This window comes from Eutrigla gurnardus (genome assembly GCF_963514095.1).
Source record: "Eutrigla gurnardus genome assembly, chromosome: 10".
In the NCBI taxonomy this organism is placed as follows: Eukaryota; Metazoa; Chordata; class Actinopteri; order Perciformes; family Triglidae; genus Eutrigla; species Eutrigla gurnardus.
In genome coordinates, this window is record NC_139924.1 from 25,557,400 (window position 1) to 25,701,578 (window position 144,179).

Sequence of the window (144,179 nt, forward strand, 5' to 3'; positions counted from 1 at the left end):
GGTGTCCACGACCCCTATGGGTCTGCATTAGCCGTGTCACTATCAGCCAAGGGGTTCTTGGTCTGAAAAACCTTGAAGAACTCTGAACTAGACTACTTGAACAACAATACTTGTGTTATTGTTTTCATGGACACATAAGTGATGCCATGGGCAGAAATATGCGTCGCAAGGCAAGGCAACTTTATTTGTATAACACATTTCATACACAAGGCAGAATCAAAGTGCTTCACATCGTAACATGCCATACAATAAATCCTAGTGGGAGCATGTAGATGTTGAATAAAGTCGGCCCAAGATTGAACCTTGGGGGACTCCACACGTTACATTGGTTGGTTCTAATACGTAGTCGCCAATGGAAACAAAATAGTTCCTATCTTGTAGATATGACTTGTGTGATGGGAATTTTTCATTTAGTAGTTCATTATAGTATAATTAGTAGTTTGAGTAGTTTTAACTCATACTATTCCATGTGTGTCATGATGTAACCTGTATTCTGCACTTATGTCATGTCATGTGTTACATGAGTTGTAAAATGCATCTTGTGACACCAGCACAGCTGGCAAGTCAATATGGATCTATGGACACTGATGAGTGGGTCTATTGATAAGCAGTCCAAAACATTCTTAAAAAAGTTGGTAGCATCACGGCAGCAGGTGGATGATTTTAGATTTGTCACCGTTTCCACTAGAGTTTGAGAGTCTATGGCATTAAAGCTTGCCATCATTGCTGTATTACTTTGGCGTAAACAGTCTCTAGAGACTCAACTTGAATAATTGCAAAAAAAATGTAGTAATATGTCATTTTAGTTTTTAGATGGATACGTTTATTTATTCGAACAAACAGAGAGTGAAAACAATGCAACAACAAAGTGACAGTATAGCTACTTGTGTGGTTGAGTGACCTGCAGGGCTGAGGTTAGATTCCCGGCCTGAATTATTCTCCATGTCTGGCCGTTACATATATATCATGGTTTTTTTATGTCTTTAATTTCTGGAAGAATCATTAAAATTAGCCCACTACCGGCAGGAATATTAAAGGGAAAGTCAATATAAATGTTAAACAGATAACCTTGTGACGGTCCAGAGGACCGCACAGGAAGACGCCCGACTCACACGCTCTATACATTGTATGGTCTCACATTTACACTGATGCTACGTGACACTCATGGACTTTGTGCCAGCGGAGGACGCACTTAAGCTACTGGCCAGAGCTATGCGGCTACCGCAACATCTGCACTTATCATATTCGTCATTCAGTTTGCACAAACGTCATGGACATTTTTAACTTTAATAAAGAACGACACAAAAGATGAAATGCTGAAATGCAATGTTGCGCCTTTTATTTTGTTATAGATACAACACGATGCTTAAGTTAACTCAGTTCCGTCACAAACCTGTAGATAAAACTGTCGTCATACTGTCAGTAACAACTGAGATCTTAACAAAATGCAACAGGATGTAAGTGTAAGTGTAAGTTCTGCAATTAGTAATTAAGTTTGTTTTTATGCTTTGAGATCATTTTAATATCACAAACTCACTTCAGTCAAATTGAACTGAAGTGGATTTATGATTGCATTTTTTTTTTTACTAAACTACTTTTGGAAAGACCGACATTTATTATGTTATGGCAAAAGTAATATATTGTAATTAAGTGAGCATTGAATCTATTTTAGCTTGTATTTAAATTTCTAGAAAAGAAAAGTATTTTCAGTACCTTAGAATTACTCAATTAGAGAGCTAATTGTTGATTGTGGACTTTTGACCAGATGTAATAAGTTAGTGCAAGTTGTCTCCACATCGACTTGAGCGAGATATTCTAGGTCCATTTGTTTGGCTGATAAAATGTTAAGTCTTTATTTATGAAGTGTATCTTCGAGCCAAACTTCTATCCGACTTCCACATGTTGTTGGAACTGTTGCAAAACAAATCAGTCCCTGTTTACTGCCTTGTGTCACCAAATCCTCGGAGGTTCATTACCAGAGCTGAGTGCGGAGGACGCATCACTCCGGAGGGCTGAGACCGACGCATCTTTCCGATCAACACTTCGTAAACAAAGAAGTCATTAGCCTAATGAGCAAAGTTTAAGAAAGCAACAGTAACCAAGCTCGGTAACCATGACACAATGTTAGGAACAAAGTTCAGCCAACCAATTAGATGCTGGAAAACATTATTCATAGTAAACAGCGTTTTAGCATTAGAATTATGAGGAACTGGCTTGCATCAGCCTCATATATTTTTACTTACAAGACTTTAAACAAAATTAAAAGGTAGAATTGATAAAATACAAGCAATTAAAGTAGTGGCAAAGTCTTCAAATCCATTTTTTAAATGAATCGTATCAGGTTTGACACATTAACTGCCTTGTTTGTTCTGTTTTATGATTCACCCAGATGTTGCACATGTAAAAGCTACAGTGTTCATAGTTTACAGCCTTGAAAGAGTATAATATAGAAATATAGAAACATATTTACCCCCCACATTTAACAGTACTGTTTATTATGAGCGCAGGTGTCACCTTCAGTAAAGTTCACATTAGCGGCGGTGAGCACGAGTGAACATTATCTCAACATCAATCAAAGAATTTTGTTTCATGATGTTTAATTATATACAATTCATTGTGACCCATTATTATTTTGATTTTGAACTACTTCTTGCTCTTGTCTTTCTTCCCTCATGACTATATTGACCAAACTGTGATTTTACCTTTTACAGCATGTTTGCGTCTAATTTTACATGACTGTGATAGATACTACTTCACTTTGTATACATTGAGCAGTATTTTACAGAAATATACAGTACAACAAATCATTTTAACCTGTTCATGTCAGGCACAAACATTCATTGATATATTGTCAGATTACATTATTTGAATCTTCTGCATATAAGTAAACATCTCAAGTGTGCCGAAAGAACGTTAAATGGAGGAAATGTAATTATAGGTTGGAAATTACCCTTGTAGATTATTTGGGATGCCTGTAAATGGTCATAAAATTAAGGTGTGCAAAAGAATAAACATGTTTGAAATCATTATGATGGAGTGGGCAGATGTGCTGCTCTTTGAGGCACAGAAAGACTCTTTCCATAACAATGAAATAACAATTAATTTCAGTTAACTTTAACTCACTGATGTGGCTCCAGCCTCCCTTGCAGCTGTGTTTGAATGTTTTTGCCTTTACTATAGTGCAGCTGAAGATAGACATAAAAACTGGGCAGAGGGAGGGGATGACAAGCAGCAAGGGGCCGGGCTCGGACCCCAACCAGGGCCAGTGTGGTGAGGAGGACTTAGTCTTAGTATTAGAACATAGGGCCCCCGTCTGGCACCATTATTTTCTGTTTCTATAGCCCATTTCTAAACTACATTGAACGTTGTTTAAGTAAAATCCAGCAAGACTCTAAAGTGAAAGCACAACTACACAGCTACTGAATAAATAAATAATACAACAATATATTTGCTTTTGATATTGTCATCTTTTGAGAAACAAAGCCATGGAGATTTAGGACAGTAGTCATTTTAGTTAACATTGCATGTTATTGCAAAGAGTGCCTTTAGTTGTAATGAATGTTAAATGTGCGATCACAGTGAAGACAGAATGGTCCGCATCAGAGGTGGGAGGAGCACAGCTTTCCTGTGCATGTTATTGCATTATTCCAACCCTAATCTCCAGAGCAGGAAACTCTGGGGACCGTTGGCAAGTTGTTCACCTCCAAAACTCTGGCAGCAGGATTTACTTTGTTTTTCTTTACAAGTTAACCCAGGTACTTTCTGGAACATGAACAAAAAATACAACAAAAACATATATTTCCCATTTTATTTTCAATCAACAGTCTCACATAAGCACTATACAATGGTATTATGTAGTATTATGCTGCGTTCCAGTGAACTTTCCACACTACATAAATGAAATCATGGCTGACCATGACAAACTGATGTTACTTTGACAAGTGGACACCCTAGATTGTAAATAAGAAGTGGACGTGTGTGGACTACGATTTTGAAGCGTTGACTTCGGCATTTTTAGCCGCCGAGTTAAGTTGAGGTAAACTTTATAACCAAGTGTTAAAGTAATCTTAGTAGCTAACTGCATTGGTAGCAATGGTAGAGTCGCCTTGGTTGTGACCTGTCAATCATAAGGAAGCCCTGCCCTTAAGCATCCCCATGCTTTATGGTCTGACTGATTTGACTCTAAATGGATCATAATTTCCAAAATGAACTTTAGAATTAGACTTGTTCACCTAGATAATAATAATTTACTGAGATAATAAATCAAGTGAGCAGAGAGTGGGGTCATTCTTTCATAGACAATCAGACTTCTTTTTACAACCAGAAGTCGCCCCCTGATGGCCATTAGAGAGAATTTAAGTTTTAGGCACTTCAGCTTTGGCTTCAGTTATCAGAACAAGAGATTGCTGCCTGTTGTACACAGTAGAACCCCTAAGCAGTACAGCCACAATTTGATGTCTTTTTAAACATATTAACCACATTATTTACAAGGAAAATAACTTGATTATTATAGATATGTTATTATTATTGTTATTATTATTAATAATAATTAAGCTCTGCCTTTGCCTCTTAGTTGATGATTTCCAATGTACAATGTGTACTTCCATGGTTGTGTGAAATGCAGTATTAAACTGCTGGTGGGAGGAATGTTAATATTTCACATATATTGTAGCATAGACTGGCGTCCTGCCCAGGGTGTACCCTGCCTTCGCCCAATGACAGCTGGGATCGGCTCCAGCCCCCCCGTGACCCTGAATACAGGATAAGCGGTAAACAATGGATGGATGGATGGATGGATATATTGTAGCATTTGCTGTTTTTCGGAACTCTCTGCTATCTGGTAAATGGTAGCGAACAAAAATATTTCTCCTCCTCATAAGGAGTATCAAGGGGTCAATGTGCCACAATGCAGCAAAGATTCAGGTTTACATGGTTTCACTTATATCTGGAGCTGCATATACGTTTGTGACTCCTAGCTTACAAAAACAATTTTTTAGTTTTGTGTTAGTTTCATTCAGCTTGTTTTTAATAATCTCTATGTGCTTTAAAGAAATGACTGCCTCTTGTTTTTTGTTGCTCAGGGCATCTTCTGTCACCTCAGACGACACAAGATGGCAGCAAATCACACCAAACGTAACAGAATATACCACCTTCTGTGAGTTTAGTGTGAATGATTTTAGTGTGTACTGATGGCGCCCTCTACTGTATTTGTTTTGTGGATACACACATACAGTTAACTTATTCCTGACAACAATATGCATTACAAAACTGAAAAAGATGTATTCATAAAAACATTTTAATTGGGTTTAACAGCGTGAGGAGAAAATGACAATGTGACAGTGAATTTGCAATAACTTTTCATTCATCATATAATACAAATAATGCAATAATGAGGTATAGGCCTACAATCAAAATGTGGCAGTACTTATTTAGCATTACCTGTACAGTTAGTCAATAGTTTCTGTTAAACACATTTGTTGAATTTTACATGAACATAAAGCCAAAATAACAGGGTGTCTCAGTGAAAAGAAAATGATTAAGTATCAAAGGATGTATTTATGAGGTAGCAAGGCAAATTCAATGGTGTCACACTTTCAGCTTGTTGCATGCTTGAAAAGGATTTTATACCTAAAAAAGTGAATGACTTTTTCTCTAATTTCTTTTGTTTTCAGTCCATAGATGATTGGATTCAATGTTGGGGGGAAAATTAAAGTCGACACCCCAATGAACTTCCTCAAATGTGGAGAAATGTTCTTTATCCTGTATGATATGATGGTGAAAAGACCCAGACACTCCAGCAGGAGAAAAACAATTAGATGTGTGGCACACGTCTGCAGAGCTTTGGCTTTTGTGTCTGATCGTTTGGATCTGAAGCACGCAACAAGAATCTGGAGATACGTGTACAAAATCATCCCATTAGATATCACTTGTGTAAAGGCCACTATGAAAAGCCCATAAATGTTATTGATGGTTGTGTTGGCACAGACCAGAGTCAGCAAAGATGGATTATCACAGTAAGGGTGTGTTAATTCAGATCGGCATCGGGGCAATCGCAAAAGCAGTAAAAAAAGCCCACTTATTATAACTAAATTAGTCACCCACACAACTGTGATTATTCTCATAATGTGAGCATAAGTCATAACACTGTTATATTTCAGAGGCCAACATATAGCAATGTATCTATCATATGCCATAGCGCTCAGAATGAACACTGTGCCTGCTGCATAGATGTGGATGAAGAAAGCTTGGGCAACACAGGCTGAGTATTGCATTGTCCTGCTGTTTGTCAGAATATCTTTAATGGCCTGTGGGAAGAGTGCCGTGGAGCCTATAAGGTCGTTGATGGGAAGGTTCAGCAGGATCAGATACACGGGCTGATGCAGAGATTTGTTCAGTACAATGGTGAGGATCAGAATAAGGTTGCAGAAAAGTATGATCATGTAGCTCAGAGTTGCAAAAAGAAATGCAGGAAAGACATTTTCAGAGGAGAGATTATAGCGATTCAGCACAAACACGTATGAGGTGTTGTAAAGGGGTTTGTCCATTGTTACGCTCTTCCTGCCTAGAATATAGAAAAACGAATGTCAATGATTTCACAATTATTTCATACATAGCATCAATCTAGCAAGAATGTTGAAGACTTAATAAGACAAGAACAACATACAGAGATAAAGTTGTTAGAAGTATGAAACTTCCAGTCATATCTGAGTTATAATGAACACATTCTCTCTGCTAACTTACCAAGTGAAATGCTGACTGTCCACTCCACCTCACTTTGAGTCTACATACATCACGTAGGCTTCTGTACATAAGTTATGTATCTCTTGGATTTAAAGCTTTGCACTGACACTCCAGGAACATAAGCAACATGTGGATCGTCAATGACTGACTAGTAAGCTGTTCAGAAGGATTCACAGCTTTATAGGCGTGATTCAACACCATATGGCTCCCCAGAGTCTTCTGTCAAACAACAAAGTTCATCTTTTTGTATGACTTTGGCACTGGCTCTGGCTCACAACTTAAAGGGGCTTTGGTAGAATGTTAAATCTGATAGTTATTCAACACCACCCACACATTCACATAAACAACAGGTCTCGGGATTAGTGGAGAACTTTTCCCCATTGTTGGTTCACATAGCTTGTTTAGTGCTTGATGTTGTATAACTTACTCATAAGCCCCCGTATGGCTTCTTGATTATAAGCATCAATGAATATCTGAATAATAACTAGTGGCTGACTTTGATTAGATCCTTTCACCCATAGAAAAAGAACAGGAGTAGAACGGACATAGAATTGATTGTTTTCAGTTGTCATTTGACCTGTACAAAAGTGAATGGCTATTGTTGTTAGTTGTTATGGCGACAACACACAGTCAGTGTGTGGCTGGAAAGCTATTCCTTTTCTAGACTCGTTTTCTCTAAACGGTCTAGCATTAAAGCATGGTGGAATTAGCAAGCTAGTGTTGCGACCTAGACACATTCGAGACATTTTAATGGATTTGTTATAGATCAATTACTCAAAGGGGAAATATTTTTAATTTCCATTAAAGGTTGAGTAGGTCATTTGGAAAAACCACAGAGACTTTGAACACATCGCCAAACTGAAAAAGCCCCACCTCCTTCGAAGCCACTCCCCCAGAACGCCAAACGAGTTCTCGAGAATTAGGACAAATAGAAAGGCCGTCCACTTATTTTCTCCAGCCCGACTTTTTGATTGGACGGGGTTTTACAGTCCTGCCACGGCCACAGATGACATTTTTTAATTTGTTTAATGTCAGAGCTTTTAATGTATTCATTGCTATCATCTAATCAACCTTTAAGCAAGCATTCTGTATAGTATTCAGCTTTATTTTGTTACTAATAAGATTCCAGTTCAGAGTAACATACTACGTCATCAGCATGCGTGGAAAAAAATCTAAAAAAGAGCAGGAACACAAAGACCTGTCTAAGATTGCAGCTGTTGCTAGCTAGCTAGCTTGCTAATTCCACTGTTTTTATACTTTCACTTATTACAGAAAATTATGCGAACAAAGTCGTCAATCATCTGGCGAAATCGATGCTTTCCTATGTTGTGACATGTTGTAACAGTTTGTGGATGAAGCATTGTTTTTCAATTTTCATAGTTAAAGTCCCTCTAAGCTTCATTTGTTTCTATTCCAGATTAAAGTTGTCTTAACATATTTTTTTTATTACTAAAGCAAATTATTTAGAAATTATTTCTGATCTTGAATGATGTTGCCTTGTTCAACATGCACTATCAGAGAGATGATAGTTCCCTGCAGTGTAAAAGCTCTCATTGAAATTAATGAGGAGTCTGTGGTTTTTGAAGCAGTGCTGTTTTTGTGTGTGTGTGTTAATAATTGTGTTAATAAAAGAAAATTGATCTTGGTTAGTGGTGTTGACACAATTTCACTACAGGGTTTCACACAAAAGCATCAATGTTTGGTGCCCCCCCAGTGGAAGCATTAGAGAAGACACAGTTGTGTACACTGTTGGATGCTGATGACCCCCACTCTGGGTTTTTTGCTGTTTGGGGTTTTTAATATAAAACCTGCATTAAAAACAATATATATGGAGTTTGAAAGAAGACATTTATATACAAATCAGGTGACAGGCATCCGATGAATCTACAGATCTTAGATTCAGCAGCACAAAGAGCCAGCGAACCTAAAGCTCTGTGTAAACAACAATTTAGGTACAATGCTTCTGTATTTCAATATATTGTTATTTTTTATGATTTTTTCCGATCTGTGCACTTTGCCACACAACGTACTTTTGATCTCCCCATTAGCTCCCAATGTTTTTTTCACTTTCCCAATATATAGTAATATGTTAACATTAATAGAGTATCTTAACAATATTATATGAGAAATGTGTTCCAGAGTGAAAGTCTTAACTTGTGATTTTTTCTTTCCTTGTCAAATAAAAACACATTAAATTAATCTGGGAAACACTTCTGATTTTCTGTTTTAAATTGATCAGTTCTATCATTGTAGACTATGAGGATATTCACTCCAGACAATAAAAACAAAAATAAAAAAATAGAGGATGGTTTCAATATAGAGTAATGGACTAAAACAGTGTTTGCCTTTACTTTACTCAGTTGTGATCTATGAAAAAATGTATACAATTTAGAATCATGTTAAACACAACACATATTTTTATTGCAATGTCAAAAAATAAATCACGATCGCATTCAAAATCTTTCAAAAATGTCCTCATCCGTAGTCCATCTCACAATCCACATAGTCCACATATGATTCGAGTCAGTGTTGACACATACAACACAATTTACACAATTCTGTGAAATCCAAACATACACATATAAATGCACATATGATAATCATATCGAGAAATGCAGTGTAATTATGAGACAAGTGACTGTGAAATGCAGAGGTGTGTAACTTCTCCACAGTGCAGTAATACAGAAAAAACACATAGGCACACCTTGAGCATGACTCTTCTACTTCTTCTCTTCACGTCTAATCACAACAGAAGAGTCGTTACAACTTGGTTGAGCAAAATTTTTTAGGAACATTATTATATTCTTCTTCAGTTCTGTAGTTTTAAGTCCATATATAATAGGGTCAAAAAGAGGGGGGAATATTAAAATTGACACTCCAAAAGTCCTTCTCATATACGGGGATGTGTTTCCAATGCGATGAGTAATGAGCGTGAAGGCAGTATTAATTTGTAAGATTAAGAAAACAGCTAAATGTGTGCTACATGTCTGAATGGCTTTTGCCCGGGCACCAGACTGATTAGTCAGGAAACATGTACGCAAAATCTGTGCATATGTGTATATTATTATTGACAGTTGTGTGCCTTGGACTAAAATTATAAAAATAATCCCATAATAGTTGTTGACTCTGGTGTCCTCACACACCAGTTTCAGTAATGATGGATTGTTACAGAACAGATCCACTATATTCGTCCTGCAAAGTTTAAACCGTGCAAGCATCAAAATCAACGTGACTATTATTGAGAAATTTATACACCATATGATAATAATAATTCTTTTTAAATGTTGTGTATTCATGATGTCATTATAGCTCAAAGGACAACAGATATCAATATATCTGTTGTATGCCATGGCAGTCAAGATGAGCAAGTTTGCTGTACCATAGGTATGAATCAGAAAAGCCTGAAAAATACATGCAGGATGGGAGATCAGTCTGTTCTGTGTTGCAATGCTGAAAAGAAGCTGTGGAAAAAACGCTGTAGCTCCAATCATGTCACTAATGGGCAAGTTGAACAGCAGGATAAACATAGGCTTGTGTAGCTGTTTACTCAAAGCAATAGACATTAATACCAACATGTTGCAAAACATAATAATAAAATAGGTGAGTGTGCCGAATACAAATGCTGGATAAACCTCTGTAGCAGACAGGTCCAATGGCGCCAGACTTAGTAGGCCTACTTCCCCAGAAGATGCGTTTGTATGCATAATTATACAATCTTTAATATGTTGCTTCCACCAATGAAAAAAAATAATAACGTTCCCCAAAAGCCAGCTGATGAAGTATCATCACCTGAAAGAAAGGTACAAGCCAGTTTGGATGAAGTGCTATGCATCAATTCAAATGTACTTGGTTTTACACCTGTTGCAGTAGCTCACCTGAACTGCGATGTACGCACCTGTGAAAGAGGCACTGTCTTTTATTGCCTTTACGGTAAACACAAGATGACTCATGGGGTTGGAGAGCTCAGTACATCAGCTTCAGCAAAGCCAAAGGGACATCATGAAACAAACATTTATCACACCACATGGTTTTAAATATATCCCTGTTAGCAGAAAGTAAAATTTATTTGACAGACCTACCTCAGTCACATCATTTGTTGTATCACTGTCCCCGTTATATATGTATAGCATACACATACAAATACATATTATTTCCTATATTTACAATATATTCTGGATCTATACTTGGGTTTATTTAAACTTGATTTAGGTTTACCCAATGTTAAAATTAATAAATGATTAGACATTTTTTGAAAAGAAGCAAGTAGCAAATCCGCAACTTTATAGAGTAGCAAATCCGTGACTTTATAAAGTAGTAAATCCGGAACTATATAAAGTAGCAAATCTGCGACTTTATAAAGTAACAATTCTGCAACTTTATTAAGTAGCAAATTTGCTACTTTTTTACGATGCTAACAACTGACCTTTACATTAGCTAACTTCCCATGAGTGTACACATTTATTTTTAATAATTAATATATCACAACATGTGACAACGCCTTGTTAAGGTTGTTAGGGTGATGGCTGTTGATGGTTATTATTGTTTTTATTTAAATGGGCCAGATTATCATTATATGGGTGTCATAAAGGAAGTAAACAGTTGACTGTGAATTGCCGTTGCTATGACAACAAGTGAAAGCTACCGCTAGCATTTTAGCCCAACCCCCGATCAATAAACACCCACAAGATGACAATTTAGCCTTATATTAAAAAACAACAATAACCATCAACAACCATCACCTTAAGGACCTTAATAAGGCGTTGTCACACGTTATGATGTATTAATTAGAAAAATAAATGCGACATTCATGGGAAGTTACTAAGCATAATGCCAGTTGTTAGCATCGTAATGGAGTAGCAAATCTGCGACTCATGAACTCGCAAATTTGTGACGTTTTTTCTTGGAATTTTGCCCACCTCTCTCGGCTGTACGCCGTCATATTTACCTTTATGTATGTCTTCATGTTATAAAAATTACAGGTCTTTGTGATAATTAGGATATCCACATCATTTCCATTGTAAAGAAAATCATAAAAATCTCGACATCAAGATATATTTATGATATATTTTATTATTTATTCATTTTAATTTATTACATAATGATTTATATAGTTACATATTTGAAAATGCAATGGCATTACATAACAAGGTTTCACAGAGAGCAGAGTGTATACATGTATTTGCCCTTTTTTTAATTCACATATGAATGCATGTGCAACGGTTCTAACTTTTATTTCAGCAATCTTTCAGTTCTGAGAGCTTTTGTCATCATTGTGATTTTTTTCCACAGTTTTTCTCTCACATCAGTTCATGTCGTCATATTCCTTATCATTTATTGAAATGTCTTACAGTAGAATTCTCCAGACAAGAAATTACTTTGGCTGTTTCATGTCCTAATGCTCATAAACATGCAGTACGGTAGTGCTCATGAACATAATTTGACATAAAACAAAGTCAATTAACACAATTATCAAATGGAGAAACATATTTTAAGGGAACACAATACATTTTTGTATAAAGGATATTTTTGTTCAGAGGAATAATATATACTGGATCTGAAAGTCAATATTTGTTTATGTTGACTGTTAAATTAATCTTCTTATTAAAAGCTTAAACTGCTTACAGCTTTGTTAAAGACACAATTCTTTTTAGGAACATTATTATGCTCTGCTTGAGTTCCTTTGTATTTAGGCCATATATAATTGGGTCCAGAAAAGGGGGGAAAATTAAAATTGACACTCCAAGAGCCCTTCTCACAAAAGGGGATGCACTCCCAATGCGATGAGAAATTTGTGTTGTGACAATATTGATTTGTAAGATGATATAAACTGCTAAATGTGTACCACATGTCCGAATGGCTTTTGCCCGGGCATCAGACTGATTAGTCAGGAAACATGTACGCAAAATTTGTGCATATGTGTATATTATTATTGACAGTGGGCCACCCTGGATTAAGATTATAGCGCAAAATGCATAGTAGTTGTTGACTCTGGTGTCTTCACACACCACTTTCAGTAATGATGGATTGTTACAGAACAGATCCACTATATTTGTTCTGCAAACTTTATACTGTGCATGCAGCAAAAACAACGTGGCTATTATTGAGAAATTTATACACCATATAACAATAATCATTATTGTTAAATTGCGTGTATCCATGATGTCATTATACCTCAAAGGACTACAGATAGCAATATATCTGTCGTATGCCATGGCACTCAAGATGAAAAAGTTTGCTGTACCATAGATATGAATCAGAAAAGCCTGAAAAATGCATGCAGGATGGGAGATCTGTCTGTTCTGTGTTGCAATGCTGAAAAGAAGCTGAGGAAAAAACGCTGTAGCTCCAATCATGTCACTAATGGGCAAGTTGAACAGCAAGATAAACATGGGCTTGTGTAGCTGTTTACTCACAGCAATAGTTGTCAATACCAACACATTGAAAAACATAATAAGCACATATGTTAAAGTCCCGAACAAAAATGATGGGTAAATAGTTGCCTCAGATAAGCCCAGTGTTTCCAGTGTTAGTAAACCTGCAGACGATGCATTTGTGTACATATTTATACAGTGCTGTACACTATAATGTTGCTGTTATTGTTGGGAAAAAACTCTCCACCTGATGGAAGGAATACAAAACATATATTATAATAGTATCCCTATCAACAAACAGTCTGTGTAATAAGTCAGCTGTGGTTGTGATATCTTACCTCTGGCAGTATGTTCCTCTTCTCACTGGCCTGCAGCTGAACTGTGTTGTCAGATGTAAGTTCCCAGCCTTTATTGACTATTAAGCCCAAGAATACAGTGCAGAACATATCTGACATGTGACCCTTCAACAGATTTGTTTACTCAAAAGGAAGTAACTTGAACTATCATAGGCTTCATCACTGTTGTCATAATCGTAGTCATTAAGAACTCATTGATGACATAATGTATACCTCCACAATACTTGTCTCCAAGATACCTAATATGTGTCTCCATAGATTTGTTACAGTGATTCAACAGAAAGGGTGATGAAATGCACTACATAGGTAAAGCATGTATGATGCAATACAGGTTAAAAGCAGTTGCCTTTTGTTTAGGAAGTGAAATGTGCAAACAGTTGTCTTACTGTACATCTTGTTGGTTTATTTTGTCACCTGCCCACTGTCCAAAACAACAATCATCTAGCACACAAGCCAGAGCAGCTTTAGTTGTTTATTTGGTCGGTTTGATACTGTGGTTTATCAGTATATAACTATTGTTGCCTTCTGTGTAGTAACAAAAAATCTGCCTTTATCACCTCAAAAATATTTTGAGAATTAAATAATTCATGTCCCAGCATGACCTTGAAAAACTGGCTCAGTATCTTTACAGGTCCCTCGAGGTTCTATGTGAGCACATAAAGCATAAAACGAACATTAATTCATATTAATTTCCCACTTTAGTAAAATCTCCACCTTATTGATGGCATTTAACTGTATCTATATCATAATATTAAAATGTTACCCATGTTTGTAATAATTTGGATATCAACATAATTTCAATTATAAAGAAAACAAATCAAAATCTTGACTTCAGGATGTTTATTGTATATTTGATTGTTTATTTATTACATATTTATTCATATAGTTACATATTTAAAGATGCAATGGCATTGCATTACAAGGTTTCACAGAGAGCAGAGTGTATTCATGTATTTGCCCTTAACAACTGTGGTAGCTTTCTTTTATATCGGCAATCTTTCAGTTCTGAGAGCGTTTGTCAGCATTATGATTAATTTCCACACTGTTTCTCTCACATCAGTTCATGTCGTCATATTCCTCATCATTTATTGAAATGTCGTACAGTAGAATTCTCCAGACGAGTTTCACGTGATCTCTCATATTTATTTAAAAGGTTGCTTAAGCTCATAAACAGTACGGTAATGCTCATGAACATATTTTAACATCAAAATGAACATTGACAAATTCACTTAACGTAATCATCAAAGGGTGAAATATTTTTTAAAGGTTGAGTAGGTGATTCTATTCAGAAACACTTTCTGTTATATTACTTGAAATCTTCACAACATACTGATAGCAATGAATAAATTAAATGCCCTCACATAAAAAAAAAAAAGCATCTGTGGCCATGGCAGAACTATAAAAACCCTGTCCAATCAAAACAGTCAGGCAGAGAAAATAATTGGACGGCCTGCCTGTCTGTCAACTTCCTGATTGCACAAAGTCTGACGATCTCAACACTCGTTTGGTGTTCTGGGGGAGCGGCTTTGAACAGAGGTCTGAACGAAGGGGGCGGGACTTTTCGGTTCGGTGATGTGTTCAAAGACAAAGTCTCTGTGGTTTTTCCAAATGAACTACTCTGCCTTTAAAGGAACACTTTTTCTCAAGTCTCAACTTGATCTGAAAGTCAACATTCGTTTATGTTGACTGTTAAATTAATCTTCTTATTAAAAGCCAAAACGGCTTACAACTTTGTTAAACCCACATTTCTTTTTAGGAACCTTATTATGCTCTGCTTGAGTTCCTTTGTATTTAGGCCATATATAATTGGGTCCAGAAAAGGGGGAAAAATTAACACCGACACTCCAAGAGCCCTTCTCACTAAAGGGGATGCACTCCCAATGCGATGAGAAATTTGTGCTGTGACGGTATTGATTTGTATGATGAGATAAACAGCTAAATGTGTACCACATGTCTGAATGGCTTTTGCCCGGGCATCAGACTGACTAGTCAGGAAACATGTACGCAAAATCTGTGCATATGTGTATATTATTATTGACAGCGGGCCGCCCTGGATTAAGATTATAGTGCAAATTGCATAGTAGTTGTTGACTCTGGTGTCTTCACACACCAGTTTCAGTAATGATGGATTGTTACAAAACAGATCTACTATATTAGTTCTGCAAACTTTATACTGCGCTAACAGCAAAATCAATGTGACTACTAATGAGAAATTTATACACCATATAATAATAATAATTCGTGTTAAATTGCGTGTATCCATGATGTCATTATACCTCAAAGGACTACAGATAGCAATATATCTGTCGTATGCCATGGCACTCAAGATGAGCAAGTTTCCTGTACCATAGGTATGAATCAGAAAAGCCTGAAAAATGCATGCAGGATGGGAGATCTGTCTGTTCTGTGTTGCAATGCTGAAAAGAAGCTGAGGAAAAAACGCTGTAGCTCCAATCATGTCACTAATGGGCAAGTTAAACAGCAGGATAAACATAGGCTTGTGTAGCTGTTTACTCACAGCAATAGTTGTCAATACCAACATATTAAAAAACATAATAAGCACATATGTTAAAGTCCCGAACAAAAATGATGGGTAAATAGTTGCCTCAGATAAGCCCAGTGTTTCCAGTGTTAGTAAACCTGCAGACGATGCATTTGTGTACATATTTGTACAGTGCTGTACACTATAATGTTGCTGTTATTGTTGGGAAAAAACTCTCCACCTGATGGAAGGAATACAAAACATATATTATAATAGTATCCCTATCAACAAACAGTCTGTGTAATAAGTCAGCTGTGGTTGTGATATCTTACCTCTGGCAGTATGTTCCTCTTCTCACTGGCCTGCAGCTGAACTGTGTTGCCAGATGTAAGTTCCCAGCCTTTATTGACTATTAAGCCCAAGAGTACAGTGGAGAACATATCTGACATGTGACCCTTCAACAGATTAGTTTACTCAAAAGGAAGTAACTTGAACTATCATAGGCTTCATCACTGTTGTCATAATCATAGTCATTATGAACTCATTGATGACATAATGTATACCTCCACAATACTTGTCTCCAAGATGCCTAATATGTGTCTCCATAGATTTGTTACAGTGATTCAACAGAAAGGGTGATGAAATGCACTACATAGGTAAAGCATGTATGATGCAATACAGGTTAAAAGCAGTTGCCTTTTGTTTAGGAAGTGAAATGTGCAAACCGTTGTCTTACTGTACATCTTGTTGGTTTATTTTGTCACCTGCCCACTGTCCAAAACAACAATCATCTAGCACACAAGCCAGAGCAGCTTTAGTTGTTTATTTGGTTGGTTTGATACTGTGGTTTATCGGTATATAACTATTGTTGCCTTCTGTGTACTAACAGAGGATCAACCTCTTCTGGATTATGACCTTAACTTCAACAAACACATCAAGAAAGTAAAAAAAATGAACAAAAAATCTGCCTTTATCACCTCAAAAATATTTTAAGAATTAAATAATTCATGTCTCAGCATGACCTTGAAAAACTGGCTCAGTATCTTTACAGGCCCCTCGAGGTTCTATGTGAGCACATAAAGCATAAAACGAACATTAATTCATGTTAATTTCCCACTTTAGTAAAATCTCCACCTTATTGATGGCATTTAACTGTATCTATATCATAATATTAAAATGTTACCCATGTTTGTAATAATTTGGATATCAACATAATTTCAATTTATAAAGAAAACCAATCAAAATCTTGACTTCAAGATGTTTATTGTATATTTGATTGTTTATTTATTACATATTTATTCATATAGTTACATATTTAAAGATGCAATGGCATTGCATTACAAAGTTTCACAGAGAGCAGAGTGTATTCATGTATTTGCCCTTAACAACTGTGGTAGCTTTCTTTTATATCGGCAATCTTTCAGTTCTGAGAGCGTTTGTCAGCATTATGATTGATTCATTTCCACAGTTTTTCTCTCACATCAGTTCATGTCGTCATATTCCTCATCATTTATTGAAATGTCGTACAGTAGAATTCTCCGGACGAGTTTCATGTGATCTCTCATATTTATTTAAAAGGTTGCTTAAGCTCATAAACAGTACGGTAATGCTCATGAACATATTTTAACATCAAAATGAACATTTACAAATTCACCTAACATAATCATCAAATGTCGAAAAATATTTTAAAGGTTGAGCAGGTGATTCTATTCAGAAACACTTTCTTTTATATTACTTGAAATCTCCACAACATACTGATAGCAATGAATAAATGAAATGCCCTCACATAAAAAAAAACATCTGTGGCCATGGCAGAAGTATAAAAACCCCGTCCAATCAAAACAGTCAGGCAGAGAAAATAATTGGACGGCCTGCCTGTCTGTCAACTTCCTGATTGCACAAAGTCTGACGATCTCAACACTGGTTTGGTGTTCTGGGGGAGCGGCTTTGAACAGAGGTCTGAACGAAGGAGGTGGGACTTTTCGGTTTGGTGATGTGTTCAAAGTCAAAGTCTCTGTGGTTTTTCCAAATGAACTACTCTGCCTTTAAAGGAACACATGCCATTTTTGTGTAGATACTATATTCTCTCAAGAGATTCAACTTTACTGGATATTAAAGTCAACATTCGTTTATGTTGACTGTTAAATGAATCTTCTTATTAGAAGCCAAAACGGCTTACAGCTTTCTTAAACCTACATTTCTTTTTAGGAACATTATTATGCTCTGCTTGAGTTCCTTTGTATTTAGGCCATATATAATTGGGTCCAGAAAAGGGGGGAAAATTAACACCGACACTCCAAGAGCCCTTCTCACAAAAGGGGATGCACTCCCAATGCGATGAGAAATTTGTGTTGTGACAGTATTAATTTCTAGGATGAGATAAACAGCTAAATGTGTACCACATGTCTGAATGGCTTTTGCCCGGGCATCAGACTGATTAGTCAGGAAACATGTACGCAAAATCTGTGCATATGTGTATATTATTATTGACAGCGGGCCGCCCTGGATTAAGATTATAGTGCAAATTGCATAGTAGTTGTTGACTCTGGTGTCTTCACACACCAGTTTCAGTAATGATGGATTGTTACAAAACAGATCTACTATATTAGTTCTGCAAACTTTATACTGCGCTAACAGCAAAATCAATGTGACTACTAATGAGAAATTTATACACCATATAATAATAATAATTCGTGTTAAATTGCGTGTATCCATGATGTCATTATACCTCAAAGGACTACAGATAGCAATATATCTGTCGTATGCCATGGCACTCAAGATGAGCAAGTTTGCTGTACCATAGGTATGAATCAGAAAAGCCTGAAAAATGCATGCAGGATGGGAGATCTGTCTGTTCTGTGTTGCAATGCTGAAAAGAAGCTGAGGAAAAAACGCTGTAGCTCCAATCATGTCACTAATGGGCAAGTTAAACAGCAGGATAAACATAGGCTTGTGTAGCTGTTTACTCACAGCAATAGTTGTCAATACCAACATATTAAAAAACATAATAAGCACATATGTTAAAGTCCCGAACAAAAATGATGGGTAAATAGTTGCCTCAGATAAGCCCAGTGTTTCCAGTGTTAGTAAACCTGCAGACGATGCATTTGTGTACATATTTGTACAGTGCTGTACACTATAATGTTGCTGTTATTGTTGGGAAAAAACTCTCCACCTGATGGAAGGAATACAAAACATATATTATAATAGTATCCCTATCAACAAACAGTCTGTGTAATAAGTCAGCTGTGGTTGTGATATCTTACCTCTGGCAGTATGTTCCTCTTCTCACTGGCCTGCAGCTGAACTGTGTTGTCAGATGTAAGTTCCCAGCCTTTATTGACTATTAAGCCCAAGAGTACAGTGGAGAACATATCTGACATGTGACCCTTCAACAGATTTGTTTACTCAAAAGGAAGTAACTTGAACTATCATAGGCTTCATCACTGTTGTCATAATCATAGTCATTATGAACTCATTGATGACATAATGTATACCTCCACAATACTTGTCTCCAAGATGCCTAATATGTGTCTCCATAGATTTGTTACAGTGATTCAACAGAAAGGGTGATGAAATGCACTACATAGGTAAAGCATGTATGATGCAATACAGGTTAAAAGCAGTTGCCTTTTGTTTAGGAAGTGAAATGTGCAAACAGTTGTCTTACTGTACATCTTGTTGGTTTATTTTGTCACCTGCCCACTGTCCAAAACAACAATCATCTAGCACACAAGCCAGAGCAGCTTTAGTTGTTTATTTGGTTGGTTTGATACTGTGGTTTATCAGTATATAACTATTGTTGCCTTCTGTGTAGTAACAGAGGATCAACCTCTTCTGGATTATGACCTTAACTTCAACAAACACATCAAGAAAGTAAAAAAAATGAAAAAAAATCTGCCTTTATCACCTCAAAAATATTTTAAGAATTAAATAATTCATGTCTCAGCATGACCTTGAAAAACTGGCTCAGTATCTTTACAGGTCCCTCGAGGTTCTATGTGAGCACATAAAGCATAAAACGAACATTAATTCATGTTAATTTCCCACTTTAGTAAAATCTCCACCTTATTGATGGCATTTAACTGTATCTATATCATAATATTAAAATGTTACCCATGTCTGTAATAATTTGGATATCAACCTAATTTCAATTATAAAGAAAACAAATCAAAATCTTGACTTCAGGATGTTTATTGTATATTTGATTGTTTATTTATTACATATTTATTCATATAGTTACATATTTAAAGATGCAATGGCATTGCATTACAAGGTTTCACAGAGAGCAGAGTGTATTCATGTATTTGCCCTTAACAACTTGTGGCGCCTCCGGGGTTACGAGAAGGCGCTACGTGACCAATTTCAGGGAAAAGAGGGCTGTCCACACCAAATTCACAATCAATGTTCTTTCTTAAAGACTGTGGCAGGGATGCTGTCGATGCCGCGGAGTGCGGGGCTGGCTTGAGGGGGCTGAGGCTGAGGCGGCGTCGTTGGGCGAGAGCGGGGTTCGGTACACGGGGACGGGCAGTCATACGGTCCGGGGCTCGGCGGGAGAGGCGGCGGTCAGGCAGGCGGGGGTCGAAGCAGAGGCGGGTAGTCAGACGGTGCGGGGGTCGATCAGGGCGCGGGGTTCTCCTACAGAAGCGGGTCATACACAGGGCTTTTAGTTTTCTCGTTTTCTCTCTCTCTCTCTTTCTCTCTTAATCATCTCCTTACTCTCCACACGAACGTGTTCTCCGTCGTCTCCTTTTATCCCCTCCTGTCATCTTGCGCTGATCTCCTCCCAGCCGTGTTCCTCCACGCCGGTGATTCTGATGGGCAATCGGAACTCCATATATGGTCCGCCGTCCGTTCACTGCGCGGTGCCTTGGAGGGATAGAGTGCGGTGGCAACAGCGCCGTGGCTGTCACATAGCGGTACACGTTGTTTATTATGCTCCCCGGTTCCCTCCTCCTTACCTCTGTCCCGCGGGCGCCACAAACTGTGGTAGCTTTCTTTTATATCGGCAATCTTTCAGTTCTGAGAGCGTTTGTCAGCATTATGATTGATTCATTTCCACAGTTTTTCTCTCACATCAGTTCATGTCGTCATATTCCTCATCATTTATTGAAATGTCGTACAGTAGAATTCTCCGGATGAGTTTCATGTGATCTCTCATATATATTTAAAAGGTTGCTTAAGCTCATAAACAGTACCGTAATGCTCATGAACATATTTTAACATCAAAATGAACATTTACAAATTCACCTAACATAATCATCAAATGTCGAAAAATATTTTAAAGGTTGAGCAGGTGATTCTATTCAGAAACACTTTCTTTTATATTACTTGAAAACTTCACAACATACTGATAGCAATGAAAAAATGAAATGCCCTCACATAAAAAAAAAAGCATCTGTGGCCATGGCAGAAGTATAAAAACCCCGTCCAATCAAAACAGTCAGGCAGAGAAAATAATTGGACGGCCTGCCTGTCTGTCAACTTCCTGATTGCACAAAGTCTGACGATCTCAACACTCGTTTGGTGTTCTGGGGGAGCGGCTTTGAACAGAGGTCTGAACGAAGGGGGCGGGACTTTTCGGTTTGGTGATGTGTTCAAAGTCAAAGTCTCTGTAGTTTTTCCAAATGAACTACTCTGCCTTTAAAGGAACACTTTTTCTCAAGTCTCAACTTGATCTGAAAGTCAACATTCGTTTATGTTGACTGTTAAATGAATCTTCTTATTAAAAGCCAAAACGGCTTACAACTTTGTTAAACCCACATTTCTTTTTAGGAACCTTATTATGCTCTGCTTGAGTTCCTTTGTATTTAGGCCATATATAATTGGGTCCAGAAAAGGGGGGAAAATTAACACCGACACTCCAAGAGCCCTTCTCACAAAAGGGGATGCACTCCCAATGCGATGAGAAATTTGTGTTGTGACAGTATTGATTTCTAGGATGAGATAAACAGCTAAATGTGTACCACATGTCTGAATGGCTTTTGCCCGGGCATCAGACTGATTAGTCAAGAAACATGTACGCAAAATCTGTGCATATGTGTATATTATTATTGACAGCGGACCGCCCTGGATTAAGATTATAGCGCAAAATGCATAGTAGTTGTTAACTCTGGTGTCTTCACAAACCAGTTTCAGTAATGATGGATTGTTACAGAACAGATCTACTATATTTGTTCTGCAAACTTTAAACTGTGCAAGCATCAAAATCAACGTGGCTATTATTGAGAAATTAATAAACCATATTATGATAATAATTATTGTTAAATTGCGTGTATCCATGATGTCATTATACCTCAAAGGACTACAGATAGCAATATATCTGTCGTATGCCATGGCACTCAAGATGAGCAAGTTTCCTGTACCATAGATATGAATCAGAAAAGCCTGAAAAACACATGCAGGATGGGAGATCAGTCTGTTCTGTGTTGCAATGCTGAAAAGAAGCTGAGGAAAAAACGCTGTAGCTCCAATCATGTCACTAATGGGCAAGTTGAACAGCAAGATAAACATGGGCTTGTGTAGCTGTTTACTCACAGCAATAGTTGTCAATACCAACACATTGAAAAACATAATAAGCACATATGTTAAAGTCCCGAACAAAAATGATGGGTAAATAGTTGCCTCAGATAAGCCCAGTGTTTCCAGTGTTAGTAAACCTGCAGACGATGCATTTGTGTACATATTTGTACAGTGCTGTACACTATAATGTTGCTGTTATTGTTGGGAAAAAACTCTCCACCTGATGGAAGGAATACAAAACATATATTATAATAGTATCCCTATCAACAAACAGTCTGTGTAATAAGTCAGCTGTGGTTGTGATATCTTACCTCTGGCAGTATGTTCCTCTTCTCACTGGCCTGCAGCTGAACTGTGTTGTCAGATGTACAGTTCCCGGCCTTTATTGACTATTAAGCCCAAGAATACAGTGCAGAACATATCTGACATGTGACCCTTCAACAGATTTGTTTACTCAAAAGGAAGTAACTTGAACTATCATAGGCTTCATCACTGTTGTCATAATCGTAGTCATTATGAACTCATTGATGACATAATGTATACCTCCACAATACTTGTCTCCAAGATGCCTAATATGTGTCTCCATAGATTTGTTACAGTGATTCAACAGAAAGGGTGATGAAATGCACTACATAGGTAAAGCATGTATGATGCAATACAGGTTAAAAGCAGTTGCCTTTTGTTTAGGAAGTGAAATGTGCAAACAGTTGTCTTACTGTACATCTTGTTGGTTTATTTTGTCACCTGCCCACTGTCCAAAACAACAATCATCTAGCACACAAGCCAGAGCAGCTTTAGTTGTTTATTTGGTTGGTTTGATACTGTGGTTTATCAGTATATAACTATTGTTGCCTTCTGTGTAGTAACAGAGGATCAACCTCTTCTGGATTATGACCTTAACTTCAACAAACACATCAAGAAAGTAAAAAAAATGAAAAAAAATCTGCCTTTATCACCTCAAAAATATTTTAAGAATTAAATAATTCATGTCTCAGCATGACCTTGAAAAACTGGCTCAGTATCTTTACAGGTCCCTCGAGGTTCTATGTGAGCACATAAAGCATAAAACGAACATTAATTCATGTTAATTTCCCACTTTAGTAAAATCTCCACCTTATTGATGGCATTTAACTGTATCTATATCATAATATTAAAATGTTACCCATGTCTGTAATAATTTGGATATCAACCTAATTTCAATTATAAAGAAAACAAATCAAAATCTTGACTTCAGGATGTTTATTGTATATTTGATTGTTTATTTATTACATATTTATTCATATAGTTACATATTTAAAGATGCAATGGCATTGCATTACAAGGTTTCACAGAGAGCAGAGTGTATTCATGTATTTGCCCTTAACAACTTGTGGCGCCTCCGGGGTTACGAGAAGGCGCTACGTGACCAATTTCAGGGAAAAGAGGGCTGTCCACACCAAATTCACAATCAATGTTCTTTCTTAAAGACTGTGGCAGGGATGCTGTCGATGCCGCGGAGTGCGGGGCTGGCTTGAGGGGGCTGAGGCTGAGGCGGCGTCGTTGGGCGAGAGCGGGGTTCGGTACACGGGGACGGGCAGTCATACGGTCCGGGGCTCGGCGGGAGAGGCGGCGGTCAGGCAGGCGGGGGTCGAAGCAGAGGCGGGTAGTCAGACGGTGCGGGGGTCGATCAGGGCGCGGGGTTCTCCTACAGAAGCGGGTCATACACAGGGCTTTTAGTTTTCTCGTTTTCTCTCTCTCTCTCTTTCTCTCTTAATCATCTCCTTACTCTCCACACGAACGTGTTCTCCGTCGTCTCCTTTTATCCCCTCCTGTCATCTTGCGCTGATCTCCTCCCAGCCGTGTTCCTCCACGCCGGTGATTCTGATGGGCAATCGGAACTCCATATATGGTCCGCCGTCCGTTCACTGCGCGGTGCCTTGGAGGGATAGAGTGCGGTGGCAACAGCGCCGTGGCTGTCACATAGCGGTACACGTTGTTTATTATGCTCCCCGGTTCCCTCCTCCTTACCTCTGTCCCGCGGGCGCCACAAACTGTGGTAGCTTTCTTTTATATCGGCAATCTTTCAGTTCTGAGAGCGTTTGTCAGCATTATGATTGATTCATTTCCACAGTTTTTCTCTCACATCAGTTCATGTCGTCATATTCCTCATCATTTATTGAAATGTCGTACAGTAGAATTCTCCGGATGAGTTTCATGTGATCTCTCATATATATTTAAAAGGTTGCTTAAGCTCATAAACAGTACCGTAATGCTCATGAACATATTTTAACATCAAAATGAACATTTACAAATTCACCTAACATAATCATCAAATGTCGAAAAATATTTTAAAGGTTGAGCAGGTGATTCTATTCAGAAACACTTTCTTTTATATTACTTGAAAACTTCACAACATACTGATAGCAATGAAAAAATGAAATGCCCTCACATAAAAAAAAAAGCATCTGTGGCCATGGCAGAAGTATAAAAACCCCGTCCAATCAAAACAGTCAGGCAGAGAAAATAATTGGACGGCCTGCCTGTCTGTCAACTTCCTGATTGCACAAAGTCTGACGATCTCAACACTCGTTTGGTGTTCTGGGGGAGCGGCTTTGAACAGAGGTCTGAACGAAGGGGGCGGGACTTTTCGGTTTGGTGATGTGTTCAAAGTCAAAGTCTCTGTAGTTTTTCCAAATGAACTACTCTGCCTTTAAAGGAACACTTTTTCTCAAGTCTCAACTTGATCTGAAAGTCAACATTCGTTTATGTTGACTGTTAAATGAATCTTCTTATTAAAAGCCAAAACGGCTTACAACTTTGTTAAACCCACATTTCTTTTTAGGAACCTTATTATGCTCTGCTTGAGTTCCTTTGTATTTAGGCCATATATAATTGGGTCCAGAAAAGGGGGGAAAATTAACACCGACACTCCAAGAGCCCTTCTCACAAAAGGGGATGCACTCCCAATGCGATGAGAAATTTGTGTTGTGACAGTATTGATTTCTAGGATGAGATAAACAGCTAAATGTGTACCACATGTCTGAATGGCTTTTGCCCGGGCATCAGACTGATTAGTCAAGAAACATGTACGCAAAATCTGTGCATATGTGTATATTATTATTGACAGCGGACCGCCCTGGATTAAGATTATAGCGCAAAATGCATAGTAGTTGTTAACTCTGGTGTCTTCACAAACCAGTTTCAGTAATGATGGATTGTTACAGAACAGATCTACTATATTTGTTCTGCAAACTTTAAACTGTGCAAGCATCAAAATCAACGTGGCTATTATTGAGAAATTAATAAACCATATTATGATAATAATTATTGTTAAATTGCGTGTATCCATGATGTCATTATACCTCAAAGGACTACAGATAGCAATATATCTGTCGTATGCCATGGCACTCAAGATGAGCAAGTTTCCTGTACCATAGATATGAATCAGAAAAGCCTGAAAAACACATGCAGGATGGGAGATCAGTCTGTTCTGTGTTGCAATGCTGAAAAGAAGCTGAGGAAAAAACGCTGTAGCTCCAATCATGTCACTAATGGGCAAGTTGAACAGCAAGATAAACATGGGCTTGTGTAGCTGTTTACTCACAGCAATAGTTGTCAATACCAACACATTGAAAAACATAATAAGCACATATGTTAAAGTCCCGAACAAAAATGATGGGTAAATAGTTGCCTCAGATAAGCCCAGTGTTTCCAGTGTTAGTAAACCTGCAGACGATGCATTTGTGTACATATTTGTACAGTGCTGTACACTATAATGTTGCTGTTATTGTTGGGAAAAAACTCTCCACCTGATGGAAGGAATACAAAACATATATTATAATAGTATCCCTATCAACAAACAGTCTGTGTAATAAGTCAGCTGTGGTTGTGATATCTTACCTCTGGCAGTATGTTCCTCTTCTCACTGGCCTGCAGCTGAACTGTGTTGTCAGATGTACAGTTCCTGGCCTTTATTGACTATTAAGCCCAAGAATACAGTGCAGAACATATCTGACATGTGACCCTTCAACAGATTTGTTTACTCAAAAGGAAGTAACTTGAACTATCATAGGCTTCATCACTGTTGTCATAATCGTAGTCATTATGAACTCATTGATGACATAATGTATACCTCCACAATACTTGTCTCCAAGATGCCTAATATGTGTCTCCATAGATTTGTTACAGTGATTCAACAGAAAGGGTGATGAAATGCACTACATAGGTAAAGCATGTATGATGCAATACAGGTTAAAAGCAGTTGCCTTTTGTTTAGGAAGTGAAATGTGCAAACAGTTGTCTTACTGTACATCTTGTTGGTTTATTTTTTCACCTGCCCACTGTACAAAATCCTCTAGCACACAAGCCAGAGCAGCTTTAGTTGTTTATTTGGTCGGTTTCCTACTGTGGTTTATCGGTATGAAACTTATGTTGCCTTCTGTGTAGTAACAGAGGATCGACCTCTTCTGGATTATGACCTTAACTTCAACAAACACATCAAGAAAGTAAAAAAAATGAACAAAAAATCTGCCTATATCACCTCAAAAATATTTTGAGAATTAAATAATTAATGTCCCAGCATGACCTTGAAAAACTGGCTCAGTATCTTTACAGGTCCCTCGAGGTTCTATGTGAGCACATAAAGCATAAAACGAACATTAATTCATGTTAATTTCCCACTTTAGTAAAATCTCCACCTTATTGATGGCATTTAACTGTATCTATATCATAATTAGGGCCACGGGGCAATCGCACCGAGCACTGGATTTTTTCCTAGTTATTATTTTCTTTCCTACGGAATTTGGAGTGCCTAAAACTTCTACAGCTATAAGAGTTGTAGGACAAATTATATATCAAAACGTGCGGTTCGATTGGGATCAGCGTGCCATTACTTTTCTTAGCCGGACACAAATTTTTCGCGACATAAGTCGCGAAAAACCACCGAAATTTTCCCATTGAAATGAATGGGACGAGTGGAAAAAAAAAAAGCAGAAATCGTAGCTTTTCAAACGCCTGCTGCTCAGGCATACTTTCACCTAGAAAGTCCATTTAAACTTTAAAACGTAGACACAAGTCTTGTGTCCTGGTGTGTCAATCCACGTTTCAATAGGTCATATAGTTTTTGATCAATCACTGTTCAATGACCATGATCGTTTTGGGAGAAATCATGAGATTATAATGGGTGTGTATTGCGCGGAACCTTCTGGGCTAGAGTGGATGACATCATCGCTTAGAGTGTGAGGGCTTCTCAGATTTTTTTCCTTTCCAAACTCCTCCTGGCCACAATCTTCACTCTACAGACGTGATATTTTCCAATTTTGTAGACAAACTTGTCCTGTCTCTCACAATGTGCTCAAAAACTCTGTGAGATTTACAGAATTTGAACTAGCAACCTCTAAGCGCGGCCAAGTCTGTTTTTCTCCTCATCCGCTCCAATGTTAATTGAGAAGCAGATTTTCAAAGAAACCTGAAATGAACAGCATTTCTAACTCGCCCTAGCGTCCACATTTCTGACACTAGGAAAAAATAAAAGTCATCAGTGTCTTCAGCCAGTCTTGTGGCGCTAACGGTGTGAAAATCTTGGCGATAGGAGTTTCGATGTGAGCGTGGCAAGCTTTTGTTCAGAGCCTCCGCAAAGGGGGAATGGAGCGATAGAGAGAAGCAGAGAGAGGCTCCAAAGCAGTCATACACATGCAGCAAGGGCCGTTGCTATGGTGACAGCACTGTGGGGCTCTGATCTTCATAACTGACAGCAGGTGTGCTCTGATTGGTGGACAGGAAGGAGCAGTACGTGGGAAATGTAGTCCATCGTCAACTCAGCCATACTTTCACCTAGAAACTACATTTAAACTTTAAAATGGAGACTATCTGTCTCTGTCTCACTCAGAAGTGATAGCAGGTGCGCTCTGATTGGCAGAGTTGTAGTTTTTCAAACAATACATAGTACCTAGTACTTGTCAGTACTTGAGTCTTGGTAGTATTCGGTAGTACTCGGTAGTACTTGGTAGTACTCTGTAGTACTTGAGTGACAGCTGAGCCCGGTGACATGTACTGGCAAACAGTTGAGTGCGAAGCACTCAACTGTTTGACAATACATAGTACCTAGTAGTTCTCAGTACTTGAGTCTCAGTAGTACTTGGTAGTACTCGGTAGTACTCGGTAGTACTTGGTAGTACTTGGTAGTACTTGAGTGACAGCTGACCTCGATGACATGTACTGGCAAACTGTTTGACAATACATAGTACTTAGTAGTTCTCAGTATTTGAGTCTCAGAAGTACTTGGTAGTACTCAGTAGTATTCGGTAGTACTTGAGTGACAGCTGAGCTCAGTGTCTGTTTTTCTCCCAATTGACTGCAATCGAAGCACTCAACTGTTTGACAATACATAGTACCTAGTAGTTCTCAGTACTTGAGTCTCAGTAGTACTCGGTAGTAGTCGGTAGTACTCGGTAGTACTTGAGTGACAGCTGAGCTCGGTGACATAGTACCTAATAGTATTCCAAAATGGAGCGATAGAGAGAGGCTTGAAGGCATTCATACACACGCGCTCAGGGCTGTTGCTACGGTGATGGCACTCTGTGGGTTTGATCTTGAGAAGTGACAGCAGGTGTTCTCTGATTGGTGGACAGGAATGTACTAAAAACTACATTTAGTAGTGGGAAATTTAGTTTTTTTAGTCAAACGTCTTCTGCTCGGGCATACTTTCACCTAGAATCTCAATTTAAACTTTAAAATGGAGACACGAGTGATGTGCTCTGATTGGTGGACAGAAATGTACTAAAAACTACATTTAGTAGTGGGAAATGTAGTTTTTTTAGTCAAACGTCTTCTGCTCGGCAATACTTTCACCTAGAAACTCCATTTAAACTTTAAAATGGAGACACGAGTGGTGTGCTCTGATTGGTGGACAGGAATGTTCTAAAAACTACATTTAGTCGTGGGAAATGTAGTTTTTTTAGTCAAACGTCTTCTGCTCGGGCATACTTTCACCTAGAAAGTCAGTTTAAACTTTAAACTTTTCCAGACACACCCCCGGGCGGCGTCCCACTGCCTCCCTCTCAAAATTTCCCGGCGGGTGAATTTTCTACTTATTAGGGCCACGGGGTAATCGCACCGAGCACTGGCCCATACAGCTATAAGCTGAAGGGACCAGTGCTCGGGGCAAAGCTGTTGAGTGCGAAAGCACTCAACTGTTTGACAATACATAGTACCTAGTAGTTCTCAGTACTTGAGTATCAATAGTACTTGGTAGTACTCGGTAGTACTCAGTAGTACTTGGTAGTACTTGAGTGACAGCTGAGCTCGGTGACATGTACTGGCAAACAGTTGAGTGAGAAGTATTTGTAGTTGTATTTGCCTCTTAAACAACTCCGTCTGGTTTGAAATCTCGAAGAATCTAATCGCAGTGTATATACACTCCGGAAGTAGCCCCCGTGGCCCTTTCAAAATTTCCAGCGGGGGAATTTTCTAGTATTAAAATGTTACCCATGTTTGTAATAATTTGGATATCAACATAATTTCAATTATAAAGAAAACAAATCAAAATCTCGACTTCAAGATGTTTATTGTATATTTGATTGTTTATTTATTACATATTTATTCATATAGTTACATATTTAAAAAATGCAATGGCATTGCATTACAAGGTTTCACAGAGAGCAGAGTGTATTCATGTATTTGCCCTTAACAACTGTGGTAGCTTTCTTTTATATCGGCAATCTTTCAGTTCTGAGAGCGTTTGTCAGCATTATGATTGATTCATTTCCACAGTTGTTCTCTCACATCAGTTCATGTCGTCATATTCCTCAACATTTATTGAAATGTCGTACAGTAGAATTCTCCGGACGAGTTTCATGTGATCTCTCATATCTATTTAAAAGGTTGCTTAAGCTCATAAACATACAGTGCGGTAGTGCTCATGAACATATTTTAACATCAAAATGAACTTTTACAAATTCACCTAACATAATCATCAAATGTAGAAAAATATTTTAAAGGTTGAGTAGGTGATTCTATTCAGAAACACTTTCTTTTATATTACTTGAAATCTTCACAACATACTGATAGCAATGTATAAATGAAATGCCCTCACATAAAAAAAAGCATCTGTCGCCATGGCAGAAGTATAAAAACCCCGTCCAATCAAAACAGTCAGGCAGAGAAAATAATTGGACGGCCTGCCTGACTGTCAACTTCCTGATTGCACAAAGTCTGACGATCTCAACACTCGTTTGGTGTTCTGGGGGAGCGGCTTTGAACAGAGGTCTGAACGAAGGGGGCGGGACTTTTCGGTTTGGTGATGTGTTCAAAGACAAAGTCTCTGTGGTTTTTCCAAATGAACTACTCTGCCTTTAAAGGAACACTTTTTCTCAAGTCTCAACTTGATCTGAAAGTCAACATTCGTTTATGTTGACTGTTAAATGAATCTTCTTATTAAAAGCCAAAACTGCTTACAACTTTGTTAAACCCACATTTCTTTTTAGGAACATTATTATGCTCTGCTTGAGTTCCTTTGTATTTAGGCCATATATAATTGGGTCCAGAAAAGGGGGGAAAATTAACACAGACACTCCAAGAGCCCTTCTCACTAAAGGGGATGCACTCCCAATACGATGAGAAATTTGTGTTGTGACAGTATTGATTTGTAGGATGAGATAAACAGCTAAATGTGTACCACATGTCTGAATGGCTTTTGCCCGGGCATCAGACTGACTAGTCAGGAAACATGTACGCAAAATCTGTGCATATGTGTATATTATTATTGACAGCGGGCCGCCCTGGATTAAGATTATAGCGCAAAATGCATAGTAGTTGTTGACTCTGGTGTCTTCACACACCACTTTCAGTAATGATGGATTGTTACGGAACAGATCCACTATATTCGTCCTGCAAACTTTAAACTGTGCATGCAGCAAAAACAACGTGGCTATTATTGGGAAATTAATACACCATATAATAATAATAATTTGTGTTAAATTGCGTGTATCCATGATGTCATTATACCTCAAAGGACTACAGATAGCAATATATCTGTCGTATGCCATGGCAGTCAAGATGAACAAGTTTGCTGTACCATAGGTATGAATCAGAAAAGCCTGAAAGACACATGCAGGATGGGAGATCTGTCTGTTCTGTGTTGCAATGCTGAAAAAAAGCTGAGGAAAAAACGCTGTAGCTCCAATCATGTCACTAATGGGCAAGTTGAACAGCAAGATAAACATGGGCTTGTGTAGCTGTTTACTCACAGCAATAGTTGTCAATACCAACATATTAAAAAACATAATAAGCACATATGTTAAAGTCCCGAACAAAAATGAGGGGTAAATAGTTGCCTCAGATAAGCCCAGTGTTTCCAGTGTTAGTAAACCTGCAGACGATGCATTTGTGTACATATTTGTACAGTGCTGTACACTATAATGTTGCTGTTATTGTTGGGAAAAAACTCTCCACCTGATGGAAGGAATACAAAACATATATTATAATAGTATCCCTATCAACAAAAAGTCTGTGTAATAAGTCACCTGTGGTTGTGATATCTTACCTCTGGCAGTATGTTCCTCTTCTCACTGGCCTGCAGCTGAACTGTGTTGTCAGATGTACAGTTCCCGGCCTTTATTGACTATTAAACCCAAGAATACAGTGCAGAACATATCTGACATGTGACCCTTCAACAGATTTGTTTACTCAAAAGGAAGTAACTTGAACTATCATAGGCTTCATCACTGTTGTCATAATCATAGTCATTATGAACTCATTGATGACGTAATGTAAAGTATATCTCCACAATACTTGTCTCCAAGATGCCTAATATGTGTCTCCATAGATTTGTTACAGTGATTCAACAGAAAGGGTGATGAAATGCACTACATAGGTAAAGCATGTATGATGCAATACAGGTTAAAAGCAGTTGCCTTTTGTTTAGGAAGTGAAATGTGCAAACCGTTGTCTTACTGTACATCTTGTTGGTTTATTTTGTCACCTGCCCACTGTCCAAAACAACAATCATCTAGCACACAAGCCAGAGCAGCTTTAGTTGTTTATTTGGTCGGTTTGATACTGTGGTTTATCGGTATGAAACTATTGTTGCCTTCTGTGTAGTAACAGAGGATCGACCTCTTCTGGATTATGACCTTAACTTCAACAAACACATCCAGAAAGTAAAAAAAATGAACAAAAAATCTGCCTTTATCACCTCAAAAATATTTTAAGAATTAAATAATTCATGTCCCAGCATGACCTTGAAAAACTGGTTCAGTATCTTTACAGGTCCCTCGAGGTTCTATGTGAGCACATAAAGCATAAAACGAACATTAATTCATGTTAATTTCCCACTTTAGTAAAATCTCCACCTTATTGATGGCATTTAACTGTATCTATATCATAATATTAAAATGTTACCCATGTTTGTAATAATTTGGATATCAACATAATTTCAATTTATAAAGAAAACCAATCAAAATCTCGACTTCAAGATGTTTATTGTATATTTGATTGTTTATTTATTACATATTTATTCATATAGTTACATATTTAAAGATGCAATGGCATTGCATTACAAAGTTTCACAGAGAGCAGAGTGTATTCATGTATTTGCCCTTAACAACTGTGGTAGCTTTCTTTTATATCGGCAATCTTTCAGTTCTGAGAGCGTTTGTCAGCATTATGATTGATTCATTTCCACAGTTTTTCTCTCACATCAGTTCATGTCGTCATATTCCTCATCATTTATTGAAATGTCGTACAGTAGAATTCTCCGGACGAGTTTCATGTGATCTCTCATATTTATTTAAAAGGTTGCTTAAGCTCATAAACAGTACGGTAATGCTCATGAACATATTTTAACATCAAAATGAACATTTACAAATTCACCTAACATAATCATCAAATGTCGAAAAATATTTTAAAGGTTGAGCAGGTGATTCTATTCAGAAACACTTTCTTTTATATTACTTGAAATCTCCACAACATACTGATAGCAATGAATAAATGAAATGCCCTCACATAAAAAAAAACATCTGTGGCCATGGCAGAACTATAAAAACCCCGTCCAATCAAAACAGTCAGGCAGAGAAAATAATTGGACGGCCTGCCTGTCTGTCAACTTCCTGATTGCACAAAGTCTGACGATCTCAACACTGGTTTGGTGTTCTGGGGGAGCGGCTTTGAACAGAGGTCTGAACGAAGGAGGTGGGACTTTTCGGTTTGGTGATGTGTTCAAAGTCAAAGTCTCTGTGGTTTTTCCAAATGAACTACTCTGCCTTTAAAGGAACACATGCCATTTTTGTGTAGATACTATATTCTCTCAAGAGATTCAACTTTACTGGATATTAAAGTCAACATTCGTTTATGTTGACTGTTAAATGAATCTTCTTATTAGAAGCCAAAACGGCTTACAGCTTTCTTAAACCTACATTTCTTTTTAGGAACATTATTATGCTCTGCTTGAGTTCCTTTGTATTTAGGCCATATATAATTGGGTCCAGAAAAGGGGGGAAAATTAACACCGACACTCCAAGAGCCCTTCTCACTAAAGGGGATGCACTCCCAATGCGATGAGAAATTTGTGTTGTGACAGTATTAATTTCTAGGATGAGATAAACAGCTAAATGTGTACCACATGTCTGAATGGCTTTTGCCCGGGCATCAGACTGACTAGTCAGGAAACATGTACGCAAAATCTGTGCATATGTGTATATTATTATTGACAGCGGGCCGCCCTGGATTAAGATTATAGTGCAAATTGCATAGTAGTTGTTGACTCTGGTGTCTTCACACACCAGTTTCAGTAATGATGGATTGTTACAGAACAGATCTACTATATTTGTTCTGCAAACTTTAAACTGTGCAAGCATCGAAATCGACGTGGCTATTATTGAGAAATTAATACACCATATAATAATAATAATTCGTGTTAAATTGCGTGTATCCATGATGTCATTATACCTCAAAGGACTACAGATAGCAATATATCTGTCGTATGCCATGGCACTCAAGATGAGCAAGTTTGCTGTACCATAGGTATGAATCAGAAAAGCCTGAAAAACACATGCAGGATGGGAGATCAGTCTGTTCTGTGTTGCAATGCTGAAAAGAAGCTGAGGAAAAAACGCTGTAGCTCCAATCATGTCACTAATGGGCAAGTTGAACAGCAGGATAAACATAGGCTTGTGTAGCTGTTTACTCACAGCAATAGTTGTCAATACCAACATATTAAAAAACATAATAAGCACATATGTTAAAGTCCCGAACAAAAATGAGGGGTAAATAGTTGCCTCAGATAAGCCCAGTGTTTCCAGTGTTAGTAAACCTGCAGACGATGCATTTGTGTACATATTTGTACAGTGCTGTACACTATAATGTTGCTGTTATTGTTAGGAAAAAACTCTCCACCTGATGGAAGGAATACAAAACATATATTATAATAGTATCCCTATCAACAAACAGTCTGTGTAATAAGTCAGCTGTGGTTGTGATATCTTACCTCTGGCAGTATGTTCCTCTTCTCACTGGCCTGCAGCTGAACTGTGTTGTCAGATGTAAGTTCCCGGCCTTTATTGACTATTAAGCCCAAAAGTACAGTGGAGAACATATCTGACATGTGACCCTTCAACAGATTTGTTTACTCAAAAGGAAGTAACTTGAACTATCATAGGCTTCATCACTGTTGTCATAATCATAGTCATTATGAACTCATTGATGACGTAATGTAAAGTATATCTCCACAATACTTGTCTCCAAGATGCCTAATATGTGTCTCCATAGATTTGTTACAGTGATTCAACAGAAAGGGTGATGAAATGCACTACATAGGTAAAGCATGTATGATGCAATACAGGTTAAAAGCAGTTGCCTTTTGTTTAGGAAGTGAAATGTGCAAACAGTTTTCTTACTGTACATCTTGTTGGTTTATTTTGTCACCTGCCCACTGTCCAAAACAACAATCATCTAGCCCACAAGCCAGAGCAGCTTTAGTTGTTTATTTGGTTGGTTTGATACTGTGGTTTATCAGTATATAACTATTGTTGCCTTCTGTGTAGTAACAGAGGATCAACCTCTTCTGGATATGACCTTAACTTCAACAAACACATCAAGAAAGTAAAAAAAATGAACAAAAAATCTGCCTTTATCACCTCAAAAATATTTTGAGAATTAAATAATTCATGTCCCAGCATGACCTTGAAAAACTGGCTCAGTATCTTTACAGGTCCCTCGAGGTTCTATGTGAGCACATAAAGCATAAAACGAACATTAATTCATGTTAATTTCCCACTTTAGTAAAATCTCCACCTTATTGATGGCATTTAACTGTATCTATATCATAATATTAAAATGTTACCCATGTTTGTAATAATTTGGATATCAACATAATTTCAATTAGAAAGAAAACAAATCAAAATCTTGACTTCAGGATGTTTATTGTATATTTGATTGTTTATTTATTACATATTTATTCATATAGTTACATATTTAAAGATGCAATGGCATTGCATTACAAGGTTTCACAGAGAGCAGAGTGTATTCATGTATTTGCCCTTAACAACTGTGGTAACTTTCTTTTATATCGGCAATCTTTCAGTTCTGAGAGCGTTTGTCAGCATTATGATTAATTTCCACACTGTTTCTCTCACATCAGTTCATGTCGTCATATTCCTCATCATTTATTGAAATGTCGTACAGTAGAATTCTCCAGACGAGTTTCACGTGATCTCTCATATTTATTTAAAAGGTTGCTTAAGCTCATAAACAGTACGGTAATGCTCATGAACATATTTTAACATCAAAATGAACATTGACACATTCACTTAACGTAATCATCAAAGGTTGAAATATTTTTTAAAGGTTGAGTAGGTGATTCTATTCAGAAACACTTTCTGTTATATTACTTGAAATCTTCACAACATACTGATAGCAATGAATAAATTAAATGCCCTCACATAAAAAAAAAAAAGCATCTGTGGCCATGGCAGAACTATAAAAACCCTGTCCAATCAAAACAGTCAGGCAGAGAAAATAATTGGACGGCCTGCCTGTCTGTCAACTTCCTGATTGCACAAAGTCTGACGATCTCAACACTCGTTTGGTGTTCTGGGGGAGCGGCTTTGAACAGAGGTCTGAACGAAGGGGGCGGGACTTTTCGGTTCGGTGATGTGTTCAAAGACAAAGTCTCTGTGGTTTTTCCAAATGAACTACTCTGCCTTTAAAGGAACACTTTTTCTCAAGTCTCAACTTGATCTGAAAGTCAACATTCGTTTATGTTGACTGTTAAATTAATCTTCTTATTAAAAGCCAAAACTGCTTACAACTTTGTTAAACCCACATTTCTTTTTAGGAACATTATTATGCTCTGCTTGAGTTCCTTTGTATTTAGGCCATATATAATTGGGTCCAGAAAAGGGGGAAAAATTAACACAGACACTCCAAGAGCCCTTCTCACTAAAGGGGATGCACTCCCAATGCGATGAGAAATTTGTGCTGTGACGGTATTGATTTGTAGGATGAGATAAACAGCTAAATGTGTACCACATGTCTGAATGGCTTTTGCCCGGGCATCAGACTGACTAGTCAGGAAACATGTACGCAAAATCTGTGCATATGTGTATATTATTATTGACAGCGGGCCGCCCTGGATTAAGATTATAGTGCAAATTGCATAGTAGTTGTTCACTCTGGTGTCTTCACACACCAGTTTCAGTAATGATGGATTGTTACAAAACAGATCTACTATATTAGTTCTGCAAACTTTATACTGCGCTAACAGCAAAATCAATGTGACTACTAATGAGAAATTTATACACCATATAATAATAATAATTCGTGTTAAATTGCGTGTATCCATGATGTCATTATACCTCAAAGGACTACAGATAGCAATATATCTGTCGTATGCCATGGCACTCAAGATGAGCAAGTTTCCTGTACCATAGGTATGAATCAGAAAAGCCTGAAAAATGCATGCAGGATGGGAGATCTGTCTGTTCTGTGTTGCAATGCTGAAAAGAAGCTGAGGAAAAAACACTGTAGCTCCAATCATGTCACTAATGGGCAAGTTAAACAGCAGGATAAACATAGGCTTGTGTAGCTGTTTACTCACAGCAATAGTTGTCAATACCAACATATTAAAAAACATAATAAGCACATATGTTAAAGTCCCGAACAAAAATGATGGGTAAATAGTTGCCTCAGATAAGCCCAGTGTTTCCAGTGTTAGTAAACCTGCAGACGATGCATTTGTGTACATATTTGTACAGTGCTGTACACTATAATGTTGCTGTTATTGTTAGGAAAAAACTCTCCACCTGATGGAAGGAATACAAAACATATATTATAATAGTATCCCTATCAACAAACAGTCTGTGTAATAAGTCAGCTGTGGTTGTGATATCTTACCTCTGGCAGTATGTTCCTCTTCTCACTGGCCTGCAGCTGAACTGTGTTGTCAGATGTAAGTTCCCAGCCTTTATTGACTATTAAGCCCAAGAATACAGTGCAGAACATATCTGACATGTGACCCTTCAACAGATTTGTTTACTCAAAAGGAAGTAACTTGAACTATCATAGGCTTCATCACTGTTGTCATAATCGTAGTCATTAAGAACTCATTGATGACATAATGTATACCTCCACAATACTTGTCTCCAAGATGCCTAATATGTGTCTCCATAGATTTGTTACAGTGATTCAACAGAAAGGGTGATGAAATGCACTACATAGGTAAAGCATGTATGATGCAATACAGGTTAAAAGCAGTTGCCTTTTGTTTAGGAAGTGAAATGTGCAAACAGTTGTCTTACTGTACATCTTGTTGGTTTATTTTGTCACCTGCCCACTGTCCAAAACAACAATCATCTAGCACACAAGCCAGAGCAGCTTTAGTTGTTTATTTGGTTGGTTTGATACTGTGGTTTATCAGTATATAACTATTGTTGCCTTCTGTGTAGTAACAGAGGATCAACCTCTTCTGGATTATGACCTTAACTTCAACAAACACATCAAGAAAGTAAAAAAAATGAACAAAAAATCTGCCTTTATCACCTCAAAAATATTTTAAGAATTAAATAATTCATGTCCCAGCATGACCTTGAAAAACTGGTTCAGTATGTTTACAGGTCCCTCGAGGTTCTATGTGAGCACATAAAGCATAAAACGAACATTAATTCATGTTAATTTCCCACTTTAGTAAAATCTCCACCTTATTGATGGAATTTAACTGTATCTATATCATAATATTAAAATGTAACCCATGTTTGTAATAATTTGGATATCAACATAATTTCAATTATAAAGAAAACAAATCAAAATCTTGACTTCAGGATGTTTATTGTATATTTGATTGTTTATTTATTACATATTTATTCATATAGTGACATATTTAAAGATGCAATGGCATTGCATTACAAGGTTTCACAGAGAGCAGAGTGTATTCATGTATTTGCCCTTAATAACTGTGGTAGCTCTTTTTTTATATCTGCAATCTTTCAGTTCTGAGAGCGTTTGTCAGCATTATGATTCATTTCCACAGTTTTTCTCTCACATCAGTTCATGTCGTCATATACCTCATCATTTATTGAAATGTCTTACAGTAGAATTATCCGGACAAGAAATGACTCTGCTGTTTCATGTGATCTCTCATATTTATTTAAAAGGTCTCTTAAGCTCATAAACAGTACCGTAATGCTCATGAGCATATTTTAACATCAAAATTAACATTTACAAATTCACTTAACATAATCATCAAAGGGCGAAATATATTTTAAAGGTTGAGCAGGTGATTCTATTCAGAAACACTTTCTGTTATATTACTTGAAATCTTCACAACATACTGATAGCAATGAATAAATTAAATGCCCTCACATAAAAAAAAAAAGCATCTGTGGCCATGGCAGAACTATAAAAACCCTGTCCAATCAAAACAGTCAGGCAGAGAAAATAATTGGACGGCCTGCCTGTCTGTCAACTTCCTGATTGCACAAAGTCTGACGATCTCAACACTCGTTTGGTGTTCTGGGGGAGCGGCTTTGAACAGAGGTCTGAACGAAGGGGGCGGGACTTTTCGGTTTGGTGATGTGTTCAAAGTCAAAGTCTCTGTGGTTTTTCCAAATGAACTACTCTGCCTTTAAAGGAACACTTTTTCTCAAGTCTCAACTTGATCTGAAAGTCAACATTCGTTTATGTTGACTGTTAAATTAATCTTCTTATTAAAAGCCAAAACTGCTTACAACTTTGTTAAACCCACATTTCTTTTTAGGAACCTTATTATGCTCTGCTTGAGTTCCTTTGTATTTAGGCCATATATAATTGGGTCCAGAAAAGGGGGGAAAATTAACACCGACACTCCAAGAGCCCTTCTCACTAAAGGGGATGCACTCCCAATACGATGAGAAATTAGTGTTGTGACAGTATTGATTTGTAGGATGAGATAAACAGCTAAATGTGTACCACATGTCTGAATGGCTTTTGCCCGGGCATCAGACTGACTAGTCAGGAAACATGTACGCAAAATCTGTGCATATGTGTATATTATAATTGACAGTGGTATGATCTGGAGTAGGATTATTGTGAAAATTCCATAGTAGTTGTTGACTCTGGTGTCTTCACACACCAGTTTCAGTAATGATGGATTGTTACAGAACAGATCTACTATATTTGTTCTGCAAACTTTAAACTGTGCAAGCATCGAAATCAACGTGGCTATTATTGAGAAATTAATACACCATATTATGATAATAATTATTGTTAAATTGCGTGTATTCATGATTTCATTATACCTCAAAGGACAACAAATAGCAATATATCTGTCGTATGCCATGGCAGTCAAGATGAGCAAGTTTCCTGTACCATAGGTATGAATCAGAAAAGCCTGAAAAACACATGCAGGATGGGAGATCTGTCTGTTCTGTGTTGCAATGCTGAAAAGAAGCTGAGGAAAAAACGCTGTAGCTCCAATCATGTCACTAATGGGCAAGTTGAACAGCAGGATAAACATGGGCTTGTGTAGCTGTTTACTCACAGCAATAGTTGTCAATACCAACATATTAAAAAACATAATAAGCACATATGTTAAAGTCCCGAACAAAAATGATGGGTAAATAGTTGCCTCAGATAAGCCCAGTGTTTCCAGTGTTAGTAAACCTGCAGACGATGCATTTGTGTACATATTTGTACAGTGCTGTACACTATAATGTTGCTGTTATTGTTGGGAAAAAACTCTCCACCTGATGGAAGGAATACAAAACATATATTATAATAGTATCCCTATCAACAAACAGTCTGTGTAATAAGTCAGCTGTGGTTGTGATATCTTACCTCTGGCAGTATGTTCCTCTTCTCACTGGCCTGCAGCTGAACTGTGTTGTCAGATGTAAGTTCCCAGCCTTTATTGACTATTAAGCCCAAGAGTACAGTGCAGAACATATCTGTTTTTTTTCTCTCTATCCTTCAGCAGCCCTAATATGTAGTATTTCTTTCAGATGTTACATTTAAAATTATCAAATCTATCTCATGTTATGCTAGAAAGACCTCAGGGTGTTAAGCAATAGTCTGAATTACATGTAAGTTTTGCCAGAAACACTAATGTGCACATGCAGTGGGCCACTCAATGCTCTACAACAGTGGTGGGGAACGTCCGGCTCAGGGCCGTATACAACCCGGGAGACCATTTCAAATGGCCCGCAATGCAATAAAATGTTTAGAAAAAAAAACAGACAGCAATGTCCGAGTCAACGTCAACGTCAGTGAATACAGCATGCGATGTACGTGTCATTGCATTGGACCGGAGTGATATACACTTGACAAGTGATGCATCATGGCGACTGTGACTGACTTTTTCTTTGTTGAAGTGAAAGGCAAGCCAGTGTGCCTAGTTTGAGGTGAGGCCCTGGCGGTGATGAAAAAGGCAAATGTCGAGCGCCATAACCGCTCGAAACATACTTAACTCGACAAGTTGATAGGACAAATGCGTTTGGATAAAATTAACGCTCTTCGTCGGAGTTTGGGTGCTCAACAAGCAGCTTTCACACGACCAGAGACTGACAGAGACACACTGCTCCATCGTCAGGCTTGTAAACCTTAGTTCATTACATTTATAAGATGTCAGCATCACTAATTCTTCAGACTATGTCACATGGGTTTGAATGTTAAAGTAATGGTTCAGAGTAAAATGCACCCTAGGTCATTTCCACCATGACGTCCAGCCAAATACCCCCTCAGAAGCATTTTTAGCGATGGTCAACATTGGTCAAGATAGGGCTATCAGGCGAATGGCTTAGTACTGGCATGATGGTACATCTTGTATATCTATTACCCCACTAATAATGCATGGAATGTTACCAAACTTCTGCAGTAGTACACATAGGGACCTTTTCATACTCTCGCGTGAAACTCGCGTGAAATGGAAACAGCTGGGTAAACACGGAAGTGGCGTCGACGCAGCACTAGAGTTAGCACCCGAGGATAGAAGCTATCAGGCAAGTGTTCTTTTAAATAAACTCCTGGTGTACTTACAAACTTTCAAATGCCTCGTTTTGTGAGTACAGACCCTATGTGTACTACTGCAGAAGTTTGGTAACATTCCATGCATTATTAGTGGGGTAATTTACGAGATATACCCACTGTACCATGGCGCTAATACTAAGCCATTCGGCTGATAGCCCTATCTTGACCAATGTTGACCATCGCTAAAAATGCTTCAGAGGGGGTGTTTGGCTGGATGTCATGGTAGAAATGACCTAGGGTGCATTTTACTCCGAACCAGCATTTTAATGGAAATGTGCTCTTGTGCTCTGAATTTAACAATGTGATTAAAAGGTTCTTTGAGAATCCTGCTGTTATTTGGGAACTAATAATGCATTTCTCAGTAAAAACTCTGTAGCTAATTGTTATTTTTGTGAGATTCTGCTTTTATTTACTTGATGGAGCACAAAAGGGTGGTGTAATGGTACGCTCATGAAATAAAGAGGGACTTCTTAGCAACTACTCAACATTTTGTGGCCCTCAGCAGCTGATTCAGAGTTACTCATGGAGAAAGTGGTCAGTGTGCCAAGTGATTCCTTGAGATATAGCTGTGATGAGGTGTAAGGAACACAAGCACAAATTTAACTATGAAAACAAATCATGGTAGAATTGTACCTAACCGCCTTATCTGCATACCTTTGTGTTGTTTCCTTTTCCTCAATTTCTTAATTTGTATATGAAATCATACTTTACTATATGTATTTGGTTTTCATCTAACTAGGAACTAGGATATGAAAATAACATTTATTGTATGTTGTTATTGAAAACAAATGAATAATGAAAAACAGCACAATAATAATTTAATTTGTTTTCAATAAATGATGGAACAACATGGAATATGTTTTAAGTATTTGGATTTTATTAAAAGACCACACTGCAAACATCTTGCATATATTGTACATAATTTTGTTTAGTTTGGACTCTTCAACAATCAAAGTGTGATAAATGGACGTAAGATTATTTGCAGACATGCAGTGCATGAACACTCTTTACAGCAAATAATATTCAAACATACAATCAAATGTAATGTGAGGATAAGAACAAGTAAAACACAAATTTGTTCCTGCTCTCACTGGCCTTATAAATACTTACTATAACTGTAGTATTTGTTTATATTATAGTGTATATTGGTTGTTGTAAAGATATCTTGAACCTTGAAAATAAATACTTTTAGAAAAAAGAATGAACATTTAAAATATGATTTAATAATTATTACGTGTGCAGTATGACGAATATTTGCATTTACAATTATACACCATTCTACTTTAACAACACAAAATGTTGTACACAACAAACTTGTACATCGCTGGGCGAAATTTTGTCTCCACCTATTACAAAACTGTTTTTGTTGGATTGAGGAAAAACTATATTAACAAATATATCCAGCGTAAAACTTCCTGTTGTACAGAAAACTGCATTTCTATATAATATTCAGTGTTTCCCCAAGACAATAAAATCTTATGCTGATATTAGGTTGTACTTCTGTACGACTGTTCCATGTATAGTTGATATTGTTGCAAATAATAATAAGTGCTGTTAACCCACTTGTTTAAAAATTAACATGGATGCTCTGTTTTCTAATGACTCTCAGGAGAGTGTTTCGTATTTCTCTGGTATACAAACCATATACAATTGGATTCAGAAGCGGCGGTACGAGAAATATCAACATGCCCATTATCTTTTGCAAGTCAGCTGAGACATTTTTGTACCTATGAGATAAAATGGTGAAAGTTCCAACAACCTCAAATATGAACAATATAAGCAACTGTGCAACGCATGTGTTGACAGCCTTCGTCTTCACCTCAGACCTTCTCGTGACCACACATGTGATCAGAATCTTCACGTAGGAAAATGCCTGAATAGACACACTTAAAGCTTGCATGACAGCCGTGTTAAATAATCCTATGATATTATTGAGTGCCGTACTTCCGCACGTGAGCTTTAACAAAGACGGGTTATCACAGAACACATTCATAATCACAGATTTGCACCGAGGAAGGCTCGTCTGTAAAGAGAACAATAAAACAATCAAGGCGAAGTCGAGACCCCAAACTAGAGAGATAATACAAGTGACAGCTTTGGGGGTCATGACGGAGGTGTAGCGCAACGGCATACAGATGGCAGCATACCGATCGAAAGACATGGCAGCGAGGATAAACAAAATCCCACCACCGTACATGTGGAGCAAGAAGGCTTGTAGGACACAGAGAGGGTAGTAGATCGAATTCGTCTCCGTAACGATGTCTGAAAGCACTTTGGGTAACATTGCAGTGATACCTATCAGGTCATTCAGGGGAAGACTAAACAGGATTAAATACATTGGCCTGTGGAGGTTCCTCTGCAGAATGATCAAAGTCAACAAGGTTAGGTTGCAAAAAATGGCAAAAAGATAAATTGCTATACCAAGAAAAAATATGGGATACTTTCCTCCGGGAGGAAGGACAAATGGGTGGAGGGTTAACTCAGTGCTGAACCCAAAAGATTTGTTCTCCATTTTTTTTCTCCACGAACTGTAGATTAGCAAGAAGAAAACAGAGGAAATGACATGACTGGAAAGCAGTGAAGTGAAATGTGGAGAAGTGCCGTCATCTGCCGCCGTTCCCGTCTATTCTGCTTTATTTATTTTTCACTGCTACCATAACTTGTTGACGTCACTGTTGCCCCGGGGGATCGCCACTGGCTACAATAAAACATTTCTAATATTTCTGGAGAAATAAAATAACTTTTTTTCGTCTTGCATTTATGAGTAGAAGTAACAGAACAAATCTCATAAAGACCTTTTGCAGGCCATAATAAATGACGTGCTTGGAGATATGCTTGACCTGTTTGTATTTGTTTATGAACTTTCTGATGATTTTCCTCACTCCTATGTGTGTTAGTATTTAAATGTGTCAGAAGACATGATTGACTTCAGGAAGTCACTGCTGACCCTTTGACCTTGGTTTGACCTCAGGACGTTGGTTCTCCTTCATCCAAAGCACTATTAATATGCTCAATAGCATTTTTTTTTTTGCACTTCCCTTGCAGACTTGCGCATTTGCACTATTTTATATGTGTAAAAATGTCCATTTCCCTGTTATAGACCTGTGTTTTATTGTGTTTGTTTTACTGTTTCTATGTGAATTCGATAACCTTAACATACAAACTAAACAATAATAATTGTCTTTTATTTGACATTACAACTAAACCTTAACATTTTTAATCATATAGGTATAAATATTGTTGTTCTTTATTATGGTAATTACCAAATGTATTTATTTTTATATTTTATTAATTCATTATTTGATTTTTTTCATTGTTGTCATTTTCACAACCACGTCACTCACTTTAAACTTTTAAATTCACATTGTGTTGCTGTCCAGACGTACAATTGTATTAATACAGGAATAGAGTTTTAATGGTGGACTGTCAAGTCTAACATCCAAACCACATTTTGGCCCACATTACTGCTGGATTTAGAAGTCTTGCTCCAAACGTATCTAAATTGTTTATTTTCTAAATTATTTTCTTCTTCAGTTACATTGAAAATCTTGATTTGATATCACACAATAATATGAATATTAAAGGTGATCTCTTCCAACTTCTCTTATGCATCTTTAGGGCTACTGGAGCAATATGATGTAACTGAACAGAGTTAGCTAATCAGCTGCATTGCCTCATTACTTCGTCAAAACACACTTATTAATGAGCCCCTTTGAGATATAGCTAAATGATGTATTATTAACTGTGTCACTTGTAATTAATCCCTGGACAATAAGCCATTCCTTGTTGTTTGCTAATGAAGGATGTTGTTTAATAACTCCCAGGCGAGGCTGTCACATGTGACATTACAGCTCGTAAACATTTGATTCCTTTACTTTTATCACGACTTTACGTGTTTTAATATGTAAAACACTTGAGCAGAGTAAACTCACAGTCGAGGTTAAAGTATCACAACATCTTTGTTTTCTCTCCCTTCAACTGTGTTGGAGAAAAATCTCCATACAATGTTTTGTAAACAAATCCAAAGTTTAAATAAATATGTTAAATGTCTCAATAAATTATAAATGTATCACATACTATATAACCTTTTCATATCAGGTTCAAGAAGAAAAATAAATACAAAATAATAATAATTGAAACAGAGCACTGAAGTGGTCACATCAGGCCTTTGGGAAAAAGGACCTTGTTCATCCACTCAAAAGAACCATTAGGACATTAGGACACTGGGAACGATTAATCATCTCACCCAAGAGGAATAAATGGACATGATGGACTCTGGAGGTCCTTCCATTATTGATTTGACCCTCTAATTACTTTCTGTGGTCTTCCTCCTGTACACCAATTAGTATGATAATAATCAGGCCTTAAATTTTAGTTTTCCTAAACCTAACTAAGACATTGTGTTGCCTAAACCTAACTATGGTTTTCTTGATGTCATCCCAACTGAAAAAACACCTCAACCTGACCTCATGTCAGTCTTTGATGAGTTGAAGAAAGGCCTAAAGACCAGGTGTGACTCCTGTAAAGTTAATTGTAAAGGTAGACTGTATTGTATGTAGATACAGGATTTGTAATTTAGAAAGTAAGGTAAGTGTACATTTCTGAATCCTCTAGAATCTATATTATAGTATAGTATAACATCATTTCCCTTGTTGGATTGAACTTTGCATGGAAAACAGACAATTGTGACTTTTCATCTCAAACCCAGTTTTGCTGACGTGTAATTGCATAGTATTTGATTAAATTTGATGAATCAATTAATCTGTTGGGTTTAACTGGTGAGCTGTATTAAAGAATACAGGAAGAGAAGATGTCTAGTCAAAGAAATGTGATCGGATGTGATGACCTCTGACCTCAGGGGCTGTTTGAACCTTTGCTTGCCTAAAACTATGGCCCAGTTCCAGTCTGTGAGTGAACCTCGTTTAAAATCACACTCACTGATTGATTCTTCAAGGTGTCGGGTATAAATATCATATCATAACTTTTCACAGCCACGGTTTCCTATGTGGATCTTTCATAAACAGCAACTTCAATAAAACTCCCAAAGCCTCCACACGTAACCTCGTGGAAGTAGAGGGCGAGGAGGAATTGGAATTGGGCCTCTGTGTATAACAAGCTGAATGAAATGCTGTAATGGTGAGGACAGTTGATTGATGTCATGTTACTCACGCCGAGTATAAAAGAGGTCAAGCTCGGGCTGCTGAGTCGGGATTCCCACCTCCATGTGCAATGTGCTATCATCTGAAGGATTGAATGCCTGGTTGTGTTGAGCATCATTGTAGTGTAACATTTTGTTGTTCATATTATAATCGTCCCATCCATCATAGAATACAATGTGCTCAGATGGTATTTCTTCAGGAAGAGACTGAAATTAATTAAAGTAAGTATTTTCTTTATTTCATATCTTTTTCACTGTCTTTTTGAGATAAATCATGTGTTCTAAAGAATGATGCCCAATACGCTACTTATAATGTTTTCCACCAGTTGTTGTTGCACTTGATATAAACTTGATCTGTATTTTTTCCCCATATTTTAGGTCTTTCATCCACTCAAACAGAATGGAAAGCAACATGACGCATGACATCCTAAAGCTCCAAGTTTTTGATATATCTCCAGAGTTCACATACCCTCTATTTTTCTTACTGCTGTTTGTTTACTCCACCCTGCTTTGTTCTAACATTGTGGTCCTGGGGCTTATCATCACCGAGAAGAGTTTGCACCAGCCCATGTACATCCTGTTCTGTAACCTGTCTGTCAACGATCTGATAGGAAACACGGTCCTGCTGCCTCAGCTGATGGCTCACATCATCTCAACCGAGCGCTTCATCTCCTACCAGCAGTGTGTGGTTCAAGCCTTTCACAGCCACACGTTCGGATCTGCCTCGCACATGATCCTCATCGTCATGGCGATCGACCGATACGTGGCGATATGTCACCCCCTGAGGTACAGCTCCATCATGACCACCAGAGCCGTGATCGGGCTGTCGGCGACCGCGTGGGGGGTTTCATTGGTGCTGGTCTCCGTTCTGATCGGCCTCTCTGTGAGGCTCTCCCGTTGTAGATCTGTGATATACAATTCTTACTGTGACAACGCATCGTTGTTCAAACTCTCCTGTGAGGATGTGTCCATCAACAATATCTACGGACTCTTTTTCACCGTGCTGCTGTTCTCCTGCTCCATGGGAGGCATAGCTGTCACCTATTTCAAAATAGCCATCGTCTGCTGGATCAAGAAAAGCAAAGAGTTGAAAAACAAAGCACTTCAAACCTGCACCAGCCACCTGGTTCTCTATCTCATTATGCTCTGGTCGGGCTTCCTGACAATCATATTGCACCGCTTCCCAAATTACCCAGATTTAAGGAAAATTGCATCCATTTTATTTCATGTGGTCCCGGCTAATTTAAATCCCATCATATATGGAATGCAGTCAAGATCATTACGTGAAAAGATTTTCCAGTTACTGCAAAGAAAAGTGACTCCAACCTGATACCTTTTTCTTTTCTATTCATGCTTAGTTGCACATAATGACACATATTATTGTTTCCACTAATGAGACAATAACTCCATGTTATTCAAGTTAGAGTTCTTTCTGCATACTCTAGTAAGTGAAATATAGAACATTATACTATACAATCTTTTTGAACAAGCTCTCTACCATCCTCTTGTGTCTTGATGCTGAAATGCCATGACAATCACTTAAATTATCATTTTTTATTGACTGTTCTTACAATGAATAGCTTGTCATGTGCATAAGTTTGGTGTTTATTCCTGAATTAATGACAGGGGTTATGTTAATGTCATGTAGCGTACACATTGTTACTAAGTAGTAAATGCTGAGTCACTAGGATGCACCAATTCAATAAAAAGTAAATTTTCTGTATATAATATTATGCATACAATTGTGTATGCTCGTAACAATACCAAACTCATATATATATGCAAAATATCTATTTTACCTGTCTTCATGGCCAAGTGATTAACTAACTTGCGAAACTTGATTTTAATCTGTTCATTGAATGACACAATCCTAAAGTGACATATGATGATAATGTGTTGCCTGTTATTAAAGAAAAACTGTATTTAACTGTGTGTATATTTCTTAACAAGTAAAAACATCATGAAAAATGCCAGAAATGCTGTCTTTGTCTTTCCTCCATCTTTGCTGTCATGAGGATGTATTTAGTACTCGATTGGTTGGATGAACTCTTGATGAAATGTCAACCAGACGACTCAGCATTTCTTGTGGTCTGATTAAGTTGTCGTGTTCATCTCATTTTAATTCCGACCGAAAAGCAATAATCCGCCTGCACATTTCTCAAATCCGGCGGCAGACTCAGGGTGTCACTTTAGAGGCCGACATTCTAAAATAAAGTTGCATGTTTTATTCACCACTTCTGCATCCAAGAAGGCATTTTTGCTGCAGTTTGTTCGAACACGGCAGCACCGAGGGTTCAGATTAAAGAGTCGTAGCCCGGTTTGCAACATAAAGACCCAGGATAATTCACATCAAGAGCAAAGTGGTGATCCTGCGGATTTAGCAGATAATCCATGTGAGCTGCACTGAGATGTTGTTCTCTTGCTCTCACATTATGTTCCTGGTTCTATCTCTGAACATGTAATTCATGTCATGAGAGTAAAAGTGCTCCTTTAAAGCCTATAACAACCTATTACACACAAATAAGTTTACCTTATACTACTGTGTGTACTGTGTATGTGTATTTGTGTTTTACACTACTTGTCAGATATCCACAACAGATTAAAAAAATAAATTATGTTTGTAATGTTTGAAGCAGCAATGGATATATTTATTTGTCACTCCCTTATGTAGCTTTTTAAATCCATTGATTAATTGTTTCAGACACAACTAAATAAATGTACAGAAATGAATCACTATTTTATTTAAAATAAAAGCACACATTTGTGGAAATTCCATCAGTAGAAAATATATACATTTGCTGACTTGCTATTTCTTGGACACAACATTGGGAAAAAAGTTAGGGAATGCAAGAAAATAAGTATTTATAATCAGGACTGCAGCCTTCAGAATCCACCATTTCTAAGACATTAGGGAGTATAATCTGAACATTAATTAAATTATCGTGTAACTTCTCAGGTCTGCAGTCAGATGGCTTTGCCCATTATGAGAAGGCTCATGAAGAACACCATTATGAAGAATATCCACATGAAGAAGCGGTCTAAAACTTTGGCGACCTTCTTCCACTCCCCGGTCCTTTTCTGCGTCGCCCTCTGATCTCGGTAACAGTTGGCGATGTACTCGATGTTGCGCAGCAGCTGCCTCTCGTTGCTGTGGTCGCTGCAGGAAACCTCTCCGTCTTTTCTCTCCCCGTCGCTCTCACCTCCCTTCCTGCACCTCCTCTGACCTGCCGACTCGTCGCAGTCCATGCTCATGAAGACGCCGTTCTTCCAGGCGCTGTAGTCGTTGGTGGGGTTCTTCCCGATGGATCCTATCGGGCTCATCATCTGCTCCAAGTCCTCCCTCTCCTCTGCGGTCAAGGAGCCCAACGTCTCGTGTCCTCTCTCCGTTTTGAAGACGCAGTCGTCTCTGCCCGGTCCTGCCTGACCATTCATGCAGTTGTTGTTCTTCACAGGTGGCTGCGGCTCTTGTTTCTCCGGTTGCTGCGGCGACAAGCAGTTCTCCCCCACTTCGTACACGAAGCACATCCTGGCCATGTACTGCAGGATGACCTTCTTGGCCCACTTGGGAACCGGCTTGGCGTCCGGGCCACAGTGGTGGATGTTCATGATGAAGATGGTCAGGGCAGTGGAGGCGGTGATCATGGTCATCGTCGCAATGTAATACTTTCCTGTGGAAGAAACGGGGAGAAATCAGCACAGACGGCGTAACACACCTTTTAGATTTAACCCCGTTTTATTGGCGTTACCGATGAGTGGCACGTTCTCAGACGGCGGCATGATCTCTGCAACCAACAGCTGGAAGACAGTGAGCGCCAGCATCACGGTGACACCCAACGACACCTTCTCTCCGGAGTCAGCGGGCAGATAGAAGCCCAGCGGAGCCAGGAAGGAGATCATCACACACGGTATGAGCAGGTTGTAGACATAAAAGGAGGCTCTCCTGTTCAGCTTCAGCGTGTAGGTCACGTCGGGGTACGGGTCCGCACAGCAGCCGTACTGAATGACGTTCTTCTTGGCCGGCATGCCCAGCACCTCCCACTCCACGTTTTCCACCAGGTCGGCCAGGTCGGCGCTGTCCATGGCGTTCAGGATGTCCAGCTGGTTACCGTTGTAGGTCCAGGATCCGTACGTGAACCTGCACTGCTGAGCATCGAAGGGGAAGAAGGACACGTCCACTTTGCAGGAGCTCTTGGTGATGGCGGGGGAATCCCATATCATATGGCCGTCATGGCGGATCACCACGTTGGTGTCCATGGAGCCGGTGAAATGATCATCAGCACTGAAATCACACAAAAACCTTAGAAACATGCTCATAGATGTTGGATACCTTTTTAGAAAATAATTGAGGAGCAGCTGGAGAAGACTTGAGAAAGAAACTTGATCAGGATACAAAGGCACAAGTTCACCAACTGAGGGAAGAGTCAACACAGTTATGAGTGTTGTACTCATACTTCAGTGTTTTGTCTGCGTTTTATATCCTTTCAGTAAGTGTTCCTGTTTGAATATGTTTAGTGTACACAGTGTGAGATCAGTCATGTTTCTGTATAAAAAGCAGACAGGCCTGGACACTCCTTGAAATAATGTCTTCAAGGACTGTTCAGCTTGTGCCTTCTATACTGACCAACACCCAATGATTAACCCCATACCAATCCGACCTACTTGTTATATAGGACTATATCAGGTCTCCATACATAACTACCAGGTATGCGGATGGTATCGAGTCCATCGTAATCATCTTTATTCCATTTGAGGTGTGGATCGACCCACACTTGCCGTATCCATAAATAGGCCGTCAAAATTTGGTTTCGCTCATCCTGTAAAACATTGAAAATGCATGAAAAGTCACAAAGGTTATACGTGTTATTGTGTGTATCTGAGGTGATACGCCGGTTACCATGTCGATGATTTGTGACAGTGTGACCTGCAGGGTCACGTTCAGTATGTTTTTGGTGTCCTCCACAGGCCTCAGCGCGCTCGTGTAGTCGGTGAACAAATCACTCAGGAGCTTTTGAGCGTATTTCCCCTGAGCACACCGACAGGCTACGACAGGGAGAGAAATGCTTTTTTTTGAGTCAATTATATATTTTCTTTCAATGACATTATGCTGTGATCACTTTTGATCAATCAATGTTTTGGCCCGAGACATTCAGAGTAAAAGCAGCGGCATGGAGAGGAAATGTGAATGCATGACAGATGGGGATGTCAGGCCGGGTCACCCTTTATTAAGCTCTGAGGAGATCACTTAACATGCATGTGGCGTTAAAACAGTAATATACACAAGTATAAGCCTTCTTTAGATTTAATATTTCATGTTTTATCAGGAAATGATTCATGCCACGTCTACATTAATAAGTTTCCAGAATATAGCTATGAATAAACACACTATTTGATATTCTAACAGCAGCTTGGTAACAATGGATTTGGGCTGCCAGATGTTAAAGCCTCTGAGCTGCATACAGAGACGGTCTGTGGGATTATGATGATAACAAATCCCTGAATAACAGCTCCAAGTTTGAGGACAACAGCATAAAAGGAATGGAATGAAATGATCCATAACATATGCCTTGCTTTGATAAAATCAAATACAACCTACAGCATTTTTATGCAAATGTTTTAACATATTTTATTTGTTTATTTATTTATTTGCACTCATATAAAATACATCAAAATCAAAAAGAATGAACCAAAAGGAAAGCATAAAAGGTGTGGCAGGAGAGGTCAAGAAGCCAACAGGCTTATACATGGGACCTCACCTCTTAATAGATAAAACAGCTATTCATCAATCAATTCAAGCAAATTGATTATTTGCTTTTCTCTGTAATGAACTTAAAACTGCATAACAAAAACATTTGAGGGAAAACTAAAAATGCAAACTTACTTGGCAAAATATTGACATACAGAAGCAAGCGACATAGAGTTTGGGTTCCCCATGGTTTCATCTTGCTGGAACAAATGATGTCGATCCGCAGACCATCTGAGCTGCTGTTTGTCCACTAAATCATCAAAAACGGGAAAGAAAACAGGAAATCAGATCAGAAGGGGGGGTTAGAATATGGGATACGAAAAAAAAATCAAATTTGTTTATTCTAGCGCAGCACCACGGACAGCTCCCGCCCGCGAATATTGCATTTGAAACAGCGTCTAATGGTTTGAGGAGACGCCTCTTCTACGTGATTTAAACCCGGCATCATCTGACGTGCAGCGCCGCCCTGCAGACGCAGCGACCTCCCGCTCTCCTCCGCTCTCCTCCTCGCTTTCTCTTCCGGGTGCTGCTGATGCTTTTCATGACTCCTGTCATCGTCGTATGGAAGCGTTCAAAAACACATAATTGTCCGTTTGCGGAACAGCCCGACATCATAACATGGATCTTATTGTAATAGCGTCGTTATTGACAAGCCAGTAGCCATTATCGGCAATTATCGGTAAGCTGCAAACCCAGGGGAGGTATGTTGATTTCGTTCATCAGATATGAAGATGCTCTGTAAATGCATGCATATTAAAATGTCTCAAATAACTGCATACATGTGTGCTAAGGCCTGGGCTGCATGAGATTTCTGCATAAAAGCCTATTAAGGCAGTTTTCTCTTGCCCTGCTCAATGTGTAAAGTGTCCTGAGATGACTTCTGTTGTGATATGACACTATAAATTAAATTGAATTGAATATTAATCTCCACAAATACCTGTATAAGTATTCATGCCACATGTATCGGGCTGCATTAATAGCCTCCTGTGAGATGCTATGAACTTGTTCCACTGTGACAGATCGAGATGCTACAAGGCTCGGGCATCTTGGGGCACGAGAGGCCCCTGGTCATCAGGGTGTCATTCAGCTCCTGTGTGGTGGCCACTGTGTGCCTGCCACTGCTGGGACTCGTCACCTGTGTCTTCATATCCTCCGTCTTCCATTATGAGGACTCTACTGGTACACACTGTCAGGTAATGTCCCATATTTTACTAATTGAACCACCCTTTGATGCTGATGAGACTAAGTCATCACTGTGTGTTTTCCAGGTTCCTAATTACCTGCCATCAATCAGTGCCTCCATCAGCCTGAGTCCCGAGTGCCACATATGGAGGTTCTGTATCGGACTGCACTCGGCACCGAGGCTCCTGGTGGCGTTCACCTACTTCAAGTTTTACAGGACGCGTTTCGCCTCCAGGTTCCCGGAGAGCTCACTCAGTTGTTTCAACCTGGCTTTTTCGATTTGTGAAAACCTCGGCCTCCTGCTCCTCACATACGTGTCATCCAGTGAAACATACTGTGAGTTACACTGATAAGCTAAAGGTCATTTGATTTTAAATGTATCTGACGGCTTTCAAATGTTGATGCTTTTAAATAAAGTAAGGAGATTATCTGGGATAAGTTTGAATAGTTTATGTAAATTGCAAATTAAGCCCAATTTGTTTCTAAACTCATCTATTCAGCAAACTGAATAACCTTGCTGGACATATATTAAAGTAACAGACCAAAGTAATATTATTATATTTATTTCATCATTATTATTATTGTTATGCAAAGTCTTGTATTTGGAAATCCATTACTTTTTCTGTGCTTTACTGACCAACCTCTCTTTGTATATTTCTGCTCTTCAGTTGTACATAAGGAAGGTTTTGTGCTCTTCATTGTCAGTTCCCTCATCTACATGCTGATAACCTGCCGTCTATGGAAGACTATTAAGAAGTACTCGTTAAGTCCCGAGGTAACATCAAATCTCAAATCTCTCATGTCATTTGCAGCATTAAAGTCCAATTCAGTATTTATGTGTTTTCTTTTTCTTTCTCTCCTCGCTTATAGGATGCCAAGTCTCACCACTGGAAAGTACGCTTTTTACTTCTCAACGTATCCTTCTGTGCTTTGGCCGGATTCTTTTATTGGAAACACAACATGTACTGCGAATCAGGAAGTAAGTCTCCTAATCAGTCGGTTTGATCGTTTCCATCTAATCTGTGAGGGGAGATGACAGCTTTATGGATGATTACAAAAATGCTGAGCAAATCACATGTCCGTCATATTCCCCTGTTTCTTCTTTTCACAGGTTACACATTATTTGCCCTATTCGAGTATCTGGTGGTCTTCTCCAACATGGCCTTCCATCTCACAGCGGTGTGGGACTTTAAGAGCCGGGAGGTCATGGTCATTTCATCTTCTGATGATAAAGACTTCTGACTAGAAACTCAAGGACTACGTGCTAACTGTACAAGCACACAGCCAGCTGATGCTAACAGACTTGATCCTGCACAAGAGGAAGAGTGGGACGAAGGCCTTTTTCATATATTTCCATGATGACAGCTCTCAAGTACTTTAGGGTGTATATGTCAGACAGGTTTGGACAAAAGATATGCACAAGTGCTGCTGTATGGTTAATTCAGTTCGCTGAAAGTTCCATTTTTGCCTTCGCCCACACACACTATTTTGTGTCACGTGAAGTTTCACCTTTTGAACGTTGCATAACAACACGTGTGGTCATGCTGTATTTGTGCCAAAGTAAAGTGAGTCTTTTAAAGTGTGCTTGACCTTTATTCTGAAACACCATAAGCAGCCATGTTACATAATAGACATGTTTTTGTGGTTGCAAATCTGGTAAAATGTCACCGGGGGATCAGCAGGTGTTGGTTCTTTTGCCTGTTAAAGCTCTTTGCAAGACAAGACTGTATTACCTTACCAGGCCATGCTGACGTAAATGAATGCAATAGTTCTCCCATGTGTACTACAAGTGACCTTAATGCCCTGATGTTAATCTGCTGCAGGTATTACAACCGCACGTCACTTACCCAACTGTGACCCAAAAGTGAATGCTGCTGGATAAAAACCCAGTCAGCCACGTTCAAAGGCAAATCCCTCTAATGTCTTTAATACTAACAGCACTTATAGGGCCTTAGTGAATGGCACATTATTATGCTTTATATTATCTCACGCACCACTGTTCAAATACGTCCATGCATATAAATATGCATATAAATATATAAGGTAAATCTTCTTTGCATAATGGTGTTATATAAATGTATGCTATACACCATAACAAAACTGCCATGTTCTGAATTCCACATCCTCCCCCACCAAATCCAACCCTGATGAGTATTTTTTTTTCTTGAATCATATTAATTCATAACAAAACTCACAAAACCGTACTTTTGCGATCACATTTAAAGCATAATTTTCAGATCAAAGTTCACAGTTGTAACATCAAACTATAAAATTCCCTCTGTGGAAATTTTGAAAGGGCCACGGGGCTCCTGCCGGAGTGTGTACATTATGATGAGATTCTTCAGATTTCAAACGAGACAGAGTTGTTTTAGAGGCAAATACAGAGAATGCTTGTAGTGTTGCTTTCATTAGCAAAGATGAAACCTTTATCATATGAGGAAAATGAGACGAGACGCAACAAAAATGCTGGTCATATTGACGATAACGATAATTAAATATATAATGCAATATCGTAGACGAATAAAAACGAGACTTAATGTGGTTTACAAAATAAAAGCTATGCTAAAATGTGTCTTCATTTTCGTTGACCAAAAATAAAAGTTCAGTCTGTTAACAAACATATATACAAACATTTAATACAGTATAACTGTCGAACGTTACTTATGTGCAATAGATTATATGATACTTCCTCAACAGCGGATACGTTGTTATATAAGCAGCTTCTGGGTGTGAACATTGCAGGCTCACAAGCTCAAAACAAGTATTTAACCTTTCAGTCCATATTACTTTTCAAGCTATGATCTGACTGTTGCTGTACCCACAATGCTGTTGGGCTGTGACCGGAGAAATGTCTTCAAACCAAGCAGGAGAAGACGAGGAACAACTACGAAACCATGGAGAAGCAGGAGTCAAAGGACGACTGCCTGAAGAAAGATTTGCTGATGCAGGAGGCGCAGATCCACCAGAGGGACAAAGAAATCCTACAACTCAGGAAAGACAAGGGAGGGTATCTCTCAGCAGCTCACAGAGATGAAAAACCTGGTTGTGAAACTCGTGGAGAGTCCAACCTCTTTCAGCGTTGCATCTTCAAAATGCAACAATCTGGATGCCAAGTTGAGGATGGAGCTGGACGAGAAAGAACAGGTCCAGCTGTGGCACGCCCAACAGATGGAGGACCAGAGCAGGGAACTGGAGGACAAGTTCCAAAAGTACCTGGTCATGTCCCAGAAGAGCTCGGAGACAAGCCTCCGCCTGCTGGAGACAATAGTCCAACAGATGGAGGAGGAGAAAAATGAACTGGAGGAGAAGTTCCAAAAGGACCTGGCTGTGTCCCAGTGGAGCTCGGAGACATGCATCCGCCTGCTGGAGACAAAAGTCCAACAGATAGAGGACGAGAAGAAGGAACTGAAGGACAAGTTCCAAAAGGACCTGGCTGTGTCCCAGAAGAGCTCGGAGACATGCATCCACCTGCTGGAGACAATAGTCCAACAGATGGAGGACGAGAAAAAGGAACTGGAGGACAAGCACACAAAGGCCCTGGCCGACGAAGCACAGAACTGTGAGACAAGAGTCCGAGAGGTCCTTGAGGACAACAGGGTCCTGGAGAAGCTCTGTCTGAACATGAAGAAGATGAGAGGAATCTTCTCCTCCAGGACAAAGATCCAGGATGAGCAGGCAGAGCTGCAAAAGATGAAGGAGAAGATGCATGAGAAGGAGAAGAAGAAGGAAGCAAAGCGGGAGAAGGAGGAGAAAGAACGTGAGGAGAAGCGAAAGAAAAAGGATTTCTTGAGTTTCTTCACGCACCGAACAGGCGTGACGGCGACAGGTGGAGGCTTCTGATTGATCAATGGAAAGGTGGAGGAGGCTTCTGATTGATCAGCTTTCTCCCACAATATATCCTTAAATGATATGTAGTATAAAAAACACCCTTCATCCATCTACCTCACCACTCCTTCCTTCCACTCCTGCTCCACACTCCCCCTCCTTATTCAGGGCAGCACAGTGCCTCAGTGATTAGTGCCGCAGCCACACAGAGACGCCTCCACCTGTCCCTCTGTATGGAGTTTGTATATTCTCACTGTGTCTGCATGTTTTTTTTTCCTGGTTGTCAGGTTTTCCCACTTAATAATAAAAAAATGCACATTAGGTAAAAGGGTGTTCTCCTGGGATCCCGGGTTCGATTCCCGGGTCGGCTCAGGCTCCTTCTGTGTGGAGTTTGCATGTTCTCCCCGTGTAAGCGTGGGTTCTCTTTGGGTTCTCCGGCTTCCTCCCACAGTCCAAAGACATGCAGGATGGGGATAGGTTCATTGGTGACTCTAAATTGCCCGTAGGTGTGAATGTGAGTGTGAATGGTTGTTTGTCTCTACATGTTGGCCCTGCGATAGACTGGCGACCTGTCCAGGGTGTAACCTGCCTTCGCCCAATGACAGCTGGGATCGGCTCCAGCCCCCCCTGCGACCCTGAATACAGGATAAGCGGTAGAAAATGGATGGATGGATGGATGGGTTTTCTCCTGGTGCTCAGATTTACATACAGTATCTCACAAAAGTGAGTACACCCCTCACATTTCTGCAAATATATTATATATTTTCATGCGACAACACTGAAATTACACTTTGCTACAATGTAAAGTCATGAGTGTACAGCTTGTATATCCAATCCAATTTGTTAGTTTTTTATTTTATATAATTGTTTATTATATATATATATATATATATATATATATATATATATATATATATATATATATATATATATATTAAGCAGACACTTTAATTTGTGATTGTGTTACTTTTTTTGAAGGAAGCTTCAAAATGTGTAATTGTAGGCATTTTAAATTCAGTGTGGTTGCTCCAATAAGCCGCTAGATGGCACAATTCAGTAATTTTGTTATTTTGACAAGACCTCCAGTACAGACTCCAGACACACGGGGGCGATATTTGCCAATGACAACCTGGGACTCTGCGGCGTAGAGGAAGACAAGCCCGCTGTCAACCACATTCTGCGGCTTTTTCGATCCAGTCTCGGTCGGGGAGGGGGAAGACCGAGAGACCTGTTTTTTACGGGAGGTGGAGTTCGCTGCGCTTCAACTCCGAGTGACCAGGCATATGCTGCAATGTTAACACAGAGCTGAAGCTGCAGATCTGCTGACTCTGATACATGACAGGTAACTTTATTTATCTGTTTGTTATTCAGCATCACAGGGTTCTAGTAGTAACATTATCGTGTAGCCTAGCTAGAAACTAACGTCACAGTTGCTCTTTGGTAACGTCTGGCATCTTGTCGTTAACTGTTAGCTAAACGCCAACGGTAGCTAACGTTCGTCTAGATAAAATCGCAGTGAGTCGACACCGATATAAACTGGAGGGGGAAAAAACACGGAAGTAATGTAACTCCCCTTTGTTAAATGTTTCATTTCCTAGTTAGCCGTGATGTTTCGCTAGCTAGTCTGGGCTTGTCAGATATCCACCCACCAGACGCATAGACTCGTAGACCTGGCTGCTGTTATTTTGATCTGATCGCGTTATTCTTCTACCTGTGGACTGACATGTGTTCGCAAATAATGAACAGCTAAACCGACAACAAAATGAGGGTTTTAAAAAAAAGGCTGTCTTAGCGGAAAGCCTGGTTTTAGCAAGCTAACGACTGTGTACGTCCATTCATTCAGGAAGAGGTAACGTTACACCCGAGAAGAGATAGCATGTGTCCGCATTTGCTGCAGGGGGATCTTTATGTAACTATCCCGTAGCCGATGAATGCAATGTCTCCTCCTTGCTAAGGTGCCAACAAAGTAGCTCCATTGTTTTTTAAATTCTGAGCTATGTTTAATTGATTAGCTTATACAGAAAAACACTGGCCAACTCGTTTTGCTTACATTTGTCAGAATTGTCATGGGAGTCTGCTATCCTATACAACTCATTTCATGTATGTGTTCACACTTACTTACTTGGCCAATAGAGCTGATTGTGATTCTGCTATCTTCTTTCCAGCACACACCAGTCATGGAGTTCAACAAATTAGTGACCTTGTGGATATTGTGCTTGTGTCTCGTGGGAGAAAGTTGGACTGAGAAGCCAAGTTCACCGACACCAGACAGTCAGATTGGAGAAAATGGGGTGTCGGGTGAGTAATCAATCATGTCTTTAATTATTTGTGGCATTTAATAGTCTATTTCTATCCACTATGAATTGGCTGTTGGGAGTATTACTGTTCGTGCCACATCTTTGTGATTGTGCAGACACCACGTAGCCATGCTGAGAATAGTTCGGCTGGCATTCCCTGTTAAGTCCTGTCCTCCAACTCACATCAAGCCACCTGGCCAAACAGGAGGTTAATTGATCTAATGGTTTAGTGGAGCACACAAGCTCAGGTGGTACTAATCAAGATGGTAAATTATTTCCAATAAATTAGAATCACTAAGTTTTAAATATGTCCCAGTGTTTCCACAACGTACATTCTTATTAGCTTAACTTGAATTGTTTAAATTAGTATAAAAACGTTGGTCGAGCACACATCTATGTTATCATTATGTATTGATAGTCCTACGGAGGACTCTCAAGGACACGTATATCTCGGATTTTCACGTTCTCATGTGTGCCACCAAAATTCTTAACGACAAAAACTAATGTCACGTTATCTGCATTGTAATATTCAGTGCAGCATAATTTCCCCCCTATTTGATGCAAGATTTTATTTCAAGCTCATGTACGTTTCGTGAATATAAGGACTTGCTCTTGTAAAAATGCTAATCTTGTTAGATGAGGTCGTCTACCACTGTGATTATATGTTTGCCTCAATCCACAAACTGATTTCACATGAATGATGTGGACAGTGGTCTATAGACTAGTAAACTATGTAAACTATGAAACCAGTATGAGTTGGTTATGACATACTATGACTCAGCGTTTTTTTAGCTATGGTTCATCAAGGACTAAATACTACAAACTTGCACGGTTGTGATTTTATTAGCACTGCTGAGCATTGTGGTTAACCTGGAACTGTTGAGGCATTGTCCCAAGTTCCTCTTTCACATTTTGTGTTTGAAGTACATTTTTACGGATGTGTATCTCATGTCCCGAGAGGCCACAGTGCTGGAAAAAATGTATTATTGACGGTAATTTTCAGACCGTGACAGTGATCGTGAATGGGGACAGGATGTTGTAACTGCTGCAGTCTTGAAGTAGCAAAGTTACGGAGTGTCTTCATCTACATGCAGTGACTTACGTAACATGAGCTTTTAAAAAAGGCAGGCTGACTGGTATGTAAATATCTTATCTCGTGTCTCCGGAGGTTTGCAAGCCAAATGAGAAAGAGGGCCAGGTTGGGAGAGTGCTGCAGGTGGTCGGTTCTCACTAGGCTTACTGTCATCCTTTGTTTAACATGGTGTGTGTGAATGAAAGGAATTGCCTTTTTGGTATGTGGCTTGCTTTACAGGTTCTCTGAAACTGAATGCTTGCAAAATGAACTTTTCACTTCACAGAAGTTCACATTGTGCATCGAACCTTCCCAGTTCATGTAGAGAACTATAAGGCACAGTTTGCCAACTACAAAACTATTCATATACACATTCATGGACACAGTGACCATTGCAGAGTTTAATCTGTGACATAGTTTACCGTCTGTTTTATCTCTCTCATCGAAACAACTGACAATCTGTCATAACATGGTTCTGGGAATGAGAACAACATGGATTGGTGTAATAAATTGATCTGTGGGAGGGGGCATTACGCTAAATGCCAGCTCAATGCAAACCGAATGCCTGCAGATGATGATATACTTTTGCCCGAGTGACAGTCATTCATTTTGACTCAGGGTCACTTTAGATTTATGGACCTGAGCTCAGCCATTCATGACAGAGGAAGTGAGTTTGATTTTGGTTACTGCTACACCATCTTGTTGATGATGTGGTGAAAAAACAATGTCTTTCATTTGATCCAAGTATAAAAATGCCACTTACCAGCAAACATGAATCAAGGATAATCTAACATGTTATTCAAAAAGTCATGTAATTAGAAAAGTTCTTGGCACATGTCATATTTTGCTTTCCAGGAAGAAAATAATATTGACTCTCCACATTTTTTCAGCATTTATTTAAATTTAAATAGGTACACAATATAATCAGGATGTGATCTAAAAGGTTTAAAGGGGCATTTTTCACTTCAGCTCAACTTTAGCCCTCATTGTGAAGTGAAAAACTCAATAAAGCATACTTGTGTTTGACATATGTATGCTTCTTATATTATAATAATAATAATTTAACCAGGAAAAGACATCTATGAGATTGGCAATCACAAAGTACGTGGAGTGTCCTGGCTTTGATAGCAGCTGCACTTTGAACATAGATGTTATATAAAACAGACTTAAATGGAATTGAATAAAATATCACACTTCTGAAGTTGGTATTCTTTTGAGTTCTTTTCATCTTCACCAATCATACTGCTTTAAATTCACATTTAAATGTACTGTTATTACAGGTAGACTAAACTGTCATGCACTTTCCCACAACTCCAGAGACTGCAGAACATGCCAAACAAGGTTTCATCTTCTCAGTGGGAGTGGCAGCATTATCTTTGATCTGTGGCAGAGGAGCTCAAATCCCTCAGGAAAGAGAGGAAACACAGAGGGCAGACGAGATATGAGATTTATCTGCAATTAATCGTGGAACTCCACACACGGAAGTCCTTGTTGAATACAGTTGAACATAAATTATATATAACAAACCCAAGTTTTCTTGACAATGAACAGAACAGTGAAATCCAAATTGACCATAGATTTAAAAGTACACTGAAATCCTGTTATTATTAAAAGCCGATTCGCCTTGAGGAATTGACTGTTTTTGGTCCACTCATTAGGTCCGACAGTCATGGTATCTGCTTTCTTGCTAACAGCCTCACATAGAGCTTTACATAAACAAAGCTTTGTCTTCAGCCAAGAAATGTTACTATCCGGTAACATTTGTGGGAGAGAGGTTGAATTAGGGCAATCCAACACGTGCATTATGATTTTTCTGCAAAAAGGTTAAAAGTCATGAAATGTTGTGGCTTAAGAGAGCTATTTTTTCAGGCGTTTTTGTTTCTGTATTGAAAAACATTATTAGCTATTGGTGACATTTCTAAAATTGCATGTTGAAATCTAAAAACAACTTCAGCGTACTATAGTTTTTTCCGTAGTATCTTGTAGCAGCAGGACGGATCATTACTAGAATTCCCTTCAAATAGTATTCATTCATGTTGAAGAAATATTGTAATAAAAGAAATAGTACCACTGTTTTCAAAGTTGGCTGTAACACCATCTTGACATGACTCCGTTTCTTTACCAGATTTATGTCGCATCGACGTGCCACTATGCAACGATGAGAATGGGATTCTCAGCTACGAGGCCATCCGAAGCATCCACAAGCAGATGGACGATGACGCAAACGGCAACGTCGACGTTGTAGAGACAGACGGCGTAAGTATCGGCCTTAAAAAGTCCTCATCAGCAGGAGCTGATGCTCTGTTGATATTCCTGGTGTTCTGCTTTTATACAGTCAGACAGGTGACGTTCATCCTGTGTGAAGAGGCTTCCAGGTATCATTATCACAACCCTCTGCTATCTGACTTGTCATAGGATTCCATGGTCAGTTAATCATACCCCTGTAATGTCCTTCACTTACTCTGAGTAATTGGAGAATTTGTCCTGTTTGCGCTCCAGTGCCCTGTTTACTGAAGTTTTTGTCAATAATTAACCCAATTCACATGAGTGTGGGTGTAAGTGTAAGTGCACATGTAACAAAGAATGTTAGTGTACCTTTCAGTCAGGCCAGTTTGTATTTTTGAAATGAATGACAAAAAGTATTACTTTACTTTTCAATACAGTGAAGTCTACTGAAAGCATACTAGTTAATACTGTATAATTCTCATTGGAAATGGAGTCTGTTGCTTCTCAGACATGACTGGTGCCTTAAAGTTACAGCACGTCACCTGTTTTAAAGGCGTACATCCTGAGCTCTAGTCTAAACTACATGTCGGGGCCTTGAGGAGGAAGCTCATTTCACTGTGGTTCAGTCTGTCATGTGTGTGGTTGAGGCCAGACCAAAGCTGTCGCTGCTTGTCGTAGAGGAACGTGGCATATTAAAAACCCCAAAGGTGAAGAATCGGGTGCAGTAGAGTGATCACTGTAGTGGCTCTGAGCCGAGAAATAGAAAGCTCAAAACGCTTAAGAGCACTTCAAGGAAGTAGTCAGGCCTCTTCCTGTGATGATTAAATAAAGAGCATAGCTGATTTCTTTATGACCAAGATCAAAGACTGCATCTGGCTTTTAAGAAAAAGCCTATTATACAGGTCCTGCTCATTTTCCAAAGGATATTTTTTCAGGAGCTCGAAAGTTCACCTACAGGACCGACTATCTCTCTACCCTGTAGTGAAATCCTCCCACACAAATCTATCAAGAAAGAAAGGCATCATGACTTATCACCGTCTTCCACCCATGTTGCATGAGTTGGCTTTTGTGGGTCTGCAAGATGTTCCGTATGAAAGTGAGTAAGCCTACAATATAGTGGGCGACTAGTGTGGTTCATTGGCCAATAGTTGACTACCACTGCTTTAATGGGGGTGTAAATGGAAATCAGAGTGGCATAAATGTGTTTTTCAGTGACATTTACTATGTGCCATGGTGTCTTGTGTACAACATGCAGAACGATAATCCAGAGACTTTTTTTTACTACCCTTAATGTATTATGTTCAACTTGTAGCTAGGAATATGTTTGAGATGTACTTGAAGAACAAGTTAAACTCTTTGTTGAAAGGCTACTGTCAGCATGGCTCAGATAAAAATGAGGACTAGAACCAGGAAACAGCGAGCCTGGCTCTTCCGGCTCGACCAGTTAGACAAACGAGATATAACGTGTTAATTGGTGCATTTAAAAATGTGGTTTTCCTGGGGTGTCATGTGTCAGACTCTTACTTGCTGGGAGCACTAACTTCCTGAGGTTTACGCTGGTTGCCTTCACAGTGAACATAAGACTTCAGGAAAAGAACGACTGCATGTTTTTACCCAACAAGTTGTGGCAAGAAAGGAAATGAGTGTATTACATCATAACCAGCTATAGTTCCTCAAACCTGCCATCAGGTCTAGCTATTTAAGCCTTTGCAACTGAGTCACCAGAGCAAATTGAAAAGCCTGATCATGAATTCAGTCAGAACATTTGTGTTACGCAAACATAATTTACTCACTAAACTGGTCTAAAAACCAGAGACGGTGAACATTTCTGTGCTGAATGGGTCCCTCAAGCAAACACACAAATATGCCACAGTAATTTAACTTTCACAAAGACCGCAGTAGCCTTCCAAATACCACAACAGCAAATTACCAAACACCTTTTAACACTGTGGTATTTGTCCTTTGGCTATTCATACATTTTATTCATACCAACTCCCATATCAGCCAATCCAGATATTCCTTTTTTATTAGATATGCTGGTATAAAAGTCTCCATACAAATGTTTTTCACCACCATCCCCTCCAAAAAAAAAAATATTTTGTAAATATTATCCTTTTACTTTGTTATAGTCATCTATAGTGTTTATTTGCATTTAACACACAATTAAATCTGTATGAATCACTGGTCAACTACGGTCTGTTAAAACTAGTTATAACTACTTTTTCTTCAGTTAAAACTTGAGTTGGATTCTTTGTAACCACTACAAACATCCTTGTCATTCTGCAGTTCCTGAGAGAAGATCTCAATTACCACGACCCCAAAGCCAAGCACAACACCTTCCACGGGGACGACCAGTTCATCAGTGTGGAGGACTTGTGGAATGCATGGAAGGGCTCTGAAGGTACTGTTTGACCGATTTGCCTCCCAAGGACCATCAGTTATTGTTCTCCCTTGATACGTTGTGCCAAAGTGACTTTTGGCACTTTGGCACAACGGCCAGTAAAATGTGTACTTATTAGGGGTGTAACGGTACATGTATTTGTATTGAACCGTTTCGGTACATGTATTTGTATTGAACCGTTTCGGTACGGGGTGCTCGGTTCGGAACGGAGGCGTACCGAACGAGTTTCCATACGGACATATTAAGTAGAGGACCGCATTTGTGGAGCGTGCTGCAGCCGCACATGCGCAGTTGCGCACACCGCGACACAATAAACAGCAGTAGTAGCGGACGTCATGGCTAATGCCGCTAGCGTTGGCAACAAGCCAGAGTTGGAGGACCCTCCCGCGACATTAAGGTCTCCTGTTTGGGAACACTTCGGCAAAGCGGTTTGCCGACATTGTTCATGTGAGGTCGGGTATGTTTCTGGCAACACGTCAAACCCGTTGACGCATTTGAAACGGCACCACCCCCACGTGAACATCGCTACAACGGGGAGAAAGACGAGCGTAGCGTTAAGGGGGGTCCACACCGCACCGGCTGCCCGACTCGCGTCGGTAAATGAAGTCGGGCTACTTAATATGGCCGACTCGAATGGCGGATTACACATTTGAATCGGCTGAAATGAACGCCGACGTGGGCCGATTCGAGCGACCACACCAAGGAGACTCATGTCACGGACGCCGACTCTCTCAAAGACGCCGATTTTCGGTCCGGTGTGGACCCGCCTTTAGTGCAAACACAGCTCCCCACCGCATTTAAACAGCCTCTCCCTGCCCTGTTCAATTTTGCACATCAGATGGAGAAAAGATTTGTTTTTAAAAAAACAGTCTGAGCCTTATTCATGTTATTTAATCTGAGCAACAACTTGAAATTATTTAGTGTTGCAACTGTTCAATTTTGCACATCAGATGGAGAATTTTTTTTAAAGAAACAGTCTGTTATTTTTATTTATTTTTATTTTTTAAATAAATATTTTAAATACTTGTATTTATATTTTTGAGCAGCATTCTAGCTCCAGTGCATGTTCCTACTGTTAAAAGCACAAAAGTAATAAACAACTAGCACATTTATATTTTGCATTTTGTTTTCTTACTGTACCGAAAATGAACCGAACCGTGACCTCAAAACCGAGGTACGTACCGAACCGAGATTTTTGTGTACCGTTACACCCCTAGTACTTATTATTTACTTAAGTGTGGGTCCCTGCTTGACCTGCTCCCTCGCCCAACAAAGGAGCCAGGCAGTTGATCAGGTGGCATGTCAAGCAAAGTGCAGTCCACTTATCAGCTTCAGCCAGTGGCGAGACCTCATTGACTCTGTCAGCACAAAATTCACATCCACACTCTCACCTCCTTCTGCCTATCTCTTTGGCTAGGCTAGGCTATGGTGTACTCTTTAAGTCCACTTTTCATGTGCTGTATCTGGCACCCCATATCATTTCACACCATTCCTAGCTGCCTTTCCGCCCCTTTTTTTTGCCAATAGTACTGACATATCCTGCATTGCAGTGTCTTGACAAGCCTCTGGAGCTTTGGAACCAGAAAAAAGTGTGTTTTTGTTCAAGAGAACAGCACATTAACACAGCCAGCCCACACTGTTGATGCTTTGCCAGGAGCTGGGGAGTGTGTATTTTCTTTCCCCACTTATTTCTGTGGGCACGCCAATGTTTGCTACGCTAGATAAGTCATAGATCATTCAGGATACAGCTGTATATGGTCATGTAATATGTCTCATGTGTCAAGCTGCATATACATTGCAGATAGGAAGTGTCCAGATAGTGACACGTTGTTGTTTTGGCTCTCTACATTGGATTTAACATAAGACAATAGCTATGAGATTAGTGCTGACTGTCACAAGCTTTTCTGCAGATTTGACTGTGACAGATTGCTTGAAGTTTACGATCCATAGACGTCAGCAGACGCTTAGTGTCTTCCCTGGTGAAGCTCAGTGGCCAGTACTAGCCATCTAAAAGTCTTGCTCTTTGTTTTTTTTTTTTGCTTTCAAACATTTAGAGTTAGGCTGAAGTCAGCTGACTTACCTACATCTTGGTCCCCAAGAAAAATCTCTTAATTGCTTTTTCTGATTGTTTAGGATCGCTGTTGTGAAAAAGTGACAGGTCTACAAGTACATTGTTCATTAAACAACATCATTAAAGATAAAAGTCAGCATTTTAATCTGATATATTGTCGCCGTATCGGTACTGAATTCTGCAGGTATTGGCTGAATGGAAATTGATGAGCACTTTTCATTTATGTTTCCTTTCAGTGTATAACTGGACAGTGGATGAGATGGTGGAATGGCTCATCACCTATGTGGAACTGCCCCAATATGTGGATGCCTTTCGCAAGATGTATTTTAATGGAAGTGTCATGCCGAGGTAAGGGATATCATATCAATGGTACAACTTCTTTAGTGCCATTTCCATTCATCTTTATACATCATTATATTCCCTATTCTGATCAGTCAGTGTTAGTTTTATTGTTTTTGTTCCCCAGTGGGTCTAATGATCATGAATGTTTTAAATCTAATTGGTGGGATTGAGAAGATTTGTTAAGGGATCACATTACTCAAAAAGGATTACACCCTTTGCTCTTCCTTCGTGGTTTCCGCAAAGTGACGGTGTGTCTGTTCTCTCTCAGGCTCGCTGTAAAGAACACCACCCTGACACTCTCCATCCTGAAAATTTTGGATCGCAGCCATGTGCAAAAGTTGCAGCTCAAATCCTTGGACACTGTACTCTTTGGAGCACCTCTGAGTAAGTGACGTTCTTTTTTTAATTCTTATTGCAGGTCGGATTCATCCTCTCATTCAAACAACATCAGGGGATTGTTATTGTTGTAGATACTCAACTGTCAAACTAATTTGAAGGATTCTGCATCATTGACAGAGTTATGTGTGCCCAAATGAAAGCCACTGCTTGCTGTGTAAATATGTTAAAACTGGCTCTTTTACATAAACCTATTCATCACAGAAGCATAAACGACGTCCAAGTGACTAAGTCAACACTTTATGTAATTCCCTCAAAGGAAAAAACAAATTGATTCTCTTGAATTGGAAGAATATAACAGCGAAACATCTGTAGGAAGAGAGTTTGTATTAACAGCCTAGCAACACTGCTCTGACGTAACATTAGCACCGTCCCTGTGATAGGTTTAGTTTCTTTTGTGTCTTCATTTCTCACCTCCTCATCTGCTTGCTGATATAGTCATTTTCTCACTTGAGTTGGCCCACCTTTGATATGTAGGGGAAATCCCGTTCCCACCTGTGTTTGTTTCATGTATGAAGGAAGAGAGGTTAGACCACACTGCTCTGTATTAGTAAATATACACCCCACTCATCCTGTAGACCTTCTGCTTTTTTTCATTTGTTTAACATCACAATGGATAGGGTGGTGCTCAGCTGCCATACAGTACTTGATTTTTTTTACGTAACCTTCGTTGACATTAGGATAACATGTTCCCAGAGTGATTGCCAAAATAGTATTTTTTTTTTCCAAGAAAAACAACACGTTTGTTTCTGATAGCTTAGTTAACGTGTGACAGCTGACTACTACGATTGTGCATGCAACTTGGAAGTAAGTAAAAATGTTTAATGGTGCACAGAGACAGTTTTTCTCCAGTAAAAAAGGATCGGACCTCAAGGCTAAGATGATTAAAAAAGGCAACGAGGGCAGAAATATTGTTATCATCAGATAAAATGTAATGAGCCTTCATAGTCAGCAGTCCATTTCCATTAGAAATAAATTGCACAGGGCACAGCGTGTAGTGGTCTGTGTCTGGCATGTCTCATTGTGGACGTGTTCGTGTCGCACCCAAAGGAAGACATTAGCGAGTGCTGTCTGGCTTTGACAGCTTGTCAAAGCCAGGGGTCCGACTAATACTCTCATTCTGACTCACTGTTCGGAGCAGCAGCATTTGAAGACTCATCTCACAATGGGGTGGTCCTAATCTAGTCCCCAGTTTTTGTAATGATAATCAGCCCAAGGACATTTCCAGTTTTGTGGTTAATTAAATGTCACTTTATGCTCTCTTGGTGGTATTTCTGAAAGGCAGTGAATGTAGCGTTCCCTGTATGTAACTTGGGCGATAACAGCAGGCGAACTGTGTTTCCTGTTTAGGACCGATAGTGTTGTAAGCGCATTAAACGGAACAAAGTTATAGGAAGATAATGCCCTGCATTTCCTTTTAAGCACCCTTGATCAGTCGCAATGCAGACCCAAGACAAAGTAGTCAGACATGCATCTGAATTAAATATTGTAACTACATTTGTGATTAAGCAATAATGAAGAAACAGGCACGGTGGTTTAAAGCCATCCTGTAGTTTTTCTGATTCTCACTGGTTTGTTACTTTGAGCTGGCACAGCTGATCCACGCTCCTTCACTCCGATGAACCTGTGTTTGTTCTGGACTTTATAAGCAAGCCTACAGGAATATACACAGCTCTCCTGGAAGATCATTAAGCATCTTGAGTCTTAGCGATGTACCTGTTTAACACACAGAGGCTTGAAGTGAGATGTGAGCTGTTGAAATCATGGTGCGACTTGACAAACAATACAGGAACATGTGTGTAAAGAACTATATTTGTATGTGCAGTGTATGTTCTGATCACATCTAAAGAGTAACCACCCTGTACTGACCTTTTCTCCTAATTCGACCTTCTTTTTATCTCACTCTAGGATGTAGAAGTCGTGTTTTTGACATCTCTTTCCCGCACACCCCTTTGCAGGTTTTGCAAGAGACACTTGTGTGGCTTGCAAGGCTGAAATCCAGGCTTGCTGCATGACATCATCAAATGGCAACTGGGCCTAATAGACTTAATATACCCAAACTTTATTATGGGTTTAATCTTGTGATTGTAAGCATTGTCTCCAACTGAAAGTTTAATCTAATCTAAGGCTTCTTCCAACCGGGATAGCTGCTTTCTAGCTGCTGTGACTTTTAATAGCTACGAATCCCTTACAATGACAACATGACGGCATACTCACGCTTGGTGATTACTTGGCTTGGATACGTAGCTCCTCATGTTTATCAAAATATTATAGTTGCCATTGTTTGGTTTTCTGTGCATGTTTATTAGCATTGGTTACCAGACTGAAATAGGCTGTGTTAAGCTGGCTTTATCGTGGTCTTTTGCACAAGGCCCCTCTCGCTGCCACCTCAGCTCGTTCTACTGACTCCTCTATTTGTGTCACTACAACACTTGCAGTATGACGAGCCTATGTTCACCACATCCTTGTGAAGCTTGCTCATTCTAAGCAGCTTTATCTTATGATCTTGATTAGAATTGCTTGGTTGACAAAATGGTCCGGCTTTATACATGCGTCTTATGAATTTGATTATGTTAAATGTAACTGTTTTCCTCTTTTCCATCAGTGAACAGACACAACCACTTGAAGGACTTCATGCTGGTAGTGTCAATAGTCATCGGCATGGGTGGCTGCTGGTTTGCCTACATCCAGAACCGCTACTCCAAGGACCACATGAAGAAGATGATGAAAGACCTGGAGGGCCTGCAGAGAGCTGAACAGAGTCTGCATGACCTACAACAGAAGTAAGGGTTTTTCCCACCACCCACACAACTTACTGTTATACCCTACAAGTAGTGTATTGTGCACACATACCATCATTAACTCCACATTAAGCAATGTATTAACTTTAAATTAGAACTTTTGAACATGCGACAAATAGATTTATATCTTCTTGTCTACAGGACGGGTCTCAAACCACTACCTTAAAACGACTTCAGACTTATTTGAACTCAAGAATATTTGGATAAATAAAGTATCAGTCTAAAGACTTACATCAGCCAGTGTTGGACTAGCAGCACTCACTTTTTCCCCTCTGATACTGCGACATTTGTTCTGAACTTGAATCATTATCAATTCTGACAGACTCAGCAGCTTGTTCTCTAAACAACAGCCTCATTCATGCATTGTAAAGCCTTTGGTGTGTGAAATGGCACCCTTGCACTTTTACCCTGAAATTTAGTTTTTTTTTTCCCCCCACAAAACTGTATTTCTTTTGATGTTAGCCTCAGCAGGAATTAATTGAAAGGAGGCAACTTGCAGGAAATCAGTCTTGTTGATTTTACAATGCAAAGGAATGTGCATGTAGGTATGGAGGTAGGTAGAGCCAAAGTCAGTGTCACAATAAATAATTGAAGATATTAAGCCAAATCAAACTATTTTGGTCCTTTTCATCCTTTAAGGAATGCAGCCTTTGCAGCCTGTGTACAGTGTGATTTGTCATTTGTGTTGTTGAAATGTTATGTGCACCTCCTCGTTCATTATGAAATGGCACGGAATGCTCCCCACCTTGATGTTGTGGCAACATTTTTTTAATTTTCTACAAAGAATTTGGCCTGAGGTCCCCCTCTGGGGAGCAGCGCCAGGCGTTGTTCATTCCTGTCTTGAAGCTTGGGGACAGATCAGAGATACGAGCTGTTGAACTGCAGGCATCAAAACCCTCAGTCTACTACCCGCATTACTCACATGAGTTGCTCTTTGTATCAGCTGGCTGTTTAGGAGACGCAGGTTGTTGAAACATGATATCCTCTGAATAAAGCAAATGGGCTCAGGCGTGGCTCCTGTACATGCATATTTTATATAATGTAGACTTTATGAGATGCATTTCTTTATTGGAGTAGAACAATAAGGGAGTGGGAAGTATTTGTGTGGGATTTGCCTACTGGATACAAATCAAAAGAGCCATTGGCTGCTCCAGTGGGGCCAAACTATAGTAGTCAAACTCTGCCCTCCTCAGGGACTGCCAGCCCTGTCTTTGTGTTACCTCTGTGGCTTTTTACTGTGAAAACATTCCTGCCACTGCCAACTTTGACGTTGGCTTGGATTGATTTATGCTAAGCTAATTATTCATGCTTAATTATCTTCTGTAGAGAGGTTTTAATAAATCTGAAAGGCCCTCAAGTGAAGACATTATTCAGCATGTTCTGTAGGTATTCAAACGAGCATAACTGGTTGTAATATCTTGTTGTTTTGGGACACTGCTGCAGTGTTTCACATGCAGTACCTTGACCAGTGCAGACATTGCTTTAAATCTCATATCCATAAATTACCCATTGAGCGGTACAGTATAATTTATCTGCTGTAATTCAGCTGTGTTTGGCAACCGTGTTAACATTGAATGGATGAGAGCTCAGAGAAAGTGCAAGCAAACTAATTATCTAGTTTCTATTGTAAGTAGAATATGTCCCATAATGCATAATCATTTTTGTGTATTACTTTTCAGAAGATAATGTTGACTTATGCATATACTACTAAAAGCATTTAAGCATGGACAGCCAAGCACTCTAACTGTGGGAAGGGATATTAAATGATATTGTATGTCAGTGGGACGAGCAAGACAGTATCAGTTCAGTTTCGAGCTGAGAGAGAGAGAGGTATGTCCTCTGTCTGTAGCTCTGCCTGTCTTCCTGATCCCTGCTGCCAGCTGCCGTCTTTCCATACCTTCAAGCAGATCGTGTGGTGGTATCAAGTAGCCTGGCCCAGCGATGGCTGCCCTGTTGGGAGACGGTGGGAGGAGTCTTGGACTGAAGTTGGATTTCCTGGGTGCTCTGCCTCACTGGTGGAGGATGGTGTTAAGCATGACTGCTTAACATGTCAGCTCTAGTGCTAATTCACCCGCGTTTGGATGGAGGTGTGATGTAGACGGGCGTCTTGGACAAGGACAACCACATTGTGTGTGTGACGGGCTTTAATAAGTTACTTTCTTTTCACGCAACATGTTTATCAGCTTCAGGGAAGTGTTGGAGAAGTAAGTCATATCGGCGTATTAAAAGTTACGGCTTATTATTTGCCTTCCTGTCTGCAGAGACACTCTGTCTGCGTCCCGTGAGACCTGCAATTCGGGTCAGGTGAAACAACGTTTGTCATCTTCTCCCCGGGCATTGTAGCTCTGCCAGTGCTCTCGAATCTTAGCTAGAGAACGACAGAGGTCAGGGTCGAAAGTATTAGCAGGACTGCCCACCACCCCCTTTTTCCACAGCTAGCTCTCTGGATCACCTTTCATTTCGCTGCACTTCTATGCTCGCTCTGCTGTTTGTGTCAAGCCTGACATTAGGAGTGTTTTCCCTAGTGACTGAAATATATGACCGCTTCCTGCCCTTTTAATATCTGGGGACTAAAGGGAATGTTTATGCCTCTGTGCCAGCAACACCCGTGGACGGAGGCGTCAGGTTTTCCTTTGTCATTCTCACGAGCATGATATCTCCGTAACGGGGGTCCTCACATCCTTCCCATTCTCGTGATGTCTCGGGAAGACCTTTTGTTTCTTCAAATTTAGCACAAATGTCCACTTGGACTTGAGGATGAACTGACTAGAATTCGGTGGTGACAGTCATGGATTTAAACGGCAACGTGACTGGTTAGCAGACGGGTACGACTCCATTTCGGTAGCCTAATTCTAGTTTTGTGTCGCAGTGTTACACTATTTTTTTAAAGAGGCTAAAAATATCCCACAACAAACCAATACTACAGGAGCATAGGGTACCATACTGTACTGTTCTAAATTTACAGTGACAGCTGTGCCATTCTCCGCTCTGCTCCTTCTGATGTCAGTTCACTGTGAGCTGCCTAGCAGCTGGCCATGGCTCTTTACGTTCTACATGTTAGCCATTGTTTCCGGTGATTCATAGCCGATGCGAGTCCTTCATTCCCCACATACATGGCTCTCACATGCTAACGCGTCAGGCCTGCCCACAGACACTGGCACCTACTACATCATGTGAAATAAGCAGCCACTGATGTCCTGTTTCTCGGATGAACTGATATTTGAACGTTTCTTTCTTTGTGTTCAGGTTGCAGATCGCACAGGAGGAGCACCGTACAGTGGAAGTGGAGAAGGTGAACCTGGAGCAGAAGCTGAGAGACGAGATCAACGCGGCCAAGCAGGAGGCCCAACGTCTGAGGGAGCTGCGTGAGGGCACAGTAAATGAGCTGAGTCGCCAGAAATATGCTGAAGAAGAGCTAGATCAGGTAGTTGCAAAGTGATACGTGTCATTTGAACGTCGAAGAAGCACTTGAAACTTGAGTGAATAGTATTTAACTTCCACGGTGGCAGCTGCTCAGTATGTTTTAGTTTTATCAGATTCCCATTGGCTATAGTATTCATACGCCCACTCAAGTCTTTGTCCATTAGGAATTTGGCAGGAACAGCACAGCACATCCCACACAAGTAAGTAAAACACATGAGTATTTTCTTGAAGGACTATCACAGTGATCTAATTCACACACTTGTATCAGGTGGGGGTTTTTTTTTCCGTTCAGAAACACCGTGGTGAATTGGACACATTCAAGTTTCAGATTTTATAGTTTCAATATGCTTTGACCTTCAGTGGTCCTACATTCAAGATCCATCAATAAAACATAGTTTTTATTACATTTGAGGTTTGAACTACGTAGGATTGAGACATGCAAGTCTTTTGCATGTGTGTTAAACTGTAATTTTAGACGGCAATTTAGAAAATAATTTTCTGCAAATTGTGTGAGGATTATTTTAAAGTAGCACATCCATTTTCAACACACTTATCTTACATTTCAGTTGCAAAACCCAAACTTTTAGAATTTTCCTAATTTGAAAAAAAGCAAAGCCCTACAAATAAAATAGCCGTTGACGAACACGTGTTGCTGGATAATCCAAAGGTCATGGGTGTGTTTTTTTCTTCATTTGTTGCAGGTGCGTATGGCGTTGAAGAAGGCAGAGAAGGAGTTGGAGTCGCGGAGCAGCTGGGAGCCGCCTGAGTCTCTCCAGAAGTGGCTGCAGCTCACCCATGAGGTGGAAGTGCAGTACTACAACATCAAGAAGCAAAATGCTGAACGGCAGCTCCTGGTGGCCAAAGAAGGGGTAAGCATGTAAAAAAAAAGCCTTATTAAAGGGAATGTTGTGCGGTTAAAGAGTCGATGTTATTTTTATTCCAACGCTCTTATTTCACAGAGACCTAAGACTGAGACGAGCCTCATTCAGGGTGTTTTCAGTTGCTGATGCTATTTAAAAAACAACACTTTGCAGTAAATTAACTAAAGCGGCATCATAACGTAATCACCATTATGGTTATTAATTGTGTTTTTTGAATACTCATCAGACTGTTGTGCCTTGGAACACGAATTCCCCTCTAACACATTATATGGACACTGTCTATACAGCGGAGTTGAATGTTATGTCATTCGTTTTCACAGGCAGAGAAGATAAAGAAAAAGAGGAACACCCTCTTTGGTACTTTCCATGTGGCTCACAGCTCCTCTCTGGATGATGTGGACCACAAAATACTGGCAGCAAAGTAAGTCGGAGAATTCCTTTAATAGAATATTAGACATTTGTAAAAAAATAAATAAACTTGAGCCCTATTTGGACAAGATTTAACATTACAGGACTTTCAGCTCCTTTCCTCTGTCGGTTTATAAAGTTTTCTCCTCATTCATTTATAGACAAGCCCTGGGTGAGGTGACGGCCGCTCTGCGGGAGAGGCTTCACCGTTGGCAGCAGATAGAGATCCTCACCGGTTTCACCATCGTCAACAACCCAGGCCTCCCTTCTCTGGCCTCGTCTCTCAACCTTGATCCCACCTTCATGGGCGGCAGAGCCACGCCTCAGCACTTCATCATGTCTGACGACATGGACGACTTGGATGAGGATATCGTGCCTGGAACTCTGCAATGTAAGAGTTCATCAGAATCTCTTGGCCAGTCTGTGGGGATTAGCAAACGAACCCCTAAACACGCCAAGGCCCTGCTGGGAAAATCCAAAAATCATCCCACATGAGAATTTGGACCTTTTTTCCTCTTTTTTTTTTTTTTTTTTTTTTTTGTTGTTGCTACAATTACATGAATTTGTCCTTGTGGCCTCCCTGGTGATGGAGGTAGTGAGGGCCACACATGTCTATGAATGAATGAATGAGTGTTGTTTTACATTTGTGTAATGTTTAAAGGTATATTCACATGAATGTCTTTTGTCTGCTTGTTTTACACACATTCCTCAAGTCATGCCTTTTGTTGATTGTTCTCATTTCGGTGTTAACTTGACTCTCAGTCGATTAATGAGGACCGAACTGATTCCTGTGACTTTCCTCTGGAATTTGAAATGTCAAGAAAAATACACGTCTTCATGAGAACAAGCTTTTGTGCCGACCTATTTGTAGTGGTTTTGTCCTAATATGTGCTGGAGACCTTTTTGAATCGTATTTTTGGTCCGGCAGCTGGAACCAAAGGAAGCATATTTAATGCAGTGAGTGCCCAATTTAAATTCTAGGTTGAATATGAGACAAAATATATATACAAAAGCTCCCAAAATCCTTTTATGTACAGAAACTATTATTAATTTTATCAGAGGGGTAAACACATCTCACACATAGTTATCTCATAAAACCAACTGATGACCACGAAGCTGCCTAACCATCTTGTCATGTGCTCTTTATTTGACTTATTATAATGCACGTTAGGTTTGGGTTTGACAAACTGCAGTAGACCTGTTCTGCAGAATCTTAATCGGACTGCGCTAGTGAGTGAATCTTTTATTCAACATTAATTGCACTCCCTATCTCACTCCCCTCTCTCCCTCCACCACCTTTCTGGCACTCGGCCTCCACTGCTGTCTCATTGGGCTGACCGCAGATGGCCCCCGACTGTTGGAACGGCGAGCCAGCGACCTGTGGAAATATCCTGGTTGGCCATTTATTCATGCCCCAGTTCAGTCCTCAGTTTGACCTCCCTGTCTTCCCTTGACGTTAAGCCGTAGTTGCTTGTTTCTAAATATCGTCGCCACCCAGTGCACCCCTGCTACTCTCCCATGTGTCGCTGACTTGTAATGTAAATGGGCATTTTCACCATAAATGTGCTAATTGTTGAATTTTCTTTTATTCATTTAGACAAGATATCTAAGTCTGTTTTGTCCTTGTTTGATATTTTTCCTTGTGAGAAGGAGAGATAAAAAGTGGTGCTGGGATTATATCTTAATATAATGATGATAAATGAGCAAATTAATGAATCGTATTCTAGTTTAAGTTGTGAAGACTGTATCCCAGTACCTGGTTATCTTTCCACTAATCTCCCAGTCAGTCTCACCTTGTGGTTACTGATGCTGTTTGTTGTTTTGTGTCCACAGCTCCCAGTATGATGTCCCTGCGCCAACGCCACATTGACCCCCAGCTGGCCATGGGCTCCCAGAGGTTGGTAGAGAGTTGCCTGTTGGGGGGGCAGCAGGGGGAGGGGACCCTATACCCACCCAGGTCTAGGCCTACCTTCAGACAGTCTCGCAGCCAGTCGTTTGGGCAGATCGAGTGTCTTCCTGTTCTTTCCATGGCCGTGTCTCACCCCTCCACCATGTGTACCTCCAACCTAAACCCTCAGTGCCACTCCTCCTCGGCCTCCTCTTCCTCCTGCTTACCCAGCTCTTTGGGTGGCATCATAGCCCCTCATTCCTCCCATATCTATCATGCTTCTTTCCAGCCCATGGATCCCATTGCCGATTTCACCTCCCCAGATGTCTCCAAAGCACACCCCTCATACAGCGACGGCTTCGGGTACCCTTCTCTTTCCAATTCTCCACACATCGCATGTGGATGTGTCTAGTTTTTATACTCCATGCTGTCATTTCATTTTTTTAACATAAGTATCATAGAGTAGGTATTTCATCCGTCCATCTTTGTGCTTTCTTTTTTTTTTTTTTTTTTCCACTTCATTGCATCTTTACAGAATCTAAACATCTTTTTCAACCTCTCAGTGTTCCTGTTCTTTGCCTGCACAATTAACAAGTGTGGAGTCCCGGTGTCCAGGCTGCAGCCAGCGAATGTCCATTGCTTTGCAGGCATAGTGCAGACAAACCCCCAGCATGCACGGCTTCAACTTTAAACTGTTTGGGTTTGTTTCTTCCATCCTTTCCTCTAACTTGTGTTCTTTCCTCCGCCTTACAGGGACCTTAATCGCTCTGACTCCGAATCCTCCCTGTCCCTCTCCCAAGTCGGCGATCGGCTATCTGCCTACAGCTCCAAAGGCCACCTAATCAAGCCCACCTCTCTCATGCACGACGCTATCTCCCTGCACGCTCACACCCCCAACGGAGGGAACCGCATTCACGAAGCCAGTCCTGCCGAGCCCGTCCCCGACAGCCCCATACTCATGAAGCAGGTGTACGGCACGGAGCAGTCCCCCAGCGTGGCAGAGGTCAACAGCATGTCCGAGTCCTCCCGCTCCTTCAGCCCCAACTCCACCGAACCCGACACGCCGTCGCCTACGGGAGGGCAACCGGGCGCGAAGGGAAACAGCCGCATCCCGCAGCTGTCCTCCAAGAAGAGCCCGCTGGAGGAGGACAGCGGCTCTACAGGAGAAGACACAGATTCCACTGCCAGCCGCAAGAAACACACCTTCAAGATCTTCAAGAAGCAGAGGAAATAAGGGCTACATGAACTCCAGGCTGCCGAAGCTGTTTGACTGTATTCCTCTGGTCTGTTTTTGAAGTGTCAAAAGTTATGTTGGATCTTTTATGGGCAAAAATGTTGGCACGATTTGTTGCCGTTGCATCTTTTTGTTGGTAGGACGCCTACTCTAAGAACCTGGAGGAGCAAACAGCTGTTTTGTCTGCGTTGGTCCATGTCTGATATGTGGGGAAGGGGTAGGTTTGTATATTGGAATGTAAAGTATTATTTATTCTGCAGGATATTGTGCCAGTCTCAAAGGGAAACGTGTCTCCCAGTTGGTTTTTCTTTCTTGTTCTACAATCTATAACATTTTGCATGTCTTCACTTTCGTTTGACTGATATTCGAATGCTCTTAGTGTTTGCTTGGTTCTCGTCGTTGACCTGCTTAGAAAACACTCAATGTTTCTTTTATGACTACCTAACCACCTAGCCTACAAATCCTAAATGAATGTGCGCTCCTTTTACTTCGATGATTACTGCGTTTTTATTGATGGTTACGTGTATTTCTGTCTTTTGGGGTCTTCTTCTTGGCAGAGCAAATGACACATTCACAAGTTCTTCAAACAGAGTAGTCGTAGGAAGCTGGGATGGGGTATAATAGTGACTTTATACATTATTCACAGACAAAAGTGACATTTAAGTGCCGTTTGAGAACAACAGCAGCAACTTTGTTGTGATTTTCACTCCCTAGAAGTCAAAATCAGTTGAAAAGATGTAATTCTTCCTCTAATAAGTTACAAAAAGACTCTCAAATTGCGACATTATAAATTTGCTTTATATTGAGTATTTTGTTGTTGAGTGCATGAGAGAAGGGCTTTGCTTGAACGCCCAGCTTTTAAATAATGCCAACAAACGTAACCACTGAAGATATTTGGATTAACACGTCTTTGTGTTTAACAGCTTGGATTATTAGGCGGCAGTGTTACCAAAAACAACCGAACCAATGAGACGATGAACTTTGCGTTTCATTTGTAAATCGGGATACTTCTTTGGAGAACGTGTACAGTATTTCCCATGAAAAAGAACCTATTTATCAAAGATGTTGAAGCTCATTCTGTACTCGTGTTATACTCTCTCCTATTGTTTTTATGAGTATTAACACAGACAATTAAAAAACTCCTCAGCGGTTTGTCAGTAATGGGTCGGTAAGGGCTAGTTCCAAGGCAACATCATTTGCTCTGTGTAAGATAGAAATGTTAACCACTTTTTAAGTCCACATTTTATGGAAGATTTGGCTCAACAAGTTAGCAGAAGACCGATCACGACCAAGTGCCAAATCACCATCTCTGTCAGAGGCCTTTGTATTTGTGTGTCTGTGTATATATGTATATATACACACACACACAGAGTGTAATGTTTAAACGCTGAATGTCTAAGGGTATTGTTCTGTAACAGTATCATCAGTCCAGTATGTTTACATGTGTTACAGACGATTACAGTCCTCGGATCAGTTTGAACCGCGTCCTATGAGCACAGAACTATGCATCAGTAGTTGTAGGTGATTCCTAAGTAGTACGGACGCCAGTACAGTCGAGGTGTTCCTGACCAATGAACAACCAAAAAGCGCTGTAGAAGACACAGTCGGCCTCCCCCAGCCTCATAATGTTACAGGTGGTTTGGGTGCATAAAACATATTTGAAGATTTTCTTTTAGAAACCAGCATAAAAAAAATGTCAATTTCCTACTGGTACTTTTTTAAAGTGTCGTTTGTACCTCTTTTGCACGACGGCTGTAAATGGATAATGCCATCTGAATGCGTGTGTGTGTGTGAGAGAGAGGGTGTGTGTGTTTCCGTCTGCTCACAGTATAACGCACTGTAATGTTGATGCATGTCAACTGCTGTAACACCTATATTGGGTTAAACGGGAGGATCAGTTTCAACTCTTTGCTCCCAGCCCAACTCTTTGTTTCTCTTTGTTTCAAGCTTCTATTTATGGACACACACAGTATATTTGTACAGAGAAAATGATAATTTTGCATCTTCTGTGATGGTCTACACTTTTATGGCACTCCTGCATGATAGCAATAAACTATTTTGAATGAAAGATGAGCTGATTTGTCGGGACGTTACACCACATTCTGCACAACACGGAACAAAGAATTATAATTATTCGTCCTTGTGTTAGTAACTGCTGTGTGTGCAGATATCAGGGTGGGGCTACAAGTGGTTAAATATTGACTTATGCTTCATGGAAGTGAGGTGGAGCAGGATGAGTTCCGGCTCTTGAGACTTCTTGTTTCTTTGCAGCTTGAGGATGTTTAATGGAGAGATTAAAGAACACCTTTTATGAACCATGGATTTCCATACGCTGCACACATACATCTGTGTGTTTGGGCTCAGTTTGCAGGTAGGAGCCACTTTTCCTTCATGATTCATTTAACAGCTTTTTAATGTGCATCTTCTGCCTCACACACAGATCGTCTGGGCTTTAGACGAGGTGACGCTCCTGAATCCTCCGGAGGAGCCTCTGTCTCACCATGTATTGGAAGTACTCTACTCGTGTGATGGACCTGCTACAGTACAGCTGGACTGTATTGTGTCTTTTGAAACCGGCACCACTTCCTCAGTGCTGCTGCGACGGTGGAGCTGCGTCCCCGGCGACCCCACAGTCGAGACTCTGGAGCTGAACTTGCCGGATTGGTTGGTGTATCAGGCTGATGGGATTATTCCAGACACCCAGTGGGTGCTGGGTTGCATCCTTCTGGCGTCGGTTAGATACCGTGGGTTTGATGACAGTGAGTGGTCCGTCGCAGCTCAGGATGTGGCAACTTTGCAACCTAAACCTGTTTTCAGCCGACCCGTAAAACAGCATCAACTGTGTTTTTCCTGGAGTTCACAAATGCTGCAAATAACTCGACAGTCTTCAAAGAAACAATGCCCTTTGGAGCAAGGTACGGTGAGAGAAGTGAGCTTGAAAGGCCAATCAAATACCAAATATTTAAAGGGTGCCTTGATAAATGATTTGGATAATGAGTATGGATTCAAAATCTCGTCTTCATGTCATTCAGAAACGGTGCATCTCCTGTCTTCAATGTATGCTTCAACTGGAGAAAGCTTCGGTGTCACAAAAACACTGGACCCTTATAGCAACGAGGTTCTGGAATATCTGCGCGTTAAAGCCATCTCCGTTCCATGGTGAGACACCACATATAACCTAACTTTCTATGCTTGTAAAGCAGACATAATTAGGCATGTTTTCTACCAGGTGTATGTTCTCCATCTGGATATTTGTGACTGGACACTGCCAGGAAAACATGTGTGGCTTATTTTACCATATAGACTCCCATGATAACTACGTCACACCAACGCTGTTTCTCAAACAATCAGGTAAGATTCTTTTATGGAACGACACAATGACATTATCTGGACTTATGAGTCACTGCCTGACAAACTGCATGTGCAGGCCAGCTGCACATCCAGATGGATGGAGAGTCTGAGGGATCCTCGGCGTATGTTCCTCCGTTCAAGGTGCCTTTGAGTGAGTGGTGCCAAATCAGTGTGATGCTGCTCGGTAGAAAGGTGAGTTGTCTCTTGTTTGACAGAAGATGCCTTATTACCCCGTGTAATAATGGTAATAATAACATGGTCATTGTCTTGTTTGTGCATCTCAGGTGACTGCCTCCATGGTGTGTTTGGACAAGGAGCAGAGAACGGTTCATTCAGTCGACTACATGTAAGTCTACTTCTGTCTGCATTAACATCAGAAATACTAAATGCTCTGGTCGACATGTCCATATTGTGTGTCCCAGGTTGGAGCATGCTGCCGTGCTGGACGACACAGATGGATATTTTGTGGTTGGTGGAGGGAAATACATCAGTGGTGTGGAAGGTTATTTTGGGCCGTTGGTTTACTACCGAAACAGAATCCCTCCTCACAGAATGGTAACGTGCTGCACCTGCTCACAGCCGCTGTCTAACTGTTCTCTACATATCCTGGCTGATCATGTTCTCCTTTTTCTGCAGTCTGACGTTGTGCTTCCAGATGTCGTCAGGTCCGTGAACCTGACCGGATGGCTGCAGACGTGTCAAGAGCTTCATCTGGAGATGACTGTTAAAATGACCGGCTATTCTTTTCAGGCTCAGCAGGAGACAGAGTCTGGTAGTAGGCTTATATATCCACTAGATGGTGCTAAAAATGCTGTCTCTATGCTAAACTGTTCTTGTTGGGTTTATTCTCAGAGCTCTGCTTTGACGCCTTCCATGAGTGGATGGATAAAGACAGACTCCCATCAAAGTCCCAGTGTGAGCTGTGGGAGGGGACCGTCCCTCGCAGAAGACAAGCTGCAAAACTAGTCAAGCTATTGGCTTTCAAACATAGTAAGAGATACACTGCATATGTATTACATACATCACTCTCTTTATTTTCCCCTTAAGTAGCTTTATGGTGGGAAAAAAAAGTTGACACTGAAATTAAATAGTCAAACCCATCCATGAAATGGAAATATCCAAGATGTGTCGTGCATCATTTTATACACATTTGGGATCTCCTCTAACATGTAAAATACGACCTGTGAGAAAACCTTATGTTCTACTCGTTATTCAGTCATGATGTCATGCAACATAAATCCGTTCTTGACCTGCAGGAGGAAGCAGAAGAGTCGGCCTGCCAGCTGTGGGCCGAGCGCTGTACTCCCTATCACTAGGTGAGCTGAGCAGAGCCAGCAGCACCGGAGAGGTCAGCAGAATATTACCACGGCTGCTCCAGGCCGGCTGCTTAGCCGATAGCCGAGCTCTGCACTTGTCCTCGGTGCTCTACAGTTCTGGTCTGGGAGTCCAGAAGCGGCCCAACAAGGTGTGTGTGCTGCTGGGTCAGCTGTTAGTCGTGGACATGTTTTCTATTCCCTCACGGCCGTGTGTTTGGTGCAGGCTTGGCTCCTGGCCCTGCTGGCTGCACACCAGGATGACCGGTTAGCACTTCTGCAGCTGGGGCACCTGCACCACCAGGGTCGCCTCGGCCTCCCCACAGACCCGGACCTGGCCTATGCATACTATGCAAACATTGCTAAACAGACAACTGTAGACCGCCACACCCACTCACCACAGCAGGTAATCAACTGTGTGTCCTTTTAATCCAATTTCTTTATCCTTATCAATGGAGTCCTTTTTTTACATCCATCAATAGTGTTTGTACAATATGGTGTGAGACATAGAGTGATTGTAATGCTGAGGCTGGGAGGACTCTGTTATTACAACATATGAGCTGATATGTGATATGGTCATATATTTTCTAGATTTCCATCTTCAATAAGTTGGTCTTCGTCACTGATTTTCATACTCAGAGAGATACCAGTACGATAAATGATCACATTTTCCTTTGAGCTGCACTAATGAACTGTTAAAGTGAGGACAGACACACAGAAGAAAAATACAACTTTTCCATGTGTTTTTCCATGTTCTATTTTTTTAGAAATTTGTCGAGGCTGTTTTCTTAAACAATGACGAGGCGTTAAATCTCCAGACCAGTGAAGACCATCATATCTTCCAGTGGCTGAAACTGCAGGCAAGCAACGGAGCAGCTGAGGCCGAGGTATTCAGTCGAATCTGATATAACAGAACAACAACGAGGATTAAAAAATGAATAAATGAGGCCTAAAATTGTACAGTTCTGTCTTAAAGTACACGTATCAGGGTAAAACAAAACGGCCACATCTGTTTTGCAGCAAGTGGTTGCCCGCATGCTGTTCTGGGGTCAGCAGGGCGTGTCTCCAGACGTGCAGAAGGCTGCCAAACACTACGAAAGGGGAGCTGTCCTGCTGGAGGACCCCGTGTCAATGTACGACTACGGCGTAGTCCTGCTGCAGGTGAGGAACATGACAGTGTATCTACTGAACGAGGATCATTTAGTTCTTGTAAATACTCATGTGTCTCTCTGCAGGGCCATGGGGTTGAAAAGGACATTCCCAAAGCTCTCACATTCCTGAAGAAAGCAATGGACCAGGTTTTGATAACATCACTCATTTCTTATCTGTACTGTCAGCTTCCTGTTGCACCACCTTTCAGAGTTTACAGTATTCTGTCCCACAGGATTTCGTCCCTGCATTCAACGCCCTGGCCTGGTACTACGAGCACTTTGAGCAGGACTACAAGAAGGCGGTGGGGCTGTGGGAGCAGGCGGATCTCCTCAAGTGTCCGGACGCTGCTTTGAATCTCGGGGTCATACACTCACAGGGTCTGTATCCCGGAAGAGCTGCCGACCAGGTATGAATGCTCCCTGTCACCATCTACTTGCATGCTTCCGGATGAGAACGCTGATTCTGAGGTCTTTCCCCGACAGTTTGTGGCCTATCAGTACTACCTGAAGTCTGCAGAGAGAGGACACATCAGGGCAGCCGTTCTCCTCGCCGGCATCTGGACCACCGGGATCCCTGGACGTGTCAACAGACGTCCATCACAAGCTCTTTTGTGAGCAGCTTACCCTTTTATTTATTTATTTATGTCACTTCATACCTTGTCGTGACTGACGTGTGTTTTTGACTGCAGGTGGGTGAAGTGGGCAGCCGAGCACAACGGGTATCTGGGCAGCGTCTTGAGGAAGGCCTTGGATTCATATCTCAGGAGTGACATGTAATCTCCTCCTCTGCTCTCACACGATGCTGATCAGGACGCCTGGTGATTCCAGTCGCAGCAAAAAATGAACATTCTGGCTTTTCAACAGGTTCAGCTCCCTGTTATATTACACCATGGCTGCTGAGTCCGGGTACTCGCCCGCCCAATTCAACGCGGCGTATCTTTGTGATCAGAATATGGTGAGTTATCTCTACTCAGCAACATCGTGGTTGTATTCATTGTTTTTAAATAACGTTTTTACTCCCTTTTTACGTCCCTAGTTAGGTTTTCTTGATGCTGATTTTGCATCAAACTGTACGTGGAGATATTACAACCTTACAATCCGGAGTCAAAATCCTGACCCTTATGGTAAATAACTATCCTTAGGGAAATAATAATAATAATAATGAATCATTTCCTTTAAGCGTGTTTGACCTGTAATTCTACTTCCTGTCCAGCCCTGATTAGGATGGGAGACCTGCTGTATGACAGGCACAGAGACTTGTATTCTGCAGCAGTGATGTACACACAGGCAGCGGCACGGAACGAGCCACAGGTCTGCTTCATTTAAATGTGTTGCTCATCATTCAGCGTGTGCGTTACTTGTTTGGGTAAGCCATCCTGTCCTCCCACACAGGGATGGTTCAGCCTCGGCCTCCTTGCTGAGGAGGGCTACAGACTGCCGCTGTCACTGTTGAGTGACCTTGACCTTTCAGAACTCTACCTGACAGACAACACTTCACTCCTTAGCACTTTGTACAAAAGGTGAGTTTGAATTGCAGCGCAGTTTATATACTTTTTTCAATGTGGAATCAGTCAGAAAAAGAATCCTATATTTTCTTCCAAAAGATGCAGAGACTCTGAAAATACGGATTCATACATGCCCTGCAGCCTCGCCCTCTTCAATGTGTATCTTCAGTCATTCCAAAAGCACTATGGTGCCGCTATTAAAGTAAGTGTGATATCCTCAATACACAAGCATATATGTTACCCAACAGAAGTATTATCAGCAATACATAAAATATCAAAAATGCAAACTGGGCCTTTTCCAAAAAAATGAATTGAATTTCTGTTGTGATTATCATAAAATCAAGAATACTTGATTTCATTTTAAAGCTACTTTATATTACGGAGAAATATCAAGTAGCATGAAGTGGAAATACCTCAAAATGATACTCGAGTACTGTACTTTGGTAAATGTTTCCACCAGAGGCAAATTACATTTGGTCATGTTATTTCCCACAGTTCTCCACTGCTGTTGCCGTGGTTGCAGCTCCAACCGTCTACTTTATCGTCCTCGGTGTCCTCAGGAGACATATCCTGTCTCCCAACTAGTTTTAATAGGATTGATTAGGATTGTTTACTGTAAAGAACAAATGTGAATTTGATAAAAAAAATAAATAAAAAAAGAATAAAATGTTGTTTTTGTTGTTAAGTGAATGTATTATGAAAAGAAGTGTGTTCTGTGAGTGGATGACAGAATTCCAGATAATGAATGCCCAGATGTCGCCATCAACAAGTTTCATATTTCAGAAATACTACCAGGAATCCAGCCTCCTCTCACGTGATATATATATATATATATATATATATATATATATATATATATATATATATATATATCTTCAGTTTTCAACCTGCGCTTTTGTTGATGCTGTTTTTTCTGTTTTCACTTTTGTCCAGACAGATCTCCCACTGTTTTAATTGAATCGTATCAGGAAATGAAGAGTGTTGTGGATAATAGCATCACAATTACAAACCTGCAGGTTAGAGCCTCTTTCAAAAACATTGTCATCCCGGGCCGCAAACATTGATTTTGCTCCAATTGATAATTTGTTGCTGTTGTTGTTTATGAGTTTGAAAAGCCCCAAAAATCCGTTTTTTTAATTCTGTATAATTTGCACATTACACGCTGCTGCTCATCAAGTATGGAAAAGGAATGTGCCAGAGCATTTCCAGCCATCGTCCACGAGCCAAAATCAAGCAAGCAATTACAGACACTTCTCATGAGACGGAATCCATTCAACGCTGCAACATCTCATTAACACCGGCAGACACGTTTAATTGCTTTGCTTCTGTTTGTTGGAATGATTCACAGTTTGTTGGGGCTTATGATGGTTAAGGTGGGATGGAAATAGAATACCTTTAATCAGCTTTAAGGAAAGATGATGATGATAATGATGATGATGATGATGATGATGAACTGAATATTTAAAAAAGGAAATTATCCAATTAAAAATGAAGAATGCACATGCCACATAGGTGCACATTTGGAAAAACAAATGGACCACAAGTCCTCAAAACAGGCCATTTCATTAACTCACATTGTTTTGTAATATAATTCCTATTGCAGATAATAATTAATATAATTATTACATCATGAACTGTCGGGATAAAATGCACATAGAATATTTATTGTTAGAATATTGTTTTGTATTTGTTTCCTCATGTTTATTTCATTAAATAACAATTCAAACGGACTACAATTCATCTGGCGAAGAAGGGCCCGAGCGCATGACGTGTCCAATTAAAGGAGCGCGTGGCAGGAAGTGACGTTCACTTTTAGTCGCTCCGACAATTAGCATCAACGCTAATTTAGCGTTAACTCGAAAAACAAAGTCTGTCAAGGGCAAATGACGTTTCTACCACCAGCAGGAGGAATGAAGGTAGGTGGACACAGCACGTGGCTTTCCGGCGTGAACGTGGAAGGTGTGCACGCGGACAAACACAGGTGTAGCTCATATGGTGACGTGGCTGGAAGCAGGTGTGTTTGCTGGCGTCGCGTTGCTGCTGCAGGACTCTGCTGCCTTGAAGCTGCTTCTAGTGGAGGCGGAGAGTCTGGTTTAAACCTGTGGGAATGGTGTGACGTTCATAATGGACCTTTATTGGATGGTGCAAATGATGTCAGAACGAGACAGAAATACGTCACATATGCAGTCAGGTACAGTGGTTTGTCAAGGTTTCTTAAGGATATTAAAGATGGTTCCTGTTTCATTCATACTATCATGTATTACATGAGTTTAAACAGCAACAATAAGTGAGCATTACAGGAGTGTTCTGTACAGTAAATGTGTTTATTTTACCCTCAACCTACTTTATATTTTATCAAGATTAAATGAATTACATAACTAATAATAAGTTAATATTTATATATGTAGTACTGTAGTTTATTTTGGCTTGTATGTGAGCAGTACTAAGTGTGATGACTCAGCATTACTATGTAGATTCTGTTGAATCCAGGGTGAATATGCGGTGACTATAATTAGAAGTGGAGTTGAGATGGTGTTTTCTATTCGAAGGAGGGATCAGTGAGTTGGGAGGTGTGACGTGGCGTGTGACTAATGGACCTTTGGGACAGCAGGGTGTCGAGTCAGCAGGGAGCGTGTCCTTCAGCGGTAGTCCCGGGTTCAAGTCCCTGCGTCAGCATATGTTTGCGTGGAAGCTGCTGAATTCTTACAACCTCCAGGTTATCTGGATGACTTCGTCTTTTCTCTCGTTCAAGGGCAGTGACGTGGTCACAGAGCTGGAATGATAACAGGCGAGCCAGGCCTCCGTGCAATCCATCACCGCCGTTCCACACAATGTACGGCGGTTTGATTGGTGTCCGACGTCATGCACACGTGGCCAACGATGATCTGGTTTTTGGGGGCGTTTGGAGGCTTTAATCTGTTAACATATGTTGGTTAATGATAATAATAATAATAATAATAATAATAATAATAATAATAATAATAATAATAATAATAAAAGTTACTTTAGCTTTACAAGGAAATCATGAAATGAAAAAAGGATATCATTTATTGACTGATACTGACAAGAATTGCAAACTATTTGAAACCTCAAACTACAGGTATCCCACAGATTGGATTTAGCAAGATAGAAATATTTCTGTTACTTCCTGTGAATTCTATGATACTTCATCCCCAACGACACCGCAGGGATAACGACTTAAACCATTTAATTTGATGACAAACACTGCTAAAGTCAACGTATGCCGCCTGCAAGTTAGTATCAGCAGTCAAACAATTAGCACGTTGTTAGCTTTTAGAAATCAATGAGACGAATGACTCAAACAGGGCCAGGTTGGTTTACAAAGCATATGAGGACCTGAGTATAATAATAATAATAAACTTTATTTCTATAGCACTTTTCTTAACAAAGTAACAAAGTGCTTTCCAGAACAACAGAACATAAACCAAACCCAAAACAACAAATAAGACAGTAAAATAAGACAGTGGGATGAAGAAAGCATCAAACAAACACTGGAGGATAAAATAAATAAGGAGAAAATATTAAAAGGCCAAGGAGCAATGAAAAAACCTAGCATCAAATTAAATATTCATAAACGTTTTCCTATAAGAAAAGGTTTGAAGAAGGTCCAGCTGGCTGTCTTTGTGTTTTTCCTTTAATTTAAGGAAGTGGTGTGGGACATCCATCCAGCTCTCATCCATGATGTTTTTTTTTTTTTTTTTACTTTTGTTTCCCTGCATCTTATTGTGGATTTCCAGCGTTTTGTTGACTCTGCACTGAAAGGCTGTTCGCTACGCTGTCTAGTGCTTCAATGAGATCCTACATTGTGATTTAAAGTGCAGCCCCGGCTTGTGATGTGGAGCTCTAAAAGCTGAAATGCGAACAAACGAATGGAAAAAGGAGACGGCGAGCACTGAGGGAATGTGAAATCAAATTAGTTTGATTTTTTTACTCCGTGCACATTGGCTTAGCAAGAATGCAGCTCCTGACAATCTGCATTATCAAAGCAATCTCTCTCTTTCCTTTTTCTTCACATTCACATCCATTGGTTTTCCTCTCCTTTTCTCTTTTTTTCTCGCCGTTTCCCCTCATTTTCCCTCCCTCTGTCTTTGCAGATGGACTATTTGGCCACTGAAGGGGAAGCGAGCCGAGCCAGTTGTGAGCGTACAGCGGAGGCAAAGACAGGAAACTCTGGACGTGTTGGTGGGATAAACAGCAGAAAGGCAACACGGAGGAGCAGATACACTACAGGTACTGTGTGTGTGTATTTGAGGGAGTAAAGTAGTTATATATGATATACTTGAAACACTATATTAGCCTAAGACTTGCAGTACGTTAGACTTTTCCAAGACTGAAACTCAGAAGTTAGTTAAGTTTTTATCTTCATTGTTTAAATGTCTGCTTAAAGATGTTTTTGACTCAGAATATTCCTTTTGATGTCTGCTTGAATGGTTTTCAGCTGTGTTTAATAATCTGCTGTCAGTGTGTTCAACTCAGAAATAATCCAATAAGCGTTTTTATTTTATATGACATTATATGAAGCAGATGGTGAGTCGATGTGTATCCTCTCTATTCGGTGGTTTCGGCAGCTGTACACGAGTTGATGAAATGTGAACGTGTGTCCGAGGTAACACTATAATAACACTACAATAACACTGTAATAACAATATAATCAACGCCAACTGAAAAGGTAACATCTCGTCTACCCAGGAGGTGTAGTGTGAGCAGCACGTTAGCCACACGATGCGTTCAGGCACAGTACTGAGGGTAGGACACCCACATATTCTCAGTCCAACACACGAGTAGGGTTGTCGTGACCACAAATAGCGTGTGTGAAATGTGTTTGAAGACAGCTGGATTCATGTAAAAGGTTCTGTCAGACGTGGAGACAAAAACGCCACGACGTAACTCGATAGTGGGATGGAGATTTATCTTGAAATAGAAATGGAGAACACTGATGGTCTGCCTTTCAAATAAGTCACAGACCATATTGCTCAAACTCCTTGTTCGGAGGCCAGTTATTATATTTACTTCATATTACAAAGCTTTTTTGCAGCTCTAAGATTGGGGATATGGATAGTAGTAAATCACAGTATCGAACCTGCTGACATCTTTTTACAGCAACTAGGGGTGAGTATTGGCAAGAACCTCACGATACGATACGTATCACGATACTTTGGTCACGATATTGCGATATAAATAAAGATGAAAACACAAGTACCTGTATATGTACATCAGATGATGGACAAATTGACTCAAAACTATTTCATTCAAAACAGCCTCTCCATTTGATTAATTCCCATGAAATTCAATGGAATAAATATTGAAAATAAAATGATAAACATGATTTATTTTTTTTTAAATCGATCTTTGGAGTTGAACAATTGATATTGTATTGGGCGACAAAGTATCGCAATATATTGCCGTATTGATATGTTTACCCACCCCTACAACCAACAAAGTCATGTTTAACATAATAAGTTGAAGTTATTTCTGTCTACTTACAACACTTTGAGGAGATCTCTGCTGCTGTTTGATTGGCTCTGCCAGGAAGGTGGTCCATTCTTCTCCTGCCTATAAAGCCCTGATTCACTCTGTGGTTTATAACTGAAACAATCACCAATGATTCTGTGTAAAATCCTGTTTAAAACAGTGAAAAATCTCAGATAAGCAAGCAAAGAGTAAAAACACATCACTCCTAATACAATCAGACATTGGTTTGGATGTTTAACTGCAGAGTCTGATAACTGTAGTACATCAGTTTGAGTTTTTAATTCCATTGAATGTTATTTATTCATCATTGTTGAGTGTGGACTCAGAATTCATGGATGGAAATGTAATAGCTGGTGATCAAACATAATTCCTGTTGTTTGCATGGTGTTTTTATTTTTATTTGTCCATTTTAAGGCAAAAAGCATTCTTTTTATTTGCATTACCAATGATGCAACTGTGCCAAATAATGAGTCTCTTTCTCGGGTGTCGAGATGTGAATATGAACGAGTGCATAAAAAGTGTAGGCCTATTAATTTTGTCCTTCCTTTGGAAGCCTGCTGTGAAATGTCAGGGTGAATGATAGCACTTAGTTTTACAACTTTACAGTGCATCAGTTCATAGAGCTAGGTGACCTTATTATATCCATCTGTATAAATGTTACTGATTAATCAACGGTTTTCATATTTAATTGCTCTATATCATTTCTAGTCGCGTTCCTGTTTTTGAATGTTTTAAGAAATAATACTCTATTAAATTAATGTCAATACATTTTCTTCTTGAATGCATGTTTACACTGCGTTATTAGAATCTGATAAATTGTTAGTGAAAGCGTTTTGTATTTATAGCTCTGCTATTTTGGCCACGGACTAATATTTAGTGCTGAACATCTGGTGGATTTAATATCTGCAGATGATTTATCTTCCCCGACGGGCCTCGTGGGCCCAGTTGTCTCATATTTTGTTGTCGTGTGTTTAATGATCCCTTTCCCCAACTATATCAGGAAATGTGCAAGTAAAGTGGAAATGTTCTACTCGTGTAAGCACGTTGTTGATGTTCGTTCCCCCAACAGTATCCAATGGTGGCGTGGACGCAGGGAGCCAGAGGACTCCCAGTGGGTGTGCCTTCATTCACCCTCCAGCTCCTTCTCATCGTCTGTGGAGGCTCGCTGGATGCCCAGGGTCAAGGTAAGAGCGGAATGGTGTTTCTTCTGGGCCTGATTGCGAGACAGAGAGCATGCAATGGGATAATAATACCAATATCTAAATACTATAGCATAATCTTCTTTATTGCTCCCACAGTAATATTCAAGCAAATCCTGCAAATGGGATGAAATGTTAATTACAGACAACACAGAACAACAGATTATTTAACAACCAGGACTAAATATAATCATTGCAACGACGTGTAATGTGCAAAGGTGTATTTATGACGTAGTACCTGTTTGTAGAGCAGATTGAATCCTCACATCCGACAGCGACAAGGCCACGCTGCCCTCTGCTGTCAAAGCACTCCACTGGCTTCCATCCCTCCCTGTGACTGCTTTTATTTATAGCATGGCAGGGATTGCTACACTAACAAGTGACAAGTAGCTCAAAATATCCACACACATGCAGCACACCGGTGCCAACGTTCAGGGGTGGTAAGGGCCAGCAACAAGGTTAATGCACGAGAATCGGGAGCAGTGTATTGAGCTCTTCTGAAATGAGCTCTGATTAATGGGCCTCAGCTGTGGATGTACCAGGGTGAAACGTGTGGGAGGACGGGAGAGGACAAATGCCAGGAGACCAGGAGACGATAAGAGCCTCCTCAGAAGCAAATATCAAACCTTTAAGCTGGCATTTAGAATCATGACTGAGTTACATTTTCTGCTCTGAAAAATAATCTCTCAGCTGTGTTGTTGTTAGATAACGACTCCCACTTGTGCTTGTAAAGAAAGCCAATTATGGAGTTTCATACTTGAAGTTTGATAATTGTTTTTTTTTTAATTGTCTTATAACTGCACTCACTAGCTTAAAGGATCATATAACGGTGAGGTTGCAGATTGCAATCCGCTGTATATCCCTCCGCTCACCCCTCCCTTTCCAAGCGTGTTGGAGAACTACGGTGGCCTTCAAGTAAAAACTTACACTTTGAGTTACAGGATCCTCTTTCACTCAAAGCAATCTCAACGTGCTCCGATTGATTTTTAGGTTGTTACTCTACGGCTTGTGTTGGACTCACCAGCGTTGTCTAATCTTAAATCTTAAAATCTTAAAACTATCATGTGGCTTGTGTGTAAGTTTGACTGGCTTGTATGAGACCGATCAGCTGGTCACGGTCGATCAGCTGACAACCAGCCAGTTTTTGATTGGTACGTCATGTCATCATTTCCACATACATTAGGATGTCACGCAATTAACTGTTATGTAGCGTCCCTCATATGCACTTTGGCTGTTTCTTGAATTTTCAGTTGATTCCTTTGTAATTCCTAGTGATTTTTTTTATTTTTTTTTAATAATGCACCCATCGGTTTGCACAGTATTACAGTAGTATATGCTTCGATGGTTTGGCTTCTTATTTCTGAGTATCTTTGTGGTTCTTAGCTTTTCTCCTTCCCATGCTTCTAAATCTTGTGCTGAGGATATGGTGTTCTTGTCAAGGTGAACATTCTGCTGCAGAGACGCCGCAACACCTCCTCCTCTTCCAATGCGACAAATAACGCAGCTTGGTCAGAGCTCCAAAGCTTCAAACGTATGTGTATGAGGCTCTAATTCCCCTCTAGCATCACTTTGGTCTTTACAGAGTAAACCACTTTATTCACAGGAAGTTGGACTATATCGCTCTTTATACTAGGACTGTTGCTCTACCCATAATGCAGCAGGTGCATGCGTCACGCTACCCACACGCAATGAGTGTCAATGTCAGACGAGCTGCATTATTCTCCTTGGCGGTGAGACCCGGTTGGACACAGACAGGAGAGTTCTCCCCGTATCCCCTGAACTGTTTTCAGAATATGATGCGAGGCCTTTATTTCCATATAAACACTGTAATGTTTGTTACTTTATTGTAAATCCAATCATTCAAACATGTTCCTGTTGTTCGGTTCGTTAGATCGGTGTGTAGGAGAACAACATGTTTGCCAAAGCAGTAACTCATCTCATGAATTTTAAAGAATTAATCATGGAAATTGCACCGGTGTGGCCATTAGAAGCCCTCCTCGCCTGTCTCCCTGAAATGAATTGGTGGCAAGTTAAAATTACATAGTTGAACTGCTGAGTAAACACCAGTAAAAAAAAAAAAAGGCCGACATCCAACAGACATTAAGACTCATGAATCAATCTTTTGAGAGATTAAAGTTGGACTTTTTTCAAAGTGTTTTCTCCCACAGGGTCGTAGATTACATTACCAGGAATGAAGATGAGACTGGACTATAATTATGATGATGATGATGATGATGATGGTGAAACATGATGCTGCTTCAACAACACAGAGAACTTAACAGATTTGAATGTGCCTTTTTTTTGGCAACTGCAGGAAATGTGTAAAAATCCTCATTTATCAAAGTGTTTACTGTTAATTATTCTTCGTCAAATACTGATGACATCACAAAACGAGAGATGCACAATCATCGTGAATCTTTGGCGGTTTGTTTCCGACTTTTCTCATCTGGTCACTTTTAATTAATTTGAACTGTTTCACTCTTCTTAGCCTGTGGCTTGTTTTAATCCTACACTAAACTGTCATACATCTGTTTATGGTAATTCTGTCAAGTCGGGATCTCTGATTAAACAATCAATGTGAATGATACGCAAATCATTTATACGCGGGACCACCAGCTGCAGCACTCGACACACTTGAGCTGCTTGTAATGTGCCAAAAGACAACTCTGCCTTATCAGCAGCCGTGGACGCCTGCCAACCACCTTTCAGATTGATTTTTTTATTGTCCAGAATAAATGAATACTGAAGCCGTGAGTAACGGAGTGACCCGGCGATGAAGACACTAATGTATTTAAGTCTGGTGTGGGGGAAAGTTGAGTTTGACAGCTAAGCTGATTCTATTAGGTGTAGTGTTTTACATTTACACAATGAAATGTGCCCAAAACCTGCGAGTAGGAGCGCTGAGAGACTCATTACACTGGAAGTGGGCATATATTTTCTACTTCAACTTCACTAAGTATGGTTGTATTTGTGTTTAAATATGATAAAACGGTAAACTGTGTCACTTTATATCAGCTTGCATCCAAAATGCTCAGCAAAGTCCAGACTCTTCTCTGTTCTGGCGCCTCGAAAACAAGGAAAAAGCACTTCTATGTTCTTACCTATAGCACTTTGATCATAGCACTGTTGTTCTTAAGGTTCAGACGAAGACCTAACACTTACACACACTATTTTTTCGCTCTTACTTTATCGGCAATTATATGTTGTAGTTTCTTTCTTTTGACAAATGTACTTATTGTAAGTCGCTTTGGACAAAAGCGTCTGCTAAATGCCCTAAATGTAAATGTAAATGTAAATGTAAAATGCAGGTCTATGCTCATGATGTTCAGTCCCAGTGCCCATTCTGCAGTGTTAGACACATCACGTTGCTTCATGTAAGGTTGGAGAGTGAGCTGATGGTTTTCCTGACAGCTCCCGGTCCGCTTCAAGTAAAGTAAAGATGTGCTGATACCCAGCAAACGTACCGGAAGCATCAGACAGACGTCTGACACGCCGACTGTCTCTGCTTGATCCTGACACATGAGGCAACGCTGAAAACCTTGACAGACATTCAAAGCAGGAGTGTGGAGGCACAGAGGGAACTGAGCCGCTGCCTTGCTGAAAGGAAAAATCTGGAATTAGTGAGTGGGAGTCCACGACCCAGCGGCAGCACATTCTGGGGTGGATCATACGAACGCTGGATCATAAAATGACAAAATATAAAAAAGCATGAACACGTCAAACGAAGACAAAGAGCCTTGCATACCTGACTCCCCGTCTCTATCAATGATCTTACACTCAATCATATTTACCAAGATATGCTGATGTTTTAGGTACTTTGTCATTCATTATGGATGCTCCAGTCAAACACATCTCTCCTGATCCGGATCCCAGTACCAAAACTCCTAATATGTAGCAGTTCTGTGACTTGAGTGGCATATAGCATATATTTTATATAGCTTTTGTATAGTTTCTAATGTATGTTTAATGTATAATGTATGTTCTATGTATGTTATTGCTACTGGATGCTTGAATTTCCTTCGGGATCAATAAAGTATTTATCTATCTATCTATCTCTATCCATCTATAATGATAAAAAAAAGGTAATATTAGGTACGATTTAAATGAATTAAACTTATAGCAGAAACATTTCTTTTTATGATGACATGGATGAAAACAGTTCAATTAATCTGGCTGATGCACAATCCCTTAAATCTGGTCACTATATACATAGTAAGAATCACATTCACAAGCTTTTTCTATAATAAAACTATAAATTATGAGTATTAGATTGATATACCAGCATACACATTTTGTTACTATGCTTTTATTTTGAAGTGGACTAAGTTGTTTAGGCGGTCAGTTGATGCTGTGAAGTCATAATAAATGACACAGCCACCATTCCTCTCTTCTCAAAACATATATATCTTATTTTTTTATGAGATGCCATCTTTTGGGAGTGTGCCGAGCCAATGAGGGGATGTCCAAATCTCTCATCACACTAGATGGCAGTATTGCTTTGTTTGAAAAGCAGTAACTCATCTTATGTTTATAGGTGGGAGCAGCTCCGTGTCAGTAGGACAAAGGCTTTAGTTAATAAACACATACCATGAAGCGACTACCATGTGCTTTTATTGATTAAACATGTTCCTGTCATACCTTACCTCAGTCGTATCTGTACTGCGACGCAGCTTTGTAGATTTAAAAGGCTTTTTATGACTGGGATCGGGATGGTTTTCTAACAAAACAACATTTTTATTTAGTTCTCCAGTGAAGCTGTCTACTTTTTATAATTAGATTGTGGAGTCAAAATGATCAAAGGTTCATTAGGCCAAACATGGTTGACAAAAGAAACAGCAGGGTGCAGCTCCATTACAACACAAACGACTTCCATCTTTTGAGAACCGCCATTTAGGAAGTTAATTTAGGATGCCCGGTTGCACTCGCTTATTTAGATGACCTTCATGTCACTGAGCCAAAAGACATGAAAGTGGAAGAGTTTATGTCACCGTGTTGATGTTAGGATGCTGTGCTTTTCCTCTGCTTCGCTCTGATTTTTACCAACGTATAGGGTCATGAAATATTACAGGGGGCCATAAAAGCCATGGCACATCTACCACCCAGTACAGAATCACGGGAGTGGATTCCCAGTGGACTACCTCACAGTCACAGCCTCTGACTCCCTACACACAGCAAGGCCCATTAAGTCTAACTATCTGGCTTTATGCTTCCCAGTAGCAGCACCTCTTTCCCAGCTTAAAATCACTGTGACAATAATGTTTATTCAATGTTACAATGAGAAAAATGACATAAATGTGACATGCAGTTTATATGTGCCCTTTTAAAATTTGCTCCCAACTGGAGAGCAACAAAGAAATTGCATTTGAATATCTTTATTTGGCTGGTACTCTGACGCAGAGCAACAGACAAAACGCTTCACTTCCTAGACTATTGGCTTCACAGGCGAACGGCAGTCAGCGGTTCAAGGGAGGTGTTTTGGTGTGGACTATTTATGCAGCCCAGTAAGTCTGAATTATCATAGCTCCTGCTGCCAAAATGATAAGTTAGTTGACAAAACAATCTCACACCACAAGGTCCGCTTTGGAAGCTGTTGTGAAGCTTTCGATTGAATCATTTTTTTTTAGTACTACTCACCCCGTGAAAAGAGTTGGATCATTTCTTCTGAGGCTCTGGAGGGAGTTTTCTAAAGTCTGAGGAAAAATAACACTGATAATGTCATCGGGGTTATCTCCTTTCAGGGCTTGGAGACGGCACATTTTTATCAGAAAACCTGTGTTACAAACTGTGGCATGGCGCTTTGAAAGGCATTCACCAGGGAAAGTATGCGATGGTGTTGCATTATAGGCAATGTAGGATTTACTGTGGAATAAAAATCATGGTAACTCAGCCGCTGGGGCTTCGGTTGTACTATTCTTTTATTTTCTTAATGAATTTTTCGGTTGCCTCCCAGACTGTGAAGGAGTCCAATAAATTGCTGGAGTATTCCTGTATGGACTTCTTGCTTATGTTGGCTTGAGTTTCTGTTTGGATTGAAGTGACGTTCAGTCTTTAGTCGCTGTTTCTCACTTCATCTTCAGCAGATGCTTTATTGACCAAATGATTTTATGTTGTATATGCTTTAAGGTATTTTTTAATCATTTTTTATCATAGCGTTCCAGCTAGAGGCCAGCCACATACCCCTGCTAAGGGAAACTAGATGAATGGTTGCAGCCGAGCTTACATTAGATTAACTGAAATAAACACTTTCAGCTGTAATGGAACATGTAACTGCGCGTTGACCTGCCTTGAGGGAAGAGTTAAAGCTGCGGAGGAAGAAGGTCCAGTGCACCTTGTCATCCTACACAATGACCCCTGCATTGTGTGTGCTTGTGTAATGCCCTCTCTCCCCCCGACTGGAGCCCAGATCACATTCTCTCCTCATCCTGCTGCAATAATAGCTGAGGACTCGGGGATTTAGGCTCACCACACTGCATGCCCTTGGAGAGACGGCCATTAAGGAGATCTGTTTGATATTTGAAATGAGATCCAGTGCCAATGCGTGCACCAGGTGATGCTGCAGAAAATGCATGGTATTTGTTTTTGTGTGTGTGTGCCCGAGTAGGAAGCATCCAGATGTCCTCCAGAGCGTTTGTCCTCCGAGTGCGATGGTGTTGTGGTAAAGGGGCGTGGCTGCGTGACCGGGCTCCAGCTTTTGGCAGTAGCGTTGACACCGTTCTTCAAAGTGACATCTGAGGGAGGGACCTCTCACCAAACACATCACAGTCTCATCAAGTGTTGCAGTCTGCCCAGATTAATGGGGCTGAGAGCTGATTATGCAGGGCTGTACATCATGTCTGTCTAACTGCCTGCTGCTCTCCCTGCCTGTCAATGATCCACCCTCCTATATCCTTTCCTTCCACGGGGAAGGGGAAAAAAACAGGAAAAAGCATTGTCGCCTTCAGCAAGGCGGGCTCCCGTGGTTTACTCCGAGACTTAAATAATTTGATGCGGTTGAGCAGTTTGTCATTTCTCTCTGGATAAAGTGCAGGTTTAGTGAAACATCTGTACTGTACACATGTGTAAATCCATCATGTCTCAAACACGATAGTGACACATCTGTGGAATGTCCTTCAACAAACAATATCTTCTTTTTTTAAATGCAAAATGTCATAATGTATGTACTTTAGGTAGTTTTACATTTATGATGGTGTGAGCCTGTAATTAAATGGATTGGAACTGCTTATATACAGGTATTTTACAACTCCGAAGGCATTAACTGCTGAGTTGGGCTACCTGTATGTGTAAATTTGGTCTGCCGCCGCACCCTGTGAGCCCAGCCCCGCGTGGGGGGATGGATTAATCTTCCCAGCACATTATTGAATGTGTTCCCTTGCTTGGGAGCAGCCAATAAATTGTGCTTGTCACAATGGCCCTGCACCTGCTCTCCATAGCCTTGGAATTTCTAACAAAGCATCACATTTCTGAACCCAGCACTCGGCGGATGTAAAAAAAAAAAAAAAATAGTCCGAAAATGCTTAAAGGTGCACGTGTAAGATCTGGCTTCACGCTCCAAACAAATTAGGGGGTCAGCATGTCACCTCAGCTACCGGGCCCATAAAATCTAAATACACAGTCATCAGTTATAAAAACCTGCTGGACTGGTCTCCTGACAGACTGGTCTCCTGGCGGACTGGTCTCCTTGTGGACTGGTCTGCTGGTGGACTGGTCTCCTGACAGACTGGTCTCCTGGCGGACTGGTCTCCTTGTGGACTGGTCTGCTGGTGGACTGGTCTTCTGACGGACTGGTCTCCTTGTGGACTGGTCTGCTGGCGGACTGGTCTCCTTGTGGACTGGTCTCCTTGTGGACTGGTCTCCTGGCGGACTGGTCTCCTTGTGGACTGGTCTCCTGGCGGACTGGTCTCCTGGCAGGTCTCCTGGCGGACTGGTCTCCTGGCGGACTGGTCTCCTGGTGGACTGGTCTCCTGGCGGACTGGTCTCCTGGTGGACTGGTCTCCTTGTGGACTGGTCTCCTGGCGGACTGGTCTCCTGGTGGACTGGTCTCCTGGTGGAGGGGAGAACAGAAACAATGAGTCGTTTTGTCCTTTCTGGCCCTTTTGGATTTTATCCAATAAATAAACGATCAAAACGAACGATAACATGTACCTTCAACGTCCTCTCATGACGGATTGAGCACAAACTAGATGCTACAGTGACTCACTATCGCCCCCCTGAGGTGTAAGTGGTATTGCACGCTAGCTGCTTAAGGTGCTCATTTCACTCGATGTCTCCAGCACGACAACACATTAAGATGAACTAGTTTAACTATGACCTCACTAATACATATGGAATCTACACTTTTCCAACAATGTCAACAAAAACAGAAAATATCACAAAGTCCATATTCTCAGTTTGGACCACAGTGTTTCACAGTAATTACGAGGACTTTATTTTAATGTCGCCTCAAGACACTTCAGTGTGACTTGTGCATTATAGTATTACAGTTGGTATACAGACTCCTACACACACGAAGCAACTGTAATGGCTTCCCATGATTCATGTGGAAGTGAAATCTTTGGCTATTAACAGCTATGAACAGTCCACTGAGCAGAATTAGCTCATTGTGATATGCTTGGATATACATCCACTGGGAATATTTCACATTTGGAAACAAACAAAAGAATCAATGGGCTCCCTTTTACATCCTTTGTATTGCTCAAATGATCCCACAACTTTTCTTTTTTTCAACTAGTCTCCCTGCACTTTTTCCATGCAATTATTGTGATCCAGGTCGATATTCTGTACACTCCATTGAACTCACTAAAGACTATTGAGTTCATGAAAATCTTATGAATGTCTTTCTTTTTCTCTTTGTTTAGGAGCTGCTTCATTCAGACACATTCTTCATATACAAACCGTACTGTAGAGTTTTGCTGTATTGATGTTTGAGCCTTAAAAGCCACTGAATGTCCACATATGACATGTAGGCAAAATGAAAATGAAAAAAATGCTTTTTTCAGTTTCACCAATAGGGGGAGCTTGCACGCTTGCCATCACCTGTGTTCTTCAGAAGCTCCTTTTTAGTCTCTTGTCATACATCTTTATTCATTCCCCGCCATATAGCACTTTTTACAGCCTTTGTTTTACTCCACACCTTAAAAGGTCATATGCTGTATATTTTCATTGCCTTTGTTATGTCACATTTGCTTGTAAATGGTTCACAGGGCTCACTCGGCGGTGATTAGTTTGCTTCATTGTGGAGTCACTGAAAATATTGTTTTTCCTGAACAAGGCCATTGACACCAGTTAAATGAATCTCACTACATCTCCTACTCCATCTTCACCCTCGTCATTCCTGTCTCTTTGTTTTCACTCACTCACTCTGTCTTTGCTTCCTCCGCCAACCACCAACACCACCCACCCCCCGCTCCCCCACCCTGGCTGCGCTCATGCAGTTTCATCCCCAGAGGTGAAGAGCAGACTCCTATAATTACCCAAGTGTCTGTGAAATGAATCATTGGGCGGCTGATTGAGCTGCATGATGGGAAACATCCATCCTGAGTAGTACGACTGAGTGTTCTCAGCCCTCCACCTCATCTCTCTGCTGATGCCCAGGGCTGGCACGTGTGCATGCTCACCGCCGCTGCTGAGAGAGGGAGGCAGGGTGTGGTCTGCTGCCGCTGCATGCTTTTAGCACAAACCGTGAGAGCTGACAGGGAGCCCACATGTGGTAAACATGAACGCCGTTACATAAACAACACCTGGATTACGCCTCTCGTACAGCGGTAGCACTTGAAAGTCTCCCACCCTACCGTGAGAAAGGCGCACCTTTTGGTGGCAGCGCGTTTGTTGGAGTTGCTCGGCTTATATGCACCAGGAAATACAAAGCATAAACTGTATAAGCTGTGCAAAAAGTGGCAGTTGGGGCTGACTTTTTGCATAAAATGTACATTTCTTTGCAATTTAGCATTGAATTAAAGTGTATGAGCTGTAGGTTAAGTAAGCTTTGCATCCAAACAGGTGTAAGAGTGCAGTTTGCCAAAGAACTGCTTTTGGAAAAACATGAAGAAATCAAGTGCACTACACATTCCTTCAAAAGAGAATTTAGACGAGGAGTTCAACAGCTAATTGAAATGTCCTTCATAAGGCAAGTGAATATTTGAAGTAAAAGCACAAGAACGGTGTAGAGAAAAGAATATCACCAAACACAAAAAAATAAATCCTATCCATGAAGTTGCTTCTTGAATCTGCTTTATTACAAAACAGCGTGTTGTGTGACCAAATGTTTTTATGCACACAAATTCATTTTTGATAAAATGCGAGGCCAGACTTCTGTTTGTGTCTGACGTTGAATAGAGGAACTCGAGGGGTTTCCATGGTTACCATGCAGAGTCACAAATGAGCTCTAGTTTTTCGTAGAAGAAGCCTAAATGTGAATGGTTTATTAAGAGTGTGCCTGGTGACACACACACACACAAACACACACGGTTTTTGAATTGATCTTTATTGAGAGGACCGTGATTGGCTCTCAGTGCCTGTGTGATGAGCCGGAAGACCTTCATTGTGATAAACAAATGACATGCCAGCCATGTTTGCCTGGTTGAAAGCTGGAGGACCATTTGTTCAATAATGAAAACAATAGTAATGCATTTTTATGTATCATGTTTGTCTCTCCGCTGGACCTCAGTGCTGAAGATGCTAGCTTGTTGTTAGAATAAAAGTCAATACCAGATAGGACCTAGGGTCTCTCAGTCCAGAAAACCTTAGAAGGGAGGCTGTGGTTATACCTGAAGTCCTGATGGTTTGTAGCAACAACCCCAGTACCCCACATGCTTGCAGTACCCCTCATAGGACCCCCCAGTGGACACAGTCGTAAGCCCTCTCCAAGTCCAAGAAACCCATGTAGTCTGGATGGGCAAACTCCCATAACCCCTTTAACGGCTCCCTTTCTGAAGCTCGTCCTGAAAATGCTAAAGAAATGATGCAACAAGCAGCGTGACTGTTTACATGATTGACTGGTTAAGGTCCTTGGGGACCATGAGCCTAGAAAACCCACAGATGTGATAGCACCTCCAGCATGAAAACACATCCTGACAGATGGTCAATGTACAAGTATTGAACCTTTCCAAATGTCTAACATTTTAATGTAGTTCACTTTCATTCCACCATCTCCCACTTCCTAATTTCCATATTTAAATTCAGACTTACTGCGTAATCTCCATTTGAACACATATTGTGTCTCGCCCCACTCATGTTGGACCTTTTTTTTTTCCAATCGGCCTTCAGATGTGCACAATGAACAGCTGCTGAGCCTGTCGCTGGGAAATGCTGTATGGACTTCTTTGCTTTGAGTGTACCCACCCCCGCCTTAAAACTTTTGGAACTTTGTCACTTCTTGATTTTAAATGTCACATTTTAATTAGTTTATTTAATACCACGTTTGTTTGTAATATCAAATTAATTCACCATGAATTAAACTATTTCACAGAAGCCAAGAGATGGTTCCATAAAGGGGGACACATTAAGAGTATATTCTATAACTTTCTACTGTGGTAACATTGCTGTATACCATTGGTGACATTGTTATTGAATAGTTAAGGAATAGTTTACTTTTATAAGGTCGTGTGTGTCCTTACACCCCGGTATGAGGAAGTGCTGTGTCAAATGGTTCATTTCTTGCATCCACTACATCAAGAGGAAGTCATTTAAAGACAGTTTTGGAGATGCAAGTCTGCAATACAACTTCAGTTATGTTTGTGCTCAGCCAGTTTAGCTTAAACTCAACACTCAAAGCTTTGGTTTGCTCTCTCAAAGCTCAGTACGCCCACTGCTTTGATGCCGACTCTGTGCTCACAGGGGGACAAACAGTGTGTGACAACAGCCCTTCTCCCCGGCTGGCATTAGACATGGGACTTTATACTGGGGAGAGGATGAGTGCTGTGACAAAGTCAATAGGACAGAGTGTTAATGGGACTGCATGGGCTTGATTGTTTAATTAGACTTTACTTCATGGCATGCCAAGCCAAATGAAATGAAAAAGGGGGAAAAAGGATTGAGGAGAGAGGAAAAAATGCCTGGCATTCTTGGCCAGACCTCATTGTGACAGATTGTGATGGGCTCATGAGATTCTGGTGAGTTGCTGATAGCGTGGTCATTGTAGAGTTTGCACTTCGGTTCAAAGCTGAGACAAACAATGATGTTTTTCAACGCTACTTTATGATTTACTTATTTTAAGCCTGTGATGCAGTTATGCCGTGTGGTATTGAGCATTGCATCGGCCATGCGTCCGCATGACTCCTGGTGTCGACTCTATCAAAGACGATGTTCGATCTGAAAGTGTGTTCACACCAAACACGAAGCAAAATATCTCCTTGCGTTACTCGATGCTCCATAAACACTAAAAATAAGGTCATCTAGACATAAAAACGGGTAACGACCTTGTGGTTTGCTCCATAGACAGTCTGGTTTATACATACAGTGTCTCTGCGATGTGATGTGTTCACTTCTCATTCAGTGATGACGGGAGAAGAAACTCAACGCTGATAGGCTTTCATGTCACAGCTACACACAAATTATTTTCTCAAGTTGAAATAAAAAAAAATTGCTCACGACATGAGCGGAATTCTAGTCGTTTGCGATGCCTGGCGACACATTTGCATCTATTTGCGCCTTTGCATTGAATTTGACATTGATTATTTCCTCTCAAGCCAATAAGGCTTCAGGCTTTTATTTATTGAAGCTCTGTCATGACTGGACACTTGTGCCTTGATGTCCTCCAGGCAAGAACCGTAGGACAGTTTTTCTCTGTTCTCACAATCTCTAGATCACTTTTTCCCCCTCGCTGTCCGATTTGAAAGAGTGAAGGGACGACCACACCATCAACAACACGAGGGACTCTTATGTGATATGAATGAGCTAATCTGTATTTCAGCATTGTGTCAGGTTGCTGTTTGGTAACATGACTCTCCCTCCACTGAACATTACAGTATGAAGAGACAGTACATTCTCTCTACAGACTATAATTCACCAGCACACCTGATTTACAGTACCCACCGATGAAGAGCGATTCCCGCCTGTCTTTTGACAGTGCGGTGTTCTATGACATCTGTTTCCTGCTGCCGGATATGCTGGGTAATCCAGTGTGTTTGTACATCCTGACAACTGCAGTGGCTCGTCAGCAGCCTGAGAGAGATTATGACTGTGCAGTTGATACACCTGCCTATTGACGGAGCCGGCACCTCCACCCACGCACATTTCAACGCAATGTCAGCCAGCCGTCACAGGCTGAAGAAGAGTGATTCTCAAAATATTCAAATCCTTCTGGTGTCCTTCTTTTTCCCAGGCTTTATCATCTAACTACAGCCTTTTTTATCATCTCACACAGCCTTCAATGAACATGCATACTTCTTTTCCAACATGAGAAAGAATCTTATATCAGCTTTCGGTTTAATTAATTTGTGCTTTTGTTGACTGGTATACACAATATGACCATATATTACATTTTTCATATGTATTCTGCTCTGAAACAAACAAAAGATATTACTTCTTGCTTTTTCCCTCCATGTTTAATGCATTACTTCTTGTATATAAGTGCTTATGAGGCCTGATAACGTCTGTGATATGTGACACAGTGTAATATCACGGCTGTAGCCGTCGTTCGACTAGCCAATGCCTGAGATTGGGACAAAATGCCTGCAAGGATAAGCTGCACAAGGCAGTTTGAGTGTGACGGCGTGAGAGAATTGGATTGATTGAATTTTCAAGAGGAAAAGGAAGAAAAAAAACCTCTCAAACTAATAAAACACCACTGGGTATTTTCCTATAGGCCGGTATTTATGACTTTTCTGCCTTTGTGGAAATGTGCCCTCAATAAGAACCGAGTGTCACAGGTTTGTGCATTTGTCTGCAGGCTATCTTGTAATTATGAACCCCAATCGCCCTGCTAAGAACGGGGCCGAGAGAGGGGCCAGTCACGCTGCAGCCAAAATGAGTCTGGAGCTCCCTTTATTCTCCTGTCATGCTGACACGGTTATATTCAGTCTTTCTTTTCATTTGCTCCCCTTTATTGCAGTGTCATTTACATATGCTTTACTTTGAGAAAGAACATTCTGAAGTTTCTTCGTACGCAGACACTATGCATGCTGTATTAAATGGATGGTTTAAAGATAATGCACATATCTACCCCCTATTATCTCTATGTTTGGGACTTTCTAACATGTTTAAGGTTGTTTGGTACTTCTGCCCAGGAGAATAGCCTACATACCTAGCTTTTAGTTCTCGTTTTAGTTCTTTAGTTCTTATATATACATATTCTGATTACTTGATTGCTAGATTGCTTCATTCACTTCATCAACACATGGATCTAATGCTACTATGGCAAATTGCTCCACAATCTGCTTTGAAGTGGACCGATATATCCTCTTGTATTAGACTTATGTTAGTCTAGACCAGAGTTAGACTGGTTTAATTTGTTCAGGAGGGTGTGTACTCACTTAGTTGTGAAAGCATTCTCAGGCAGATGCTTTGGGTATCCTTTAAACCTAACATGTAGTTGAGCATCTGTATCAGAATGTCTCAAAATATATAAAAAAAATGAAATGTTTCCTCTTGATTGCTCTTCAATTGAGTCGATATCACACATCCGTTATCACACGTCCGTTATCTGGACCTTCTACAGAGAAAGATTCAATTAAATAATAAAGCTCCTCCCTCTTCCATATATATCTTTTTTTTTTTAAACAATGACAACTCTAATCATCACAAATTGATATTTTAAATGCCAAGTCTTGAGCTTCATTAAAGTGGTGTCAGGGGCAATAATAAATATCTTTAAAGTAGGAACAAATGTGTTAAATAACGACCTTAATCTAATTCATGTCATCTTGTTCTCTTGTGGAAGCTATTAAATTATTGTGATTGGCATATACCTCTTTGTCTGGAGGCTAAAATGAGAAACGAGCTATATTTTTGTTAAGCATGATATGAAGGCATTAATTTTCACCCGCAAACCTGACAGGACAGGGCTCCTAGGGGCGAGTTAATACAAAATGATCACATTTTCACTCATAATCAATATTGGTCAGTGACAGTGGGCCGCTATTTTTCATCCAGCCAGTTGTCTGGAGAGAATGATATGTGGCTCTTTCCTGGTAAAGGGCCCTCTCAGCGAGTTGGAGATGGAAATGGCATTTTTAACAAGTGGCCTGGGAAGCTATTGATTATAGTGCCATTTCTGGGGCTGCAGTTTCTCGGCCCCGAGAGCCTCTCCAACCACCTACGCCTGTTGGTTCTTAACGGAGTGAAAGCAGGATTATTGAGATTGTGTCCGCTGTCGTATGTTGTTTTGTCCGGGACATTTCCTGCTCATTTGTCATGATGCCATTTGGTTGTCTATGTTGAATTTGTCGGCACTCTGTCGTATATATTTTATTACGTTAGTTGAGCTACCGAAGGAAGAGCAGCTGTTTGTCACTAAAGTTTGAGTCCTGTTTCTTTTCTGCTTTTACCCGTTTACATGCATATGCAAATACTGGCCGTCCATCTGTGTCAGACTTAGTTTTTATGAAAATATGGCAAGATTTGTTAGAAAAATGAACACAAATATTTCAAGTCTCTCTACACTAAAGTAATTTGGGATTTATAGTTATTAGGCTTTCAGTTGTCAGCACTTAAAAAATAGAAGTTATTTGTCCAGATAGGACATAAATTATGATTATTATGTATCTTCTGGTGTAGTTAGTACAGAGCTAGGGATCTAAAGGAAGGGGGGGGATATAACAATATTTGTTATTGTAAGCCTCTTAATGTCCATCATCAGTCATATAAAAGAACACGATTTGAGCAAACTGTTCTCTTAACTGTCTGTTTATGTGTTTTCACTCATTAAAAAGAAAACCATGAAGACTTTTCTACAAATCTGCTGTCATGGACAACACTGAAAACACTGCCGTTGTCATCATTTATCATTTTCTGTCTGCACATTTGTAGGAAGACAGTTCTGTACAGCGTCTTGTAAAAGTTGACTTCAGGCATAGCTCACTTTTGCAGCTTATTTCCCCGATGACACCTTTCCCTCATTGCTCCCATGCCTGCTATATAATCTTGCAGAATTGAGAGCGGAAGCAGTCTCGTAATTCAGCAGCATCAGCAGCGTAACATCGCAGGTTGTTTTTGCAACCTCGTAGTTCATAATGTAGAAACCAAGGATGTCCAGATCTGATCCACAACTGTGATCTGAGCCAATCATCTATAGTTGCCTCAAACACTGTCAGTGAAACACTGTAGTTTTGAGCAAAGGTTACTCAGAATATATAGATTAATATAATAGATTCTAGATTAAAATGTGTGAAAGATGTAAAGTGGCTCCAAAGGTAACAGTTGTTACTCGGATGTGTTCTGCGTTTGACTATTATTAGTGCCGTCATTAAAAATATACATTTAAACTTGTTTTTTGAGTTTTAAATATCAGAAAATCTATAATAAAACGCAAAAATGTATCACTAATATGGTACCAAAAGCTCCCAGCTTTAAATTATTCCTGGTGTTGCCCCCTAGTGAACATTGACAACCCTTCCAGGACCAAAATGGCTGAGAGAAAGCACTGATTGAATCAAACATTTTCAGCAATATTTGCAATATCGCAGGCGTTTCTTGGTTTTCATTTTGCCCTTTTGTGACATTTGTGACTGTAATAGACTACACAGCACTTGATACACTTCTCCACCTTTCATATAACGGATGTTTGATGCAAGGCAGAAGTTAACAAGTTAGCATGAACTACCCGCTGGCACACATCTATTTGCCAGATGGTGGATTCACCTGGGTAAACACATTTTCGGAGCCTGATTGTGTTATCCTGGTGCGAGGGCCCCACCGAGACACAGCTGGCACCAAAGAAAAAAGTGTCTTTTGATATGTGGCCTGGGTGTTAACCTGGATTAAAGGAGGTGGGATTTGTCATATTAAAGCTACAAACAATATGTGTTGGATAAGATGTTTAATCTGAATGTTAAATGACTTTAATATATCAGTGTTGGTATTTGACGAAACCCTGATAAAGACTTTTAAGCAGCGTGCTAGCAGAGCAGAAGCTCTAGTGTTTGTCTGTGTCTACACGATGCGTTTAGGCACAGCCCCGAGTGTAGGTCACCTGTGTTTTGGCAGCACTCAGAGCCCAACACACAATCACTGTGGCTCTAAAATAGGAACGTAGCTGTTCTGTCAGACGTGTGAGACGGATGACTGAAAAACATCCTGTGGAGACACGGCATAAGGAGGCACCTTGCAATATCGCTTCATATTTCACTTTTATGTCATTTTAAAATGTCAGATTATTTCGCAATGATTGTCAGGAGTCCGTGGTCGTCCATGGTCACAGTTTTGTTGTCTGGCTGTACGTAAAGAGAGTGATAATAGCAGTGTTTGGACATGTGCCGGGCGTTTTCTATTCATCTCTGATGGCTGGTGTGTATCAAGAGTTTTTTAGGAAGAAGCAATACTTCCGTTGAGTGCAGTCTGCTCTTTTCTCCACAAAGTTTTTAAGTGCACAGACAAACCGCTTCACAGTGTCTTTCTGTCATTCAGTGAGAGCGGGAACAGCCTGCCTGTCAAGATTTTATAGTAAGGTATAATTAAACTGGAAGGAAATACAGTATAACAATGTAAATCATTTAAATAGGGTTAAAGTATGACTGCACAAGAATAAAACTAAAAGTAATTGATGGTGGAAAGAAGATGGGTGGAAATAAATTGGAAGTGACCCTTTCTGTACAAATACATTCTTAAAGGTGAGGCTTAAAATGGCATTAATATCCAATCAGTTAAGCCAATCACCTAAATATGTTATAAAACCAGGACATCGTCTGCCCGTCTGCCACAGGAAGTCAAGTGATGGCGGTGCAGTATCTCAGTAGAGCGGTGTTTGATTTGGAGTTGGAACATTGGAAACCTTCCGTATGCAAAAGCAACGGTGTCTAAATGTTGTGATACTGGGTTGAGTTGAGACACGCCGTGCCTGCGAGTGTGACCGACTCAGATCTATCAATATTGGTAAACGGATACAAGACTCTCTTCCTGACACGGCATGGTGCAAATTGGAAAAGATGTTGGTACGGGACAAATACATGATGTGTCGGACGACTGCAGTGTCTGCAGATGGAGTTAGAGCTGTCAGTCTTTTAAGCTGAATTTAAAAACGGAAGAAACGGAAAAAACGTGATCAGGCTACAATAACGTGGTTATTTCTATGTTTTGGAGAACAAACATCCACACCTTGTTGGCTTGAAAGGTGCATTTCTGTATTACTATATTTGTAAGTCTCTACATCACATTGCCTGTCAAGCCTTCTCTGCAGGGTTCCCTGTGACCTTAGGATGCTTTAACATTGTATAAATGCTTACAGAGGCATACATTGTCATTAGTCATTAATTACCTAATTACAGTCCAACTGTCTTTGTTTCGAATGATGGCTTACTGACCGAGAGGGCAAGTCCTCCAGCTGGTGTGTGAAAACAACCTATTAATCTTTTGTCACAGCGGTCCGTTCTACTCGTATCGGAGCTCCAGGACTTCAACACCACGATAAACTACATCCTCAATAAATGGATCAGCAACAACATCAAATATTCCCCCAAAATGTATTACTTCATAATGAAAGTAAGACTTTCTGCAGGGCTGGACGACATTAGTTTTACCAGAGGACATTTTCCAAAAGTGTAATCCAATATAATTATGGAAAAATAAAAGTTTTTCTTTTCTAATCCAGCAAATTGTAACTAAATCTCATCTTCAATGAGACAAGGGTGCATTTTGGATTTCATAATCTCCCAGGGAAGGAGGAGGTTGACATGACTCAGATCATATGTGAGCTTCCGTAATCAGCGGTTCTAATTTGGAAAATATATATTTAGAGAGAGAGAGGGCACATATTATCCTTAACCTAGCTGCTCAGTGAGTTCTGCAGCCGCCCTCTGTGTCACGACCGCTCCGAAGGATTAGGAGAATCACCGCAGCTAATCACGCCCTGGAGGCGAAACCGAGGCTACTGCAGCCGCCGCCGCCTCACACGTCGAAGACTGATGTGGCTTCCAGATGGAATAGTGCCTTCCACATGGTGGACACTTTCCTCCAACAACAACCTGCCATTCACACTCCTCCTCTCTCTCTCCCAGACATTGACATTTGCACACGAAAGCCGATGATAACGAAGGTTCTCAAGCCGTCATGTCTGAGGAGAGTACACTTACCTCCTCAACGATTGCTCCACTGCTTCATGACACAAACGGGCAACGATTGTTCAGGAAATGAAACCGGTGTCGATAGAGATTTGGCTTCCCAGTGCATGAGATGACTTTTCTCCACACAACCCGAGGTTTAAGGCAGTGACTTTATTCTCACAAGATGAACAACGAGACTCCACTCTGACTGCTGAGGCTGCAACACTTAAAGTCATTGTATACTTTGACAATATTATTGCACATCATAATTGTAGATATATCCTGAAATAGTTATTGTGTGTGAGATGTGTGCTAATATCCAATCTTATCTTATCTTCAAACTCTATAAAAGACATTAAGACTCTTTTCTTGTCTGCCTTTTTGCACTGCTGCAGGATGAGACGGGCACAATGCTGGAATATCAAATCGTTATCACCAATTTCAGGCTCGAGATGAAGGCCATGCACCCAAAATAAAAGCATCTTCTGCGTTGGTGGATTTATTGAAAGAAAGATATTCACTGAGGTCGAAGTAAAACCTGAATGTGGCAGTTTTTTTTAGCAAAGGAGCTGAAGGTGTTTATGGAGTCTTTCCACCCGGGACAGAGGTCCCAAGAGACCAGGAGTCTCTCCCTTGCTGGCCAAGTTACCCAAACAGTGTTGGATTCTAGCATTGCAACACAGACTGTATATGTTGTTCACTGCTGGGGACAGCGGAGCATGTGGACCAACTTCTGTTTTTACAAAAGCATCTGGACTTTCCATCCAGTCCTGATGGTCGGTAGATGGACTCAACTCAAGAACCAGACCAGAGTCCCTGAGACACTGCTCATATGGATCTGAATGATCCACATTCCCATAAAAACGCAGAAAACAAATGAAAATTCCTCTTTATTTACTTTGATTATTACCATTTATGCTATTCTATATATGCACCATGAGACATTTCTCAAAAGGTGGTGGTGAATTTGAATGTGTGTACATCTTTATGTGTTAAATGATTTGTTTTCTGTGAGTAATGTTAACAAATAATAAGACAATGAACAGCTCATGTAGTGATATCCCAGCAGTCCTGAATCCTCTATCTGAATAAAATACTCCTCTTCCATGTCATATCTTTGTGGAAAACCTGCATATTATGATGAAGTCATGAGCAGTGAAGTAAAATACCATTCTACGTGAGCACCAATGCATACACGGCCTAATGTGAGAATCAGCAAGACTTAGGTGCACACTCAGCCAGGAGCTGTCAAGTGTGAGGTAAACAGCTTCATGAACAAAGTCAGCGGTTTCCATCATTTTTCCATAGTACACTTTTAAAGAAATACTCGACCGTATCGGGACAGCCAGGACGTAGAAGACTGTGGAGGAATGGACGTGCACATTTTCCGATTATCGCAGCGTGTCAGAACAATTGTGTTAAAAATGAAAACCTTAGCTGAAAAACATCATTTACACTTTCAGTGCCAGGCTTTTCTTTTACCCTCTGCCATCTTTCATATTAACATATATTCCAAAAATTTAAATCAATATTTCTTTCCCCAGAAATGTCTAAGAGCCTTTCAAATTTTGGATCCAATTAATTGCAGATTCCAAGCAGTGCCCCCTCTCCAAAAAACCCCCCAAAAAGGAGTTAGTGTGCAGGCATAGCGACCACTTGAACACCACCATGTGTGAGATGATAATCACTCTCATGTCCTTGTGTCCTCTGCTGTTGTTACATGTTGCTCATTAAAGCTGCTTAGTGTGGGGGGGCCGGGCCACAGCTGTACATGCGCGGCCATATGCAGGCCTCCTCCTGTCGTTTCTACTGTTTGACACATAAGCTCTGCTGGTGCCAGATGAGCTCTCACTGACAGCTGGATGTAGGCCGGTCAATCCTCACGGGTTCACCTGTCAGCCTGTGTTTCTCTTCGCCTTCTAAAGTAACGCTGACACTTCCTCTGTCCCTCTCCTCCGCTCCTCTGCTGTCACTCTCCTCCACCTTCTCACCGGCGTTTTATCTCCAGCACAGGGTTAATCATCTATAGCTGCTTGTCTTTCCGTCATCCCGCATCCTTCCACGCTGGTTATCTGCGTCTTCGTCCCCACCAACAGGACAACGTCTTCGCCCCGCTTCTTCAGGGGGATATGTCTAGTTTTACAGTGACTTAGATGTTCCTCTTGTCTCATTCAGGTCTCACCTTTTACTCTACAATCATCTGCATGCAGTATCGGTATATAATACACATCATTACATATGTAATGCATACGTTAAGGGAGCAGCGATGTGGACCAGAACATGATATGAGTCCGTTGGTCATCTCCATTCATTTGATGGGCTCATGTGGTTGTAAACTTTTCTTCGTCCCTCTATTAGTCCGTTTTACTGCCGTCTTGCTCCATATTCTTTCATGTTGGACAGCAGAGCGTACAGTTGAGATGTTTGCAATCAGCCATTAATGTGTTTTTTTTTTTTTTTTTTTTTACGATTGGCTGAAAATGAGTTGTAGTGTATTTCAACCCTCCCAGCTATGTTCTAACTTTGGTGCAAGAGGTTTGATTTGTTTATTATAGATTATATATTTCTGCCACATGCATTGTTAGGTATGAATATATGTACTTTTTCATGACATTGTATTTGTTATAGTTTCAGAATGTGTTTCCATTTGATTTTCTTATATAATATAATGTCATAATAATTAATAAACATGGCTTTTTCAGCCTAATATGATTAATTGCTCTTCTGCAGAGTTCGTATGTGAACAAACAACATAAGGACATGCCATTTATCAACACAATCCGCTGCGGGTATTAAAGTTCAAATAACAACAGCATGAGAATAATTCATGCCAACATTGTGTAATAAGTCACGCAATTAAAACACGAATTACCGCCTCGTGGTCGTACGCCTCCATCAACTCGTCAAGTCGCAGTTTGTATCCACGCATGTCCAAAATGTCATTGCTTCATAATTGTATCCTTTTTGACATTTTTGGTCATATTTATTACATTTAATTGTACATTTTAAAAATGTGTTTTGCGATGTCACAGTGACCTTTGACCACCAAATTGTAGTCCAGTTCATCCTGACGTGACATATAAATGAAATATAATGATATATAATTATGTAATTGGTCCTTGAGTTCATCTCAGTACAGACAATATTCCAATACTGTAGTGATTAAATTACATTTTGATTACCATATCAAGATCCAATAATAAAATATGTATATTATATAACACAACAAACAAACCTTTATTGATTTGAGGGTACAAAAATGAATCCATGAGCTGGATTAATCAGCCAGCATGAAGTCCAGCCATAAAGAAAGAAAACACATGGGCTAACCTGTCAGTGGCCATTCATTGGAGGAGAATGATTTGTGCATCCTTTTCAAATGAAGCGTGCCCTCTTAAGCACAACAGAATGCACGATTTCATCGTCTCGCCGCACATAAAGTAAACATAACATTTCTGTCACAGTCTTGTAGATGATATCTGTGTTGATTTATTTCATCTATCTGTTCCGATGTTGCTTTGTGACGTCTCGGTTGTGTGGCAAAGCAATTGAGGGTTTAATTACTTGCTACTTGGTCAGGATTGACTTGAGAATAATAAATCACGCCCGAGGAGGAGACATGTCTTCAGACTAATGCAACATAAATGATCAAAAAAGTGTATGAATATGGTTTTACTGCGTTCATTACACTAAGATGCACTTGTCGAATACGGTCTTTGCTCTTCTCTTCCTTCTGGATCTCCAGCTCATCTTCGATTTCCCGGCTTGTACCTTGGTGTTAATGCTAATGGCGTGCCGTATCAGAGGAGACAGTAAAGGTGATGGCTAGCCTGAGTGGACTTCTGTCCTATATAAAACCCTATCTCCAGATGGGCCGGGGAAGATTTAGTGGCGAGTGAAGGGGTCTTTTAAATGAGTGAGTGCTGGATATGTGGAGACACATCTCCACACCCAGCCATTTGGACTGGAATGGCAGAGAGGTGAGCGCCAGGGTCCTGTCCATTTGGAAGACTGACAGCACAATCAGAGACGTCTTAATCACATCTGCTTGTCTCGTTAATCAAAGGAAGTACTATTGTTAAATGTTATGCCTCTGTCCATCAACGCACCAGAACATCTCTGTTAATAATTTGGCTAACCTTCAAGGAAAGTTCTTTTAATGAATACGCGGAATGAAAAGCGTGAGGATTATCTGCCGTCTATTTAATTTTCTTAGTTTGAAAATAATAAGATGACAAGAAAGGTTTGATTTTGTGTTTCACAGAGATGAATAGATAAATCATAACTATGTGTTATATGAAAGTGTTTTGACCTTGTTTCCATTCACATTTGGACGTGTGGGAAATTTGATGAAACTTACTCAATTTCAAAAACATGTTTTTAAGTTCACTTGAGCTGATATTTGCATTCGTCAAAAAAAATAGTGTATGTGTTAAATGGATTATGCAGACATTTATGTGACTGATCAGCTGTTTCCACTGACTTTCCGTTTGTCTTCATCTCTGGTTCGCATAAAACATGACAAATTCTGAGAAGCTCAATAAAGAACCTATGAAATTTTCACTGAAATACAAAACAAATACTGAATTTGAAATGAATGCACAATGAGAAAGCATGAACATGTAGTGATAAAGAGAGATGTGCATTTAAAATGACTAGATATAGCTCCATATTTTCCTTACATTAACTTACCTGTAGTTCATGCTAGAATCGTTATATTTTCTCCTCATTTCGCCTCATTTCAGTGACATACTGTATAACAGGAAACCGTCTCAGCACTGAACACTTAATGGTGATTTGCTGGCTTAGACTCATCCTTCTATTTCACTGCATTGTCTTTCCATTTCATTCATCTTTCTAACTGCCGTGACCTTTCACCTCTGGACAAGGCCGGGGTCCTGAACACCTGTCCACTTCCTCGGCAACGACCCAGAGTTGTAGCACTTCCCCCTCCTCCCCCTCCTGAACACCGCCCCCTGTTGGCTGACGGACTAGTTCACACACATTCTTAATACAAAATTGATTTACAGAAACAGTCATCACCCATCGGTACATTGCAGTGTGACACCGGTGCATTTTATCAGTATTTTTCAGATATTTATATAATTGTTTTCTCCCACTGTGTGTAGCATAATGCGTTGTGACTATTTTGTAGGAGAAAAGCAAACAATAGCTTGTCTTCAACCCGTGAAAACATGTTGACATCTCTGTGCAGTACGTTTTCAGATTCAGCCGGGGACAAACAACGCAGATTCATGAGGAGCGTCGGCTTGCAGCCGGCTATGACCAGGTGACAAGCAATTTATCTGCAAAAACATTCATATTCAGCCTTGCATCATCACTGTCGCCAGTGTGATAAATGCATCGCGGTCAGCTTTTGTGTCTGGCAGTTTGTTGCACTGAATGGAATTTATCGATCGAGTCGTAGTTGTTTGTTTTTTTGCATGTATAGGATTTTTAATCAAAACCCCCAAAAAAGCAACACAAAGGTAAAAACCCATCTCCATGCTCTGCAAGTGAGTTTCAACCGACTTCTGCAACCTTCAACTTGGACTCATAAAAGCTGTCTAACTGTCACCCTGTCAGCACGGCCTAAGAGATGGACGAGGCATGTCATCTCTACAAAATTTAAAATGTGTTTTGAGGCCCCCTGGCTGAGTGGCTGCCACTCTTTCTCATCGCCGGGCAGATTTAATGCCCAACACTACTCCCAAGAGCAATGGGAACCACCCCAGCACACCAAGGGGTGGGCTTGTTCCCCATGTCTCCCTCTCTCTCTGACTTTGTGAAGGGACCCAGGTGGGGGTTTTGTGGAGCTGGACCTTGAATTCCCTCCCAAATGCTTCTACAGGACAGGTCAGCGGTTTGACCTCTCCGCTTCCTGTTGACGGGATCTGAATTGGACTTGTGTGTTAGATATTTGTCTGCCACTGCCATACAGGAACCAACACCAAGGTCATAAACAGACATGTGCCTCCACTGCTGCATATTCTCAATAGAGCTCAATAGCATAACATGCATTCATAGCTGAAATATGTTAATTCAATGCATCTCTGAGATGCTGATGTTGTTAATGGATATATAGAGTGGAGTTGGCGAGAAACGTTCTTCTCTTTGAGGGAGCTCTCCGAGAATCTGAGCAGCAGAAGGTGTTCTGCAGGAGAACTCCTCTACTCTGCTCTAACGAGCACAAACTGTAAATGAGCATTGCATTTTAGTCATGTAAAAAAAACCCTGAGCTGCAGTCGTTACTGGGGCTGGCCTGAGGGGATATGCACAATAGTCAGCAAGTGCCAAGTTGTAAAGGCCACCGCGTTGTCCCGGTTTGAGTGTGATTGGATGTTACTAGTCAGCATGTACCTGAGCAGCTGATGAGGGAGAAGTGTAAAAGAACCATCTGACACTAAAAAGTTTAAGAAAGAAAGTGAGACAAGTTTCTGCATAAACTAATGCAATGCTCCATATCAGTGCTGAAACATTACATTCTGTAATGGTTTAGTCACTGATGCAATGTGAGGATTTCCTTCTTTTCTCCAATGTGTATTTTTGTAAATTTATTAATATTCGACTGCTGGTGGAACAAAACAACCAGATTAAGAAAATATCACATTGGTACTCAAGTACTTGTGAGTGTAATTTTCCCCCTAGTTTATACATCAAATGCTGATTCATCAATTGAAACACACTGTAATGCAAGTCATGTTAAATTGCAGCCCTACTCCATACTGTGGAACTCCATTCCCAGACTGATCTCATGAATCGGCGTATGTTTGAAACGCCAACTCGTATGCCATTATGGTGTGTTATCACCACGCACAATCACCTTTTCGCATGTTTATCAACGCCAAACCCTAACCCTAAAGGGCGTTATATACACGCGGATGTGATGGGTCGTTTCGCTAGAGGGCGCTGACAAACACGCGGATGTGATGGGTCGTTTCGCTAGATGGCGCTGACAAACACGCGGATGTGATGGGTCGTTTCGCTAGAGGGCGCTGACAAACACGCGGATGTGATGGGTCGTTTCGCTAGAGGGCGCTGACAAACACGCGGATGTGATGGGTCGTTTCGCTAGAGGGCGCTGACAAACACGCGGATGTGATGGGTCGTTTCGCTAGATGGCGCTGACAAACACGCGGATGTGATGGGTCGTTTCGCTAGAGGGCGCTGACAAACACGCGGATGTGATGGGTCGTTTCGCTAGAGGGCGCTGACAAACACGCGGATGTGATGGGTCGTTTCGCTAGAGGGCGCTGACAAACACGCGGATGTGATGGGTCGTTTCGCTCAGAACGTACACATACACGCGGATAGCTCGAATTCTGTACAGATAACACGCCACTTCCTGTATATTTACGAAAAGTCATGATGCCACGTTGCCATTCCAGAAGCTGAAATCGTTAAAGCGATGGTCTACATTCTGAAAATCAGTTGAGCCTCTGAGACAGATTTGAAAATAGCATCCCGCCCCCCCAACCAAACCCCTCCCCTCAGTGTTCCACGATTCGACGAGGCGTGATGACGAGGAGCAGGGGAGACGAGGGGATTGGATGGAGGGTACGAGCCAATGGGAGGCTTCCGGAGCAATGGCTCCCATTGGTCAGTTTCTATGCAGGCCTACGGCTGATAGGCTGAATGGATTTTTTTTTAAATTCCAAATCGTAGAATATACCTTTAACTGTGTGCTAGCTGTCATTCTCTCCAGCAGCAAGAGATTATCCAGGATGCAGCGAAGGTCATGTGGAGGTCATTGCGTCATGTGGAAGCCTGCTGTTTATTTAAAGCCAATGCAAAACTGTGAAAACGCGCCAGCGAACGCAGTGTGTTACCACTGTGGGGCTTATGCTGTTGATTTAGATACATGGCCATACAATCATGTTTCCAAATACATCATTGACAGTTAACTGCAGATTGAGAATTGGCAGAATGATCAGTCTGGTCAGGAGCTACCCGACAGTCAACAAGCATGAGTATGGATCTACAACAAGGTACTGGTATTTATCAGTCAGACATAAACATCTCTGTGGAACCAATGTGATGAAAGCAGACACATTTCCAACATTTTGTTCCCTGGAAGAAAAGTGATCCTATTTCCTGCTAGGAGAGGAAACGATTGAGGGATGGGGAAACAGAATATCATTATGGGAACTCTGAGTGCATCTCTCTCCTACTGTTATTTCTACAGTCGTATTTTGAACTGGATGTAAGAGGGTAGATTTCATATCGACTGGCTTATTATACTCATTCAATTTGCAGTGATCAAAAGTGTTACTGAAATGGAAGGATGAGCTGAAGGCTCGGGCGACTGTGCGGATGCTGAGCTGGCAGCTCAAATCCAGCCTGAGGGGTCTCGAGTCCACCTGGAAGAGTCTGGGAGATGATGTGATTGTTGCTGATGATACGAGGTAATGGATGTGTATAGCTTTCAATCCACCGGCAGTCTCTCCTATAGTCCTCTGCCGCTAGCTGGATCTCATTCTGTAAACACCTCCAGAAAGTCTGCGAGACGCCATCCATCTGCCTAAAGTGGCACTCCCACAATGCTTTGGGTGTGTGTTTTTATAATGAGAGCCTCTTTTGCTGATCCCAGACCACCTTTTGGCATTTTCTGCCACAGTTATTTTATGTTTGATAATAAATAACTCAGAGGAGTTACTTTATATTCTTACAGCAAACAAGCCTCCAGACTGTATACAGCTGATGATTGATTGGCCAACAGTCTGGTAGTTTGCAAATGTACAGTATTCAAATGACTGAGACTGTGCAACAGCCTGAAGCTGAACCGAGGTAATGATTTATGTGTCGACTTCAGATAAGTACGGCCCATTTCTCACCTTTTCATATTACTACCTATTATGGTCTTTTTTTCTACTTGATGCGCCGGTTTATGATCGGTGGAATGGGAACATGTGTACCTGTGTGCACGGAAATGATCGCATTCAGAACGTGAATGGTACAAGCTGCAGATGACAGAGGGTTGTGGATGTAATGGTAGAACGTGAAGAGCTGATTCCAATTAGTGACCCATTCATAATTAGAAATATCTTGATTAAAATGACTGACTTTCTGCAGGAGAGTAAATATTCTGCACTCTGATCGTACGCTGCACAATGCAAGGGAAGTAAAGTCGACTGAAGGCATTTTGGAGCTAAATGTAATATTAGACTTACCTTTACGTGGATTTAATGACGTCTAGAAGTGTTATTTTCTTAAGTATATATACTTAGGATAATATAAACAATTTTATAATGTATGCAACTCTGAATTAAATGAGTAGTGTAATATAATCAGAATATAATTGTTATCATCTCTTATCTGTTACACTATAATGTAACTCCTTCATATTACGTTATTTAAATACAGGCAAATACTTTATCTTTTAGTTGTTGCAACATGTTAGACTTAATTTGCCGTTTTCTGTTTCCCCTCCTTCCATTTTCAAATAGTTAGCTTAATAACCTGCAACTTCATTATGCAACTCACACTGCGTGAAAACATTATGTACTCGGAACATTTGGACAATTTGTCCACCAGTCATGTCACAGCCACGGGATGCGTATTTATTTTGGTTTCATTTAGTTATTATACTTATTGCCCTAACTGCAGTCTGTGATGGCTGTGAGATTATAATGGTGTGCTGTGATGGTAGTCACTTTCATTCTAATAGCATTATTATGGCAGAATCTTGTTGGAATTTGTGGGAAAACAAGTGAATACTAACAAACAAGTATTGTTGTCTATGTAGTTCTGCAGCTGAGTGTGTAATTGAGATTTTATAGTGTTCTGAGGGTGTGAGAGAGACACGGGGAGGGAGCTGAGAGCTGGGACTGTTGAAACCTGTTATTTAATTGAGTGTGTGTGACAAAGTGTACAGTGCTGCTGGTCTGAAGAGAGGCTGACCTTCACCAGTGAGACCAGTCATCAGGTGAAACTCCTCAGCCGAAATGGGGAAGAGGAGTGCCGTCCATATCTGTCCCTGTAATACTCCCCTCCTCTCCACTAATGGAAGCTGGAGCAGCAATAAATTGATTCTTCTCATTACAGTTTCACAATGAACTTGAATTGTGGCACAGTGTGCCGAGTGTGATTGTAAACAAACACTGCTCATGCTGTAATGGCTGAAAGTAGGCTCAGAATTATTTCTGGTAATGTTTGCATCACATATCTGAACTATAATGTCACATTTACATTTACATTTAGCTCGTCGTCTCGGGGATTTTATTACGTAGGCGTGGCGTTTTTGAACTTGGATATAAATTGTTGAATTAAACTCCGTTGTTCACTAACACAGCAGATGAACAGGAATAAAATGCTGCGTCCAATTTCCTTGATTTACTAAGAAAAAGCATTTAAAAGATGCTAATATCATGCACCTTTACCATTAAGTTAAAATCAATCTTGCTAATCCTATTAAACCATGATTAAGTGTGTGTTCCAGCCTCATGCTACCTGTTGAAAGACTGTTTTCCAGTTTACATCCTTTCTGTGCATCCTTGTGGTATACAGGATTTAAGATATTTTGGTCTTTTGTATTGTATTTGCTGCTGACACAAAGACATGGAGGTTTAAACTACTGTAAATGTCAAATGTCAAAGCTTTAGACAACAACAAACACAACAAACCTATCTGAATATGAGGTGTTAGTGGAGATTCATGTGTTTGGGAAGCATAAGATGAGACTTTGAATACAGTACACAACTTATGTGAGTTTGTAAATGAATGTTTTGATATAGTATTGCAATTATTAAATGCTGCCGCCCCCTTTGCTTCTATTCTTTAATCATTTTTCTCTGAGAAAAGCAACATTTTCTCCAATAATTCAAGGTAACACAGGCTAATTGATATACAAACACCATTTTGAGGTTACTGCATCCCCCCATTGTATTTCCTACCCACCCAAAGTACTGCAGTATTACATGTACTATTGGAAATATTGTTGATAAATTATTTTGAATATCCTGAATGAATATTGGTATTCCTCACACGTCTTGTTTGCTGCAAACATGGTGAATAAAATAGTAAATATTTGGCATCTGAAAACGGTAAATGCATATGTAGATAATGATATTTATACATTAATATTAATTAGCTTCCTCCACTCAGTTTGATATATTATGACGTGCAGTTAAAAAATAATATTTTCTATAGATTTGAAAAGGCTCAATCTTTAACTAGCTTGTTAATGATTCATACATATACTTAATGTGATGTCAGTGGTTTCAATACATTACAGTATACAGTACAACCACCTGTTATCACATGACCGAAGCTCCATACTGAGATCATATGGTGACAGCTGAGGCATCTCCATGACAACTGAGCAAATGTTCACCAATTAGGACATGCTTGAAAACTCTGGGGGGAAAAAAAGCTTAAAAATTGACCTCGTGTTTAAATAATTTTGTTCAACCAACACTGTGACATTTTATCTCTGACCAGACAAACTTGCACCAGCTTTGTATTGACATTAATACCATATCCTACTTGACATTTTTGTCCATAATTCTAGAGCGTGACCCCATTAATAACGTTTTACCAGTTTGCTGTTGAGGGGCCGATGAGTGCGGAGACAAAAGAAAAGCTGAGCACACGGTAGCAGCGTTGGTGGGAAACGTCAGGCTGGAGCCACGCTGCCACCCGAATCCCATATAAGCTTGACACTGTTGCATTTTTTAGCGCCTGCTTTCCAGTTTGCAATGCTCTATTAGACAAAATGTCCATCTGCCAATATATTCAGAATGCACTATGGAGGTTATTAACATGCCCTTGGCAAAAAGGGTTTAGCTCTGTGGGGCAAGCATCTCCATAAATCGCGGCAGAGGCAGTTTTATTACAGGTTGTAAATAGAAGCTCCTGCCATATTTTATGACAGCCATCACTAACTCATTCTGATTCTTATTACCTCTCTGTTCTTTGACTTGCGGGACCATTCAGACACACATTCTGTGCCCAAGTTTATGCGGTATAAAGGATTGATTGTAAAGGAATTTATTCCTGATGTAATTGCACCTTCGGCTTGCGCCACACTTTTGTCTTCAATTGCTGTTTTCATGTACATTATAACAAGCCCAGCCTGTTTCTGAAAGGTTACATATAAAATTTACATATGGATGCCTGTACCCGCCGTTTGATTGAGGAGCTGTTTAGCACGGCATGTTATGAGGTGCAGAGCACAATGCATTTTTGATTAGTTTACAGAATGAGATCGTCCATATTGAGTTTGACGGGAGCACCTACATTTCCTCTTTTTACATAAAAAGTAGATGTTGAATTCTAGCTGATTTAATAGCAAATTATACAGCAGTTCATGCATTTTAAAGGCTTCGTTGTTTATCCAATTTTGTAATTAAGAACTGACATGACCTTTTATTCACAATTAAACTGCAGGATATTTTTTTTTACACGCTGCTATGATTTCCAGTTTTCGCTGCAATCATATTTGCTAATCGTTTTGTACAAGCAACGTCTTTATTAGGCTTGTTTACTTTGCTTACTTGAATTGGCCGACAGTGCCGTAATATGCTGATGATATTTAGCATTCGGTTGCCAGGAGCAATAGTGGGAGTAGAGTTGTTGCTTTGTCGGCTATTATCATTTACATTTTGAGTGAAAGTTGTAATAAAAACATGAGCAAACATACTGGACTTTGGTATGGTTGGTAAGAAAAGAGCTGCTAATAAAAGAAAGGTCCACCTCTGATTGGAAGTAGAACATTAATCATCACCCAGAGGTTAGCATTGCAGGGGAAATGATCATTACACTCGTTTCAAGAGAGACAAACAAACCAAATCTATTCCATTCTAGACTTCCAAACTACACCCGTGTCCTGTGCTGGGACACACATGGGCGGAGTGAATGGGGATGGATGGTTGGATTAGGAATGCCGCGAGCAAGTAGATTATCCAGTATCTGGGCAGGCAGATGCGCAGAGGAGAAAACGACTACACAAAGAGCCAGATCTCCATCAGGGGATCAATTCATGGTGCTCACTCTTTCACTTCCTGTGGAAAAAGCACATTTCATGGTGTGTTTTCAAGAGGCTAGCATAGGAAAAAAAAAAAACATCAAGAAGACATTCTCTCCTCTTTTTTTTTCCTTTTCCTCTCCAGCTCTTCCTCCTCACTCACTTTACTCTCTATTTCTGGGTTCAGTTGTGAGATGTGAAAACGTGCTCTCATCTTCTTCCGCACACAGCTACACTTAAGAGACACATGAACGCACGCATGCTGTAACCTATATTTGCTGAGTATGGTGAATGCCTATGTGTAAATTTTTTAAGAGGTTTAGCCAGCGAGAGCTGGAATGAGCGTTGCTGTTGGCTGAGTTTCCCAGCCCGGGGCCCCCTTGCCTCGCTTCCCCATTTCACCCAGTAGAGCTTCATCCTTATCGCTGTCCTGCACCCCATCACTGCTGAAGCTGGGCTCCTCTCCTGCTTGACCACATTTATCCAGGGGCCTCTTGTCTGGGGGTGATAAGCTGTCAGACTTACCAGTACGGACGTGAGGGGTTCCCATACCCCCTCCACTTCACCCTACTCCGCTTTACTCCTTTCCACGGTAGTATTGACTAATACTCAACAATACTTCTGTGCATTTTCCTTTTCTATACATCCGCCTTGACTATCACACACTGCACAGGTTTCCCCTCTTATCCCTCTGCTTCTCCCCCTCTTCTCTGTCTTCGTATAAAAGCAGCAGAAAGTAGTTGTGTTGTGAAGCAAACACAGCTTTGAATGGTTAGCGCAATGGGCTCAAAGGGACCCGAGACAAAGACACTGTGAATGCTAATTCCAGCTACACTTCAGCAGATTTATGTCTGTGTGAACTAATTTTACACAAGAGGCGGTCGGCATCAAAGTCTGTCTCTTTTATCCACTGATGACACAACGCTGCAAGTTTGTTTTTTGGAACATCTGTGTTTTTCTGTCTCTGAACTTTGTTTCCAGAACTTCTTGCACATAATTGTTAGTATACCTTGTTAGTATGCCATCTAGCTTTGAGATTAGTAACTCTTCGACGTTGCAGTGCCGTGGTTTTAGTGCTCAGTGTGTTGATAAGTCTTTTTCCATCTGAGGTGTAAATGAATACTCTGCCGTAGTTGCAACAATACCAATGCCATTATGGCAATGATTGTTATTTTCAAGGTCCTTGCTCTACACCCATGGCTCATGAAGGAGCACAGCCATGTGACACCGACTGTAACAAGCTGTCACTGTAGACCACTTACTATTTAGCACAAGCTGTACCACATGCTCCATCTATTTTCAGGTCGTCCTCCACGAGCCACTAGCATGGAGGCTATTTGGTGTGTTTCCTCGCCAGCATCATTAAAAATGTGGAGCCCAAGGTGCCACACTAGGCTCTTAATATGCAAAAAGAATAATCTCTGAATATTACTGTTTAACACTAAAAGCTCCAGGCTACTGATGAGAAAGTCCTACTAAGAGGTGTAGACATGAAGGCAGATCTATTGTACCATTAGGGTTTGAATTTACCTTGTCAAAGTGCAGATTTGCTTTGTAATTTTATAACTCAATTTCCGAAGGGACTGTCGTAGTTTAGAATGATGTACTTAAGCTGTGGTGTAATCGCCCAGAGAGACGCAAACACTGCGGCTGTTTATCAGTCATCGGAAATCTGTATATTGCCAACAGATGCTCCTGCTGGTGTCTTGGACAGAATATACATCTCTCTCCTCATGTGCAGAAAGCTTAATCATAGTTTCTAGTTGTGGGTTGTTATGAGGGGGAAGTGAGATATAGCGTGAAGGAAGAGGAGAATGGGGGTGGGGTGTGTGTGCAGGTAGAAAAACGAGTGAAGATTATGTGGATTCATGATATTAATTTAAACCGTGGATAAAAAATGATGGACTTGATCATGGGTTCCTCAGAAGCTGTAATTAGGACATTAAAGCCATGGTGTGTGCACGAGGCTGCCTGTTCATCTGAACAAGTACCTGTTTTATGAACTTGGGAGCATAATGACCTTGGAGCCAAGAGAAACGTGTTGATGTGGCTGCTTTGCTGTCATGATAAGACGGCGTGCAACAAACAGGCTCTTTAAAAATCACGGCTGTCAGTGAATGGCCAACACCTTCTCACTCCATATGTCAAATAATGCAGCTTAGCCAGAGCTCCAAAGCTTCAAACTACGATCCACTACCTTCCCCTATAGTGTCATGCTTCTTTGCAGGAAATTAGGTGAAGGCAACGACCCACTTATTTAGGTTTAAGAAAAGAGCATGTTTAATTCTTACAATGCCGTTCTCCTGCCCACCCTGTTTGGACTATCTCACTCTTATATACTACGTCAGTTTATCTGCCCATAATGCAGCAGGTGGGCGCCTCAAGAAGACACGCTTAATGAGTGTTGGCAGCAGGAGAAACTGACCAAGCTGCATTATTTGACGCCTTGGCAGTGAGAACGGGTTGCCAGGGCATGCAACCCCTAATATTCTGCAAGTTGAGCTTCTCCACAATTTCAACACAGTGGTTGCTAGAAAATAAAACCGGTATGAGACCTAATTGAGGTGCTGCAGCTATAGACTAGCAAGCTAGAAGCAAAATTAAAAAGCATGCACACACTCAAATCTGTGCAAAAATCCATTCAATATGGAATCTTTCCATCAGAGACCTTCTTCAAGGTCAACAGGTCAGTGTAGGAGAACAAAGGTACAAGACACTTAACGTGTTTAGGTTTAATACGAACCACTTGAATCAAGGGAATTGTAGTCCTGCCTGTGATGCAAGTTAAAGACACAGTGTCTAAAGAGGCGGTCATTAAACCATAGATAGCATATTGATTGTACATTAAATGACTATATACAGAAAAATGGAATATGCAACAAAAGAGATAAATGCTGTGTTAACATTGGGTTTAAGCCGTCATCAAACAAAGCATATGGAATCTTTTGTAGTTTATTCATTGCAAAATCCTCATTGAGACCCAGTGGTTGTAGTGCTGCTCCAAAGTGGATCCACAACTGCTCCTTCTGGCATACTCCTGTCAACATGGCCCCTCTATGAAGAGTAATCTGCTCCATCTCCTGAACCTAAGGGAGCCAATGGGATGAGTGATTCTTAAAATGACCCACGATGCTGTAGTTCGTTGCATCTTATGGAACTTTTGTGTTCACTGATTCTTTGTTTCAGAGGGAGGATGTTTTGTCACACGGGAATTTCTACAGGTAGACAACATTTTTTTTGTTATTGCATGTGGTAACTGATGTTTATCCGGTCCTAGTGTGTCTAAAGTAATTGGTTCTCCAAGTGTTCTGGCATTGGCACAGTAACCACAGGGGTTTGATGATGGCTTCCTTTTCTCTGTGGAACATTGAGCTGACATGATTAGTAGATTAATCCGTAATACGATCAACGGAGTCGTCAGCTATTCTGAAAATTGCTTAATCGTGAGTGATTTATCAAGCAAAAAAAAAAGAAAATAGCCAAATATTTTCTGGCGCCTCAATTGTGAAGATTTGGCTCTTTTATCTGTTTTTATATAATTGGAAATTTGCTATCTTTGAGTTTGAGAGAAAGAAAGATGTAACCTTGGGCTATGAGAAATGCAGCTTTTACTATTTCTCACTTCCTATTGACTAAACACTTAACTGACAGACAAATTAACAATACAGATAAGCACAGAGTTAGGAGAGGACTAGTGGTGTAGCATACTTCTTATGAAATGGTCCAGGACAACATGCTGAAGTTATACTGCTGTGTGAATGGCAGCGTTGTGTCCTGGACACTCAGGTGTTTCTTTCTATTCATACACATTATTTTACAAGACATGTTCTGATGTTATCATGTTGCTTTCAAATACAATTTCACCACCATGATTTTGTTTGACATGGTCCAGGCATGTTTTGACCATGAGCTGTCATAACAGAGGGGGGTGGGTCAAGAGGCGAGAACCCTACAATTTCCCCACCAGTGTGCACCTTCATGATCCCCTACCCTCTTTTTCCTGCCCTCTCTTCCTCGTCCTCTCCATGCTCCGTTGCTCCCAGTCAAGACGCCCTCACTTTGGCAAGGGTGATGCAATCTCCATGCAAATGTCTTCCTAAAAAAAAAAAAACACAGATAGGTTTTCTTTCCTCTGTCCTCTTTGCTCACCTGCTATTCTGACTTGTTGGTTTAAACTACCATGCAGCTCCCAGTCCACCCCCCCCCCCACCCTAAAATAATTCTTTCTAGAGTGCAGAAGGTGGATTGTGCCTCCACCTCTCGTCTCCTCCGCGACGTGAAGCTCTAAGCCAAAGACGGAGCGCAGAGGAATAAATTCCCTCTGCAAACCCCTGAGTGAGGAGGGCAGGAAATAATTCAGCAGCAGCTCCAGCGGCAGCATCGGCATCAACAGCGGTGGCAGCAGTGAGCGTGAGAGAGGTGGAGATGGGAGTGTGTGTGTGTGTGTGAGAGAGTGTGTGTGTGTGAGTGAGAGAGAGCTTGAGTGAGAGCGAGTTCCTATGCACTGTGCCGAGCGTAGCTGAGCCGTGCCGTCGCGTGGCAAGCTGTGTGCTCCCGTTTGGTTCCCGTGCACTCTGGCGAGGCAGAGCTTCCAGGAAGGGGGGAAGAGATGTGGCTTCAGCATCAGTGAAGAAGCAGCAGCACCCGGGTCCGGGGCATCACACAGCAGCATGGTAGGACTACAGACCCGCTGCTGACACCAGCGTGACTGATGATGACAGCCCACGCGTGGGTTACCATGCGCCACAGCCGCGCCGCTCTAGGAGGAAACACAGCCATGTGAAAGTGACTCGGGCTGCCAGCAACTCTTGGACATGTTTTCCAGGGCAAACTCTGGATTTCTTTCTGTGTTTGAACTTGTTTTTTTTCTCTTGGTGCTGTCTGGCTGTCCTGAACTCACCTATCAGGCAAGGACTAAAGGCAGATGGAACAAGGGGGGTAAGTGATGACGGGAGAACCGGGATCTACGTTGTGCGTTTTGAAATGTTGTGTGCTGTGTCAGCATTCTTGGCAGATCTTGGGTGGAACGGTGTTAATAGTTTGCATCGCAGCCCTGACCTTGCCTTGAAACACTTTTGGATTGGGATGTTTTGTGCCACCATTAGTCTGGACTTCTATGTATTGCTCTTTCTTTGCTTTACTTAAAAAGTCTGACTCACTGTGGCAGCTAAAAGGAAGTTTTTTTTTAGCTTAGGAGGAAGTGATGCCCAATTATGTCCGCTGATTGGTTTTATCTAACTTTCCGGTGGTAGTCATCGCTGTGAATGAACACTTAGGTTTACTGCTTCTATCTTTAAGTGTATGCATGTCAACACACACACCCTCTCGGTGAGGCGGAGTGTATCTGTCAGCCTTGAATGTTTGGTTAGCGGGACGCGCCGCTGTGAACTATGCTATTTGGTTTATAGACTTAGATCACCAGTCTTGAGGAGAGGTGTTAATAATTCCTCTCAGCCCCTCCGTGGGAGCGGTCCTCTCACCCCTGTTGTAGCATTTAATCCCCTTTGTCGGATTAAAGGAACCCCTAATCTCAGTGCTAGTTCTCAGTGAGAAGGCTGAGAGATGCTCCCCTCAGACTATCGGCATTGTTAGCCCGTGGAGGGCTCGCGCTCAGTGGGACGCTTGTGTCTTCAAAGCGGCGGTGTCACCCCTGTGATCTGTTTAACGATTCCCTGACACTTTTTGCTCTTGTTCGGCTTCGCCCACTCTCCACTTTTCTTCAAACGCATCTCTTTTGCACCCTCCTTGTGCGCCGTCGTCGTACTTCTGTCCAACATGCATCATTACCACTAAGAAGTTCTGACTTAATGACTTGGATCATGCTCTCATGATTGATGTTCCACACTTTCAACTACTGGATAATGAAAGGCTCTCTCTTTTTGATGTCCGGTTCTGCTCTTACTTCAAATCAGTTCACTTGAGCATAAATTGTTAGACCCAACATATGAAATGGTACAAATTTACCATGATTTCCATTTCAACCATAATGTGATAACATCCTATGATAGTAGGAAAACAAGAGAGTTTAAAGTTTCCGCCTGCCAGAACTTAAAGGTAAGCACATGGATTTTCTGCGCAAATTTGTGAATCACGTGAAGTGATGGGTTAGAAGTGTTGAATTGATGTGTTTGGTGCAACACAGCAATCTGCAAACCGAAGGAAGAGCAGATACAGTATGAAATCCCAGCTATCACTGAACTCTGGTGAAATGGAGGGCAGTGACCTCCCTCGGTGTAATTAGGAAATCGACTCCTATCTGTGCACACTTCAACAAATCATTCCACATCCATACTCTACATTCCAACCTTGCTTGTTTAATTATCTTTTTAAGACATTTTATAAAAACCATAATTCCATAATTATGATAAGATCTGTGCAGGGTTTACTCAGGTTTACGAATGCCCTCTCCTTCCCTTTAGTAGATGCTGGTTGTGAATAGCTGTTTAACATTTCATTTGTGTGCCAGAATTGCATCATTGGATTTCTCTCACCAGCGGGAATTTTCATTGACTGTAAATTGCCATTCATTATCGCATTTAACGTCTGGATTTTCACGCTTGTGTCATTTGCAACGGCACAGTGTTTATCAATATTCTCACTGCTACTGCCATTTATGTCGGTAAGAACACACTGTTTGGACGCAGTGACAGATTTGAGACTTATGTTTTCATAACCTTTACAAACTGTGACATATAAGGTAGATCACCTAGTAAAAAAACATCAGCCAAACATTAAATATACACCCAAACCGCACTGATTTTCCATGAACTGGAATCCACCCAAAATGTCACAAACACTAGATGTGGAAGTTTGTGTTTTGCTCTCTCCTAACAAAATTGTTACACAGCAGGTGTGGTCATCTTGCATTTATCTCAGAAGAGACTCCAACGGTGGCAACCTGACCCGTTGGAAAACGTATCAAAATGCCCCCGAAACCAAACCAACTGCAATCTAAATAGACTGGTTCCCTGGTTGCGCTGTTACCGTCCCTGAAGCCTTCAAAGCTATAAAGTTTTACAGCTTCTGCATCTGTCAAGCCCACAGGGATGAGTGTTTGATACTCACAAGATTTTTGGGTGCAGCATTCCTTCAGTGGTAGATGCTGTAAACCACACTATACTATATCATTGGTGTAAAGGTGTGTATCTGTCTCTTAACATACTACAGTGTCGCACAGTAAGACTCTTTGTTGTATAGATGAGTTCCTTGTTTTTTTATGATTCATGACCAGACTGTGCTATACTTTGACTTTCAGCCATCCTTGCACAGCCTGACATGCGCCGACTGTGGGTAGTCAGTGGATTAACACCAGGTGTACCAGCTGTGGTACGGGGAAGGTTGCAACAGAACATTACTTATTGTCATCCCATATGAGTGGAGCACTAATTCTCAAAGTCTTGTTATCCAGAACCCACTTACCTACTTCCTATGCATGAAGTCTGACATCGCCCCAGAATCCAGAAAATGACTGTTCCCTTTATATTCTCATACCACCCTGCAAGAGAGAGCCTCCATAACTAATATCACACAGGCGCACAGATCAGGGGCAGAGATTGAAGTGAGCCTCGCAATAGGGGGGGGAAATCCAATTGGATGTATTACGATCCCGCCAAACTACAATAAATGGTAATGTGGCGACAGCACCAGGTGCAGAGGAGCCTGGCTGCGTTCGCACAGACCTCCGAAGACAAACGGTATGCGGGACCAGCCAGGTTTAGAAACAGGGTCATTTTTCGTAATGTTCTCAACAACTGATTTGCTAAACAGCGGCCTGCTAGAGGCAGTCAGTGCAAAGAGTAATGATAAAAAGAAGTGACCAACACCTATTACGGAAAATACGGCTCGCACAATATCCCACAGCAGTGCATCCGACTGTCTGGGATGGGAGTGAGAGAGCATCCGATTTATAGAGCAGGAATTAATATTAGCACTTCCTGCTCACACAGGAATACTGGAGATCAACAGCTCGGATTGCTTTCTTCATCACTGCGCCTGCACCGACTCCTTAATTGTGCAATTAGCGATGAGTGCTGTATTCAGGTCTACTCAGACCACGACAATGAACAAAAACATTTATTGAGGTTAGATCATTCCAATCGAATTTGCAACTCTTATTCTAAATGATTCCAAATCACCATTTAATGATCAACTCCATTTAAATAGCGATTACCCAGAGAACTCGTATTGTTAAAGGATAGTTCCGTAAATCTGTACTCTCTGAACCGCTGCGGCGTCGCTGGAAACAAGTCTGTCAGATCATACAGGTTTTACACTAACCTCCAGCTTAGCCAAGACGATAAAACATAAAACATTAAACAATATCCATCACATTTTGCAGACTTTCTGGTTCACTTTTCGCCAACTTTATTGCTTTGGGTTAGATTCTCTGAGACTCAAGTTTAAATAACTGTTTATTTACGCTGCTAGAATTAAGATGGCATGGTCAAAGCCAGTCTTCTCTTAATGTAGAATTACTATTCATGGATCTCATCCCCAACCCCACCCCACCCCCCCCTCCGACATGCCAGTCATGGCCTGACCCGAGCAGGAAGGCACAACTGACTGCAGGGATAGAAATATTATACAAACTAATGGCGGGGAAATTTAGGCACCAGCCTGACAGAAAATTAAATCACTGTCATTACTTTCAATTAATATGTTCTGACTTGTGTCTTGGGGCTGGGAACAGTGATGGCTGTCAGCGAGCAACGAGAAAAATCACTCGCTATCTGTCCCTGTGACTTTTTGCTGACATACTGTGACTCAGTTTGGTTTTCCATGGTGCGAACTAGAAGAACCAGCATCCCATTTATTCTAATGTTAAACATTGAAGGCTGCATTTCCTGCCAAACAAATCATTCTACCAAACAAACTGTTTACAAGAGAGCCAGCAAGTACATCTGTAATGCAGCAGACTTTGCTCCCTCATAATTACTCAATCATGACGAGAAAAGGCAGAAAAATGCCGCCTGCTGTTCCTCATTCAATCCAATTAGATCATTAAGCTTTATGCCTCCACTGATTGAGAAGTTTCTCGAATGCACTTGCCTTCATTCTGCATGCCTACGCCTTGTTGGAAGTGCATGTAATGGGTACAAGTGTGGGCAAGATTACAGAGAGCACTGGTGACAGGATGGAGTCAACATCAGGAATATGTTTACGGCTCTCATCAAATCAAATGAGCGCGGAGAATATAGTTTTCATTGTGTCGTCTTACTATAAAGTATTGTAAATCTGAATATGCAGTATGCACCTATGTAAATGCTGAGAATGCTTAAAATATAATTACCATAACATTTACATATCATTATGTATTATTCTTCCAAATGTTTTATTTATAGAGCTAGAAATGAAGCGTTAGTGAGTCCAAGATGTGTTGATATCAGGCAACAGTTTAGATTCGTTGTGGTTTCATGACTCCGATCGTAAAAGTGAACGTTTTCACTTTACGAAAAGGAAAAGTGGTGCTAATAACATTAACTGTGGCTGCGTTGCCTTCGAGTGTCCAAGTAAGCCACAGTGAGCCAGCATGCAGAGACCCTGGAACTGAAGCAGCTAAATTCAATCCAGACGTCACCCGTTTTATTATTTACACCCGTGCTTGTTTCTTCGACTGTGAAACGTCGTGAAAAAGGCGCCTACTACCCACAGTGTGTTTGTGTGTCTTTCTATTTCTGTTTGATTCATTTTACAACCAATTATTGTGTAATCCCCTGCAGTGTATTGATTGGTATCATCATTTTCAAGGTCAGTTCTGCAGAATAACACATCTTCACTGAGCACAAGATTACGTTTAAATTGTCTGATAAACTCTGGATCTATTTAACCCCTGTGACCTTCACCAATCCAGCATGGAGTTGTCTTTAAAGCAAACAAGCTTACAGAATGCCATACATTGTTTTAAATTTATTTTTGTATCATTGTCAAAAAAATTGTCTCATATTTTATGATATTATTGTATTAAATGTAATATATTTTGTTATAACATGTTGTTATACTCTTTTTGCTAATATGACGTTGGTGGTTGCCAGTCATAATAATATTTAAAATAAAAGTTCTACCCTGTTATTCGGTTTAGGCTTGATATTATACAATTGAACATAAATTGCTTCTAACATCTAGCTCTCCTAATCTTCTAAATGAGAGATTTATCATGAGTTAAAAAAAAAATCTGAAGAAAGATTAGTTATTGTGGGAAATTATAGACTGAGGCAGTGAAATAACTGATTCAGTAAATTGGTAAAGGCACTTCCTCCTCCTCCTCCTCCTCCTCCTCGCCCCCCAACCCCCAACCCGCTCGCCATACAGCACCGCTTAATTGCCACATTCCAGTCACACGTCCTCTAATGAAGCTGATTTCTAATTGCAGTGGAAATTACACTTTACAATAACAGTGTTTTATGGGTGAATTTCAGACTGTAAATATGACAACTTAACGTGATGAATTGAAGTGGGTGCGTTTTACTGCCTGGGACCCTTTCACCCTGTCATTCCCTGACTTGGCTTCAACCAAGTTGCCAGAGTATCTGCTTGATCACATGTGAAGATGGTCCACGTGTAATAGTGTATGCATGGGTTCTTTACTGCGCTCCATATCCCCCCCCTCTCATTCACTCACTAGAGATCATAATGGTGGTCATGCTGGTGATCAAATGGGATAAAAGTTTTACCGTTTATATGTTTGATTTAAATATTCGCAATGCAGCAAAAGGACAGCAGTTCCAGTCTGCAGAGCAGAGCTTCTTCTTCTCAACTTGGTGTTCGGGGTATTTGCCTTTTAGACTTTTTGGAAATGTCAGCAGCTCAGGATAGAGTAAGATCACAGAGTCTCTGCCCCAGTTGAGTTTTTCTACTGTTGCCAGGAAGATGGCGTTGTCATGGTCAGAAACAGCAATCACAAAGCACATCGGTAGACTGTATCTCAGCATGCTTTTTCACCAGATCTGAGAATTTCCTGCCTCACTCTTACTCACTTTCTTTTGATATACCTCCTCTCCTCTCTTTGCTCTCTGCAATAAAACTTTAAACAGATAAGAAGCTTTTTTCTATTTCAGGGTCACCATTAGCCTGAATAATACATTGACAAGAGAAGAGCAGTTTGAGTTCTGTGGAGGATAGAAGCACAGCCTTCAATTAAATTATACATCATTATCACAGCTGGCAAGCCTTGTGCGACGGTACCCTCTCCATCCTCCTCTAAATGTTCCATGTTACTGTCTTGTCCAATATTGTGTTTCAAGCAACAGCCTCTTCCTGTGCCAGCCCAGCAGAGCCGGGATGTGTGGATGGATGGAGGTGCACATCAGCATGAAGGGATATACACCTGGTGTTATTCTGACCTACTGTCATTAAAGGAGATTGGGTCTGTCTTTCACAGACAACGGCCTCCAGTTTGATGGCGTTTAACTGACGCGATCGGTCAATAAAACAACAGCACTGTGCTGCATTCAGATGGGCAAACACACAAATAACCTCCAGTCATAGAAATGCACTGGTACGGTTCTTTAAAGTAGCTGCAGGCAGTCTGTGAGGTCACGTGTGGATCCGTGGCGAGGAAAGAGGGGCCGACATTTTGCCTCCCGCCCGCGTGGTAAAAGTATGTCCAACCAGATGCTGAATGTCATTTTGGACCCCAGGAGATGCAGCGAGCTTTGTGGGAAATATGTCAGTGCAGCATTTATGTGAAGGAAGGGATTTTCACTGCCAGATTAAGGTGTCCACAAAAGCCTCCCTTTACATTTTGCATTAGCATGCATCTTATCCAGATCCCCCCTCACAAAGATGTCACCAAAATGGCAAATGCAGTTATTTAAAAAAAAAAAAAGGGTGAATTCAAGTATGATTTAATAAATTACTTCTTTAACCTACAGTATAATCATGTATGGTGTATGATTTGGGACAAAAACATGTTTTTTTTGGTGAGATTTAGTCGTGGTTAAGTTAAAGGTCATACATGCAGAGATCATCCACTCCTGCATCAGAGCTTAAAATATCAAGTTTTAGTATTTAGCGTTAATTCGCTTGCTTTATTGCTTTTGAAATAGTCATCAGCAAAGTAATTGTACTGATGACTAATTATATTGTCATCCATTAAAAGTAATAAGAATTTTTCCACCCAGACAGTGATGACAAAATGAATCGGTCAGTGGTTTTTGGAAATGTGTTTTAGGTAATTAAGCTGAAATCGGATGATCAGAGGAGGCTGCCATTCATTACGTTTCACACAGATTAGATTACAAAGTGATTCTTCTTGTTTCAGGATGGAGGAGGAGTTTTAATATTTTTTCTATTGAAGCTTAGAAATGAGTGCCATCTAATGCAGAGCAGCCTGAAGCAGCGGTAATGTGAAGAAGAGCTTGTAAAAAGACAGAACTGTCAAAATAATGTACGTCTGTTATTCTACCTGGAAACTAACTGAAAGCTGGAGTTGAGAAGGACATCCTCAAGTGTGTTATTACACCTGCCCTTCTATTAGTGCCACATTATTAACATTGTCCTCAGCCCACTAGTTAATTAACCCCAATGACCTTAATTTACCGACGAATAATGCATAACAATGGATTAACTTCCTGTTCTCATTTCTGAGATTGATTGATTAAAATCACAGCTGCTTTATCGGTCATGTTTAAATATGAACATATTATCAGAGATTTTGCCATTTTGAGTTACCACCGGCACTGAACCCCAGCAGCAGAATATTGAGCTATAGTTCCCGTAAAGAGCAGATAGATTTACTTACTTTACTTCCTTCGCTCTTTAACAGGACATAATAGACACGGCTCAACCCCTAAATCACACATCAGGCCTTGATGAACAAATGATTCAAGTTGAAAATCAACAGAATGATGTTATAAAGGTCATTGGAAACTAAAATCATCATCCCTTTAACTTCAGGTTGGATTCAAAATCCCACTGAAAATCAAACATTTTAACCACAGGCTGATGGGTTCTCCTCCCAGACCTGGATCAGGGCTCCTGGACGCATATATATTGTTTTTACTGAACACAATATTTATGCAAAGCTTTGCTTCGACTTTGTGTTTACAACGAACAATACTGTAAAGATCTTAAAAGAAGCTGACATACATCAGCTGGAGACAGAGCTTTTCTAAACATCTGAAGCTTTAACACTTGGAAGTGTATTTTATGTTGTCGATATGAGAATAGAGTTAAAACGTAGAATAAAGGGCCTTTCACACAAGACGCCGTTTGCGCTTTGGACATCTGGTCGACGCGGCTAAAAGCCGGCGTGCTGCCGCTCACGCCATTGGAAATAATGGGTTTCACAGTGCAGCGGTGCTGTTGTGGCGTTCTGTGTGAAATAGCCAATGGCAGGTGAAAGAGAGTCCTTCATTATGTTCGTCACAGTAAGAAATCAAATGTTTGGCTCATACTCGGCTGTTCCATATGGCGGCCCTGGGAGCGCAAAGAACATCCATTTGTGTCGTCAAATGGACGTTTTAGTGGCATGTGCTCTTCATTTCTGCTGTTGTGTATTTGCAGTGCGACGGGCTCTGCAGATGCACCATACAAACGTCAATTACAAAAACAAGGGACTGTATAATAACCACGTGCACGTGAGTGTGACCGTGACATTGTGAATGCTGCTGTGACTGGCAGCGTTGCTTTGCAGGTTTGTCACTGTAAAGTCACATTTAGTGCAGCATTACGCCTCTGTGCGTTTTTTTGCTTTGCTGGTTTCGAGTGTTTATTGTCCTATTCATCATGCTCAGTTTGCCTGCCATGAAAACTATCTCCCTATCTCTGAATATGTAATGAGCCTCTGTTTTGCTAATACAGCGAGAAGAATATTAACAAGTGGTCTCTGCGATCTTCCAGCCGATGGCTCGCTGAGGTTCCAGAGCACGATTTCCTGTGGAGACCAAAATAACTTGTAGAATATGAACCCAAAGGCAATAAGCTTAAAACAAGGATATTGCTTCGCCTGACAAGGATCATTTTCTGCTTAAACCTATAAAAGGTATGAAATGAGAAAGTGATGAATCACCGTGAACTTCAGTTGGTTTCTTCCGTGTCATAACTGTTCCAGCTGCAGCTTCTCAGCGTGGGTGGCTATGATGCAACGGCAGCGTGTAGTGATATAAGGCCGCGGACGCTTTGAAAGATGACACGGAAGTGTGCATGCTGAGGCTGGATTAAGAGTTTAATGACTGGTAAAATTGTGGCATTTTGTCCAAGGTGACCTCTGTGGAGAGATGATCACGCCAAAGCGAGATGAAAAGTGAAGGTAATCCGTTCTTCCTCATTTTCCAGATAGCTGTCACCGGCGCAGGCTTTGTCACCAAGGCCCTGGGCATGTAATTACACTTTTATTGGCTTTAGGAAGACTGCATCATTCATTTAAAGAATAATCTCACTTGTGAGCACAAGCCACGGCGCAGATAGATCATACCTGCATGAGCGCCCCTTGTTCTGTCTCACTGCGGTTTAATGGACTTTTATGAATCTAGGTGTGACGCATTGTTAATAGTGTGTAGGGTGTTAATACCTGTGTCTTATCCAGGAGTCATCCCTCTCCTCTTCAGCTGGCTGTTTTGTGAGTTGAAGAGCAAGGCCATATTAGTGTGACAGCAGCAAGCATGCGAGTGTCTGGGTCTACTGCCAACCAGCCTTGACACCATTAGCTCTGGTGACACATTAAGGTTCTGTTTGCCTTGTAATTTGTTTTGTCTGTCATTTTGATGGATGTCTTGTTTGCCGGCACTTCCTCACACACTGGAAAATGGTGGCTCGAGGACATTGTTAAACGAACTTCAAAAAGGGAAGCAGAAGGCATTTGTTTTCTTCAAACAGGTTTTTCCTGTGTTAATGGGTGTGCGCAGCTTTGTCTTGACTCCGTGCCACGACACACACACACACACACACACACACACACACACACACACACACACACACGGGATAATTAAAGGTGAAAAGCTAATTGAAGGAGAAAGGGAGGGGCAGGACCAGAGGCTCGAGTGAGCTGAAAATAAGAGACCACGCTGATATTCCTTGGAGTAAATGTCTTAGCTGATAACCGCGTAGAAAACCTTCATATTTGCAGCTGGCCACAGCCTGCCCTTCATGCCAAGAAAAAACACTGAAGTGTGACAACTTAAATTGACCTGATGTCAGTTTCACCTGCTCTTTTTCCCCCCCCGTAAATGAACGCTTGTACCTCTACCGCTACATTAATTCTCCCACTAAGTAGCCACCGCTAATTCCATCGCAAATTCTTTGTTCACACTATTGACCTCACTTCTGCGACGGAGCAGCGGCGCGTTATCCATATAACTGCAGTTTAGCACACTCCAGCAAGTGTTGAGCGGCAACAAAGAATGGCTTCACCTGTTTCTGCTCAGATGACAGGTCAGGCTGTTGGAAATTGCCTTGGCTGACCACTCGCCTCCAGCTGTGCAGTGTGGGAAGCCATCAGAGCCCCTCTACCAAGACCGCTCAGCTGAGGAAATGTTACCGCGACGCCACCAGCTCAACTTAATGAACCAGCTCGCCATAACCTGCACGTAATGCCCTAGAAGGCGTGAGAATGGAGTCCCACACGTGGCCACGTAACGTTGCTGCCTTCATGTGTTATAATAATAACATTCGGTCATTTAGACGTAGATGACTTTTATGTAAACGTTTCTTTTTCAGACACGACGGGAGATCATTGTTAGACAATCGGAAGAACAAGAACAGCCTCAGTTGAAAAGTAATGACATGAAGACAGAGGAGTGTTGTCAGTTCTTTCAAAGGCAGCATCAGTGATGGATTTAAAAATATATATTTTTTGTGGAATATTGAATTAATGACCATCGTGAGCACAAGGGAAGCACTCGGAGAATCAGGGAATTATCTCCAATTCCTACTCGATGGGTGATCATAAAAGCTGTAATAATCACGATATAATGTAGGGAGGAAGGGCTGGTTTCAGGGTTTTGTCTTATCTATTTGGACCTGTACTGTGAGGGGAAAGGACTGATCTGAGACAGGACAACATGACATTTATTACAGTGCTCTAAACGAGGTGAAAGTGACATTTATTTAGACATGAGCTGAGTTATAGTGGCATCACATTAACATAAGGAGGTCCATGTCTAGGAGGGGCTTCAGGATTTAGTAAATACGAGGAAATAAAGACTCGAGTCATTTTGCTTCAAAGTGTGGAAAATGCAGATGTCAGTGCGGCCATCTCCCATTCATATTGTTATTAGAAAGGGCTCGGGAACAGTGTGTGGAAGGATATCAGATGCCACCGTACACCGTTCTGTCAGCTCCAGTTGACGGTGTGAGAAAGCTTACTCAGTCTGGAAACTTGACTGAAGTAAGTAAGCCCTGTGAGTCATTGCTCTTGACTCTTTCCCCCCCCGGTGCTTTCATTTGTTACAACAGACCTTGAAATCTGAGACTGTAACTGACATATCACAGTCTCAAAACCAGCGCTTTCTCTCCGTTTTCCTTTTTTTTTTCTTTCTCCTTCTTCACACGTGGAGAAGATAATATGTTACAGTTGAGTCTTTTCACCACTCTAATCCACGGAGCAGGGGATGAAATCTTATTTAGGGATCAGCACCAGTGCATCACTGCCATGATGGCGACAACGTGCGACTCTGCAAGCTCTTTTTAAGAGCATTAGAGCCTAGAAATGAATCAGTCGGCAAAAACACCTCTTGGCTCAATTGTTTTTTGTTTTTCAATTAGAACAGACGAAGCCAACATGCTGCAGTCCTAGAGTATGTTACTAAATCAGTGCATGTCTTAATCCCTCCATTCATTCACAATATCAACCATTCCAGCCATTTAGTAGCTCTATACATTAAATACAGGCACCTACTTGCATTGTAATAGCAAAAAAATATTTTAAACAGAGAGCCTAAGAATATTTAAATACAACATCTTGGTGATTTTCGTTTCTTTTGTATGTGTTTGTTTCTTTTTCTGTCCTTTTGAATCTGAAGCCAAGCTTGTCTCGGTAGGATATGCTAATTTTGAGGAAGAATGGCTGTCTGGCTCCCTGAGAAGCTCTTATCCTTTACTGCTTCAACACTGAATGGAGCTAGAAGATTTCAATGTGTTATAAGGTGGCGTTTGGACAAACTCTTACATTTGTGCGACAGAATAAACGTGTGTTTGGTGTCTGAAGAACATAACTGGACCCTTTGGTAGAGATTAAGGTGTTTGTATTTCTCTGTTCTGTTGTTTATGGCGTGAATAGCTTTGTCTTATCTATAAATAGACATTTGTTATCCAGTACTCTGTCAACACTATTATTTTCATCTTATTTCAGGCCGGTCTTAGTTTGAACACCGGATCGTACAAAAGAAAGGAGGGCACCTCACTTCATATCGTGCAGAATCATCGGAGGCTGAACTCGGCTGCACTTGCATAGCAAATAAGGGTCTCGGAGGAGCCATGAAAAGCTGGTGGAGAGTGTCACTGCTTCTAAACGCAGCTCAGGAGAGGTGTTACACTGCAAAGAGCCAAGTAGCAAAAGTGCAGCGCTGCAGTCTGACAGTCAGCTTCAATCTCTGTGTGTTACTCAAGTAGCTGCTGACGGCGATTGTTCGCCACAGAAAACTAATGGTCTCACTTTTGTTGCTTATCATGCTTGAAAATGTTCCCGGCACTTTGTTACAGAGTGAGGGCTTCCTGGAACTTCAGCCACTTCTAAGGTGCATGAAGGAGGGAAAGGGTCTGGAAAGGACAAACCTCCAGCAACACTCGTAGTATAAAGAACAACTTCATGATGAGGCCGCTGTGTTTCGTCTTCATCGGGATCATCCAGCACATTCTTAAGCAGCTTCATTCGATACCGTCAACATCTCCTGGCGTCACGGAGGCACCATTAGCATATCGGAGCACTGTACCGGTTAATGAAGGTAATTTCATCCATGCCCACATGTGGCCCAAATCTGTGCTCCGTGGCCGCCTACAGTAACAGCTGAGGGGAGACTTTGACTCACAACAGATTGATGAGCAGATTTGAGTTGACAGTTTGCGACCGCAGGTGAATCTAATGATGGGGGATAATGTGGAAAAACTACATCCTAGAACCCTAACGGTGCTTAGTTTCCACCAATGTAATGCTTTATTCAGATACATTTATGAGGCAAAATATTGTTTTTATTATATATTGTCATCTCTGTCTATTTTGAATTTTTTGTAATGATACATAATCTGAATGTTGACCATCTTTATCAAAATAAGCCACGGTATCACTTTAAAGAATAACTAATGCGTATATCTCAGTGTCTCTCTATTGAGCTCTCCACAGATGATCATGTTCATCATACCATTACTGTAACTGCCTCTACTGTGGATTAAACTCTGGATTTCCAAGAAGATGGTAACAGAGTGACTTATTGTGGTCGATGAGGCTCAAATGTTCTCCATCCACTTAGCTGTACTGCGTGGTGCTGGAGCGAAAAAGGTGTGGTGCGACCGTAAATAGGCCATCATGATCACATATGAATATTTCATTGTATGTGCTGTTATGGGTTACTTCAGCGAGCCTCAAGGGGAGAGGTTTTTTTTTTTTTTTTCTAACTGGACTTCCTGGTACACAGCAACCATAACTACTCTGTAGTTTCACCCTTCATAAATAATCCTGTATTATTCTCTCCACCCTCTGATTATATAACTGGAAATAGCTAATAACAATTAGAATGTTTGTGCCATTAGTGCATGGATTTTGCTGTCTCTTGTTATTTTTTGCTATTATTT

General features: G+C 40.6%; 17 protein-coding genes across 18 annotated transcripts; 4 read left to right on the forward strand and 13 right to left on the reverse strand.

Moving 5' to 3' along the window:
- Positions 1–5,594: 5,594 nt before the first annotated feature.
- LOC311019680 (olfactory receptor 52B2-like) lies at positions 5,595–6,545 on the reverse strand (the record flags this gene model as incomplete). The annotated part of the gene is made up of 1 exon (XM_084019276.1): positions 5,595–6,545. The coding sequence occupies one exon, from the start codon at positions 6,543–6,545 to the stop codon at positions 5,595–5,597; it is 951 nt and encodes a 316-aa protein (XP_083875402.1).
- A 2,916-nt stretch (positions 6,546–9,461) lies between these two features.
- Positions 9,462–10,445, reverse strand: LOC311019681 (olfactory receptor 1M1-like; the record flags this gene model as incomplete). Its single annotated transcript, XM_084019277.1, has 1 exon — positions 9,462–10,445. The coding sequence occupies one exon, from the start codon at positions 10,443–10,445 to the stop codon at positions 9,462–9,464; it is 984 nt and encodes a 327-aa protein (XP_083875403.1).
- A 1,914-nt stretch (positions 10,446–12,359) lies between these two features.
- LOC311019682 (olfactory receptor 7A40-like) lies at positions 12,360–13,301 on the reverse strand (the record flags this gene model as incomplete). Its single annotated transcript, XM_084019278.1, has 1 exon — positions 12,360–13,301. The coding sequence occupies one exon, from the start codon at positions 13,299–13,301 to the stop codon at positions 12,360–12,362; it is 942 nt and encodes a 313-aa protein (XP_083875404.1).
- Positions 13,302–15,191: 1,890 nt separating this feature from the next.
- LOC311019684 (olfactory receptor 1M1-like) lies at positions 15,192–16,133 on the reverse strand (the record flags this gene model as incomplete). Its single annotated transcript, XM_084019280.1, has 1 exon — positions 15,192–16,133. The coding sequence occupies one exon, from the start codon at positions 16,131–16,133 to the stop codon at positions 15,192–15,194; it is 942 nt and encodes a 313-aa protein (XP_083875406.1).
- A 1,992-nt stretch (positions 16,134–18,125) lies between these two features.
- Positions 18,126–19,067, reverse strand: LOC311019685 (olfactory receptor 52K2-like; the record flags this gene model as incomplete). Its single annotated transcript, XM_084019281.1, has 1 exon — positions 18,126–19,067. The coding sequence occupies one exon, from the start codon at positions 19,065–19,067 to the stop codon at positions 18,126–18,128; it is 942 nt and encodes a 313-aa protein (XP_083875407.1).
- A 2,625-nt stretch (positions 19,068–21,692) lies between these two features.
- Positions 21,693–22,634, reverse strand: LOC311019686 (olfactory receptor 52B2-like; the record flags this gene model as incomplete). Its single annotated transcript, XM_084019282.1, has 1 exon — positions 21,693–22,634. The coding sequence occupies one exon, from the start codon at positions 22,632–22,634 to the stop codon at positions 21,693–21,695; it is 942 nt and encodes a 313-aa protein (XP_083875408.1).
- A 2,626-nt stretch (positions 22,635–25,260) lies between these two features.
- Positions 25,261–26,202, reverse strand: LOC311019687 (olfactory receptor 52B2-like; the record flags this gene model as incomplete). The annotated part of the gene is made up of 1 exon (XM_084019283.1): positions 25,261–26,202. The coding sequence occupies one exon, from the start codon at positions 26,200–26,202 to the stop codon at positions 25,261–25,263; it is 942 nt and encodes a 313-aa protein (XP_083875409.1).
- A 4,699-nt stretch (positions 26,203–30,901) lies between these two features.
- Positions 30,902–31,732, reverse strand: LOC311019688 (olfactory receptor 51E2-like; the record flags this gene model as incomplete). Its single annotated transcript, XM_084019284.1, has 1 exon — positions 30,902–31,732. One exon carries the CDS (start codon positions 31,730–31,732, stop codon positions 30,902–30,904), a length of 831 nt encoding a protein of 276 aa, XP_083875410.1.
- Positions 31,733–33,841: 2,109 nt separating this feature from the next.
- Positions 33,842–34,783, reverse strand: LOC311019689 (olfactory receptor 1M1-like; the record flags this gene model as incomplete). Its single annotated transcript, XM_084019285.1, has 1 exon — positions 33,842–34,783. The coding sequence occupies one exon, from the start codon at positions 34,781–34,783 to the stop codon at positions 33,842–33,844; it is 942 nt and encodes a 313-aa protein (XP_083875411.1).
- A 1,964-nt stretch (positions 34,784–36,747) lies between these two features.
- On the reverse strand, positions 36,748–37,689 carry LOC311019690 (olfactory receptor 52B2-like; the record flags this gene model as incomplete). The annotated part of the gene is made up of 1 exon (XM_084019286.1): positions 36,748–37,689. The coding sequence occupies one exon, from the start codon at positions 37,687–37,689 to the stop codon at positions 36,748–36,750; it is 942 nt and encodes a 313-aa protein (XP_083875412.1).
- Positions 37,690–39,663: 1,974 nt separating this feature from the next.
- On the reverse strand, positions 39,664–40,605 carry LOC311019691 (olfactory receptor 52B2-like; the record flags this gene model as incomplete). Its single annotated transcript, XM_084019287.1, has 1 exon — positions 39,664–40,605. The coding sequence occupies one exon, from the start codon at positions 40,603–40,605 to the stop codon at positions 39,664–39,666; it is 942 nt and encodes a 313-aa protein (XP_083875413.1).
- Positions 40,606–43,509: 2,904 nt separating this feature from the next.
- Positions 43,510–44,454, reverse strand: LOC311019692 (olfactory receptor 1496-like; the record flags this gene model as incomplete). Its single annotated transcript, XM_084019288.1, has 1 exon — positions 43,510–44,454. One exon carries the CDS (start codon positions 44,452–44,454, stop codon positions 43,510–43,512), a length of 945 nt encoding a protein of 314 aa, XP_083875414.1.
- A 3,046-nt stretch (positions 44,455–47,500) lies between these two features.
- Positions 47,501–48,430, forward strand: LOC311019936 (olfactory receptor 13H1-like; the record flags this gene model as incomplete). Its single annotated transcript, XM_084019602.1, has 1 exon — positions 47,501–48,430. One exon carries the CDS (start codon positions 47,501–47,503, stop codon positions 48,428–48,430), a length of 930 nt encoding a protein of 309 aa, XP_083875728.1.
- Positions 48,431–49,889: 1,459 nt separating this feature from the next.
- chrna10a (cholinergic receptor, nicotinic, alpha 10a) lies at positions 49,890–53,108 on the reverse strand. The gene is made up of 5 exons (XM_084020160.1): positions 52,979–53,108; positions 51,995–52,140; positions 51,760–51,914; positions 50,847–51,379; positions 49,890–50,768 (listed from the first exon to the last, which is right to left on the reverse strand). Exons 1-5 carry the CDS (start codon positions 53,037–53,039, stop codon positions 50,065–50,067), a joined length of 1,599 nt encoding a protein of 532 aa, XP_083876286.1. The 5' UTR covers positions 53,040–53,108; the 3' UTR covers positions 49,890–50,064.
- A 326-nt stretch (positions 53,109–53,434) lies between these two features.
- LOC311019442 (post-GPI attachment to proteins factor 2-like) lies at positions 53,435–56,033 on the forward strand. The gene is made up of 6 exons (XM_084018863.1): positions 53,435–53,544; positions 53,863–54,036; positions 54,112–54,361; positions 54,694–54,800; positions 54,896–55,004; positions 55,137–56,033. Exons 2-6 carry the CDS (start codon positions 53,869–53,871, stop codon positions 55,265–55,267), a joined length of 765 nt encoding a protein of 254 aa, XP_083874989.1. The 5' UTR covers positions 53,435–53,544; positions 53,863–53,868; the 3' UTR covers positions 55,268–56,033.
- A 3,009-nt stretch (positions 56,034–59,042) lies between these two features.
- Positions 59,043–81,358, forward strand: stim1a (stromal interaction molecule 1a). Of its 2 annotated transcripts, none has more exons than XM_084020158.1 (13): positions 59,043–59,192; positions 60,016–60,148; positions 63,345–63,475; positions 65,732–65,846; positions 68,154–68,265; positions 68,528–68,643; positions 71,261–71,438; positions 74,703–74,880; positions 75,581–75,748; positions 76,081–76,181; positions 76,330–76,559; positions 78,002–78,419; positions 78,810–81,358. In XM_084020158.1, the coding sequence occupies exons 2-13, from the start codon at positions 60,028–60,030 to the stop codon at positions 79,288–79,290; spliced, it is 2,349 nt and encodes a 782-aa protein (XP_083876284.1). In that variant the 5' UTR covers positions 59,043–59,192; positions 60,016–60,027; the 3' UTR covers positions 79,291–81,358. The 2 variants fall into 2 exon arrangements, with proteins under 2 accessions (XP_083876284.1, XP_083876285.1); XM_084020159.1 differs by having other exon boundaries at positions 78,002–78,065.
- Positions 81,359–81,545: 187 nt separating this feature from the next.
- Positions 81,546–87,375, forward strand: LOC311019837 (protein sel-1 homolog 3). The gene is made up of 23 exons (XM_084019446.1): positions 81,546–81,661; positions 81,731–82,205; positions 82,323–82,449; positions 82,520–82,641; positions 82,718–82,833; positions 82,926–82,987; positions 83,064–83,196; positions 83,278–83,413; positions 83,494–83,631; positions 83,898–84,106; positions 84,181–84,360; positions 84,722–84,841; positions 84,975–85,115; positions 85,190–85,252; positions 85,339–85,512; positions 85,589–85,716; positions 85,795–85,878; positions 85,970–86,060; positions 86,142–86,229; positions 86,319–86,416; positions 86,498–86,625; positions 86,710–86,812; positions 87,106–87,375. Exons 1-23 carry the CDS (start codon positions 81,608–81,610, stop codon positions 87,193–87,195), a joined length of 3,060 nt encoding a protein of 1,019 aa, XP_083875572.1. The 5' UTR covers positions 81,546–81,607; the 3' UTR covers positions 87,196–87,375.
- Positions 87,376–144,179: the final 56,804 nt, after the last annotated feature.

Bases quoted from the DNA above. Each gene is read 5' to 3' on its own strand.
- chrna10a (XM_084020160.1), bottom strand. From the start codon at position 53,039: ATGAAACCATGGGGAACCCAAACTCTATGTCGCTTGCTTCTGTATGTC. The intron at 51,915-51,994 runs GTAACCGGCGTA...AATGTTTTACAG, and splicing joins TGTCACAAATCATCGACATG to GATGAGCGAAACCAAATTTT. The intron at 51,380-51,759 runs GTAGGTCGGATT...GTGTGATTTCAG, and splicing joins GATATAGTCCTATATAACAA to TGCTGATGATCATTTCACCG.
- LOC311019442 (XM_084018863.1), top strand. From the start codon at position 53,869: ATGCTACAAGGCTCGGGCATCTTGGGGCACGAGAGGCCCCTGGTCATC. The intron at 54,362-54,693 runs GTGAGTTACACT...TCTGCTCTTCAG, and splicing joins GTCATCCAGTGAAACATACT to TTGTACATAAGGAAGGTTTT. The intron at 54,801-54,895 runs GTAACATCAAAT...CCTCGCTTATAG, and splicing joins AGTACTCGTTAAGTCCCGAG to GATGCCAAGTCTCACCACTG.
- stim1a (XM_084020158.1), top strand. From the start codon at position 60,028: ATGGAGTTCAACAAATTAGTGACCTTGTGGATATTGTGCTTGTGTCTC. The intron at 68,644-71,260 runs GTAAGTGACGTT...CTTTTCCATCAG, and splicing joins ACTCTTTGGAGCACCTCTGA to TGAACAGACACAACCACTTG. The intron at 74,881-75,580 runs GTAGTTGCAAAG...CATTTGTTGCAG, and splicing joins CTGAAGAAGAGCTAGATCAG to GTGCGTATGGCGTTGAAGAA.
- LOC311019837 (XM_084019446.1), top strand. From the start codon at position 81,608: ATGGATTTCCATACGCTGCACACATACATCTGTGTGTTTGGGCTCAGT. The intron at 82,988-83,063 runs GTAAGTCTACTT...TGTGTGTCCCAG, and splicing joins GTTCATTCAGTCGACTACAT to GTTGGAGCATGCTGCCGTGC. The intron at 83,197-83,277 runs GTAACGTGCTGC...CTTTTTCTGCAG, and splicing joins GAATCCCTCCTCACAGAATG to TCTGACGTTGTGCTTCCAGA.